The sequence below is a fragment of the Hoplias malabaricus genome, chromosome 2 (assembly GCF_029633855.1).
Source record: "Hoplias malabaricus isolate fHopMal1 chromosome 2, fHopMal1.hap1, whole genome shotgun sequence".
In the NCBI taxonomy this organism is placed as follows: domain Eukaryota; kingdom Metazoa; phylum Chordata; class Actinopteri; order Characiformes; family Erythrinidae; genus Hoplias; species Hoplias malabaricus.
The window spans coordinates 68990556-69134734 of record NC_089801.1 but is presented as its reverse complement, the minus strand read 5'-3'; the positions used below and the strand labels follow the sequence as shown (position 1 = coordinate 69134734).

The following is a 144179-nucleotide window of genomic DNA, read 5'->3' as shown; positions in this document are numbered from 1 at the left end:
GTTTAATTCAGATTAATTTTTTTATTATTTATAGGGACACATTGAATTGTCATGAATAAATTTAGCCTTGAGAGTAGAGACAAAACAATCAGCAGTTCACCTAGATCAGTGCTTCCTGGCCGTGATTTGTTGGATCAGTTGAATCAAATCAAATAAGATTAGATTACTCAAGGGCAAGGGCTAAGAATAAGTTTAGATCCACAATCCACATGTTTTAGCGTATGTGTAAATACACGGCTGCCACAGAAGAACCACCATTGTTTTTCTTTAAGGATCTTTCAATGACCCATTGATCTTTAAAGGGCCATTGTTTGTAAATGAGATGAAAAAACCTCAGAGAGTTTCTGTGCCAATAAAAGCTTCTGGTAATGCTTAACTGACTGACATTATTCATCGGGCTGTATATGAGCCTTTTACGACAACTGACATTAACATACATAAACATACACACTATCAAGTCTTATTTCAACAAGTGTGAGTGGCCATTACTACTTCTAGTGTGAAACTGACTAAAGCAGCCTGGCAATTTTGGAATATGTCTTTATTAATGTTAAAGTAAGTTTACATACAGCCTTATGTACAATAACCCACAGTAACCTGTGACCATTCATATTCCAACCAAGAACCACTGAGGAACCCTGTAACATCTGAAGTCATCCGTTCCACTCTGGAGTAATATGTTGAACACCATGGCCCCCACACATAGAGACACACACCTGAACATTCATCCTGAATGCATGTTAGACTGGCTGTGGTCTCTCTACTGGAGCTTTGAGTAATGGTCTCCGGTCACAGGGGCCCAGAGCGTTGGGGTCATTGGGCCTGCCCCTTCTCCATGATCAGTCCACAGCTGAAACATCTGGAACACAAGTAAACGTCAGCCATGTTCTGGCCAGGCGCTGACCCCCCTGGTCCAGGCAGGTTCACCCTTGGTCGATTTGTTGTCGTAGCTGGGTTGCACGTCTACAGCGAAGGGAGAGGTCAAAGGTCAAAGAGCATGAGTGAAGTGCAAACATAGCCAGAGTCAACAGGCTTGATGAAGCGAGCTAGTTAAGTATGTTAGCTAGAATACAGAAGCTAGTTTATTGTAGTGATTCACCACTCCACACCTGAAATGCTGACATCGCTGTCGAAACATCTATACTTTTTAAACCCGATCAGCAGATTACTGGTGGTGTTTTGCAAATCAGGATTTGTTGGTTTATCAGTTTAAGCCTAAATCAAGATTTTTTATTTTATTCACCACTGGGACAGACATTGAACCCTCATATCTTAAAATTATGGCTTCAGTTCTCTGCATGACTGAGACATGCCCATAAAAACCATTAGAAGTGGCATTTTTAAGCCATGCCTCATGAGTGCTGTTCTCATCAGGGGGCGATGGAGAGCTAATCAACAAGGTAAGACCACATCATTAGACCGCAAGTTAGAGTGGCTGAAAAATCCAGTTAAAAAAGAACACATCATGTGTGTGTGTGGTGGGGGGGGGGGGGGGGGTGATTTCTCGTATAATTTAGAAGATATCCATAGACTGGTGCGAACTGTCCCCATATTGTTGGTTTCACTTCTGACCCTGAGCCACTAGGTGTTCTTCAGAATTGCAACTGGGAATCTCTGGAATGCTATGTTCTATTGGCTTTATTGTTGTTCACCTCAGCCTCCACATTTCTTTGCCATTCTTAGTCAGTTAGGAATGTTTTTGTGTACTTCACGTGTGTCTTTCAAATAGAATTCTAATTATTTTTTGCTTGCTAAGATATATATGCAGTACTATATGGGAGTGAACTGGTCTAATCTTGGATGTAAGTAGACAGTGTGATAGCTGATTTCTGATGCATCGCCTTCTGGTTTGGCACAAGCCCCAAAATGAATCACAAAACACAGTCCTATGACTCAAGCTACAGAGAGCATGGTGGTGGTGTGTGTAGTGTGCGGGAAACAGACTGCCAGGCCTATTAAAGCATCACAGAGAGCAGGGCCGAAGCTAGCGGATGCATTTCCTGTGGCCGAACTCTGACCCTGTGACTCTCAGGGACCTCCTGGTGGGCGTGACCCATCTGTGGGGGAGAGGGGGAATGCGGGGATGTTTCCATGTGGACAGAGTCACTGGTTAAGGGTCTGTCACTAATCAGCAGCTGTGTTCCGCTGTGTTAGCATGTGGCATGAGTCTGCTAGTGTGCGTCTGAGGTTTCTCTCCTTGATCTTTCTCTCTGTCTCTCTCTCTAGTTTTCTCTCTCTCTCTCTTGCTCATCAGACAGAAACACATCAAAACAATCTTAAAAGACGCTCTCTCTCTCTCTCTCTCTCTCTCTCTCTCTCTCTCTCCCTCTCTCTCTCTCTCTTTCTTTGTCTCAGTATCCCTTGAGTCTCTTTCATGAGCTGTAATTAACAACTGTTGCCAAAGCAGTGAAGGGAATGCTTAATACTAATAGTTTTCTTTTTTCTCTTTGCTCTGTTTCTCCTTTTCTCTTTTCCTTCTCTTGGCATCTCTTTGCTCTCTAGTCAATGCAGATTCAAATGGCTTTATTGGCATGACGTCTTATTAACAGCTAAATCAATGAAAGGAAAGAGCCCATATCCTACATTAGCACATATCTGATTTTGTCCCGAAGCGGTCTGTTTGGAAGGTCTGTGTGCTTTTACTGATTAAAATAATTATAAGCATTTTCAAACCTCTCTTTAGTCCTTGGAATTAAAGAGGCTATTTTCATTACTGTGACTTACAGACCGACATGTAAATCACCTCTGATCTGATTGGTGGCCTGTCTTTTTCCAGGCTAAATCACAACTTCTGTTTGACTTGGTAGGGCTAAACGGGTGTAGGCTAAGGGTGAAGCTATATTTATGAGTGTTGCTTTTCAAGACATCATAAAAACCGTGAAGTCAAAATGATTGAAGAAACCATCATTTTTGATTATATGAGCCCTTTAACTTGTTCTCTTCCCTGCCTTCTGTCTTACTCTTCTTTTTCTGCATTTGCAGCTGCAGCTTTTCCAGCAGAGCAGGGGGCAGGAGGGAGAATAACAGTCCTTGCCCAGTCCCGTAAGAGTGTCTATGTGTGTGTGTGTGTGTGTGTGTGTGTGTGTGTGTGTGTGAGTGTGTGTGGTGTCGAGAGGCAAACACAGCTGCCTGAGTCATTATGAGCAGTGGCTCGGTAACGTTTAGCTAAGAAGGATAAGACAAAACGCAGCACAGCAACTTCTTTTGTGAAGTAAGGTGTTACCACGAGACTGCCGGTGGTAGAATGTGTTGGTTACTTTTTGCAGAAGTTAACCTTTTGCTTCCTTTCTTTTTCTACACAAAAAAACACAGAGCTTTAAATCTACACGATTTTCTTATAAAATGTAGTGCTATGCAAAATCCTATTTCATGTATTCATTTTTATTTCCAGTATGTACATTGCAGTGGTCAGCATTGACTTTGTTTGACTAAATAATACCTATTTTGATCCATTAGTCTAACTATATACATATATATATTTTTGTGCTTGGGCCCCTGGAATCTCTCTACTTCCTGTTATTAGTATCTCCCATTTCTCAACCCCTCTTTTTGTGTTTTCACCTCTTCAGTGTGTCCTTCTGGTCAAGTTTTTGCTTTCGAGCTGGCCCTGATGTATGGTCTCCTAGTGGTTTAGCTAGTGGTCACGCTAGTTAGAATGCCTGGTCACTGGCACTCGGACCACTGCATGAGTGTTTTCTGGCACTGCTTTAGAGGAAGCCCAGGCTTTCCCACAATGCCGAGGACAGCTGGGGAGGGCCAGCCACTGCCCCCTGAGCCTGCAGGCCCTGCTGGGAATGCACACAGATCTCTTCCAGCTGTGCTAGCACACCAGGCGCTAGCACCTTTTGGTCGTTTATGGTCATGCACAAAGAAAATATCTGTCCTTCTCAAAACCAGGGTGGTTCATTCAGAATATGGCTCACATAACACATGCACTAGTACACTTAATAGGGTGCCAGCAGATTCAAAGTATTACAATCTATCTGTGTTGTGAGCAATTGCGCTAAGGAGGCAGTAATATAGTGAGGGAATCCAAATAGATGAAGTCTAGGGCTAGGACTTAATGGAAAATTGCTCTCAACAGTAATTAATTAGTCCTCATGCTGGATGCCCTATTACACAAGGGAGCCATTCCATACGCAGCCACAGTAGTTAATGGTCTTGTTTGTTTTGTCACCACTTCATTGGTTGAGGTCATGTTTTGGCATGAGGTCATTAGCTTGGCTTAGTGGCGTAATACCAAAGCTAATAATCCTCTCGTGGTCAATAAATGCTCATGCCACATCTCGGCAAGATCTTTGCACTTTATGACCACCTTTCACTCCATCTTCACGGCCTTCTCCGCACCATTGCGCAATATCTACAAACAGCAATGGCCTTCAGTTATTGCGCAATCCAAGGGCCTCTGATAATAAACAGTTTGAGAGCACATGGTTCAATAGTTCAAGTCAAATTGCACACATCTGTCTGAGCCCATCCAAGGGAACACTAAAGAGGCGGCTTCAGATCTTTTCTGGCTCACGTTCTCCATGCAAAAGCAGCACCAGCAGATCCAGCCTTGGACCGAGAGGCCAAGAGGGAGAATGGGCTTGTCAACCTGGCTTTTCTGTTGTTTTTGGAGTTTTTTTTTAACTGATCTGAAATTACTGCCTGACAGCCCAAATCACTGACCTAACACTTATAAGATAAGAACAACAACTAAAGGGGGCATGGCCTCTTATGATGTTAGGCATGAAACTGATGACAAAATTACAAACAGAGAAGGGTAGAAAAGCAATTAAGACAGAGAAGAAGCTCTATTGCACCTCGTTTGAAGTTTCGTTCGGCCAGCGATATGACAGGAAAGACTGTGACATTTTTTTTTCACTCCTCTGAGTGCGTTGCATGTGTCAGTCTGGAACACATCCTGTCAGCTCTGATTAGTCTATTGTTAAAGAGAAAAGACATTTGTCTTATTGGATCCACTCCGTTTTCCAGTACGGTTGAAAGACAGCCAGCATCTTTCTAAAAGCCTCTGCCATACTTCCATGCTCCATGAAGCCTGACCTGCCGTCTGCTGGGTTGTAGGGGGCTGAGGTCCCTAAGTCAGACAGATAGAAGCTGAGGTGTTCGGGCCATGCTTCAAATCAATAACAGATGTGAGAAGGAGTGTGTTTTGGCTAGCTCTAAGTAGGGAGAGCCACGGAGAAAGTGCAGAAGCTTAATTTCGGAAGCCAACTTAGAAAAACTGCAGGAAAGATCATTTTAAGACATTCTGTGGACTGCACATGAAGAATAGCTTAGATAATGGTTTAATTGTCTTAAAAAGCTAATAATAAATCACAGTGTGTTACTTACAACAGGATAACAGCTTACTATTCAATAATCATGAAAAATATATGTCATTTTTGTAATTTTTCAATTCTGTTGCATTTGACTCAAATGAGGCTCTAAAAAAGTCTATTATAAATATTTATTGCTTAAAGTAATTCAACCGTTATATGTGTTTTACTTGTAAATGATACTAAAAACTAGATGTTCTTCAGTGATAAACAATGTCCCTCTGGCAGTAGCTGGAAATAACTGGTTTTATCAAGAAAGTCATCAGTTGAATATGCTGTTTAAACGGGAAATTATATCTACTTTGTAGCACACAGCAGGTAGCCATGGCCATATTAAGTAGGGTGACCAGATCTGAGATGGTAAAAAAGAGCACACGTCTCGGGGTGGTTGGGGGCATGTGTGCTTTTAGATCCTTTGCACCTTTATTTGCTACACAAAACATGGGAATTTCTTTTTTAATTCATCCGAGAACTTACATTTACGTACTGCTTGAGATGAGGGTAGGTAAATGAGCTTTGCCTGACGTAAACAAGGACTACTGACGTGCAGACTGACCAATTAAATGTTTACAGAGAAGGTTATCGACCAATAACGGTAGCTCTACAGTCAGACCGTCCAATCAGAAGATTGTAGGCTACTTCACCACGCCCCCTTCTCACTCAAGCGAACCAATCGGAGTAGGGGAGGGCGGGACTAGTTTGTGAACGAAACGCTTCTCGAAGTTCTATGTAAGCTCTAGAAAAACAAAATCCCGGACGTTTGTGAAATTCCGCCCGGGCATTTTTTTAAGTCTAAAAAAGAGGACATGTCCGGGTAAAAGACAACGTCTGGTCACCCTAGATTAAGGCTAAATATCTTAGTCCAAAGTTAACATTAGCTAACATTTTGGCTAGCTAAAGAGCTGTGTGAATATTAGCAACACTAATATATGAAAGCATTTGTGATCAGGGGGTACTCCACAAAGCAATACTTTTGTGTAAACCAGATAGCATAAACCCAACGATGTCCAGTAGGAAAGTCCCTCAGCTTTTGTTTGATTGGACAAGCCTGATTTTGGGCATATGTTATCTGGATAATTAGAAAAATCCTGTTATGTGGAATAACCCCCTTGTGTTAGAACCTCGCATGCTTGCATGTGGTTTGTTAGCAAGTCTTAGTAGAGGACACTGAAGGGAGGGGCTGTATTTATTAAGCTGTTGAATTTAAAACAGCTATTTTCAGCTAACTTTATCAGTGATCCCACCTTTAAGCATTAAAGACATGGTTTGCCTCCCTTCCCATTGGCTGGGCTCAGAGCTGACACTCTTCAGATACACCTCTAAAACCAGAGAGTGGTTTAGGAAAACTGGGACGTTTTGTTTCGGCCCTTCGGTTGTTTTTGTTCTCTGTCTTGTCCAAGTGCCTTTCCAGTTATTTCTTGGACGCGGCACATTCTCTCTCGTAGAAAACAGACAGTGGAACAGTTCACCTCTCCCGAGTGCACACACAAACACACACACATACACTGAAGTTCAGCAATGTCCTGGCTCTGCCCAGCAGCAGCCCCCATCCGATTCGAGTCATCCTGCCAAGGAAAACTAGCGGCGCTGAAATGGAAATTCTGAAGTCACTTCTGGGTTTTTTTGGCAAGGACAGATTACGCAAAGCAGGAGAATCCAGGGGGACAGGCCTGTGTTCCTGCTAGCAGATCCAGAGAGAGAAGATCAAGACATCTCTGTTATCTGTCACTGACAGCAACCTCAGACCGCAGGGGGTCTGTCCAGAGATCAGTATCTTTAACATATAGACAATAGGACCTGTGCAGGTTGGAATTATTCTGATCTGAGATTAGCACTATGTGAATATAAACTCCAGATGACTTCAGAGTGTGGAAGATTTATAACCATCTTGCCTAAGCTTCTATTAATGCTTTAACCTAAACCTTAAAGCAGTAGTTCAGCCAAAACTCAAATTTATACAATTTTCCACTCACTCCAAATGTAGCTGTTCAGCCAAGATGTGTTTGGTGGCCAGAGTTTGCTTCTTGAGTTCTAGACTAGAGCTAAAAGGCTAATGAAGCTAATGGATCCAAAGCAACACATAAGAAGCAAATTATATGCATCAGACATGACTTGGCTGTTCAGATACGTTTGAGGTAAAGGGAAAATTGTCTAGATGTGATTTTTTATGCCAGATGATTAGTTTGAAAAAAATATTGGCTTCAAGTGTAATGCTTGTTTGTCTAGTTGTAAATAAAGGGGTGCCAGGTCCTTCAAAAACTGAAGTAGCTGAACTGATGATAGAGTCGTGATGACAGGAAACTGTGTCTGTTAACACTGTTATCTGTCAGGGAAAGGAGGGAGAACATTTAGCAGAGGTTGAGTTGGCAACATTTGCACAGGAGTCATTGGGGGTAAAGCTTGTATCTGCTTATTGGCAGCACAGCAAGGTGGAAGGAAGTCATGCTGACCTGACTGGGGTCATGCACTCTGATGAAACTGAACATCTCCTTTACAAAACACTATCCAAAAACGTTGAGTCACCGCTTTCTTGTCTCTCGTCTTCAGCACTCATCAGCCCGTGCCAAAAGATGTCTCAGTACACGCATTTCATTTTTTTCTGGTGAGTTTCTCCGACAAGATTAGGTGAAATCCCGTAATAGTACTTTTTCAGACTTTGACTTGTGGTCATTGAGTGCATCAAGTCAAATGTGTCATAGTAAATGTGCAGATCTGGGATGTTTTTTTTTACTTTTGTAGCTAATATGGAAATGTTTGAAGATTAAAGGGGAATTCTATTTCTTGTTTTAAATTATTATTTATCAACATAAGTCAGTTCTTGTGATGTAAACGAAGTAATTTAGAGAGATTTTTGTTGACAAAACCTCACAGATATCTTTACAATTGACAAGCCAGAGGCCCCTAAAATATAGCCATATAATTTACTATCAAAAACCACCAGTTAAAGGAGCAATATGTAATAATTTAAATGCTAATACCAAGCATTTACAATCGGAACTATAATACAATTTCAAAACAGAGGATGAAGCATTCTGCCTTCTCCCCCCTCCTAGCTCGAGCAGGTTGCCAGTTTGAGGAAAGCTGAACGAACAAGCAAGAGACGAGTTTAAGAACTTGGGCCATAATAGCTAAAATGTATGTGCTATAATCAACGTATTTACACAGAAAAGTGTTCATCATTTCATTAACACATTTACCTACTCAAGAAAAAAGTGAATGAGGCGCAGCCATTTCCCTGCATTTACAAGCCTTTACTGTTCAAATCCACATTTAATATTTAGACTAGACAAGGCTTGTGTTACTTATCTATTTTCCCTTCTACATTTAAGAGGCAGATTTTTGCCTCCTATTTTTTCATAGGTAAACATTTTGTTCTGACTTTTTTGTATGTGTAATTATTGCCATTATTCCTCAGCTTCTTGAATTCTCTGTTCCACCTTAAGAGCTGAAGCTAACGTTACAGCTTTAAAACTGTTTGAAGACACTGTCATTCCACTTTATCAGTTTAAAACACACAAACCAATTGCATATGTCACTAAACATTTACCTACTTAGGTGAAAGGCAAAAAGTGAAAGAGCCACTGCCGTTTTCCCAGTATTTACAAGAATGTTCTTACTAAACCACCTTAACATTTTTAGATTAGGCAAGGCTGGTGTTATTTTCCTTCAACCATAAATGTAATTTTAAATAAATGTAGTTTTCATATTCAAGCATTTAGTTCCACCTTAAATGGGTCCATTTAAAGTTAGCTAAAGCTAGCACTAGGTTTTAGAAGCAAAACTCCTCTTGAAACACTTCTCATTTGCCATCTTATCCATTTAAAACACACCACCAAGTTCACATCATGTCACAAAAACATCTACCTACTAGTAAAATTTTTATTTGCAGTGTATTACCAAGCTGGATTTCTCCGTTCCACCTTAAATAGGTGAACACAGTTCTAACACAATTTCCAGTAGAGCTCCACTCTGGAATAGGCCTGTGGATGCTAGTGCTTCAGTGTAGCCTGTTTCTTCAATCCATGACCACACACCCTGGACATTTTATGACCAAGTAAAATAAATATATTACAGATTTCTCCTGTGTCCTGCATATTCCTTCTTAGTTTTTTTCTTGTAATGTTGACAGAGGGTTTAAAAAGTGCATTTCAAAAAGTCAAATGTCTTATCTTAAAACAGCGTTACAAACTTCCGGCAGTGTATATGCAGAAATTTGATGTAATAACTTCATGAGGTAGGTTTTGGAAGGATGAAATGTTTTCGAAATCTGATTCTTATTGCCACCACTGTGTATACTTCTGACTCAGCATGTCTCTCTAGAGTGAAACCTTTTTCATTGAACCACATTGAATGACCTTGTTTAGGTATACATTTTATACAGTTTGGGAAATGAGTGGAATGTTCCTTTAATTGAACTGATAATATATCAGCACTTCTGATTAACTTCACTGTTTTAACTGAAATTGATATCATCACCAGTAAATGTGTAACTGATCTGCCACATCTTTTACACAATACTGTTTTTGGCACATAGCTTTCTGTCATTACTAGCAACATTATCACATTCAGGAAAGGTATTCCTTTACATACATTTGGCCACATCTGGATTTTTGTCTGGTTCTGTGACACATATCCCCTACAAAGTGTGGATTGAAGTGAATCCACCTTGAACTCTCTTCAATGGCATGTCATGCCTCACCCTGAATGAGGTTGATGTTGGCCAGTTCTTCCATCACCAAAACTTCTTCCCTCACCAAAAGAAGCGCCAAAAAAAATCTCCTTTACCCACAGGGGCTATTCAACTCCAGTACGTATTCCAACCACAACCTTTCATTGATCCCATTTATATTCATTCACTCCCCATTAGAGCATGCATAGTCAGTCATTACTAACAATTACAGTCATATTGTTAGCATGTTGACCCTTAAGTAAAACTGAGTACTCTGCTTTTTAACCCTTAAACTGGTCTATTTATTGCAACAAACTAGTGGTTTATTGATGTTCAGGGTTATGTTCAAGCCTCATAGGGGTTGTATGAGGGGTTCCATGGACACATCTGTTGAACATAAGGCCCTTATTTCTGCTCACTCACTTAAGATGTTGATGGATGTTCAGAGGTACGGTAAGTAACTTAAAAATCTACTAACAGACATAACAAAAAATACAGTTTACACAATACAGAGTTTACACAATTATAACATTAACAGCATTGACCCACACTTGTAACAACATATTAGATAAATGATCCTGAGTAAACAGATATCTCACAGGTATACAGTTCTTTGCTAAAATCTGAGATATTTGTGTACATTTCTTATGCCATTAAAGCTTTGTCTTTGTAACACAAGAACACCAACATCTTGCATCAGGTCTGAAAATATCCACAGGTGTTTCTCTACATCCTCCCACTGTGTAAAGCCAACTCAGTGCTAGGGATCTGATGTAAATATGGTGTAGCTTTCAAGATGACTTTGCTGAGAAATGGAAACCGAACATATAGCACTAGGAAACTGAAACTAGACATATGACATGTGGGGAAAAGTTTCATGGTCTAATGAAATGTGTAATTGGACCATTTGAATTGTAAAAAGCAGAAAACGCAAGATATCCCTAAAGTGTAAACTGAAATAATTAAAAATAGCCCTATAGGTTTATTTTAAAATAAATATTGAGTGGCGGCACAGTGGTGCTTTGGGTAGTGTCGCAGCTCCAGGGACCTGGAGGTTGTGGATTCAAGTCCCGGTCCAGGTGACTGTCTGTGAGGAGTGTGGTGTGTTCTCTCTGTGTCTGCGTGGGTTTCCTCCAGGTGACTGTCTGTGAGGAGTGTGGTGTGTTCTCCCTGTGTCTGTATGGGTTTCCTCCAGGTGACTGTCTGTGAGGAGTGTGGTGTGTTCTCCCTGTGTCTGTATGGATTTCCTCCAGGTGACTGTCTGTGAGGAGTGTGGTGTGTTCTCCCTGTGTCTGCGTGGGTTTCCTCCAGGTGACTGTCTGTGAGGAGTTTGGTGTGTTCTCCCTGTGTCTGTATGGGTTTCCTCCAGGTGACTGTCTGTGAGGAGTGTGGTGTGTTCTCCCTGTGTCTGTGTGTGTTTCCTCCAGATGACTGTCTGTGTGGAGTGTGGTGTGTTCTCCCTGTGTCTGTGTGGGTTTCCTCCAGGTGACTGTCTGTGAGGAGTTTGGTGTGTTCTCCCTGTGTCTGTGTGGGTTTCCTCCGGGTGCTCCAATTTCCTCCCACAGTCCAAAAACACACTTTGGTAGGGGATTTGGCGATTCAAAAGTGTCCATAGGTGTGACTGTGTGTGTATGTCACCCTGTGAATGACTGGCAGCTCCTCCAGCTCTCGATTTGCGCCCATTGATTCCTGGTAGGCTCTGGACCCACCGTGACCCTGAACTGGAAAAGCGGTTACAGACAATGAATGAATGAGTTTCCTATAGATATCAAAAAAATATAATATATATTTTAATAGTTTTTTAACTTTGTCCAGGTCTTAACTGTGACCAAGGCCTAAATATAAACCTTAACAAATATCATAGAACATTTGCTTCTGTTTGGGAAAAGCGTCTCTCAGGTTCTGTTACAAAATCCTGTTGTTAACCTTTAAAGCCCTACATGGCCGCATCTGCCTACCTTTGACTTACTACTCCTTCACACAAGCGAAGGTCCTCTGATTCTGGTCTACTAACTGTTCCCAGGTTCAAGCTCTCCACGATTTGCGGCAGATCTTTCAGTGTTGCTGCCCCCACTATCTGGAACTCTCTGCCTTCATTTATTCACTCTTCCAAGTCTCTTTCCATCTTCAAAACTCAACTAAAAACATACCTTTTTTATGAATACTTCCACACTCTGTGAAAAATTTTTTTCTTTCTTTCCCCTCCCTGATATTGTAAAGCAATCTTGGATTTCTGAAAGGCGCTATATAAGTGTAACTTATTATTATTGTTATTATTATTATTATTATTCCCTTAGCTGAAATGGACATTTAAATTGCTTCTGCTCGATTTCTACTATCTGTTCTTTTCTATGGCTCAGTGGACCATGAGGTTATGGAGAGTGGAGATTTTTCTTTTTTAGAACCTATTCCTTACCTCAGTACTTTGAAAAGAATGGGTCAGCCATGAGGTGCCAGTGGCCATGAAATAATAAGCCTGCACTTTCAGAGGTTAAAGCAGGTTTAAGGTGTTCTGGGATATATATATTTTCAGGAGCTTGGGTTATGGACTTGTAATTGGTGTGCAGCCATTCAGGACCCCACCCATTTCCTCTGACATCCTGTCTGCATCTTTGCTCACACACACACATACATAGAAATATGGGTTTGGAAAGCAGGTCAGTGGAGGCCGGAACAGTCAGCATGTTTCTGTTTTGTGTCTCTCCTGAATCAGCGGTGATTTCCGCACGCAATCGACCAGCTCAATTTATCAACACGCTGCTGTGTATGCTGAGCTATAAAACCTCTGTTGCCCTGCTGAACCCCACCAGGCCTGGGACATGTTCACTGTAGTGTAACACCATGCAACATTCTGCTTTCTGGAAAGGGGAGGCTATATGAGTAGGGTGTTTTGGTACATTTTTACCCTTTTACTTTTCTTTCATAACATGGCCCATAACGGATGGAGTGATCCATTGCACATCCATCGCCTTGCCAGTAAATTCAAGTTGTGCAATCAATCCTCTGATAAGGTTAGGTATGTGTCATGATTGCATTACTGATTTCCTGGACTAGTATCCACTCCTTACCAAAAGACTGGCTTGCAGCAAAGCTTGGGGTTGAATAGTAAATCAGGCATGTCTGTTAGAATTACATAGTTTTTTCGTGCTTTAGTGGCTAATATAAGTGCATTATAACAGCTCCACATCCTTTCAGACCCATATAACTGGATTTTTCTTCTCACAGTGAAAGAATGAACATAACACCTGACCCAGTAAACACGGAACGTCCCTGGACGTTCAAAATAGGTCTAAAAGTAGTCTGTCCGTCAAGAACATATTTTAAACGTCAATGGACGTCCAAAATCCATCTTAATAAGTTAGTTATCAAGTGGTGACCAATCGATAACGTCAGTGGACGTCCAAAACGCGTTTTATACAAGTAATTTATTTCGGGATCAATTAATAACGTCAATGGACGTCCAAAATACGTGTAATAGTCGTCTTTTCAATGTCTGTGTTTGGACGTCTTTTCAACTTTCATTTTCAACCTTAAGAGAACGTTGATTAGACGGCAGTCATTACGTTATTTCAACGTTGAATCAATGGCTAAATGTTTACTGGGGAGGAGCTCAATCTGCTGTGTAAATTATAGGTACTGTTTATTTGATGGTTAAATGTCCGAAATATGGAGCTTTAAATAAAGGGTCAAAAGAACATTAGCTTTAAGAACACACTACAGGACAAGGCACTGCCAGCTACATTCCTGTCAGCATCTACACATCTTCAACCAGCTGTCCACTAGATTAATTTGTGAGGTGTATGTGGAGCTCTTAAGTAGCTCAACACTTCACTCAGAGAGTGCATCTGTGCTGCTTTTATATGCTACATGACTGTGAAAAGAATTCATGGTATGGTTTAAATGGTTCATTTCACTTTATCATCCTGGTGGGCCTAACTTGTCACATACTGTCAGACTGAAGAGTCTTTCCTACAGTCTATCACTCTCCACCCATTTGTATTTCTCTCTCTCTTCAACTCTCTAGCTGTATTCACACGTTGTTTTTCTTGTTTATTATTAGAGAGTGATACCAAAAGAGCACATTTTTCTCACTCTGTTTACAATGCTTTAGCATCATGAGTGCAAGCATCTGTCAGCTGCCATAACAGAATTGGGCAATGAGTCTTCTCCTTCAACTGTGTTGAGCTTTACGCTGATGGTGTGTTAACAGTTTGAAAAGAATAGGTGATTGGTCTCACATATTTCAGAAGAAGCATTTTCTGTCCTTAACCCTTGCACCTTGTGCAGCACTGTGTGATTGGGTGGGTCTTAGCTGGTGAATAGAATTGGGAATTATTAAAAATAGGTAAAAATTTGTACTTCTTGTTGTAGTTTCATCAAATGTACTTATTTTGGTAACTCCTGAGATGTTGTTTAATCAGAAATGATATACACTTCAAGTAAATTCCGTGCATTACCATCTCCAGTGTATAAAAATGTCTAATGTGTGTGTTTTTTCCTGTCTCTCTGGGTGTTCTGCAGCAGGATGCTGATGCTGGACGGGATGCCTGTCCTGCGAGTCAAAGCTGAACCCCTGCAGACACAGAGACGGGTAAGAAGCTGCAAAAGCTAAAGCTTGATTTCAGCTTGAGCTCAACTTAATTTGGCAAATCATGCAACACTATGTAAACATAAACATTTCCGAATAAAACAAGGTTTCTCAGGTTAACCAGATAAGTCCCAAGCCAGACCTGTTCATTTGTAAAAGAGCTGATGGACATTTTGTTGTAAAATATGTAGCTGATTTAAGGAGCAACACCTGGACTAACTATGTGCACAGTAACAACTCATTCGTGGATCAATGATTTTTATATATATTTGCATTATTCTTTCTTTCATTTTTTTATTTTATTCTATGTTCATTATTTTTGTGTGATATTTACATGTTTTTGTAGCTACTTATTTTTTCTTTTTTTGTAATATGTTTTAAAAATATTTAATTACCTTTATTTACATTTATGTTTATCAGTTATTCATTCAGTTAACGATTTATGGTTGTGTTTATTTTCAATTTTTTTTTTTTACTCTTACACCACAGCGTTCAAAACATTTAGGCCAATGTCTCTCTCATGTTGACTGGTGTGCGTGTGAGTGGCGAAAGGGCAGCGAGGGTACAGGACGCTTGGGTAGCTTTAAAGTGTGTCAGATAGTGGTATGCGCTTTATATGAGTGAGCTCCACAACCGGGTTCTTCTTCTTCCTCCTCTGCTTTTTATGCTTTTTATTTTACATCTTGGAAATTTTTTGTTCCCCCATTAAAACTGTCCTGACCAGAACTTGAGGGCCTCGGAAAATGAGCCGCAATAAGCATGAGCCCCTATAGGATCCCAATCCCCACCACTTCCTCTTCCAGAGAGAGGAGAGAGAGAGAGAGAGAGAGAGAGAGAGAGAGAGAGAGAGAGAGAGAGAGAGAGAGAGAGAGGGAGAGAGAGAATCGAAGTTTCAAAGCAAGTTCCATTTCAGCTGAGTGGCCTCCAAGCCTCGACCAACCACAGTAAACACAGCGGAAAATTAGGGCAGATGTAGCCTCAGACATTTTTAAATGTGACAGAGAGGGTCCTGAGTACATTGGAGGGGGTTTGTAGCTAGATGTGCAATATTCAGGCTAAATAATTAATGACTCAAATATGTTTGATCCCTTAAACTGGAGGCTTCTTATTCAGTTGTTAATCTCAGGGCTTATTATCCAGTGTGAATCATTTATGAACTCGTGTGAATCTAAAGCCATGTTCTGGCTGGACTAGTTGTAGGCTATCTAGAGAGCTAACTACTAGCATGCTATTTAGCATTTACCACTTAGTGAATTCTGGCAAGAAGTTTATTTGAATCCAGTGTGAATCCACAGTTTGCATTGTTTTGCGGTATTCATTCATGTGTGCATTACATTCTGTAACTGATTGAACCTTGGAGCCCCCTCAGAAATGGTAGTCTATTCACCCTGACCTTATGCTAATTCTAACAGACAAATTTAAATGGTGTATTTTTTATTATAAAGCTTTAGTTGGTGCACTGTGCACTTCGTTCCTTCAGAGTTTGCTTTCCACTCCAATAAAGGCATTCATATTTGTACAATAGTAGCTTCTCAAATGTAACTAATTATTAAACAGTTATGTTTGCACTAAACAGAAATGACATATTGCTGCACACTATGCTGTTCCTCATTAAATTCAAAAGAAATGTTGGTCTTCAGCCTAGTACATTTTTGAAACAGACCATTTAAAGGGGACATATCTTGAAATTGTTTATGTACATTTGTACATTAATATGGGGATCTGAAATTACGTACAGTCCAGTGACATTAGAGTGGTCCCACCTCCAATAATAGCACTGGACTTGTTTATGTAAAACCAATAAGAGCACATTAAAAACAATAAGACAACACTAAAAGGAATAAAACACAACCAGCATGGAGAAATACATGTACTGATTAGATATGGCGAAAACAAGAATGCACCTCACTCCTGGGCCCTTGTGCTGAACTGAGATGTGGCTCATTCTCATTTAAAGGAATAGAGCTGTGTGGACACATGAAGAATGCTGCTGTGGTGTTTGATCCTTTTGGTATTTTGGCCAACGCATATCAGAGGCATTTCAGTGTGACGTCAGAACTGTGTTAACTTGTGGAACAGGGTAAAAGATGTTCATTTTATGAACTACAGTTCAGAATCCTGTCTCAAATTATTGCAACTTGAATACACCAATCAACCATAACATTATGACCACCTGCTTGTTTCTACATTCATTCTCCATTCCCTGAGCTCCACTGACCACATGAGCACTTTGTAGTTCTACATTTACAGAGTGTAGTCCATTTGTTGCTCTTCACACTTGCACCTTGTTCTTCAATAGTCAGGATCCCAAAAGGACCACCACAGAGCAGGTATGATTTGGGTAGTGGATCACCCTTAGAGCTGCAGTGACTACAGTGGTGGTGGTGAGTTAGTGTGTGTTGTGTTGATATGAATGCACTGGACACAGCAGTGCTGGTGGAGTTGTTAAATGCCTCAGTGTCACTGCTGGACTGAGAATAGTCCACCAACAAAAAAATATCCAGCCCACATCTTGTATCCACTGATAAAGGACTTGAGGACACACACAATGTGCAAGAACAGATGTACTACTGTCTCTGAGTTTACATCTACAAGGTAGACCAAAAGGGTAGGTGTGTCTAACAGAGGGGACATTGAGGAGACATTGTTTAAATACTCCATGCAGCACTGCTGTGTCTGATCCACTCATATCAGAATAGCACACACTAACACACCACTACAACATCAGTCTCACTGCAGCGCTGCTCTCTGACAGTCCTGCGGGGGTCCTGACCACTCAAGAATTAGGTGAAACTGGGCAAACAACATAAGTAGAGCAACAAGTGGACTACTGTCTGTAATTGTAGAACTGAAAAGTACTCCTGAATGTCAGTGGATCAGAGAGTGAACAGTGGGTGTAGAAACAAGTAGGTGGTCATAATGTTATGCGTTGACCTTGGACCTCAGAAAACACAGCAGGTGACATGGCAACCCAAACCATCACTGACTGTGGAAACATTACACTGGACCTCAAGCAACGTGGATTCTCCTCCTCTGCCTTTCCACAGGAAATGCAAAATTTACTTTCATCAGAGAACATAACTTTCGACCACTCAGCAGCAGTCCAGTCCTTTTTTCTTTAGCCCAGGAGAGACACTTCTGACACTGTCTTGTGTTCAAGAGTGGCTCAACACAAGGAACGCGACAGCTGAAACCCATGTCTTGCTTACGTCTGTGTGGTGGTTCTTGAAGCACTGACTCCACATTTTCTCCCCCACATTTTTAAATGGATTTTGTTTCACAATCCTCTCCAGGGTGTGGTTATCCCTGATGCTTGTGCACTTTTTTTTCTACCACATCTTTTCCTTCCCTTCGCCGCTTTATTTATGTGCTTGAACACAGAGCTCTTTGAACAGTCAGCCTCTTTAGCAATGACCTTTTGTGTCTTGCCCTGATTGTGTAAGGAGTCAATGATTGTCTTTTGGACAACTGTCAAGTCAGCAGTCTTCCCCATGATTGTGTAGCCTACAGACTGAGAGACTATTTAAAGGTCTTTGCATGTGTTTTGAGTTAATCAGCTGATTAGAGCGTGTCTTCAACATTGAACCTTTTCACAATATTCAAATTTTCTGAGATGCTGGGGTTTTCATTAGTTGTCAGTTATAATCATCAAATTAAAAGAAATAAACACTTGAAATATTTTTTGTAGATATATCCTAGGCTTAGTTTACAGAAAATACCTTTAAGAGTTTAAAATATTGATGTAAATGCTGTCTTTTTGTCTTTCATCTCCAGTCTCCTGACATCCGCTCTTATGCAGACATGGGCGTGCTGGTCATGGACAGAAGATTCCGCACTCGTTCACCTGACAGATGCTTCCCCTCCAACTGCTTTCAGACACAGACAGAGCCTGTGGACCTTTCCACCAACAGATCCCGCTCCTCACCGTCATCATCGTCATCATTATCCTCATCACCTTCATCAACATCATCATCTTCATCATCATCTATACGTTTCTGCCCTCGTTCCCCTCCACTCTCATCCACTAGGTCTCCTTCATCCTCCTCCTCCTCCTCCTCTCTTCTGTCCTCTTCGCCACCCTCTGTTATAACCCCCGTCCCGCGGCTGAAGCTGTCTCCTTCCAGAGTGTCATCTCCACCCTCTATAGCTCTGAGAGGGCAACCCTTCCTTCCCCTGCCCCAACAACCCCTCCCCCCCTGCCCCAGTCCCATCCATGTCCACCCTCGCAGAGTTCCTGTGGTGGTACAGCCGGTTCCCTTGGTGTACCCTGGAGTTGGATCACTGGGACCTGGAGGCCTGCTTATGCCCATGCTGGAAGAGAGCAGAATACATGGAAAAGGTAGGTGAAGGAGAGAATGAGTGAATGAGGTAGAGAGAAGAAGTCTTTTTATCACCAAAATGTAGCAACAAATACATTTAATATATTATTCTTACATTATTTTTTGTGAAGTGCAACTCCCTTGAGATTGAAGGATCAAATTGATTGGTAGTCCCTGCATGAAACATTTATGGTCCATAGAGCGGGTTCCTCACATAGAGGCAGCTATTTGTTTTAAAACAAACAAATTAGCACAGAATCCTTGATACATCCAGGCCACTGTTTGTTAGTTTTATGGCTATTTCATAAAAGTGTTTATTTTGGAATTATGGAGGTTTTTGGGACAGTGACAATATCCAAGATAAATACATTATGTGGACCTGTCCTGGGAAAACAAATGTTCCATTGTTGTTTGAAATAAGAGTTTGCAGGCCTGCGTAAACAGTCCACACATGAGCACTAACCACAAACACAGCCCTATTCAACTTCCTCTGTTGGGAAAGAAATGTTTCTATACATTTCTTAAAGATTTTAGGAGAAAAAAAACTCATCAATGGCATATCAGTCTTAAAGGTACAGTAACTACTAAATACAGACCTGTAAAAGATTGGGAAAATGTCACAAAAAATGTATTATAATTACAACTAGGCTTTGGAATTTTGAAACTTCAACTTAGGAAGAGTCGATACGTCATCTACCTGAAGGTTTCCTCTTTCAGATACCTACAAATTTATTTCTTTGTTAAAGGTACACCTTTATAATAAGCTCCTTTAAGTTAAGTTGAGTTTGGTTGAATGAAGATGAACTGATAGAAGATGTTTTTCCTGTAGAAGGCATTGTGGCAGAATAAGTGATGATTCTCTCTAAAGTTTACACTTTCTGAACTCTTCCCCTTCCTGAACGTCTATACATTTCCCTCTCTGGCACTGCCTGATGTGTCCCCTTTTCATTATTCTCTCTCTCTCTCTCTCTCTCTCTCTTGCTCTCTCTCACTCTCTCTTTCTTTTTTTCTCATCTATAAAAGCCTCTCTGAGTCCTAGAAGGTCAATGACAGAACCCAGAGCCCACCAGCAGGTTGAGCAGGCACGGTCTCATGACTGGAAGCCCATTGTGCTTCACTCTCTTTATTCAGTGCTACAGGCAGCAGTCTTTATCCACACAGGAAGTAGGTGCCATGACAAGAACAGCTCCCATTTAAATCAGGCCACCTGAAATTTATGGGTAAAGCACTGCAATAAAAGCATGATTGGAAAGCCACCAAGACTGTATTTTCCTTATAGAAATTCAATTCTGTTCCCCAAATCGCTGAAAACCACACAGAATATACACATTGTTGATGTTTCACAATGCGCCATTTGTTCACAACTCCACATATGTGTGGTAATTATACATAAATATTTATTTTTAATACAATCAGCCTGTTTCATTTCTAAGGGTAAAGTGAATGGACAATAGTCTTATAAAAAAAATCTGTGACTGTTCATTATATGAGACCACACAAATGTTGTAAGTGGACCTCAGTGAATGCATAACAATCAAAAATAAAATAAAGACAGGGAAAATGTAAAACATGGTGAGTTTGAATTAATTTAAACCTAAAAACCTTCTTCATGTTGTGCTTTTCAGATTTGGCAAGCGATACTTATTAGAAAATAGCTTTCAATCATATATTTTTCCCCCAAAATTGTATTTTTCATGGTGTTTTGTTGCTGCAGTGTTTGTCGTTTAAGGCACTTTTCTTTAAGAGTGTAGCACTGAGGAGACTAATAGCTCTTCACACACACACACACACTCACTCAGCTGCCCAGGAAAGTCTGTGTGCCTCTGGGCACAAGTGATGTTCTTAATGGGCTCTGTGGCAGTGGAGGCCTTTGACTTTTCTCTTTCTTTTTCATCCTTTTTTCTTTTAAAAGGGAGAAGAGAAAAGTAGAGGGAAGCACTGACTTCCATTCATGTTGTTTCTGGTACTTGGATCCCCATGCACATAAACACACACACACACACACAATATTGCACTTCAATACACAGACATTAAGCCCTGTGCATAGATCAATAGTCTCATATGTGTGTACAGAACTATGGAAAACCCAGAGACTCTACTTCATTTATTCCATTAAGTGGGAAAAAAAGTTGTAGCTTCCAAAACTTGAGTTTAAAAATAATTTAATTACGTATTATAATGTAAATACTTATTATAATGAGGACCCCTCTCCAAAAAACATTTATTAAAACATTCATCTTTGGCAAATCAGGAGAAAATCAAACTTGACAGAGGTATGATAGAAAGATCAGGCTTACACACAGACACACACACACACACACACACACACACACATTCATTGAATTTGAGCCAGCCCCTATCTTGAGGGCCTGTGCCCTCTGCTGTGTCTAGGGAGGTTTCCATGGCAACAGGGTTGGCTGGTTGAACAACAAGGCAACACTAGCCATGACACACCTATAGTCATAAAAAAAACACATCCGCCAGACCATATATATGTTCTACATCACACAGGCTTCTCTCAGGGTTCTCAGAATGATTTATGTGTTTCCTTACTACTGGGGAAATCCTGTGCTTTTGATCATGAACAGTAGTCAAGGCTGCCTTTAGTTTACCATTAATCTGCAGAGTCACTCAGAGTCATCAAAGATCGCTAAAGGAAAACCGACAAGCCACAATCACCAACATGCAACAAAGTCCCTGGCACTGATCACATCCTTGTTGCTGATGCGGTTAATGCGTCTGTATGGGAAATTCTCTCCTATGTCTATATGGTTCATTCATTACTCATTAATGGCTCAAAGGGTTTAACAGGCATCTTATCTACACTTTAAAAAGTGAAGGTTTGTGGATGAAAACGATGCATTCAAAGCTGTACAGAATTCCTTACATTAACACAATGACAAACATTTACTGATGGGCAATGGAAGGGTACACGATATAAACTTTTTATGACAGCTCAAAGCAAAGTCAACTTTATTGTCATTCCTAGCCTTGTGTTGATTAAGGAACAAATCATGCTTACACCAGGGCTTGGAGCTACATTTAGCACAGAATGGCTTAAAATCCCTCTGACCACTGTGCAGGACTTGTATATGTCATTCCCAAGACGAATTGGCGCTGTATTGGCCGCTAAAGGAGGCCCTACACCATACTAATACATTATTGTGGTTTCAGTTTCATTGTCCAATTCCCTGTAGGTCTACTGCAGTGATTATAGATGTGCATGATCAATATCTTGATAAGGTTAGCTGTCTGTAGCAGTTTAAAATATCCAGTAAATATTAGTGAGTGCAGTATCATGCATATGACTTCAGCAGCATGGCTGCCTGTGATGCTAAATTCTCTTGGCCATGATTCATATCATTCATACAGACGGGAAGAGTGTAGAGAGTCCATGTTAGAGGAAGGCAGCACGTCCTTTTATACCATCTACATTGTGTAGATCCAGTGATGTGCTATGCAGTCTTTACCACTGGTGGCAATGTTATCCTGTCTGAGTTTCTGTACCTGAGTGATGCTACATGTGAGGATTCTTCACTAAGAAAGAGGTGTATGGAGACTGGATGCCACGTCCACAGTTGGACCACTGATGTCCAGAAGATAATACAGTACCAGTGTCCTCCTGAAGAACACAATCACCTTTCTCTTGGTGACATTCAAAGAGAGATTGTTGTCCGTACACCACAACTTCACCTGTTTCACCTCGTCCCTGTAGACTCTGTCATTGCTGGTGGAAATGAGCCCCACAGCAGTTGTATAATCAGCCAACTTGATAATATATTTGCTATGATGTTTGGCAACATAGTCTTGGGTGAGCAGAGTGTACAGCAGGGAACACAGTACACAGCCCTGGGGAGCTGCAGTGCTCAGAGTGATGGAGCAGCACATCCTGTTCTGAATCCCAACTGCTTGAGGCTTGTTGCTCAGGAAGTGGAAAACTCAGCAGCAGAGTGAAGAGTTTAGACTGGAGTGAATGGAGTTTATTAACCTTGATGGGTTTGAATGCTGAACTGTGGATTGTGACATATGTGTCCTTATTGCTTAAGTGTGATAAAACCAGGTGAATGGTGGTTATGGAGTCCTCGGTGGAATGGTTTTGTTTGGAGGTGAGCTGGTGGGGGTCCAGGGTTAATGGCATAAACCTACTTCCAAGTTTAAAGAAGGCTATTTCTACAAGTTTCTCTTGTTGTGAAAATTGCTTTGTTGGAATTAGCCTTTATAAGTGTTTATGTAACTAATCAGGGTTTGTAGGGTGACCTACCGTTTAGAGAAGTGGGCTTGGGACAGGAAAGTTGGTGGTTCAATCCTCATAACCAGTAGTAATAGACTTTACATGACTATGGAAATTATGTACACATGTGAATATAGTATGTAAATATAACCCAGTAAACAAGGAACGTCCCTGGACGTTCAAAATAGGTCTAAAAGTAGTCTGTCCGTCAAGAACATATTTTAAACGTCAATGGACGTCCAAAATCCATCTTAATAAGTTAGTTATCAAGTGGTGACCAATCGATAACGTCAGTGGACGTCCAAAATGCGTTTTATACAAGTAATTTATTTCGGGATCAATTAATAACGTCAATGGACGTCCAAAATACGTCTAATAGTCGTCTTATCAATGTCTGTGTTTGGACGTCTTTTCAACTTTCATTTTCAACCTTAAGAGAACGTTGATTAGACGGCAGTCATTACGTTATTTCAACGTTGAATCAACGACTAAATGTTTACTGGGAACACATACTATGAAAGCAGTTATAGTCCCCTGAAGGAGCCATCAATCCATCATCCAGAGTCAAATTGTCTGTACACAGATCCTTTTAAGATAAGATAAGATCATTAAACTGGGTAGAACCTCTAATAAAACTAGTTAGCGAATGCAGTTTTTACAGGACAAATGTAACTGTGTGTATGAGGTTTTCCAGGTAAACACAGATGTATGTCACTTTTAAGTCTATGCTCTGTGGTTTACACAATGCCTTTAATTTTATGTTTTAACCTAACCCACTCTGTGCTCCCCCTCAGTCTCACAGCGGATCACAGAGAGACCATCACCACGGCGATCACTGAGTGACAGTGAAGATGATGACCTGCCTAACGTCACACTGGACAGTGTGAATGAGACCGGCTCCACTGCCCTGACCATTGCCCGCGCTGTGCAGGAGTGAGTCACACACCCAGGCACTCACACACATAATTATTAGATTGTGAATTAGGGCTGGATGATATGGTGAAAATTTATATCACGTGGTATTTCATCATTTTGGTCTATACAGCATAATTCTGATCTCGATATTAACAAAATAATAGCCGTAGAATTACAGACAAACAAGAAATCTCTTGGCTTCATAAAAATACATTTTTTTAAACAAACTTCAATGAATGAATGGCAGCACCGTCCTGTAATGACCATCAGCCAGTGACAGATGCTGTAAATAATGTACTTTGACATAATAAATATATATATATTGTTATTGAAACATTTCATATTGTGATATACACTGAAACTGAATTATTGTCCAGCTCTATTTGCACTTATTGTCCATTTCATTTGCACTGTGCTCAATAAAAGACCAAGGAGGGATGTTTCCTTACTTTTAAAATGTGCTTTTCCCACATAAACCAATAAACACTGTGCACCAGTGTGCAACACAAAATAGTTTATTAATATAATCAAATTATAGAATCAACCTAAATATTAGAGCCACATGTAGATCTCAAACTAAACATGAATAGGATACGACGCATGACACAATACTGCTGATACATTCCAAGGTGACAAAATGAGCCCCCACTGTGAGTGCATGTGTGTCATTGTTATGTTGGCTCTCTGGGGTTCCTCTGCCTTGCTTTTGTCTCTGGGTTTGATAGAATTTCATGGAGACACTCTTTCTGTCAGCATGAATTCATCATCATTATAAATGGGCTTCTCACAGTATGTGAAGGAATGGCGGATGAGCAGGTGTGTGTGTGTGTGTGTGGGTGTGGAGAGAGGGAGAGAGAGAGAGAGAGAGAGAGAGAGAGAGAGAGAGAGAGAGAGAGAGAGAGAGAGAAAGAGAGGAAAGGGGAAGCTCATTAATAAAGGAATTCTCCCTGGAGCTGGGGTGGGTGACAGGGCCTCCTCCATATTCAGCATGCCCAGAGGGGGAAGCTGGTAGCAGGGCTGGGATGAGACAGGTGTGTGTGTGTGTGTGTGTGTGTGATTGAGTGAGACAGAGAGAGAGAGAGAGAGAGAGAGAGAGAGAGAGAGAGAGAGAGAGAGAGAGAGTAGATGGTGCCTGGAACCCTGTGGGCAGCACCAGCTGATGAGTTGACCACAGGGAAGAGGGAGCTGGCTAGTGTTCAGCAGCACTGTTTGGCAAAGCCTGAAGGCGACAGTGTGTTACTAAGTGTGGTGGTGTGGTACAGGACAAGTCAAGCATGCATACATGACTGTTCAAAACTCTGGGGACATTTTCACTTCTCCGTGAATTAAATATTGCTCAATGTTGCTAAAAAAAATAGGAAATAAATCCCAGCAAAACTTCTGTTAGCTCGATATAAACCATTTGAATTAGCTAGCATTGCTAACATGCTTGATGTTCGTCAATATAAGTAAGCAGGTGGTGTCACAAATATCACAAATTGCATGTTTGAAATTGTTGTTTTTCTCAACGTAAACCCAGACCGTCTGGTAAATGTTAAAGCAGTACTTTAGCAGAAGCTAACTATGGACAACATGAACAACTAAACTATCACAACCCTTCCTTTTGGTGTCCCTTTTAAAGATCTACTATCAATACTGAATGTTGATATCTGATGCTAACTTACAAAATATGTAATCAAATGTCTCAAGTAAAATGACAAAAGTGGGTGGCTAACTGGCTAGCAGATGTTACCCTTATGGTTCAGAAATCACTTTGTTGTTGTCTGCTACGTCTATGGCTAATGTTCTTAAATTACACTACTTAAGGAGCTAGCTAGTTTGTGAGACACTATTGGCTAGTTAACCAAATAGGTTTTCGCAGCTATCAGTTCACTAGGTTTGGAGAAAGTTGATGATTGGCAGAACGGCAAGTAGGTAAGCATTTTTGCACAGATTAGTCCAAGCTTGGGCCTTGACATTTGTGTTATTTACTACTTGTAGTGTCTGGGGCAGTCAGGAAGTTTTATCTGAAAAATTTATTTTATTCTAAGAAGCTAAAGGGTGAAATTCTAACAGTACAAATATGTTCTGGTTTTTAACCTGTATGATATGTTGTTGTGAATCAACAAAAAGCATGTTCATTTACTGAAAATATATTTAACAGCTAATTATCCCCACTTCTTTAATAGTGTGTGTATTCACAAAAACAGAGAGAGCAGTTTCATGGAGATAACTACTGCTGTGTCTGTAGACGGGTCAGAGCAATGGAACTCACTGTGCTTTAAAAGAATTTTCACTCAGGTCTCTAAGGGAGTGCACTTTAGGTCAGTTATGTTGTGGGACACAGGTGCACAAGGCAAAGCTGTTCATGTTATGTACTGAAAGTGTTTCTGTCTGAGCTCAGAGCAGCCAAAAGAGCTAGACTTCATTGTATTCTTCATCAACGTATCTCTGTAGGCTGATGTGTGATCAGTCACACTGCCTTGCACGTCCTCACCATCGGAAAGCCCCTCCGAGTGGCTCCAGCGGGAAAAATACAAACAAAAGACGGAACAAAATGACCAACACCGCTGCTTTTAGCCCTCAGTCAGCTGCAGTTTCCCTCTCTCAATACTGAGGTACAGCCACCATGAAAATATTAAGCCTGCATTGTCAAACCTAATATTAGACCACTATCTTCAGTCTTACTTTCCTTTGTAATAAGCTGCATCCCAATTATGCACTTATTAATTCCCCAGTAAACAAGGAACGTCCCTGGATGTTCAAAATATGTCTAAAAGTAGTCTGTTCGTCAAGGACATATTTTAAACGTCAATGGACGTCCAAAATCCATCTTAATGAGTTGGTTAAGTGGTGACCAATCGATAACGTCAGTGGACGTCCAAAACGCGTTTTATACAAGTAATTTATTTCGGGACCAATTAATAACGTCAATGGACGTCCAAAATACGTCTAATAATCGTCTTTTCAATGTCTGTGTTTGAACGTCTTTTCAACTTTCATTTTCAACCTTAAGAGAACGTTGATTAGACGGCAGTCATTACGTTATTTCAACGTTGAATCAACGGCTAATTGTTTACTGGGTCTAGCTATTCCCTGAGTGTATTATATAGAAAGCAACTGTCCACGTTGAGTATACTAAAAAAAATCTATAGCACATACCTAGAACTTACTGATTTTTGAGTGTGTTAATGAATCTATTCCAGTGGGAAACAGAAAGGGAGGAGCTTCTTCCCTCTGGAAAATTTTCTAAATAGTGCCCTACATAGTGTCCTAAATAGTGCCCTACTCCTTACATAGTGCACTTTAAATATTATTAAACTAATATTACAACATTACAGACTGGGCACTTCATGTTCAACAGAGGGGCATGCAGCTTATATCACACATAAATGCTTTTATTATTTGACATACAATGCACAATTGTACTGCAGAAAACTGTTATGACCTACACTGTGCACTACGTAGTGTGGAGGAAGAGGAGGAGTTTAGGCCTTTGAAAAAAAAGTCAAAGTTGCAGCTGCAGCTTGGTATAACATGTGTTGTCTTAGCCACAGTTCCTCACATACATGTAGAATATTAACTTTCTGTGTACTAGCCAGCAGACATCACATTTTAAGGCTTGTACATCTGAAAATGGTTCTCACCATGCATCCTAGTTTTTATGAACAAAGTCAAGAAAATATTATGGTTCATCCATAATCATCCATTTTAGCCAGTGACTTTGTCAGCTTGGAAATGTTTTCATGGATGAATACCTGTATGAGACTTTTTTTTTTTTTTTTTGAACTAAGACTTTTTTGTAGCAACATGTAAACACATCATAGGTGGCAAGATTGGTGGCAGTGATTTCACTGCCTCCAAGCACCATCTGGGGGCCGGGGTTCTGTGGCATCTAGTGTAGTATGCCAGGTGGCCAGGTTGACTGTGTTTTTATTGGTTGTTTTTCTGTGGCAACCTCTCATCAACATATACAAACAACATAACTATATATTATAATTAAAAACTATGATAATGTTTCTCATTTAGCTGCATGGGAGTTTGCCAATGCTCTGTAAATCATGTCCAACCTAGCAACAGTAGCTATGAAAGAAAACATCAGAGAATGGGAAAGACATACATGGACAGGTCAGAAGTGGATATTGACACACTGGCTGATGATTCTGGAGTTTGCTCTTTGCTCAGAATCTGTTTTGAGAGAGAAGTTATGAGTGTTCAGTGGTTCTTTTTTCCCCATCTCCTCTGGGCCCCCAAAAGAGCTACAGTTGCCAAGAGCCACAGGTGACCCCCACCCCCCACCCACCCCTTTTCCACATGTCTCTCTCTCTCTCTCTCTCTCTCTCTCTCTCTCTCTCTCTCTCTCTCTCTCTCTCTCTCTCTCTCTCTTTCTCTTTCTCTGTCTCGCTCTCGAATCCACACACACACACAAATGACGCACCCCTGCGGCCCAAAAGAAACAGGAAGTGGCTCTGTGGGGGGTGAGAACCCACTCCCAAACATCTCCAACATAAGCCAATGTTCTAAAGGTCCATGGGTTTACTCTGTGTGTGAATATCTGTGTGTGTGTGTGTGTGTGTGTGTGTGTGTGTGTGTGTGTGTGTGTGAATGTTTTCCTGGCAAAACGAGGTTCCTTCATCTTTTTTTTCATGAGGCTGCATTACAGTTTACCTAGCATCAATGGTCAGTTGTTTGACACTGGTTTGTTTTATGTAGATGTTTATGTTTATAAGTAAATACATTCCTTTGCATAATGGGCTTTTATCTAAGTATCCCGGACATCAGACATGCATAATATGATGATGCTGGTGTCCTGTACAACTGCTATTATTCCTATTATTGAGTTTCATCTGCTCATAAAATCTAATGAAATTAATGTTAGAGCAGATAGACCACTAAAATATGAAGGGCAGCGGAAACTAGGACCCTAACTAACCAGCACTGGCTTGGCAAGTTGCAATTAGCTATACGTCACACATAGGAGTATGCTACCCTCTAGTGGCGGTAATAAATATTGTTAGCTTAGGTATAACTACTACATAGCATAGCCGTGAATATTATTGATATTGTGGCACACCCTAGCGGTTACATTCAATTTTGTGTGTGTTTTGTGTAATAAGAAGCTCTTATTAGCAATGTTCTTTACTCTTTTATTAATACTGCTGTTACTACTACTTCTACAAATAATAGTTAAATTATAACATATAAATAAATAAATATAAAATGTAAAAAATTGATATATTTCTTATTATAAGAGCGTCTTTTTGTCAAGTTTAAAAAATATATTTTTAATAACTGTTATGATTGACTCATTCCACAGAAATGCACTGCAGAGTGCCACAGGAGGTCATTCCTACCTGTGGCCATCAAACTCTATAAGTCCTCCCTCAATGTGTGACACTATGCAGTACTTCATACCCAGTTATACTGCTCTGTATACACATGTGCAATAACAATACTAATGTAATTCGTTTTTCTTAATTATGTGTTTATTCTTTGCATAAATAGTTGCAACTGAAATAAGTGCAATTTTATTTTGACTTTTATCTGAGGTGTGTTTCTAAACCAGTTCTGTTTTAGTAACGTTGTGTTTTGTGTGTTGTCATAGCAGCTCCATGTTGCCGTTCAGTATCGACAGCTTGCGAAGGCAGAGGAGGCCTGAGTCTCCTGATTCCAAGAGGAGACGTATCCACCGCTGTGAATTTGAGGGCTGCAGTAAAGTTTACACCAAAAGCTCACACCTGAAGGCACACCGGAGGACTCACACTGGTGAGTTAGACATGAGACTATATCTGAGCCATGTTCACCAGCATGTTACGCCCCAAAAATTATTATTTTAATTTATTATTATTACTATTATTATTATTATTTGCTTGCTGACTACATTTGGATGAACCTAAATGGAAAATTGTACAAATTAGATCTCAAAAACTTGAAAAAAGAAAATCGTGTGTGACGTCATTCACTCTTTTTGTTCTCTCTCAATCAGGTGAGAAGCCATATAAATGCACATGGGACGGCTGCACGTGGAAGTTTGCACGCTCGGACGAGCTCACGCGCCACTACCGCAAACACACGGGTGTCAAGCCCTTCAAATGCGGAGACTGCGAACGCAGCTTCTCACGCTCAGACCACCTCGCACTGCACCGACGGCGCCACGCGCTGGTGTGAGGATAATGGCGGGAAGGATGAACCAATAGAGAGACAGGGCTGGGCTCTGTCAATCTGTAGACTTCTGAAGACCTGTTGTTATTCGTTAGTTGCCGAAATGCCCATATTAAGAATTACATTTCTACACTGTATTTATTTCCGGGAAGTGAATAGAATTTTAGAATTAAATAAATAAATAAATGAAATATCTCTCAGCATGTGGTAAACCACATCTAAACCTGATACCTTTTCTTCTTCCTCTCAGCATTTTCCTCAGTATTGGACTGGATTGTATGATTTATTAAATGGTTTAAATATTTTTTTTATCAATAGGACACCAACCTAGATTTCCTAATGAGGGTATGATGGCAGCTCCCGAATGATTACACGGCTTCAGAGGTCTATGGGAATCCAGGGAAGGGCTGGACCCCTCCTAGCATGAGAGAGAGGTGGTGGGGAAAATGGTGTCTATTCATAAAGTATCTCAGTGTGGGAGTGCTGGTTTGGATCACCTTTCTTTTATCTCCTAAAGATAGGTCTGAAGAGCTGGTCCTGGTCCATTCTCACTCTAAGACACTGTATGCAATGGCGTTGAGGCCAGGTTTAGAATGAAGAAGAAAGTACGAGTATACTTTGCCATCCACTTTATTAGAAACACCTACCTAATACTTCTGATCACTTGCCAATTTTTCACTTATTTGTCATCTAACTTGTGCCTGTGTAAAAGTACAGGTTATTTGTGGTCAGGCACTCTGGATACCATTCGTTATTCTGGTGGTGGGCCACTCTCAGCAGAGTAGTTGCTAGAGGAGGCTCAGCACAAGCCGTCCATCAACAGGGCTAATTTACAAACTGTTAAACATAGGTGTTTCCAATAAAGTAGGCACTGTTAGAAGAGAGGGAATGAGTACAAAATGTTATTGAATACCAGCTCAGAGCATTTACATATCAGCATTTACATGCAAGTTTATTAACGTCGATTTGCCTCTGTCAAGTTCAAGAAGAAGTATTATTAGAGCGAGAGGGCGGCAATTTATTTGAAGATATTTTTTGTCAGTTCTTTCTGACAGCTTTAATGTCAGCTATGGGCTGTGAAATGGAAATGAATGAATAATGAGGTGTTTCCTCACTTTTTTTTTTTCTTTGATTGAAAAACTATTTGGCATTCAATGACCATTTATTGTCAGTTGTGGTTTGCTTGCACATTCCTTTCAGATCTAAAACTTGATGGATTGGATCATCAACAGGGTAAGAGCAGAAGTGAAAGTACAAAGCCATTCACAATCTTTATTTACCTTACAAAAAAAAAAAATAGGTTCTGTTTTCATTCCGCATAACTGCAATATACGGCGACACAATACCACTTTATGATGGACCTTTAAAGGGAAAGTTCACCTAGATTACACGTGACAGGTTAACAGTCTCTTTAAGGCTACACAATTATCTATGTACTGTGTTCTCCAACCAGAGTCGGGTCGAGAGAGAGAGAGAGAGAGAGATCCTTTACATTCAAATTCAATTGCATCATTTGTGCACAAACATAGTGTAGCAGATGTCTGTACATTTTTATAAAAATAATTGATCATGTTGTGTATCTTCTTTCGTGCATTTATGTCATGTATTTGTTCAGTATTTTGCACCCTTTTCAGTATGTGATGTCACAATTTATAGTATTGTACGGGAGGCCTAATGACTGATAATCAGAAGTGGTAACCGTCAACGGGTCACTCCTTTAACCTTTAATCTGTTTTGCAATTATGTATTTGTAAATGATGTTATTGTACACATTTTTATATGACTGTGAATTTATACATAAATATATGTTTAATGGATTGAATGAAGGCATGAATAAAAAGTTTGTATATGGGAAATAATGGTTGGGTTAATTTTACACATGCGCGTGCACGCAGGCGTGTTCCTTCCTGAAACATTCTATAAATGTTCCATAACTAACAATAAACAGCTGTTTTGTTTCTTATAAAAGCATTAAACATGCTTTTTTTAAAGAATATTTTACACGTTTTCCAGTAAAGAGATTAAAGGTTTGACTTGGAAAAGAACCATGTTAAGTCTCTTTGACTGTTCCTGGTTTTATAAAGAACCACTGCCTTTACTAAACCACCCTTGAAGAACCACTTGTAAGCGTTGCTGGAATAATGCCTTACAAACATGGCATAGCTTTTTTTGAATTAATAGTAGAAATATAAACATTAATCAAACAGAAATCACATCTGGGAAACGAAATGTTTATTGAATATTCATTTTTATTTAATCTTCCTGGGTTATAAACTGCTGTTTCAAAACTATTTCAGTGGAACTGATTTATTTAACATAGGATTAGCAAATAAAATGTAGTGTTCAGATAAATAGTACTTTATTCTGAATGCTCTCGTGTCCCCTTACACAGTACAGTATATATTTACCAACGTGCATCACCACATTAAACACACACCAAGCCAATGAAAACACTCATTCATTCATTATCTGTAACCCTTATCCAGTTCAGGGTCGCGGGGGGTCCAGAGCCTACCTGGAATCACTGGGCGCAAGGCGGGAATACACCCTGGAGGGGGCCCAATGAAAAACAGCAGATAAGAAAACACCGATTTGTAGCATATTCTGGCCACTAGATGGCAGTAAATGCATGGCGAACCTTCCCTCACACTCTGAAAAAGAAAAGAGAAACTGGAGTTGCTAGTTCTTTTCTGATCTCAGAGGCCTGTGTTTAGATTTATATATTGACACGAGACCTGATACTGCCCTCTATCATTCCATAACTGCGTGGTATTTATCACTCCTTGATTCAAATGACCCAACACAGATGAAACACAGGTTTAGCCTGAAGCTGTGACATTTGACCCTGAACAAGACTATGAAGAACATGCAGCCAAAATGCTTAGCAGTTTCAGCCACTAGGTCTCTGATCATTAACTGCAACCAGTGCCCTAATATTTTACAAGAAGATACTATTAATTAGTAAAGGGCCGATAGACTGAGATATAAAACCTGACCAAATAGTAGTAAAAGATCAGAGACAGATCATATAATGTTTATTAGGAACATTGATTCCTACTAGAATCTTAAATTGCTTTAGTAACACAACTAGCATTAAAATCTTACCATGACTAAATAGACGGGCCATACTATGCCAGCCACATCCCATGGATATGCATATGGTGCACTTCCAGGCCTGAAGTGAATATTTCATGAAGACTGTTAAGGCTGCAAAATAGACTTTGGACCAAACTGAATTAATGGGTTAAATTAGAACTTCTGACCAACATGGTGAAGAGAAAGAAGAGAAATCTTTTTTTTTTATTCATATCAACTGTATTATGCTATTAATTAATCAGAATTCAGCCCTACACATGACTAAAATCTCATAACAAAAATGTTCCAAATACACGCATTGAAATGAGGAGCTTATCAGCTCTTCAGGTTCGCACATTATTAATTCATTCATTCATTGTCTCAACCGCTTATCCAGTTCAGGGTTGCTGGGCGCAAGGCAGGAACACACCCTGGAGGGGGCGCCAGTCCTTCACAGGGAGAAACACACATTCAAATTCACTCACTCCACACATTTTTGACATCATTAAATGATGGAATTTGACAACAACAGTAGGGCTTAGGGTGCAACTTGGGACTGCTTCTTCATAACATCAGAGTATATCAAGTGTTGCTACAGTTTTGCAATATCAGTTCAACATGGCAGCACCCACAGAAGAAAGCAGGTAGTGTTGGGACCTGGAGGTTGTGGGTTCGAGTCCCGCTCCGGGTGACTGTCTGTGAAGAGTTTGGTGTGTTCTACCTGTGTCTGCGTGGGTTTTCTCCAGGTGACTGTCTGTGAGGAGTGTGCTGTGTTCTCCCTGTGTCTGTGTGGGTTTCCTCCGGGTGACTGTCTGTGAGGAGTGTGGTGTGTTCTCCCTGTGTCTGCGTGAGCTTCCTCCGAGTGACTGTCTGTGAGGAGTGTGGTGTGTTCTCCCTGTGTCTGTGTGGGTTTCCTCTGGGTGACTGTTTGTGAGGAGTGTGGTGTGTTCTCCCTGTGTCTGTGTGGGTTTCCTCTGGGTGACTGTCTGTGAGGAGTGTGGTGTGTTCTTCCTGTGTCTGCGTGAGCTTCCTCCGGGTGCTCCAGTTTCCTCCCACGGTCCAAAAACACACATTGGTAGGTGGATTGGCGATTCAAATGTGTCCATAGGTGTGAGTGAATGTGTGAGTGTGTGTATTGTCCTGTGAAAGACTGGCACCCCCTCCAGGGTTTGTTCCTGCCTTGCGCCCAGTGATTCCAGGTAGGCTCTGGACCCACCACGACCCTGAACTGGATAAGGGTTACAGATAATGAATGAATTAATTAATATTGGGAGTTGGGGGTCCTAGTAATCTATGCTTGCTGTTCCTTAAGAATGGATGGTTCTAAAGGTTTTTGAGAAAATTTCCACAGTTTGTAAACAGTCAAATCTTTGTTTTATTTGGCAGTTGAGTGACAGGTAAATCTAAGAGATTATGCCACAGATTTTGATGGAAAACACTTTCAAATTGTGGGTTTTTATAATAATAACAATGGCTATTGCGTATTACAGCTAATTATACAGAGTATTACCTAATGTCTTTACTTGATCTGGCCTTGGAAACTAACCACACACTTTTGTGCATTGAGAGAAGAGTTAGAGAGAGAGCGAGAGTGTTTGTGTGGGTTGGAAATAGATCCTGCATGTCTCAATCGGTCGCCTCTCTCTGATCCGGTGAACAGAAGGAGATGAGGAACACCTTATGAAAATATTGTTCCTCTGTCAGTACAAACAGCGCGCAGCACTGTTGTTCCTCTCGCCGCTTGCTCACAATCCAAACAAAAGAATCTCTGTCATAACACAACCCCTGAACCACAGAACCCAGCGCACAGAGAAAACACACTGCTGTCAGAGAGAGAGAGAGGGAAAGAGAGGAACATAGAGCAATACAGATAAAGAATTGAAAGGAACAGAGAAGAGATTGTGAAAGTACAAAAACGTAACAAAGAGAGGGAGAATGAGAGGCCAAAGAATGATGGAGTAAAGAGAGTTAAAAAGGCACAGGAGAAAGAGTAAAATACTACTCAAAAAAGCAACAATAAAAGTATAGCAAAAAGGAGACAGACTATTTTAGTTGGCATGGTGCTGCTGTATTCTTGTGCTCTTGCTTTCTCCTCCTGTCTCACACTCTTAATCTCTTTAGAAAAGCTCAGCGTTTGGGTGTTGACTGATGAGTGAGACGCTACTGAGAACTTGGGGTTTGTTTAAGAGAGTTCTAACAAGTGCTGAAAGATCATTTGTCTCAAAAAAAGAAAGCCTGATATATGGACACCTGTGTATAATTCCAAGTACTAAAAAAAATTCTAAACTAGGCAGAGTGTGGAAGAACACATGCTCATGATCTCTTTACATAGGCCCTACAGTGGCCATTTTAGCAGAAATGAGATTGAGCTCATGTTAGCTCTCTGTATGTGAAATGTGCCCCTAGGATGAGCTGCTAGGGAGCAATGAGGGGTATAATCTGTAAAGGTAAAATAGACAAAAAAGCCTTTGTCAAACGTGGTCTAATTTATTTTAACCACAAAATAGAACAGTGATAAAACTAGAAAACATTTTTACATTCATGGCATCTTGAGTCTACTTTTCATGAATAAATATCCCAAAGAACTGTTATATGGACAGCTTTGGGAACATTTGTTGCTATATCTCAGCTGCAAAGAGATTGATTCATATAATGTAGGACTTATTTATTATACACAACCTATTAATTAGACCATTTCTAAGATGAAAAAAAGCACGATTCTCTTGACAGACCTCTCTAATTGCTTTGAAACTCGGCAAGTGATGTTGCTATGGGAATACAACAATTTGACCAGAAACATTTCCTGCTTGAAACTGTTCAACGTCACAAAATATCCACTGTACATTTTAACTTGCAATAATTTGTGCCCACGCAGAAGCATCTGTCGCAACACTTCCAGAATCCTCAGAGCATCCTCGGGGCATTAGGAGATGCGCCAGTTGTGCAAAAAAGCTGTGTTATGCTGGGCCTACACTCTGAACAGACTCCACGAAGTCTATGTTGTGCTTTAGTCACAATTACACTGGGGCCATTACTGCCACATTACGCCCAGTGGTTCAAAGGCAGAGCTGATAATTGCAGAGGTGTGCTTTTTATAACTCTATAGTGAATCACTTGACTTGCTGGGTTAGCTTGTAGAGTTACTGCAAGAATGGACATGAGAGAGAGAGAGAGAGAGAGAGAGAAAGAGAGAGAGAGAGAGAGAGAGAGAGAGAGAGAGAGAGAGTAGGGGTAAATGTTTGGCTGGGTAGGTTTTGTTTGAAGGAACATGGTGCCTCAATAGGAATGTTTTTGAAGTCTTCGTTATGTCATACATGATGAATCATACCTAAGAGATTCCTACCACCTGACCATTCTTAATTCTGAAGACACACTCCTGTGGAAGATTCCTAGAAGGATCTCTTTCACTGGTATGTGGCCAAAAGTGTGCTGATTCCTGCTCATCCAATATTTCCTTCCTGCTACTGTAACAGGCTCTATTATTCTGGGAAGTTCTTACAGTAGCAGTTGGAAAAAGGAGTTGATGAAACTCAGGCATAAGTGCATTACTGAGGTCAGGAACTGATGGTTGTTGATTAGTTCTGGGTCACTACACCACTGTAACATACCTCCTGAGAATGCAGCTCCACTGCTCCAAGGGTGTCTCCAAAGCTTCACATATATTGTATGTGACGATGTACTGACTGCTGACATGGATGACATGACTCCCGGAGGAAACCCACACGGACACAGGGAGAACACACCACACTCCTCACAGACAGTCACCCGGAGGAAACCCACGCAGACACAGGGAGAACACACCACACTCCTCACAGACAGTCACCCGGAGGAAACCCACGTGGACACAGGGAGAACACACCACACTCCTCACAGACAGTCACCCGGAGGAAACCCACACAGACACAGAGAGAACACATCACACTCCTCACAGACAGTCACCCGGAGGAAACCCACGCAGACACAGGGAGAACACATCACACTCCTCACAGACAGTCACCTGGAGCGGGAATCCAACCCACAACCTCCAGGTCCCTGTAGCTGTGTGACTGCGACACCTACCTGCTGCACAACCATGATCAGTATCAGGTCAAATACGTGAAGTGATTTACAATAGTTTATGGCTACTGTTACAGTTCCAGATGGAGCACATATGTTTCATTGCCACTGCTTGTTATATAAAGACCCCGAGGATCAAGCACATCTGTATTTATTCATGTGTCTCTTTTGTCCAGTTTGGACAGAAACGTTGATGGACAGGAAAACATCTTTGATTTCAGAATTTGTCAGGTTTACATTTCAAATGAAGTATACTTCATAAGAAAATATGGTCTGTGTCTGGTGCTGCATTCTTCCATACAAAATATAATAAATATTGTGCCAGATTGTTACCAGGATAGTTCGAGTGTCCAAAACCTTAGTACTTAGTCACAGTTAGTAACTGTAAAGCTCTCAGGTTATATAGCATTTTGCAGGAAGAATTAAACGTGTGCAAACACTGGATGCTGCTCTATCCCACAATTTCATCATGGGAGTGAGGTTTCTGCTGACCAGCTTCTGTGGGTTACCCTCTTAATAATTTAAAGGGTTTTAAAAACACTGCAAGACATGTAGCACCACAATGTTGCAGAGTGTGTTCAAAATGTTATTCAAAGTAATATTACAAATTAGTACTACATTTGTCTGGAGAATAATATGAACTTCAGTAACAAAAAATGGTGCTTTTCCACTGCATGGAACCTACACGACTCTTCTCAACTCGGCACGGCACTTTCGCTTATCCACTGGCAAAATTCTGTAGAGGATTGTGACTGGATTGTGATTGCTTTTCAATTGTGGCACGAATACAGCTCTCAGCTAAAATGCAATCCCTGCTTTGCATTTTGCTTTGGCACGTTCACAGTGCCTCACAGTGCCAACATGAGTAAACAGAGCCTAACTTTTCCGCCGCAGTTGTTGCGGTATTCAAAAAGCCAGCGATTCCTGTTAGAGATGGGGTTTTGTGATGTCACCGGCTCCATTTCGTGGGAGAGCTCTGCCAGTGGAAAAGCAACAAGCTTTAGGCGTGCTGAGCCAAGCCGAGCCATGTAGAGCCGGACCCATGCAGTGGAAAAGCACTAGTGGTCTCTCTCTCTCTCTCTCTCTCTCTCTCTCTCTCTCTCTCTCTCTCTCTCTCTCTCTCTCTCTCTCTCTCTCTCTCTCTCTCCTACACAAATATGCATGAACACACACTCACACACACACACCCCAACGGTCTTGTGTGGGGGTACCTGTTGGTGATGGTATCTCCTGGGTAAACACAACAGGATCTTACACACCCATGCCATCGTGTGTGTGTGTGTCATAGCTGACTCATCCTACACCACCAAACACTGAGAATGTTCCACAGCAGTGAGTTACTCCATTCAACTCCAGTTTTCCTCATCAGTGCAACTCACTAAGTTCTATTATAATGCTAAAGCAGAATTATTCAAATAAATGTACTAAGATATATATAAATATAATAACATTTTAAATAAAAGTATTCATTATTTAGGTACTTTAATTAATACAATTAATACAATATTAGATTAATACAATAAATAAAAAAATAAAAACAATCCAACCTTCCAAAATACTGTAAATCGACTGGTGATCAGTTTGTGAAAGCAACACTAGCTGATGAGAAAGAACATTTCAGATGTGATTTGGAGCTAAACCAATCAATTAGTTTCCTTTGGAGTAAAGCCACACAGGAAACACTTGATCCCTTTTCATAAATGCCATGTGAATGAGACACAAGGAATATCTTTTAAATGAGTAAGGAACCTGCAAACAGTGTTAAACTTCTGTACAAACTAGACATTTTCCCATAATCACAAGTGCGAATGATACTTTTACTCTTTTCCCTTTTAAAATGTTACAGCCAAATTCCAGATCAATGAATAGTTTTAATTAAATCTGAGCCATATCCAAAAATAAATCTCATTGACATAATACTCACTGGTCCTGCTGGTTTTGATGCATTACTAACAGTGTTTGCATTTCTGAGGGAAGTGTATCATTTTAGGAACGTTCTTTCTAAAGAAATGTGCTTGTGGGCTTTCAGCAATTCAACCTGTCAAACAAGTGCATGTCTGTGACCCCAACACCTCTAGAAAGATTTGAATGAGATGTTTTTGGTTTTGTGATGAAACAAATACAAGGAAGTAATGAGTCTGGGATTATTAGTCCCTTAAGAAGTAGTCTGACCTGTTACACCAACAGAATTATTCAAATACAGTGGTCTAGATTGTGATTTGTGACTGTTGGAAAGGAGCAAAGGCTGAATCACTTTTATGTACCTGTTTATTTTCATATTCATTGAACTTAATTGAATTTATATGACTTTAAATAGGGCGGCACGGTGGCGCAGCAGGTTAGTGTCGCAGACACACAGCTCCAGGGACCTGGAGGTTGTGGGTTCAATTCCCGCTCCGGGTGACTGTCTGTGAGGAGTGTGATGTGTTCTCCCTGTGTCTGTGTGGGTTTCCTCTGGGTGACTGTCTGTGAGGAGTTGGTGTGTTCTCCCTGTGTCTGCGTGGGTTTCCTCTGGGTGACTGTTTGTGAGGAGTGTGGTGTGTTCTCCCTGTGTCTGCATGGGTTTCCTCTGGGTGCTCCGGTTTCCTCCCACAGTCCAAAAACACATGTTGGTAGGTGGATTGGTGACTCAAAAGTGTCCGTAGGTGTGAGTGTGTGTGTCTGTGTCGCCTTGTGAAGGACTGGCGCCCCCTCCAGGGTGTATTCCCGCCTTGCGCCCAATGATTCCAGGTAGGCTCTGGACCCACCGCAACCCTGAATTGGATAAGCGGTTACAGATAATGAATGAATGAATGACTTTAAATAAAAAGGACATATAGCATCTGTCATGAAATTGCTGATTGTGAATGCACGAGTGAGTGTGTTCCCTAAAGTGCTTCATATATAAAAATAGCTGATGCCTGTTATGATGTACATTACAATTAGGCTGAACTAGTTTTGCGTTGCCAGACTCTACTTGTGGTTGGAGGATCTGTGGCTGAGACTAAAGCTGATCTGATAACATTTTTGTCACATCTTTGGATCGACGTGTACATAGTGTACACGTCGTGTACAACACAGCTGGAATGTAAACTACAGTTACCTTCAATGCATTTTAAAGACAGTGAACTGTTATAAAATTAACAGCTGAGCTATTTTCATACTTCTTTGTGCATGAAACGTACACCTTGCTCGACAATGACAATTGAAAGTTCAGTGTGGAAGTGAGTGACGGCAGCTAAAGCAGACTACATTCTTCAGAAAATGTTTATCCCTCTGTTTTCAGGACTAATGTTAACTTTCCAAATGAACCAACTAAACTATTACAGAAACTGAGAATATTCCAGAAGGGTCTATTAGATCCATACGTGCTGATGGAAGTAATTGACGAACATCTGCAGCTTTTGTAGAACATCATCCCACTCAGATCAGCATGTGTTTGTGTGTGTGTTTGAGATGGAGGCGGAGGTCAAGAGGTCAACAGAATAATGCTGCTGGAGTGTTTTTGTAAAGCTATTGTGTCCAGGGTCTCCAAAGCATCATTAGAAAAGGGAGTTATCAATGTTCTGTTCCATCATCAACACTGAGAAGAATGAAGAATATGAAAGGTTCACAGCTGTGAGTGGAACAGAGAGAGAGAGAGAGAGAGAGAGAGAGAGAGAGAGAGAGAGAGAGAGAGAGAGAAACCACAAGGAAAAAGGAGAAAGAGAACAGGAAAATATGAGCAAGATAATGAGAGCAAAAGGAAAAAGAGGGAAAGGTGAAAGGTGAGAGACCGTAAAAGAGAAACAGCAACAGAACGTGCAAAAATTTAATGAATAAAAGGGGAGTGAACAGAATAAGAGAGTGAGAGTATGAGGAGAGGGAGCAGATATATTGAGGGTTTGACACCTATTTTTGAACTTTTACATCACCTTTACATATGTGTGAGAACATATGTGTGTGTGTATGTGTGTGTGCCCACATGTGTATGGTGTGTTCACATGTGTATTGAAAACAGGGGCCTGGTCAGAGCCTAAGATCCTGGGAAAATGAGAACGGTCAGTGTGCATTAAGAGGTCTCTGGAGGCAACAGTGAGGGGGAAGACCAAATGGACTTTTTCTTGGAAAGTTCCGGAACGGTTGTCCACCCGCACACAACACATATATATGTATGCATGCCATAGGGGAAGAACAAAAAAATCTGGGGGCTTTAAAAATTCAAACAAGCTGTTTTTCTTCCAAAATCCTCCTACACAAGTCCACACATTGTCCTTGGCTCATCAGGGATGAGATGGGGAAATGGAATGTTTTTTCTCTGTGTGTTTGTGTGTGTGTGTGTGTGTGTGTGGGTAGGTGTGTATTTGCACTATTCCATTTTCATTATGAATAAAGAGATGGTTTCTAGCCTTCCAGCATACACGATTTCTAACTTGCCTGATTTAGAGTTACTGCCCGGCTATTTGTCCCTTGCGGCCAGGAGCAAGGAATTCAATCAGAAATCACAAACCCAGACTGAAGTGTTGTCCTGGAGGTACATAGTCCTTTTCACTGACTTATTAATAAATACAATACTTACTCCATTTCCCTCAAACGTAATCAGTCAGTTAAGACACAGTGTTTTTAATTTGTTTATTATTGCACAGTAGCTACAAGACTAATGTAGCCACCAAGAAATGGTTAACAACTCATAAGCATTAAGCAAACTCGTTTTGACATTATTTTTGCTGATTCCGATACTGGTATCAATAAAATAGACACTTTTTCAATATATAAATGTCAAAACCACATTCAGTTATTCATTTAGCCTCAACAAAGACACAATATTTCTGGTACAGACAGCTAACAGTGTCCTAGTTGAAAACAATATAATTTGTTAGTGTAAATACATTTTTATTTTGCCAGTGGAACTATGAACTACAGAACTAAAAGAACAAGGGGAATGTACTTCTGCTAAATATAGTAATCTGTACTGTTTCTTTAAATTAAATAAAACATATTACATAAGTGGGCGGCACGGTGGCGCAGCAGGTAGTGTCGCAGTCACACAGCTCCAGGGACTCCCGCTCCGGGTGACTGTCTGTGAGTAGTTGATGTGTTCTCCCTGTGTCTGCGTGGGTTTCCTCCAGGTGACTGTCTGTGAGGAGTGTGGTGTGTTCTCCCTGTGTCTGCGTGGGTTTCCTCCGGGTGTCTGTCTGTGAGGAGTGTGGTGGGTTCTCCCTGTGTCTGCGTGGGTTTCCTCCGGGTGTCTGTCTGTGAGGAGTGTGGTGTGTTCTCCCTGTGTCTGCGTGGGTTTCCTCCGGGTGTCTGTCTGTGAGGAGTGTGGTGGGTTCTCCCTGTGTCTGCGTGGGTTTCCTCCGGGTGACTGTCTGTGAAGAGTGTGGTGTGTTCTTTCTATGTCCACATGGGTTTCCTATATGAGCTCCAGTTTACTCCAACGGTTCAACACAGGTTGGTAGGTGGACTGGCTACTCAAAAGTGTCCATAGCTGTGAGTGAATGTGTTCTGTCCTGCGATGGAGTGGCGCCCCCTCCAGGGTGTGTTCCTGCCTTGTGCCCTGTGATTCTGTAACCCTGGTAAGCAGTTACAGACAATGAATGAATGAGTTACAGATGATGAATGAATGTATTGCCTTTAGATTTAATTTACTTTTGCACAAATAGGATTTACCAACACATGAGCTCTGCCACACTTTCAGATTTCACTTTCAAGAAGTATTACATACTTCATTAAACTACTGACATATAATTATGTTTAAGTATTTAGGTGACCAAACTTGCTTTTAAAATACACACACACACACACACAAACAATCTTGCTGTCACTTGAGGACAGGGTTCAAGACCTGAGGAGCACTACAAGACACCTTGCAGCTGAAACTATTTTTAAACACTTTGAAGTCTAAAGTTATCTTCCTATTCACTTAACTTAATTATATAATCATATAATGTAGTATGTTTCAATTTGACTTTATTTATTATAAATAATATATTATAGATATATATTTGTGTGTGTGTGTTATCTCTAAGTGAAAAAAGAGAAAAGGCAGTTCATTTGTTATTTACCTATTTTATTTTTCTCTAAGTGAACTTTTGCATTATTACTTATACGAAAATAAAATCCCTACTCTTAATCTTTTATAAGTTGTAGGTGCCACTGGTAATATTCATTCATTCATTGTCTGAAACGGGAGCCTACAAGGAATCACTGGGCGCAAGGCAGGAACACAGCCTGGAGGCGGCACCAGTCCTTCTTCAGGCGACACACACTCACACATTCACTCACACATAAAGTCACCAGTCCACCTACCAATCTGTGTTTTTGGACCGTGGAGGAAACCCAGGCGGACACGGGGAGAACACACCACACTCCTCACAGACAGTCACCCGGAGGAAACCCACGCAGACACAGGGAGAACACACCACAATCCTCACAGACAGTCACCCGGAGGAAACCCACGCAGACACAGGGAGAACACACCACACTCCTCACAGACAGTCACCCGGAGGAAACCCACGCGGACACAGGGAGAACACACCACACTCCTCACCGACAGTCACCCGGAGGAAACCCACGCAGACACAGAGAGAACACACCACACTCCTCACAGACAGTCACCCGGAGGAAACCCACGCAGACACAGGGAGAACACACCACACTCCTCACAGACAGTCACCCGGAGGAAACCCACACAGACACAGAGAGAACACACCACACTCCTCACAGACAGTCACCCGGAGGAAACCCACGCAGACACAGGGAGAACACACCACACTCCTCACAGACAGTCACCTGGAGGAAACCCACGCAGACACAGGGAGAACACACCACACTCCTCACAGACAGTCACCCGGAGGAAACCCACACAGACACAGAGAGAACACACCACACTCCTCACAGACAGTCACCCGGAGGAAACCCACGCAGACACAGGGAGAACACACCACACTCCTCACACACAGTCACCCGGAGCGGGACTTGAACCCACAGCCTCTAGGTCCCTGGAGTTGTGTGACTGCTACACCACCATGTAATAAAAATCAAAATAAACTAAAAAACATAATAATGGTAGAATTATCTGTTATTACTATTGCTGCAAGTTTATTTGACATTTTGGCACAAATGCCAATAATTACTTTTGTGATACATATTGCCGGCGGCACGGTGGTGCAGCAGGTAGTGTCGCAGTCACACAGCTCCAGGGACCTGGAGGTTGTGGGTTCGATTCCCGCTCCGGGTGACTGTCTGTGAGGAGTTGGTGTGTTCTCCCCGTGTCCGCGTGGGTTTCCTCCGGGTGCTCCGGTTTCCTCCCACAGTCCAAAAACACACGTTGGTAGGTGGATTGGCGACTCCAAAGTGTCCGTAGGTGTGAGTGTGTGAGTGAATGTGTCTGTGTTGCCCTGTGAAGGACTGGCGTTCCCTCCAGGGTGTATTCCCGCCTTGCGCCCAATGATTCCAGGTAGGCTCTGGACCCCCCGTGACCCTAAATTGGATAAGCGGTTACAGATAATGGATGGATGGATATATATTGCCCATATATATATATATATATATATATATATATAATTTAAAACATTAATATATACAATATAAATGTATGTTTCACGTTTTTCTATTTGCTAAAGATGAGGGAAAAACCTCCCTTTACCTGTATCCCTAATGTCTGTATATATCAACAATTGAAAAATACATAAATAAATAATTGAAATAAAGGTGTTATATTTTACGTCTATTTTAAGGATATTTAGTCTGACACTGTGAACCCAAAGCCTCCTGGCTTTTTAACTCTCTGCATGTGTTTGTGTGTGTCCTGTGCGTGACAGGTGTGTATATGGTATAAGAAACCATCAGCACTCCTCACAGAAACAGAACAACATCTAAGCCATAGGAAGCCATTTTCCCATTAGTATTAATGACCCATTTTAACTGAGGTTTGGGCTGCAGCCAATCGCCATTTAGCACATGGATGAATATTACGCGTCAATAGCACTTGGCCAGGGCTGACAATGGAGTTAATTTTGTGTTTTGCTTTTGGAAGTGTTCATCATCGTGTTCTAATACTGCATGAACCGCTTCACCCAGCGTGTGCACACACACACACACACACACACACACACACTTTTCTCCTAGCCAACACCTCTACAAAATCACTGACACTTTGTTGACACTTTGGGCCAATTGTGAGAGATCATGACACGCAAACTGACATCCAGCTCAAAAGCTTATATCTCTCTGTCAAGCCGATGTGATATCCTCATTCAACTATTCTAATCTTCAGATAATCCTCTGCAGCTGCTTGTGTTATTCCAACAGTTAGAATTATACAAAAGCTCATAACTTACAATAATTGCTAGGGTTGCTATTTTAATTCGGGCACAATTTGGGAAACGCACAAATCCTCCAGAAACACAAATGTGTTGTAAACCACATTGTGCTTAGACTTTATTGAACAAACAGAATATCCTGGATTATCACATCTCTCATTCTATAGTTGAGGTTTAAAGAAAGAAAAGAAGAATTAACGGCCCATATTTAAGATGTTTCGTGCTTTTTTTTTCTTATTTTCATGTCAGTGTGTGGGCTTATTCACCCCATAATTATTTTTATATTACCATTTTACATGCCATTACTCCATAGGCAATTTTTTAATGTGCTTTTAAGATTCATATCTTTATATATATATATATATATATGAACTCTTTTTCATATAGTCTCGGAGGAACCACTCTGTATTTCGTATCATTTTAGTTCATCATACAAGTAGAGGCTAATACCTCAAAAGTTAGCATTTTGCAAACTGCATGACAAAACCATTATGCGCTTAAACCCTTGTTGAATTGTTAAGTAAATAGATTGGAAATGATTTGTGATTGTATTGAATGCTGTTATTGATAAAAATAGATTAAAACAGCAGTAAGCTTGAAAGTAAATTTGGTCTACATGTTTCCATTTTGTAACAGTGTGCCGTAGAGAGTCAGTCAATACTTTTAAAAGACTACCAAAAAGAAGAATTACCTAAGACAGTTTGAGACATGTGGGTGAATATTCTATGTGATTCTAAATGGTGGGGAATAAGATTACATAACATGCTAGTTATATTAGCCCTGTAGCTAAAGAAAGCTTAAAAAAAACAAACTTTAGAAGACAATACCGCCTCAGTTCATAGATCACATATGGGGAAACAGGGGGAGACCGTCCAAATTTGAATATTTAAACAAACTATTCCTTTAAGAGCAGGAAGGGGGCACCTGGTTTGTCTCCTCTGAAACTTCAGAGTGATTAAGCAAAAATGACCCTTTCACTCTAAACAGCCAATATCTAAGGCAAAGTCATAAATCATAAAGCTGAGCCATAGGCAAGAGCAGGCTAGTGAGTGGGCTGTTTGCAGAGGGAGGGAGCTGCTATAACTATGTACCACATACACTAAAAACTAAATATAAAATACCATTTTTGGATTGGATATATACTTAGATATATAATGGACGTGATTTGTGTGTTCACATGGATATAATATTGTCTTGCGAAAACTTTAGAGGGTCCATAATTAGCCCATAATTGTATTTACAAAATCATTGACTGATAAGTTGGTAACACATTAGTTTTTACTTCGAGCAAAGTACCATTGAAATCAATACAGAGCTATGGTTTAATGGTAGTTAATGGGATACTGGTATAGGGCAAGAGTGAAGTGAGACCCTCCAATCCTAACAAATCTCAGCATATTACCACCACCGACCTGTGATTTGGTTATCAGCAGTGTGTGGAATAAATTGAGCAAGCCTCTTTTTTTTCTGAGACTGAATGGAGGGATTCAGTGTGTAAGGTGTAATGTACACTTTTGCAACTCTTGATCTCTAGTTTTTGATAAGATTGTGGCAGGTTGGACATGACTAATGTAAAGCATGTCCCACTTTACAAACACAACACTTCATGGGGTGGTGAAGTTCTGAAGGAACTTGGTACACATTGGCCATTTGAGAATTAATGTTCTACGCCCTAAACAATGGATCTTCAGGGGTTCTTTAGTAAAAGAAATGGCTCTAATCTGAAAAACCTTGGGCACTCAAAGAATGATTTGAGTGTGTAAAAGGTTCTATAGTTAATTAGTTCTTAATAATGGAAAACATGTAGAAAAAAATCTGTAATAAACATTTTCAGTAAAGAGAAATATCTTGCTTCCAAAATGCAAAAAGCAAAGCTGTAAAAAGATCATTTGATGAGAATCAAAACAGAACAAAAGCAAGTTCAAGTCAAGACAGATCCTAGGACAAACTGAGTCAGAGTCAAAGGTTTGTTATTCGGAATTTACAGTAAGATTGAGGGGGTACAAAATAAATAATAGGAACCTGAAACCTACAAAAGAAAATTTATTATGTTTTTCTGAAAACAATGTGATTGTTACTAAGGTTTGATTTGGGGCCTGGTCTTAATTTTGAAGCTGACTCTCTTTGTCATGGTCTTAGTTTGAACGCTGACATGACTTGTCGTTTTCATTGTCTTGACTCATACCGAGTTTATCCAGTTCTTAGTCCTGATGTTGATTTATTCTGGTCTTTTTCACGTCTATGATTCAACTTGTCTACGGCAAAAGCCTTTATCTCCAGTCTGACTTCATCTCTTTGAGTTTTGGTATTCAACTTCATCTCAATTTTAATAGTCTTAATTTATGAAACTCTTCTTTTACATAGGGCAGCACCGTGGCCCCACAGGTGATGTCAGCGCACACAGCTCCAGAGTTCTGGGATTGTGGTTCAGTCCCTATCACAGGTCTCTGAGGAGTTTGGTGTATTCTCCCCATGGGTTTACTCCAGGTGCCCTGGTTGTCTCCCACAGTCCAAAAAATAAACTAGTTGCTAGGAGAATCCATAAATGTGAATGTGTGACTGGGTGGTGCCCTGTGATGGACTGGCACCCAATGTCTGGGTGTCTGGACCCACCGTGACCCTGAAGTGATGTGCCTCAAAGCAAAGAAAATTCCCCAAGTGGTCTCAGTGAGCCTACAGTAAAAAAATCTAATCTAAGAAAAAATATCTAAATAAGAGTAAAGCTTGACGTGACTGTAACACGCACAAACGTTCAACAGGTTGACAGTGTGCTGGGCCTAAACCAAGGTCACTGGGCACTATTTCAAGGTAATTACTTGCTTGCCTTGTAATGGGAGTTAACTGTGCCAAGATTTAGGCTGTATTTGTGCTGCATTTTCAATACACTTACATTAGATTTAGAGAGTGAAAGTAATCTTTTGGACGACTCCTTGGCTGATCCCCTACTTACTCATGGATTAAGTCATCGAAAATCGTACACTGGGAAACAAAAAGGTGAACTTTCTCTCAGAGTCCATTTTATACACACATTAAGCCCCTTATTGTCACAGTCATGGGCCAAGCTTGTAGCTCTAACTCATTGTGAGCTGTCAGCCATTTTGTTTTCCTAACATGCTGCTGTGAAAGTGTGAAGAGATGAATCATGAAGATTTGGTCAGAATGAATCATGAATGAATCAGTCCCTGTATTTAACACATACACGTGTGGCCTCCCAAACTCCTGACTGCCTTCTGGGGAGCTTCTGGTTGGCATGTGGTCCTGCCAAACAAGTGCTATCATCTTCAAATAATTTTCTGGCTGGGAGTTGCTAGGTTGAAGTTTTATACACTTTTGTTTATATTAATTCCACGGGTTGGAGCTAAGAATGGAAGCTTCTCAAAGCTCTTTATAACAAGCGCCTTCTGAATTCATCTTCAAATCACCAATGCTCCTCTTCAAATATAAACCTTGCTTTTGACACTTTTTCCCCATCTAATTATTCAGAATCAAAGTTCAAGAGATTTTTTAAAACTGGTAACTGGAAGTTTTAATACAACTTACATTGTGATACAAGTTTTTTTCATGACAGCAATGATGTTTCTAAGAACATATAACTTCCTTCCTCTGCCCCCATCCCCGCAGAAGTGTACGCAGCTGATATTTAAGAGGGGAAAGTCCCTGTTTAAAATGTGTCCATTAAAGCATTAATGCAGTGATTGGAACCATAAGCTGGGGCTGCGGAGCGCTCGCTCTTGGCTTGTTGTGTTTCCACACTGTGTGGAGAGCAGCTCCCTCCTTCAGTTGTGCTGATACGTGGGTGGTCTGTAAAGCTACTCTGGAAAAATCACAGCGAGAGCAGTGTGGAGCACCGGCCCAGGGCCAGGAGCCCAGATGTGACAGTAATTGTTATTAATCTGCTCTACAAGCCAGTAGCTCCCTCACTTAACTTACTTAGACAAGAAGCAAAGCCAAACCTGAGGCGGACAAACACCTTGACAACACCTTAGCATTGCCGAGAGTTAACCATCTAACAGTGTAGCTTCAGTTCCATGACTGGCAGTGAATGAGGACTGGAACTCAGTGTAAATTCAGTACATATGAAAAGATTAGTGAGGTGCAGATAAATATTTTAGCTCAGAACTCAATGAACCAAGTGAAGAAATTCACACAAAATCCAGATTCTAACCAGCTGTGGTGTTAGTCATAGATATTTCATTAGAATTTGAATTTTATCAATCATTTTGGATAGAAAATGTCACCCAGCTTTAGACATGAACAAAAAATAGCTTATAGCTCATAGCAACATAATTAATTCATTCAGTTTCTATCACTTTTTCATCCTGTTCAGGGACACATTGGGTTCCAAGCTCACCCAGACCACCTACAACAACCATTTTGTAACTTGTATTTCAACATTTTGTTCCTAAAATGAGATCAGAACATGGTGACCACGTGAATAAAGCATTTGTATTGGAACACACCTTTTAGAAACAAAAATATACATTTAAAATAAGTATTTCTACGATCTCTGCGTGCTCATACCGTCACATTAATGAGGTCTATATAATAAGGGGAAGGATAAAGCTGTGTACGGAACTTTCCAGACCTTATAAAGTGTTTGTGACACATATGTCATCATGGGTTAATCAACGTAATAAAGAATATATTTTCATTCCCCATTAATCTTGCAACCAAGCTGCTCCCTTCCTAATGCAATATGACAATCAAGCTGTTGCTACAGAGGTAATTGTTCAGTCAATCAAAACGTCAGTCTTCCTGTTTTGGTTTCGCATGAAAAATAGAGCTATATAAAGGAGGAAGTGTTGTAATACAGGATTAATACAAGAGAGAAGCTGAACATTCACCAGTTCACCACTTACAAACTGGTGTTGGGTCGTCTGTTTACATAACTGTGAGAACCCAGAATGAAATTTAAATGATGTTTAAAAAAGTGTACAAGCTGTGGCCATGTGATGAACTGGCACCCTGTGGCGTCTACCCAATGATCATTGGAAGGCGCCGGACCCCTCACAATCCTGATCAGGATGCAGCGGTTACAGGAGGTGAATGAATCAATGAAGGAATGAATGAATGTATGTGATGTGTTATTTCAAAAATTATTATTCATTTATAAAATTAATGTTTACTCTATTGTCACTCCAGTCAACTCCACTCATTAGCTACAGATGCCCCCAATCAAACGATGCTACTAAGTGGGAGTATGAAGGAAATAAATGCTTCCCCTGAGACATATGAAGACAAATGCTGCTTTGTTTTAAACTCTAACTAATGCCATATTGGCCAGCTCAACACGACTGTAGGAGAAAACTAACTGCCTAATACTTGTATGGGTGCCCACGTTTGGTAGCACTGACATCTAACTTGCAGTTCCTCCAGTTGCACCAGTTGAGTGAAACCTACACTGGCAAGATTTTTTGGTGAATAAATGTTACGGTAAGGGTGTAGCTGAACTGAGGAGGAGGCAAAGGTGTTTTTACAAGGAGTTCTACCACACTGCAGCACTTACATAGTTTTTGAGGCCCTGCTCAGGTAAGCACTACATACCAAATATTGCTTATGGGCAGTACGTCTCACACTGTTAATCTACATCTATAACATGGTTAAATGAGCTTGTATGGTTTAATTGTTATTTCATCACTTGTATCTTGCACATTTATAGCTTCTATGCTACTGTACTGGGTTAGAAGTAATGTTAATATGTTGTTGTTTTTTTTTACTAGAAAATATAGCTGGTAACCTGCAGTGAACGAGGCCTGGGTAGTTCTTTTTAAAGTGAATGTGTGCACAGTAAGCTCCATCACTCTTTATTATCCCTTTCTACAGTTCACAAGCCCTTCCATAACACACAAATTCTTCTGACAAATAAACTCTTCCCTCTCAGTTAAAGCTCCAGGCCGGGCTTTTGTTCTGCTCCTCTGTATTGATCCGACTGGGCCAGGTTATGAGAAAGTGCAACAAGTCTTGCTGTAAAGCCGGAGGAGTGGGGAGAAGAGGTAGGGGCCCTCAACTTTAGAGCAATAATGTTCTCTCTGGGGGTCGAAAACCCCCGTGTACAGAAAGCGGGAGGAAGAAGAAGGGAAAAAATAAGAAGGAGAGAAGAGGGAGGGGGAGAAGAGTGCAGAAGACCTGTAGGAGGAATGCCCAAGAGGAACCTTGAAGAACCTCCTGATCGGTTCCAATGGAGTCTCCATTGTTTGCCTCTCTTTGACATCTGAAGTCTATTAGGGACAGGGGCTGAGGTTAGTCCTGAGAATCAAACCAAGAACACATGTAGCAGAGAGGGAGAAATTCCCCATCTCTTTCAGAGCGATGAAAGCATTTATTTTCCTTCGTGGCGTTTCCTGATCTCATATCAAAAGGAGTATTGTTTCCCTGCTCACAGGGGTCCCCAACGTTTTGGCAGCTTGTAATTCAGTTGCACCCCGAGAGCACCGATGCCTCATAAAGCAAATACTGCAATCAGCAAACAAGGTCCATGCACAAGAAAACAAGCCTCTTGGTGGAACCCAGTGGAACACAACGGTAAATTAGCATTCCAACCATGGAACATAATGGTTCCGGTTCAGTTTGGATGGCAATGAGTAGAAGGAAAGCGTTTTGGAATGAATTAGAATACATAAGGAGAGGCCATGCATTACAGCGATTTTATCGCAGTTAATTTAGAAGCCAAAATCTTGCATCATTTTGGATTTTTCCAAAAAGTTACAAATGATTTAAAGTCACAAACATCATTTTTTTGTCAAGAAAACACACATTTGTAGGTGGATTGGCGACTCAGAAGTGTCCATAGGTGTGAATGAATGTGTGAATGTGTCGTACGAAAGACTGACGCCCCCTCCAGGGTGCGTTCCCACTTTGCGGGAAAGAGTATTGCTTATTGAAACAAATGTGCAGCTAATACGAAAATACAACAAATAACAGGTTATTATGGCTTTTGTGCATAACTCTATCTCCACCATTATTTCTTTTATCAACATGAAATCTACAGACAAAAAAATGTTAGATTAGATCAGATCAAATGAAGCATGATGTTTTGCATGTCTCTGTGAAAGTGATGACAATGTATAGTCAAAACATTCAATATTGGCTGAATGTAAACAACAATGTTCCAGCGTCTAGTGTAGAGGGGTCCTAGAAGAGCTGAGGCTGTACCTACAGCAAGGGGAGGAAAATCTCCCTGTTAGAACCCTTGTTTTGAGAAGCAACGTTGCTCGAGCAGGTGGACGTATAGCATATGTTTTCATTAAAGCTCCCTATGAACAGTTTGGTAGTGTAACAGCAGGGGTCTTTGAGCAAATACACCCACCAGAACACAGGAATAGCACCATACACCAAACTGTACAGCAATGGGGTGGACTTGTTGCTCAGGTTTTTATGAGGCTGTTTAATTCAGAATAGAATGTTCCGCAAAGGTTTACCAGAAAAATAAAAGCCACAGTTTGAATACGAATGCCACTCCACGGGTTGTACCAGCTTATAAAAGCCATTATTTAAATAACCTTTCTTTTGCAAACCAGGCATTCACCTACATTTGTGGTAAATCATGTTTTGACTACAGGTGTGTCATCAAGAACCAGTCCACTTTCTTTATTCCTGGGAACAGTTTGACTTTTCACTTGTGACAACAATCAGATAATCAGATAAGTTTATACTCTATATTTATCTCTGAAGCTGAACCATTTCTGCTTGGCTAATTTTTATGCCAATACCTTTGTTCGTGATGTTTGCTGTACAATAGGAGCAGGTTTTATTTCCTCAGGCCTAAGCAACAGGCAGAGAAACAAATGTCGGTGTTTTCTAATTTGGGCCACTGCTGGGGAGTTATTTAAAAAGGTTGGATGCCTAAACCTCTCTTGCCAACAATGGGTTTCAGCAGTTTTAAAGCTGTGCAAATGATTTTTAAAAAGCTGCAGAAATATATGCATATTAAACATCATGTTTTGTGTAGAAGACCCCCACGTCAGAGCTGAAAGAGTTCATGTGTAGGTGAAGTGTCCCAATCAGGGTTTTTTTGAAACATCACAAAAGTAAAATCACTTTTGGTTTCCTTAAAAAAAAAAGTCAGCTATTTTGTTTGTATTTTTAGCCACTTTTCTCCCCAATATAGTAACTGCCATTTACACACATTAGCTAGGACCCCAACCCACCAATCACATGAAGCTCCCAAGTTAGGAGAATGAGTACTAGCGCAGACTAGTCCGACTCCTTTTTTTTATGTTTCATTGAGCATAACATGCCTGAAAAATAATGTGTCCTTAGTAGAATAATGTGTCCTTAGAAGAACCTTAAAATGTTTCAAAAGGTTATTTCCAACTCTATCCACACTCGTCTTTTTAATTGTTGTTAAATGTATCAAAATGTTTCTTCTATGGCACAGTTCAGAGCAAGCCTTTGAGGTGACTTTTATTTTTAAGAGGAATCATACTCGTGATTTCAAACCAAAGAACTAATAAATAATAATTGGTTATAATACAAAAATAGAAACACCTCACTATGTATGTTTTAACATATTTGACATTCCGAACTGATTGTGTGCTTTTGTTTTTGTCCAGTAAGGTGTGGCTCATAATGTGGTTAGGTTTAAATGCAGTAGAAGAACAGATACTCCTGAATAAAACAAAGAAAAGAAAAGAAAAGAAAAAACAAACAAACAAACAAATATCCAAAAAACAAAAAGTCAGGTTGATTTTATTAGGTTTCATTTCATTCAGTTGGCAAGAAACAACTTTTGTCACGAAGACAACCAATTTAGAAATATCATTTGGGATTCTACAAAATAAGTACAAAATAAAAAATATTTAAAACAACAAAAATATAGACACACTGCAAATACGCAGAGTAATATGATGGTGCCCTTTCTTTTCATTAAAAAAAGCAACAAAAATAAATCAATCAAAATAATATTTACAGGAAAAGGTATTTACATTAAGGCAGTTCAGTTACACAAAAAGTCCCATGTGTCAAATTTTACTTCATGAAGCTTTTGCAATAAATAAGTTAATTTTACAGGAAGAACCAGATATTGAATTAGCTCCCATTTAAAGAAATATTGATAACACTTTACATTAGGGAAAGATTCGTAAGCTTTTCATTATAACTGACATCAAACTACAGAAAAATGGCTTATTCTAACAAGTGTCTGTTGTCGTAACACTTGCTGAGATGAACTGACATCAAAATGGACAACAGCAATTGTTATAAGACAACCTGGAATCAGCATTTATAAATGTATATACAGGTCTATAACATATTATGAAAGCCTTACGTAGACTTACAAATGGGAAAAGCCTGAGTAAAGTGTCACCAATTTTTTTAAAAAGAAAGCCAAATATGTAATAGAAAATAAAACTATAATAATAGAGAACCAATACTAGCTAGTGAATCAGCACCTGCCGCTAAAGAGTAAACATTGTAGGGCTGTTGTCTTTTTTTTTTTTAATTGGTTTTGTTCTTTTTTTTTCCTCAGACCAAAGATGTATTTTCTTTAGTTTGTAGCGCAGTAAGGAAACCCCAGAAGGCACTTGAAGATGAAATGTGTTGTAATGGTTTTGCGCAGTCTTATACATTCAAGCTAATGCTTCAATGACAAAATGGCTGCCATGCTTGTGAGTGTGTTTGTGTGTGAGTGTGTGTGTATGTAAAGAGGTCTGTACAAATCATACAGCTGTCTGAATCCCTTTAATATCCCCCTCATTCCTTTTATATGCAGCCGTTCAATAATTCAGGACGTAATTGCAGTTCAGTAGCAGTACATTAACAACCCTTCTTCGAAAGCTATAAAAACGTCAGCTTCCACAGTCGTAGAGTGTATCTCACACAGATGAAGGGATTAGATTTACACTCAAATCCAGTTCAAACTGTTTCGTATCCAGTGATGTTTTAAACCATTTCCAGTCGAACAGAGGTGCAAAATAAAGTGATCTGCAGTTTATAGTGCTTTACAGATATAACTAAACAAATCCTAAAAAAATCTAATTCAATTCCAGTTCAAGATGTTTTTTTTAAATGAATTTTGTGCCCTGTCATTTCGCACATGAAGTAAAACAAAGCTTAGTAGTGAGTACTTGAAAAATGTTTTACAATTAAGGGAATTTGTAAGTGGAGGATTTTTATATTAAACTATTATAAGTCCACAGCTTACGTTTTTCACTCATTATGAAACTGAAAGCAGACACAAAACTATCCTAAAAAAACCTTGTGCTGCTTTTGGTAATATCAAAAACAATGTGCTGTTTGAAGGTAAATACATTCAGAAAATCTAAATTAATCACCAGTAAAATACCAATGGACTATACCCAGCTGTTCAGGACTGACATCCTGTAAATTTTCATCTACCAAATGTACTTCCCCCCAGTCACACTGTGGTTTAACAGCCCAGGACAAAATAGATAGCCTTTTATCTATTTCAAACTAAAATTAGTTTTTTTTAATGCATGGGATAATACAAGATTAAAGTATAAAGCTACATATGTCACAGTAATTTAATGAGTAGCTGAACTGGATCATACTTTTTACTGCTTTCCAGAATGGCTTTTAATAGTCACGGCCACAGACCGTCTCGTCAAATTGTGAAACAAAAGCTACTTTAAGTTTCAGATAATGATTTACATAGTGTCTATGTGGGGCTCAGTAGAATCCCTGCACCTTTAAGTATCTTAAAATGTGTTGTGGATGAGAGATTGCATAGCTGGGGGGGGGGGGGGGGGTAGAGCTATAGAAGACAGTCTATAGAATGAGATTACAGTCAGCTTGGACTAATGGAGTAAGGAAATCAGAGCTTACTACTTCAGAAGGGTCATCTAAGTTGGCTACAAATGTGTGTTTTGTTCTAGTGTCTCTTCAAGTGCATGATTAGCATTGTGTGTGTGTGTGTGTGAGTGTGCATGTGTCTGTACAAAGTGTGAGTGTATTCCTGCATGTAAGTACATACCATGATTGTCAGTGTGTACAGTATTTGTCTATATAAACATTGAGTGTGTATTTAGTTCTGGTGTCTCTTCATGTGCAGGGCAAGATGGTCAGAGCGTGAGAAGCTGCGGCTGCACACGGAGCATTGGAAAGGCTTGGCACCCGTGTGTTTGCGGAAGTGACGTGTAAGCTCATCGGAGCGAGCGAAACGCCAGTCGCAACCATCCCACGTGCACCTGTATGGCTTCTCACCTACAACAAACAAAACAAACAACACGCTCACTCACTGTCTACAACAGGCAAATGAATGGATAGAACACAATGCAGGAATTCTACTCAAGTCAGAAAAAGCTACTCTACTTAAGATCTACAACTTGTTTTTTTTTTTTTTAAAGCCAAAGGTTAATGACCTTCCATTTTCCAGTCCATATATGGAAGCACATACAGCCTTTTTATTCAGACAAAGGTTGGCCCCACCCAGACAGGACAGCTAACCATATCCAGATAGTCAGCTATTTCATTTACACACAACATATCGTCACTGTCCAAAGAAAAACATGTATCTCAAAATGATTACGTTTATAGGAGAAAGATAAAACCTTTTAGGGGAGTGTTAAAAGGGTTTATTCCAATTAATTTTGGAGCAGTTCTATTGGTCCATTCACCAATTTACACACAATTTGAAGGACAGGTGGAGATGGAGATACCTGTTTGTTTGTGGACAGTGATGATTAGTTTTAAAGGCTTAGTTTAAAGGCTGATCAGTTTTTTTCAGTGTTATAGTTTATAAATAATTTATAAACAGAAGCAAACATAGGCAGTGAACCTCAGGGATCAATGAAGACCAAATCAGAAAAATATAGGGTAAGGTCTTATATAAAAACTAAAAATGCTTCAAACTCAATTTTAGCTTAAGCTAAGATTAATCAAAACTCACTCCCTTTGATATTGCTCTGTTTTTCTATTTGCCATCATAGCTGTCAGAATATGTAATGTTGTTCCAGTGTTGACTGAAGTAATATTGGTTTCCCCTTCATGTTCATTAGACGGGTAACCACAGCGAATACATGGGCCTTGTATTGTGGATACAACACATTACCAAGGGAGGAAAATGAAAAAAGCAAGAAAAGGTAATGGTATTCAAAACAAAGCTACACAGTCTGCTAATGCCAGCTGTCAAGATCAAATGAGAAGTCAGTCAGAGGAAAACAGTGCCATGGTGAACTGTGTTTGTCTTTCCCAAGAGTAGGTTTCAAATGTTTTAAAGCCTGTTCATCAAACCAGACAAAAGCATCTTCAGTCTGGAATGGAGCCTGTTTTGTAATTCCCACAGTGTGCCATTTTAAGGCAGCATGCAGGTCAAACTGGCTATCGGGCAGACAACGCAATGTGAGAAATGAAGTAATGACAGGTTTAATCTGTGTGCGACAAAATCAGCTCTGAGAAAGGAGAGGCTACACTAACTACTAACATCGTGCAAATATTAAATAGCATTGATTTGATTGCTGTAGAGTGTGGTAGGGCTATAAACCCAGTAAACAAGCCTAAAAGATCTAGTGCGGAAAAAGCTTACAATCACTGGGAAAATGAGAGCTAGTTAACTGTGTAAGTGTAAGCCTGGAGCATGGGCACAGGTGAGGAGAGCCCCAAATGGGGAGTCTTGTAATGACTTGTTTTGGCGAGCCCACCTCTGCACATGGCATGCCTGGGGGGGCCCCTTCGCCTCTCTCTCGAGACAGGTAGGATTGGAGTGTATCTGAGGTGATTATCGAGTCATTGTGTAAGCTCTTTCAGGCAAGAGAGAAGACCCACAGAGAGAAAAGGAGGAAAGCAGTCCTCCCTGTTATACCAGTTCAAATAGCCTGAATAATAGACTGTGGTGCAGTGGATATGTGGTCTCCCAAATGGGATAATTTTTTTCCTGTTAGACTTGAATGTGTGTGGTGCTGCCATGACAGCATTAAGATCAAAACAAGTCTTTGCAGAGGAAACAAGTGAACATTGAGAAGCTACAGAGAATGAAAGGTATGGATCTGTACTGTTTACAGTGCTGCCATCCTTGACTTTTGAGATGTCTTAATAAGAAATGACATCTTCTTTAATGAGTGACTAAACTGGTATCTACGCATTCTGAGAAGTGTTTTCGGATACAACTACAGGGCCATGTCAAGCGGGGGTGGCCTTATCTTATCGGAATATTACTTGGGGGCCCAAGCAGGCTGGCAATTCAGTTTATTACTTTGTTTGGTGACTTAAAAGTGTTGAAAAATAGAAATTCTGAACAATCGAACGAGCAGGTGATTGCTGTATTTGTTTTCTCTCAGTGCTCTCAAGGCCGTGTTGTGGAACGTGTTGATTTTACTCTAAAGGCCCCAAGATTTTACAGCACTGCTTGCAACACCAGATGTTCAGAGACATGGATGTTTTACAGCCCACAAAGCCAGAGAGTCAGGACGCTGAGTTATTTAGCTAATCTCGGCCGCAAATAAAGTACAGAGTGATAAAAAAGAGTTGGTGAATATTATATTGAGTCGGGGGGTATGGGATAGCTTACAGGCAAGCACACGAGTTATGAATGTGAGGGCATGCCAAGCACTCCTTCCTGCCCAGCAACATGACCCTAAAGACCCAAAATAAAGAGCCGTCGTTACTGTGTCAGGCCCGAATAAAATTGGCTGTAATTGGGAGAGTTCTTACCAGTGTGCGTCCTCAGATGAGCTTTCAGATGCGATGACTTGGTGTAAACCTTCTTACAACCTGAAACAGAGAGGACGTCCCTGGGTTATTGAAAAAGAAACAAATGCAGGGGATTATATCCCCTTTTTAAAAAACTGATTTAAATGCTATAAATGAAGAGGGCAGACCAGTGAGCTGTAGTTCAACCACAATAACAGTAAAAACTCATAAGTGGATTCACAAACTAAGTGGCAACATGTTCCTCCGTTTCAGTAATGTTTCCATTCCATTTAAGCAGCTAAAACCAATCTCATCTCGTTAGCTGTAAAGCTCCTCCGCTCAGTAAAGCAGTGATGGGTTCTAAATGGCGTGCGGCATTTCAGACGTAGAACTGCTTAGCGTAAATGCACTATTAATGGCGTTGTGAGGCTTGCCTGTTTTACAATTTGCTCGGTCAATTCGATGCAACAGGATTCAATAACAATCAGGAGCTGACGTCAACTCCTTCACATTAATTCAGAAGCCTGGTTAAAAGGCTTTGTCTCTCTCTGAATTATTCAACAGTGGATTGGTCTTGGTGAGGAAGCAAAGCAGAGTGGTAGGGGAATGACTATGATTTATGATGTGGACTTCAACGTGAAACAGGTCCTAAACAAAACACTTAAGCGTGAGTGAAGGAAGCACTGCAGAAAGAGGGCTTTCTATTCTGGTTTATAGCTTCTGCCTTTGAGGCTTCCAGGAGGAGGACTCGAAACAGTGCTGAAGTAACTGGTTAACTATTCAAGCTTGGTTTTTACAAGAATGAAGTCTATAATGCAATTTGTAGTGGGGCTGATGTTCAAACATATATAGGGTTAACTGGTTGTGTAATAAGTTCCCAGACAGTCTGTATATCCACATCAGTATAGAACTAAATAACAACATCAACATGGAGAATGGCTATGTCTAATACATACATGAGGTTATTCCACACTGATTTATTACTCAAGCTGTGCTGCAAAAACTGCCGATGTTATAAATACTCACTGGATTCAACTCATAGACTGAGTTTTCCACAGGACACTTTACAGTGTCCCACAGAGTGATCTGTACTAATCATTATTTCTTGACTGTGATTATTCTTCGTTGTTGTTTATATTGCTACAAACAGAATTCAGCTTGGACAATTTCAAATATTGAATAGAGTGGGAAAAAAGGAAAGCATGCATTCACTTTAAGTGTCTTACACAAATACGTCGACTGCTTTATAAGGCATTTGACGGACAATGGTGAGTAATGTTTTAGTGGGCTCTCAAACTTAGTTCATCAGCCAAATTGTCCACTATAAGATTGTACTGCAATAGTTCCATACCATAACCAAAAGATTTTAAATACGTTTATTTATTTATGATATATATTTTGTACCTGGAAAGTCGCAGTGGTGTATCCGCCTCTTCTCCAGGTCAGGGTTGGTTCTGCGGTTGTAGCGGACTGGCATGCCTCCAGCTGCCGTGTTAACAGGTGTACGTGTGGATGCGGGCATTGGGTGATTGGGCGTGTGGGCAGCCATTTTGGATGCAATGGTGGCGGCATACGATGGGGGTGGTGTCAGGTTATGAAGCAGCTCTTTCTGCCGGTCAGGGCTGCCGGGTTCCGACGTGGGTGGCGAGGGCGGAAGGTAGAGCGTCTTGACCTGTGTCTGGCTCTGAGAAAAATGCCCTCTACTCAGAGGGTACCCGGTGGCCTGCATGCTGCAGTATGGCTTGGTCTGTGGGGCTGCTAAGTGCATGTCATGGAAATTAGGGCCAGGGACCTCTGGAGGCATGGCATGGGCATGAGAGTCCGAAACCCCATGCATGGGGTCATCCAGCTCTGAGCTCAGCAGACTGAACAGATGACCGTCCTGGGGAAGCTCAAAAGAGGGCATCTCCTGTTTGATGAAGACGCTGCCTGAGTTGTCACAGACATCCATGCCCACGCCTGGGCCGGACGCTGAATTGAAGATGCTGGTAAACTCTGGCAGAGTTGGAGGAGCCGAGACAGCCGTGGTAATTGGACAGTCCAGCGGGGAAGAGAAAGGCGAGGTCGTCACCGGCTTGCTTTTGGCTTGGCTAGGAACAGAAGGCCGGGCTGGACGACACAGGCCGGTTCGAAGGTAAGCGATATCGGGCAGGTATACGTTCATGTTTATGCTGTAAGGGAAGCCTTGGTCATCCCCAAATAACTGGTCCACCAGTGACAAGCTGTGATCCTTCTTGGCCATTGGGGAAGCCTGGGGCTGAGGTGTCAGGTATTTGTCCATCTCAAGCTTCGCCTGCAGAAAGACAACAGAGGGCTCTAAGCTTCTTTCAAACTCTTGCAGCCACGCATATGACAAGCTTAGCACAGAATGGTGATTTTGTGACAGGTGGAATGCATCGGCTCACATCGGGAAGATGAAGAGATTTCAAAGGACTGTGGATTGGCTTAACACAAACATGCAGCTTGCATGCATCCTTCTTACAGTCCACATATAGAAGGTGCTTAAATGCCTATTGCTTAAGAGCAAGGTAACTCATGGAAATGAATAGATCAGAAGTGTAAGCAGTGTTCTGAGCCTTAACTGTAATGTCACACATGATAAGATGTAAAATAACCTACGCCAATCATTACCCCTTCATCTTAAATGATCAAGGAGAAAACAAGCAACGATAAAGCATATCACGTCCCATTGCTACACATTTAAAACTTTTTCAGAGCCTGATTTAGTGATTATAGGACACAAATGATGTCCGATGTCCGGCTCAACCGTTGATTTACATAAACAAACAGCATGTCACACTGGCGAATATCCCAAGAGAGAAATGTAGAATTCAGTTAAACCTAATCACCTGTGCAGTTTTTCTTTTCCTCAGTGTGTGGGCTACCATCATGCTTAAACTATGACAGGGATGAAACTGGTGGGCTGCTGATATGTTATGCAGCACAGTCAGCAGCAAAACATTTATCAAGTAGCCTTCAGAAGCTCTCTGCTACATTCCCCCTTGGACTGTAAAACAGAGCTCATACCTCAGGCGCCAAAACAGGCTTTGCTGACAAGTGGAAAGCATGGGAGCTACTACTCAGCTTTGGCAAATAAATGTCACCCAATTATCATTAAACCACAATCAGCTGAAATGAATCAATCAAAGATTGTTTATTATGACCGAGGTCCGCTGGGCAGTTTTATTTTTACATTTTGGTACCCCAATCTTCACGGATCTCCAAGGAAACAACGTTTTTTTATTCTGTTCTGGCTAAACCGCAATAAACACTTTGGAAATTTGATTTACCTGAGCTCAGGTGTGCTCACAAAATATGTGCTAGCTTGTAATGCTTGAGAGCTCCTAATAAGCTACTACAGAAAGAGAAATTGTGCACGCGCGTGTGTTTTAGAGATGGGGGGGGGGGCACTCGGAATGTCAGCCCTCCTGAAGTGCTCTTTACGCGGCTGCTTACCACACAGCTATTTCTGAATTTAGATCGTCCAGCTGTTCGCCGGACACGCAGCATATCTCTTTCACAAGTTTTCTGATTAAGGGGGTCGGCGTTGCTGGGAAGTTTCAGTTCAGAACTGGAGTATCGTTCGTGGGCGGGTGCGGTTGGTGGATGGAGGCAGTGGGTGGGGGCAGTTGTTGACGGCGGGACAGCCAAAGAAGCAACTGCGAGACTGCTACTGGCTGCCCATCTGCCTCAACCCAGGGCAAAATGCAGCATCTAAAAAACCACGCCTCTCTCCAATACCTGTCTTTTACTGAGGAAGGTCTATCTGACATTGTGCAGATGGTACAACCCAGTAAACAATTAGCCGTTGATTTAACGTTGAAATAACGTAATGACTGCCGTCTAATCAACGTTCTCTTAAAGTTGAAAATGAAAGATGAAAAGACGTCCAAACACAGACATTGAAAAGACGACTATTAGACGTATTTTGAACGTCCATTGACGTTATTAATTTGTCCCGAAATATATTACTTGTAAAAAACGCGTTTTGGACGTCCACTGACGTTATCGATTGGTCACCACTTAACTAACTTATTACGATGGATTTTGGACGTCCATTGACGTTTAAAATATGTTCTTGACGGACAGACTACTTTTAGACCTATTTTGAACGTCCAGGGACGTTCCTTGTTTACTGGGAAACAATGAGTTTCAATAAAAGGCTATAACACTATGAAAAAGTAGACAAACGTCTAAAAGGTACGTAATGGACAAAACGTCAATAACATGAATTACAACATTTCAAGTAAAACACAACTTTTAAAGTTGGATATAACCTCATCTGTAGAAACAACTGCTCCGCCAGGTCCTGCCTGACATTTCTGACGGGATAAACGTGACATTATATTGATACGATCATTTAAAAACTGAATTGCAAGAAAGGTACATAACCCAACTGACAATTACACAGGCAGTTTTATTCACTTCAAAGTGTTGCATTGCCTCAGGAGGTCCTATGAATAAACTTATAAAAATGCACTCTATTTTTATTTTAGATTAAATCTAAGGTTAAGGAAAACGGGGGCTCATTTGTGGTGCCTTTCCCTACACCCCTACTAGAGGAACAATAAGGCAGACACATTACTTATAATATTATAGCACACATTCCATTGTTATTATTATTTACTTAATGGATGGAGAGATTAAAAAAAGTGAATTACAACGGCAGGGGGATTCATTTTGATCCGCGCATATAAAGCGAACCCTACAAGAGCCTCCGCATAGAGGCCCAGTTAATTATTTATATTATTTGCATTATTAATACAAGCACGTTTTGTGTTATTATGATCGGCAGAGTTGACAAGGTGAATAAAGGAGGCGGATCTGGTACGAGGCACGAGACATAACACACAAAAAATAGAGACACTGGTGTTTGTGTTCCAGTGTTGTAAGCAATAGAGAAGCAGAGACGGAGCACAGACTGAAGCGGTGTACCTGCGCATAGTCGTTGGCCAACACCCTGTCGGTTGGAGGACTCTTACAGTGGAAGGGCAGCAGCGCGCAGTTCTCCTCCTCCACGCGGCTGTACTCGTCGTGTCCCGGCGGCGCGAGCGCGGAGCTCGAGGCGGTGATCAGCGCTGCAGCCATGAAGCGCGTGCACGCGGCGTTTTCTCTCTCCTCACTGAACTATGTACACCAAGAGCGCGAGAGGGAGCGGGGAGAGTGAGAGAGGGAGCGTGCGCGCGTGTGTTTTGTATGTATATGTAGTGGTCTCGGTGTGTGAGAGGGAGTGTGTATGGATGTGTGTGTGTGTGTATGGGCGGGGGAAAGTGAAGCGGCTCCGCCTTTATTACAGCTCACACTGTGATCCAGAATGAAGCCAAACACTCAAGAGAAATACGTGCTTGAGGAGCACCTGCGCCTGTAAAAAAAAAACGGTATTCGAGTGTAAACACGTACGCTTAGGTTTAGGTTTAGTTTAGGTTTAGTTTAGGGATTTTTTTTCCCGGTGATGGATACTATACTCAACACGGGAGAGTCAATGGTACGGGGAAGACGAAGCGTACAGAACTGACACCACGTTTGAACGTGCATTTCTCGTTTACGTTTGCTGAGCTTTAACGTGTTTCACATCAGGAGCCCCCAACCTGTTCGATCTCTCCCTCGTTGTCGACAGGCGTTTTTATTTCTTACTGTTTTATTTTTTCTATTTTTTTTTTTTTGTCACATTTAATTTTTACATTTAATTTTCTAAACAGCCCCCCCCTCCAAAAAAAAGATACACTCATAAAGTAACATAAAAACAACACCACTTAATTAAAATTAGTTTTTTCAACATATATTAACGTAATGCACATTTATCCAAATTTTTTGTATTAAATTGTTTGCCGATTCAGTGATTTTTATATATATTTGTAATAATTTGTGAGAAGTACGTTTACCTTATGATGTCTATCCCTGTAAAATGCATAATTAGACATTAATTAATATTATCAATAAGGAGCAGTACTGATAGATATTATAAACACACAGATTAGTTAAATCTCTGATAAACTAGACCTGAAGAAGAATGCTGATGAAAACCTACTTCTGACTGGGTTTGTACAGCATTAAGATGAGCCACACTGAATCGTACACTACGTAGAGCTCTGTCTATTTTTACCTCCACTGTGTGGAGCTTTACAACTGGTGAGAACGCAAAGGAATCTTGTTACGTTTTGATCAAGACACAAAGAGTCATCTATTTATTCATCAGGCTACATAAGAAACCTTTAAAGGGACAAACATTAAACAGCAGCTAAGAACCGTAGAGGACATTCAAACAAAAAAAGTAAAACACACACTTTCCAATGGAACAAACACATTTTTAATTTAAACAAAATAATGCAAACTTGACATTTCATGTAAATATTAAAATATTATAAACATTATAAACCCCGCATAAAGTCGTCTACATCCACGTCTTTGTCTTCACACAAAGGTTATAGCGCGGCTCTGTTCTTCATTTAGGCTTTACTTTGAGCTTTCTGTACCATTCAGGGACTTCTTTATTGGTCTGTTAAAAGAGAAGACAAACTATTTTGGGCTGTTCCTTTGTGCTGTGCATAAAAGTTTCATAAGATCCAGTCTGGTTCCAGCCATAGGCAAACATTAAGCCCATTATATGGTTACTAGAAGTATATGAGAGCTGACATGAAATATAGTCTATGTATTTATTGTACTTCCTGTGTTTTTATGCATGTACATATAAGCCGCCATGATGTAATGTGACCACAAATTATTGGCAGGTTTAAACATTAACTCTGCATCAAAAGAATTGCGTTGCATGCTAAAATAAACAGAATACAGTACGTTATATTTGCAAATGTCATGCTGGACTGTTCCTGAACCTTATCACTAAAGTGAGACTGCACTGGGGGCAAGTTAGTGTTTTTAAATATCAGATTATTTATGAAAGTTGAACAAACCAAACAGAAAAATGGTCAGTATTTTTGATTTGCAAATTAGCTTCAATTTCACAATATACACTCCATTATTTATGATTACCAGAGTGAAGAAACACAACCATGTTTAAGTGTATTACTGCTCTCCATCTAGGTCTTGTCAGTACTCACAAACACAGTGGGTTTGGGTCTGTGCTGGTATTGGTCCTCTTCTTTGGCTCTGATGGACTCTCTGGGTATGCTTACAGCTGTCCCAGTTTGGGCAATCTCTGGATCTGGGATGGGCTCCCCGTGCTGCCGTGAGTGCATGTTTACCAGCACTTGCTTCATCACAGACAGCTCCTGCAAGGAAGAGGCTTTCGTTCAGTCTTAACTCTACTTCTTTAGTGGTCACATAAGTGTGAGCAAACTTCTCAATTGTCAAATCTAGCAAAAACAAACTCCCCTCAAATAGACAGAAGACCTGGTTATAAATAACAGGATTGAAAATGAATAAAACCACAGCTCACTGACCTAACATTTTCCAGGAATAAACCTAAACTTTGAGTTGGAGTTCCATACTGGTGTTTGATTATTGGGAGCTCAAAGAACATGCTCACCAAACTAAGACAAGGCTGTGATCACCGTTCTCCATTCACTCCTAGAACGTATGAAGAATTTACTATTTATCCCTTTATTCACATAGTCTCTAAATGTTTCCTTGTGTTCATAGTGAGAAAGAAAGTTTCCATTTGTACCGTTCTACTTTCTCTAGAGCACTTTTCTCCATTCATGGTTCATTTGGCTTCTGTATTTTCATTTTGGAACAGTATAAATACCTAACAGCTTCAGGAGCTTGGTGTTGGTTGACCAGTGTTGGATAAGGGTTGATGATTTTAGGTTTAATCTGAATGGTCCCTATCCAATTTAAAGACAGGGCAGCAATTTAAACTTTTTGTTTAAATTAGTCAATATCCAAGTATAGGGTGGCACGGTGGTGCAGCAGGTAGGTGTCGCAGTCACACGGCTCCAGGGACCTGGAGGTTGTGAGTTCGAGTCCCGCTCCGGGTGAATGTGAGAAGTTTGGTGTGTTCTCCCAGTGTCCACTTAGGTTTCCTCCGGTGGTCCGGTTTCCTCCCACAGTCCAAAAAACCATGGATTGGCAACTCAAAAGTGTCTGTAAGTGTGAGTGTGCGAGTGTGTGTTGCCCTGTGAAGGACTTGCGCCCCCTCCTGGGTGTGTTCGTGCCTTGCGCTTAATGATCCCACTGTGACCCTGAACTGGATAAACGGTTACAGATAATGAATGAATAAATGAATTAATAAATGTAATATTTGTACAGTTTATTATTTTTATTAATAAAAACCTTGTATAATTTTCTTAGTGTTTTACAAATTAGACAAAATCAAGCTTAGAATTGACATAATTACACTGCATTTTGTTTTAATTAAAATCTTAGCCAGGCAATATCTTACATTTTTGTAAAATTCATATCTCTAAAAAAAAATATTTTAGTGATTTTTTCCCCCAGTTAAACAGAGCATAGAAACCCGTTTGTTGATGAAGCTGATAACCAAAAATTTGCCTTTCAACTTTCTTCCAAGTATAGATCATTTAATATTCAAAGTAGATTTATGATCTAGATTTACAATCTATGTCGTCAGTGTTGTCTTGTCCAACTTACAATAGCACTGCACAACTAATAATCAGAAGGCAAGTTCAGTGGCGCTGAGGGGGAATTTCCCTCTGGCATGTATCTATTAAACTGTGTGCCGAGTGTGGGAGGGGCTCTTCATGTTCTTGCATGATTTGTATATATCGGTTAAATACGTTTGAAGATAATTTCAACTCTTGTGTTGCGTCATGTTTGATCACCAGATTCATAAATCATAAAATTCCAGTCATACAGCCAAGAAATGTGGAAATAAGTGCCATTGAGATATCAAATCTTCAAAAAAAAGGAAAAAAAGATGATGGAAGGATTAAATTCTAATACAATTTCAAAGGAAAATATTTATATTTAATAATATTTAGATATTTAATAATAAAAGTACAATAGGATACAAGCATGATTTAACCCAAGTGTAGAATGCTAATAAACTACTTTTACAAAATTACAAAATTCCTTGGATTAGATTAGATTCAATTTACAATATTTACTGACAAGTCTGAGTCTATATACCTGAATTGAATATGAGTTTTTCATCTATTTGAAGGCCACAATGTGTGATCCTTGGGCAAAACAAGACATTTTCAAGGCATCTACAAATACATACAGTAAATCGAACCATACTCTATATTCTCCATACATACACAATGAATTCTTTCTACTGGAACATCCAGAACCCTTCAGTGGTGAATATAGATACTCCTGGTAGTGTGTGTCAGGGGTCATTTAATATTTCTATTTATCACTTGGCTGCCATATGCGCTGGCATGTTAAAGCGCTGTGCGGGCAAGCAGCTGTCCATGAGGACTGCACACTTTATGCCAACATGCCACTGGAAGTTGTACACTCTGCAAAGGGCTGCGCCAGCAAGCCAGCAGCAACCACAAGAGGGAGGGAGCAAGGGGGACGTTTAGTTCAAAATAGTTCCAGATTTTACGAATATATTATCAGCTTCACCAAAGACTTGGTAGTATCCTGTTGATAGTTATTTGTTGTAGGATTACTTTGATTTGGGAAATAATCAAACATTTTTTTTATTAGTTATTGTACTGATCTTAATTTTTAAAACTGGACATGTTCAATATTTATTTTTATTGTATTTAATTAATAAATAAAATGTCTAAGCTTGGCAGCACTGTGGTGCAGCAGGTAGGTGTCGCATTCATACAGCTCCAGGGGCCTGGAGGTTGTGGGTTCGATTCCCGTTTTGGGCGACTGTCTGTGAGGAGTGTGGTGTGTTCTCCCCGTGTCTGAGTGGGTTTCCTCCAGGTGACTGTCTGTGAGGAGTGTGGTGTGTTCTCCCTGTGTCTGAGTGGGTTTCCTCCAGGTGACTGTCTGTGAGGAGTGTGGTGTGTTCTCCCTGTGTCTGAGTGGGTTTCCTCCAGGTGACTGTCTGTGAGGAGTGTGGTGTGTTCTCCCTGTGTCTGTGTGGATTTCCTCCGGGTGACTGTCTGTAAGGAGTTGGTGTGTTCTCCCCGTGTCCGCGTGGGTTTCCTCCCGGTGCGCCGGTTCCCTCCCACGGTCCAAAAATACACGTTGGTAGGTGGAAAAAAGTGTCCGTAGGTGTGAGTGTGTGAGTGAATGTCTGAGTGTGTGTGTTGCCCTGTGAAGGACTGGCGCCCCCTCCAGGGTGTGTTCCTGCCTTGCACCCAATGATTCCAGGTAGACTCTGGACCCACCGCGACTCTGAAAAGGATAAGTGGTTAGAGATAATGAATGAATGAATGTCTAAGGTTATAAGAAAGCTACATTTTAAATGCTAGTATAAGTGGCTTTCTGCAAGATGAATGTACTTTCTTGCTGGACAATTATTTCAGTTGGCTTCTTGACTGAAACTTCTCTAACATTGCATAACAATTATATTGTTTGTAAAACTAAAAAAGGGCATCCCTTTCTAAAATAACCTAAAACAAATTTACAGTTGTTCAAAACTGGCTGGTACTATTTAAATTAAACTTATTATATAACAATGCCCTTTATTATGTAATATGACCAACAGACTATAATAATGCTAAGTGATCTATCATTGTTGTGTCATCTTCATAACCTCAATATTTCATGTCAAAGCCTAGACGAAGTAGACTTGTCAAGTCAGAGGGACAAACATTTAAGGCATTTTCCTGACAGAAACTATTAACTCCCCATCTAAGCACCCACATGTGTCGATCTCATGACATTCTGCCTTTCACTAATTCGGTGAAGATAAGCATGGGAACTTGTCAGGCCACACTACAGGAATTTCCAGTTATGTACAGTGCCGAAAAGCCAATAGCTCCAAAATTCAAGGAGATTGTTCTACTGTCTGCTGCATTCCAATAATGAAAACAATGTAAACATAGATTGTAAAAGGCTGGTACAGTCAGCTAGTGTGTGAACGAACACCTTTTTCGTGACAGATCCTGCAGAGGAGAAAACACAATCAAAACCATCACTCTTCCTAGTGCCAGAGTTTGTTAATTAAGCAGCACAGAAGCATTGTGAAAGGAAAGACTTGTTCAAACAAACAAGACAGCAGTCACCCAGCGTGACTGCAGGTTTGCACGGCAAGACGAGGTGACATTGCAAAGGAGCAAGACACGCCCAAAAGAAAAGATAGAGAAAGACAGAAAAAAAAAGAAAAAGAATGAAAGTGTAAGGCGTGTGGGTGTGTGGACAAAAATTTTCCACTGATGTTCTCAAACACAACACTCCCATTCCAATTTCAGGTTTCTAGCAATTTGTTTACCTGCATTACATATTTTATACATCATACGTCTTTGTAATTTTATCGCTTGCCATGTCAAGATTTTGGAAAAAATCCAGTTGGAAAGGAATCAAACTTGTGTTTATTTAGCTACACAGGACAGTTATGTTCATTTATAAAGTTTACAGGAAATCACATTAAACTAAAAAAAAAAGAGATGGTTTGAGCTCAGTCTGAGAAATGTTTTAAGGATGTATTTACAAAAAAACGTTTTAGAAATGTAATAAATTCTAGTGTTTGTTAGCAACATTAGCCTTGTAGCTCCACTGCTAAAGAGGCAAACTTTAAACACCCGAATGCCTTTGCTGATCGACTGCATTGAAGATAACTGTGTAATTTTCATATTTGGAAAATTATACATTAAATAATTGGCTATTATTTCAATAATCTAAAATGCCTTCTATGGTTCCTCTCCCTTTGCAAAGTTCTGTGCAGTTTCAAATCAAGGGTCCAACAAAGAGATCCTATTAGGTATATTCCAATTTAATGTATTGCTCCCATTTGAAATTTCAACATTTTTTGAGTACATTTTGAGTATTTTTCAATACAATCCAAAATACAATTACACAGAGGACACTACTAATGTAAGGCTACTAACTGCTTAAAATTAGCACACTGAACACCTGGTCTCAAAGCGCTAAATAAAACCTGACAATTACTAAACTTTATAGAGCACTTTTTGCATATTTAAATCTATGCTTTTAAAAGCATAGATTGGGGTTGACCACTGCAACCCCAAAAGACACTAAAAATCATTCTGAGACATTTGCTTTGATTAGCCTTGATCTTGCTAAATGGAGCCTTGATCTTGACACAAGCTATGAGACTATTCAACTACACCCCTATGGTGCACATATGCTACAACCTACTGTCCCACAGCCCCTCAAAAATATGCCAAGTCAGCTGTTACCTCTCTGTGGCTCAGGAGCCGTTCCAAATCGGCAGCCATGTTGTTTTTCACCTGCATCAGTGCTGCCTTCTCTTTCCTCAGTGCACTGGAGATGTAAAACACACAAAACAGATGTAAATTATTTATTTTCATTCAAATAAGCTCCAGTAAGCAATTTATACTATTCTTAGTGATTTACTCCATTAATATCTGTATTCTCAATGTTACATTTGTCTTAAATTAATTTATATTGAGTCCAAGGTTACAAAACCTTATAAATAAGTCACACTATATTTAGAAAAATGTTTATTTGTTTACATTTCCTTTCCTAAAGTCAACTTTTAGACATTCCTTGTCAAAAAAGATATTTTGAGTATGGAACAAAACACAGTCAGGGTAAACTGACCATTATTCTTACCAAACATAAGGCAGATATGGATTGACCATTTTTAAAATAAATAAATAACAGGTGTTCCCCTACGGTCTCTATCTAACCATTACATTTAGAGATAATACACTGATAAATAGCAAGAAAGGAATGAATATAGGAATGTATACAACCCAGCATACCTAACTAAGCTATGAATCTAAGCCATCTGTCTGGCTGTCGTCTGTCTTTCCAATTTCAACTGTCCAACTGGTATTCTTCTCAAATTAAATATAGGTGCTGGACATAGCATAAGCAATGCAATAAAAATAGCCCCAAACTTAAATAGATTTCACTTGAGAATCCCCAATGCTTTAATTTTTAATAAAAGTCCAATTGTAATAAAAAAGTGCTGACAAGACAATCAGATAAATATAAGCATGAAAAAGGAAAAACATTTATAATATACATCCCTAATTCCAGGGCAGTTAGATTTTTCTAAAGCAAAAATTACTTAAATGACAAACAATGCTATAAAAAAACCAAAACCCAACAATTTTTTTAAGGCTTTGTCTTTTTCTTGCATTTATGATCTGTATTGCAGATGTTTGAATTGCATAATTTCAACCCACCAACTAGCCTGGCGTGTGCAATGACAGGGGCAAGTGTGCAATCTATAGAAAATAAGCTTTTAGCAATACCCCCACAATATCAGCGGTCAATAAATAAAGCAGACACACCTCTGACCTCTGAACCAGGAGATGTTCGAGATGAGGTGAACGTTTTACTGTCAAACTGTCATACATCAATATTTTAGGCAATGGTGGATAAAAGTATAAAATCTACAAGTTGTTTGCAAAAACTGGTAAGGCAAACTATGGGTTCATCCTGAATCTTGAATAGCCCCTTTGGGACAATTGAGAAGACAACTTGAGCTAACAGGCTGTTTCCTCAGTAAAAAAAACAATGTGATGGATCAGTAGTCTACCCTCCAGCATGACCCATTAGGTTTGAGTAGCACAGGAGAAGACCTGTCTACATTTGTTTGCTTACTGAGTAGGCAGCAGGGAGGAAAGGACGTATTCTGAATGCGTGAGAAACAAGCTTCTGTCTGAGATTTAAAAAGTGAAATCACAGGCAAATGCATTTGTTTAATTACCTCTATATCTTTACACTACCTGGGGCTATATTAGAGAAAGATACTAATCTTTTCAGTAACCATAATGATAATTTCAAATTATCAATAGAGGGCAACATCTAAACTAATATAATGTAACATTTTCATACTTTCATTATCTCATTTCAAACATGAAATAAGACTGTATGGTATACATCTTTCTGCAAATTATTTACATGATAAATAAACCCTTCTGTTTTCGGATTGGTTATTTTCTTAAATTAAAAAAAGCAATGTGTCGAAATACTCTGTTGAAACAAAAGAAGGATATATGTAAATCAATGGGTTTTTTCACCTTTGTGTCCATAAAAATCGGCATGTTTTTAAACAGCTTAAACAGGCAAGTAGAAACTTGTCTCTCAGCTGTGCATGTGTCGTGAGTTCCGATATCAAATCTTGTGAAAAAATCCCAGCATGAAGTTCATTAGAAAGATTCTTTATTATTGCCCCTGGACTTATACCTTCTATAGCAATGTGATCATGTTTCAACTGACATTTTTGTGTAGGCAAATAAATTTTCATGGGGTTATGCCCAAACAAGACGTAAGCTATGTCGCCACAAAATGCAAATGGTCCTACGGTAAGCGCAGGTTTTCAAGAGTTCCTGAGAAAAGATGCAATGTACTAACAGGTGCACAACATGACTTACTTGGCACTTCACTGATGCAGGACAACGTCAATATCAGTTAATTACTCGAATAATAAGAGCAATCCACATTCACCCAGCAGTTTCCCAAACCACAGTTGCAAAGCTAGAAATTCTTGGTGCATATTGAAAAACATTTTTCCTCAAAGGCAAAGACACACAAAGGCACACGGGAATACACAGGGAGGCTGAATGACAGGCTGACTCATCTGAATTTTCAACAACAAGCCTCAGAGCTGGGAATTCAACAAGATTTTAAATGCAGAACATGACTGTATAAATACTAGCCCTTATCCAGAGTTCTACAAATTCCAGGTATAACAAAAAAACAAATATGGACGCACATAGTGGAATGTCAATGGTTCTGCTAACTACAAAGTGATTTGGGGTTATTTATTTATTTATTTATTTTTTAGCAATTTCTAAGGGTCACTGCAATAAACCCGACTGATGAATCAAGTTCTGTTTGACACTGCAACTAATCCATCCATGCTCTGACCACAAATCGTTGATATGTTCTTTCGTAGCAGGAACATAGTCTGGCTTGAGAACACAACATTTTCAACTTGAACTTCAATGCTATGAAGCAACATTACAGAAGTCTACTGTACGTTAATATAGTATTTCGATGAAAAAAAACATGCATTGTAGCTCATCTTTAGGTCTTATGGAATATTTTCCAACTCTGGAAATCCAGCCACAAATGAATACATTTATAGAAGAGATTACCTCACATCCTCCTCCAGCTGCGAGAGGCGCTCTTTTTGTGACTGAATCTGCGAGTCCCGCTGACGAACCGTTTCTATTAGGTAACTGTACGGCTGCTGGGACTGCTGAAGAAGCTGATTGGCTGTCTGTAGCTGAAATAGATAAATGGTTATTGGTAGAGAAACAATACTTTTAAATTAGTATTTTTAAATTTAATTTCCAGTAGTTTTAATACACCAAAAGACAGCCAAGTGATCTTGGAAGATAACATTAACTGACAAACATATTGGCTAGAAAAACACCCATAATAAACCATAACTCGAAATCAGAACGTGAAGCCAGGTATGCCTCTTATACTGCTGGTTACTGAAGACTGTAATGTAGCCAGCTACTGAACTGTCATCAACATGAACTATGCTGAAATACCTGTGACTCTCAGTCTTATTCATTCTAATAATGCATTTAACATTCAGGACTTAACATTTATTTAATTGAGTTTCAATTTATTTAAAGCATAGCCCATGAGTAGCATCTCATTTCACTGGGTCCAATGAATTAATATAATTTACAGTTGCAAAAGCATTATGCATTAATAAGCTATAAATCATTCATTCATTCATTATCTGTAAGCGCTTATGCAGTTCAGGGTTGCGGTGGGTCCAGAGCCTACCTGGAATCATTGGGTTCAAGGCGGGAATACACCCTGGAGGGGGCGCCAGTCCTTCACAGGGCAACACACACACTCACACATTTACTCACACCTACGGACTCTTTTGAGTCACCAATCCACCTACCAACTTGTGTTTCTGGAGCGTGGGATGAAACCAGAGCACCCGGAGGAAACCCACTCAGACACAGGGAGATCACACCAAACTCTTCACAGAGAGTCACCCAGAGGAAACCCACTCAGACACAGGGAGATCACACCAAACTCCTCACAGAGAGTCACCCAGAGGAAACCCACTCAGACACAGGGAGATCACACCAAACTCCTCACAGAGAGTCACCCGGAGGAAACCCACTCAGACACAGGGAGATCACACCAAACTCCTCACAGAGAGTCACCCGGAGGAAACCCACTCAGACACAGGGAGATCACACCAAACTCCTCACAGAGAGTCACCCGGAGGAAACCCACTCAGACACAGGGAGATCACACCAAACTCCTCACAGAGAGTCACCCAGAGGAAACCCACTCAGACACAGGGAGATCACACCAAACTCCTCACAGAGTCACCCGGAGGAAACCCACTCAGACACAGGGAGAACACACCACACTCCTCACAGAGAGTCACCCAGAGGAAATCCACGCAGACACGGAGATCACACCAAACTCCTCACAGACAGTCACCCGGAGGAAATCCATGCGGACACGGAGAACACACCAAACCCCTCACAGACAGTCACCCGGAGCGGGAATTGAACCCACAACATCCAGGACTCTGGAGCTGTGTTACTGCGACACCAATTTATTTATATAGCGCTTTTTACAACTGACGCTGTCACAAAACAGCTTCACAGAATTAATATCAGAGCAGGTAACAATGCAAATCAGAAAGCCCCATTCAAGCAAACCAAAATGTTTTGCTACTTAGCCATGTGTGGTGTGTAGGAAGCTGAGTTTTATAGCTGGTCAAATATTATGACTATAATTAATCCTAATTAGGTCTAATCACTGTTTTATCACAAGCTGTAATATAATTATATTTAACCATGTACTTTATGGGGGAATGTAAACGGGCAGTAAGACACCATAGGGCTGGACCATAAGCTATAGATGAGACTACCTCTGAAGGTGGGGTTAAGCCTGCATGGGTGGTAAGATGAGCAACAAGTAATAGAAACTTCTTAGTTTCAGAATGATTCACGCAAAGTGCCAATCAATCAAAGCCCATGACTAAAGTCTAGTTTGTTGGTGGACGCCCTTCTCTTCAAGGGCTGAAGACCATGGAGATTACGCAGTGAGCTTGTCTGATTGGGTAAGGACCTATTACCATGTACAATGATGGGTCACATGTCTGGTAAACGTGAGGTGTGTAAACACAAGGTCAAAGCACGGGCCAAAGAAAACATGTCAACACAAAAAGCGTTTAAGCGAGGCTTACTATTTGTGTGAATATCGAGCATGACAGATATGCGCGGCTGTTATCCTTACTCTTGATTATGTTTTTATTTTTTTCCTTATTTAATAAGCCCTCTTTAGGCTCACATATTGTACCTAGGAAGAGCAGAGAGTGCTGAAGTGCCAGCCAAGTTCTTTCATAGCTTTTTTTTTTTTTTTTTTTAAAGAAAATGCAATTACCCATTCCTCCCTCTGGCCATTCACGATTACCCTAGTGTGTGAGAACAAGTGCTTGCACTATCAGTGTCTTCTTGCAAAGAACAGCATACCTATAAGACTGCGTTGTGTCCCGGGACGACAATCATTACCTTGGCCACAATCTATCATTATGTTTTATGTGTATTAGGAAAATAACATTCTCTACCTTTCTGAAATTTTCAGATCATAACACAAGGCACAACACGAACCCTAGAAACATGTGCCCTGTTCCAGGTGAGCAACGTGTGTCAACTTGTGGCAAGTTTTCAGTCCAAGTTGACTTTGGGCAACTACTCTACAGGCACAGAGTGGTGTGGAAAGGTTAATTTAAAAAAAAAATTTGGAACAGCATTAAACACCTGTTATGTAGTAATCTGATAAAATTAATTTTGTTATCTTAAATGAGAAAGTTTACTTCTGTAAAGCACTGATGTAATAAAGCTGCAACAGTTGCTGAAAAACAAATAAATGTGCACTCAAAACTGTAAACAATTCCAAATATATGTGGCAGAACCTCTCAGTGTGTGGTGAAGTTAGATATTATTGAGGTAAAACAATATGCGTCTGACTCATTCTCAGAGCCGTTGTGAACATTTGGGAGTTTCTGCATGATCTTATCAAATGAAGGTGGTCTCCTGGGGTTTGTTTAAGTTCTTCAAGAACACGAAATCTGAGAGAAAACTATTCAACTATGTATGACCAAAACTGAAACTGAAGCATTTCTTATGCACAAGCCACAGTTGTAATTAACATCATGGCTTACACAATGCATTTATACAGCACTGTGCTAAAGTCTCAGGCATCTAAGAACAAACAGGCAGAGCGCCTGCAGGAGAGCAAAGGTGAGGAATAGGGTGTATATATATGAGAGATGGAAGTGGACGTGGAAAAGGAGACAGAGAATGAGTGAAAAAGATCAAGAAAAAAGCAAAGAGAATGTGTGAGAAAGAGATTAAGAAAAGTAAAATATAGCATGAGGAAACAACAGATAGAGCAAAAGTGAAAGAAGATAAAAAGAGAGATGGGCAGCAAAAGAAAAGTTAAGCTCTGCACCTCTTCAGTGATCTGCTTTGTGTGTGTGGATTGTCTCTCCAGGTCTCTCCTCAGCAGTGTGTTCTGTTTCTCCAACTGCAGAACTCTCCGTGCCAGATGAACACTACACACAATATTGAGATATATATATATATATATATATATATACATACACACAGGGGTTGGACAATAAAAGTGAAACACCTGGTTTTAGACCACAATAATTTATTAGTGTGGTGTAGGGCCTCCTTTTGCGGCCAATACAGCGCCAATTCGTCTTGGGAATGACATATACAAGTCCTGCACAGTGGTCAGAGGGATTTTAAGCCATTCTTCTTGCAGGATAGTGGCCAGGTCACTACGTGATGCTGGTGGAGGAAAACGTTTCCTGACTCGCTCCTCCAAAACACCCCAAAGTGTCTCAATAATATTTAGATCTGGTGACTGTGCAGGCCATGGGAGATGTTCAGCTTCACTTTCATGTTCATCAAACCAATCTTTCACCAGTCTTGCTGTGTGTATTGGTGCATTGTCGTCCTGATACACGGCACCGCCTTCAGGACACAATGTTTGAACCATTGGATGCATTTAATGAAGATTGGCCACAAGGCTGCTCCAATTTAGCCATGACACCTCCCACAATAAAATGACAGGTGTTTCAGTTTCATTGTCTAACCCCTGTGTGTGTATATATGTACACACACAGTACGGCCCAACCAATGATCAATAACACTGGTAAACACTGGCTGATTTCTTTTTCGCTTTTTGGTCTTAGGATTGAAATTCTCAGTTTTCAATAAAAGGGAAATTTCTTTCACTGTTATGCCTCTGAGGTCACCAATATAAGACACTGAGAAATGTAAGCAACACCAGCTGGAGGAAAGACAACAGCATCCAGAAATATTTCTAGTCTTAGCCATTAATCATTTGAGTCTAAGTGTGAAAACTAAAAAGCCTACTTCTAAGTAAGGGATAGTTTAACTAAGACTATTAGAGTCTAACATCAAATTATAAATACAACACTATAAGGGCATTACTATTTATCATATTTTAGCCCATTAAATTAATATTACCTTTTAAAGTCATAAAAGCTAGTGTTTATACTTTAAATTTAAAGTCAAATTTTAAAGTCAGGCCATACGTAGAAATTTAAAAACCAACACACATTCAAACACTCAAAAAAAACAAAAAAACAAAAAAACAGCAGAGCACTGCTTTCAAAGGAACGTTGGCCTCATCAACTCTAACCTCTGCTTCAGTCTCCTCTTGGCTGTCGTCGGCACATTTGCTCCATAACCATACGAAAACAGCACCCTCTCTGCCTCATCCTCATTTTCCACTACAAGAAAAAAAACAAAAGAAGGTAAAGAAACATTGTGGGCTTAAGTGTTTGGATTTCTCTTAGACCACCCACCAGCAAGTCCAGAAGCGGTGAACTCAGCTAGGTTTATAAACTATTATCTGTTGTTTAGAAAGAGCTGAGGTATTCTAATTATGCTTAAAAATAAATCTTTTTAAAAAAGTGAATGTGAAAAGGAAACATGTGGTGTCTCGAACAAATGCAAGTGAATGCATGGCAAACTGGACCTAGTAAACTGTAACTGTAATAGTTAGAAAACTAGTAATTCCATTGGAGGATGGGTTGGGGGGCTAATAAAACATGGCCAAAAACAACCAATGAGCCATCTGTCTGTTTGACTGTATATATAGCTTAATTGGAATAAGAAATTCATGATCTGTGCATGCACTGAAGGCTTAGTGGTCTCTTCTGAGTGCATTGAAGCTCTTAATGTTCAGTGTACTTTAAAAAAAAACATCTAAACAGCGGAATGACTGGTGTTTTGCTGCCACATTAAAGGGGCCATAAAATAAGGAGACTGTTACTACACTAGAAATGAATTAAACCTACAAGAAAAACAGTAATCAATGGTTTAGTTTTGATTCTACCCTGTTTCATGTGCACAAATGCTCAGTGTCAACAGTGTTATGGATTAGGGTTAGAGTGAGTTTTGGGTTACGCATTGGTGAAAAGCTGAATTCAGTTAGACAAAGTGAGAAACTACAAAGCGTCTGCAGCAGACCATCAAACCTAATGGTCACTAATTCAACAATGTCTCACAACTTCTTCAAACTGTTGTTTCTGGAAACTCGCAACAGACTGCTGATGGAAAAGTGAATCAACATCAGGATTCTCACTCTCGGCTGCCTGCATGGTCACATCGTCCAGCTCTTTCTCCAGCTTCTCGTAGGTCTCCAGCTGCTTCTCTTGCTCAGCACTCTGGGAACGCAGCTCAGCAATGGATTTTTCTGCCGATGCCTGTAGTGTGTAAAACTCCTTCGTCAAAACCTGTCAAAAGGAATGAAGACTTACTTATAGGTACAAATCACAACATTATGTACAAATGGGATTTCCAGTTGCTTTAATTTTTTATAATCACCACCTTAAAAAGGGGGCCTTACATAGATACACACCTAACGGTGTATCCTGGACATCAAATAACGACACAATTATCAATCAAAGCTTATTAGTTTTATACAAGCATACAGCATTCTTAGAGAATGAGATGTGTTAATTGTCCAGAGAATCTGGCAAAAACAGAACAGGCTTATTAATTAATACGTACTTTTACAGTTTCCCAGAAGGAGTATTTCCAATAAAATGGGATATTGTAAGCTGCTGACAATGAGTGTACTGTCACCACGACCAGTGCCAACTGACGGTGGTATGTAAGCACTGAACCAATACCTAATAAAATGTGCTTCCAGAGCAGTAGAAGACATTACTGCAGCAAATAGGTACTGATACTCTTAATTTAAGAAGAAATGTTAGATGTGAGGGCGCTTTCTCCCTGAGGGAGTCTCACTTATGGCTTGCTTAACAGAGGTCTGCGCCCAAAGCTGATGACGACAGTCATTGCAAAAATGTCAATATTCATAAAGTTATATTGAACTAAAATGTGCAAAAGGCCTGGAAGCTTATTCACTTTCACAATAGAAACAGCAATTAAATATTTCCACCATATTGTGCAGATTTATTGAGTCGGTATCTATGAAGTTTAGGACATATAATGCAACACAAATTCTTGGCTGACAGCCTCATACCTCCAGTTTCTTCTGATGCTTCTCACATTCTATCTGGCAGAGGCTGAGGTTCTTGGCAGTTTCCTCCTGAACCATGTGAGCACGCTCCACTTCAAACGCTTTCAGCTTTATCTGGTTGTGCAGATCAGATACTCTGCTGTCAGAAGTCATCTGCAGTTGCCTTAACCTGCCCACAAACACCATATACAATAATGTATCAAAAATAAATTACACACTTATCCACACATACATTCAGTTTTGAGTTGATAATATTTATCTATGCCCTGCACAGCAGCAATATGCTCAATGCAATATGTATGTGTACAGTATTCAAACCTATTCACTCTAGAGAGGTGATACTTATCTAGGCAGTATACATCACAAAAACATACCCAATTCATATTCACAATACTCGCACATTGATATGTACTCCAGAGAGGTGATATTTATGTATATCCCAGTCTTTGGGGTTGTAGGGATTTACATTTACATTCAGCTTATGACATATTGTGGAGAAATAACAACCTGCTGAAAACAATGTGAAATTACTGTGTCAAGACCTGTATTACCATGGCTATAAACAAGCAAACGCATCCATGTGGACAAGAAATTATACAAATTGTGTAGTATTTGTTCATGAACCAAACAGAACACAAAAAGAATTTAGGTCAAGGAAAATAGGGCAGTGACATACTGCTCTAATGTTAGGCAAATGCTGTATTCCACTTAACGTTGATGCAGTTTTTATATCTTACCTTCTTCCACTAGAAAAGTCCAAACATGCCCTGGAACATCTGACAACAACCCATACAAAGTAAATACATTTTAATTTTAATGAGGCTTTTTTCCCCAATTTACAAGTTCCTCAATGATTAACCAATCAAATCTTTAAATGAAAGATGACGATACAAAAGCGATACAATATTTGAAGGTAGCTTGATCAGTGGCTGACACAGAACCAGAACTAGTCAGCATATTGGTCCACTTAGAGGACACATGTACCTCTTGTTCTTGTTGTGTTCTAGTAATGCAATACATACCTATTACAAAAGAATACAAATTAGCTCATTTAAATAATTTAAATTGTATGATAATCAATTTATAAGACACTGACTAACATACTGCCACTAGTCTGCAACATAAACACAGTAACCAATGCCTATGCATATGTAAGCGATCCCTGCTTAAATGTTCACTTATTACGGGTGTCAACTTTCAGACATCACTTTAATGTGTATTTAGTGGATAGCTTGTCATCTCCAACAAAAAAAGAATGCAGCACTACTCGTTCAGGCCTTTTTAGGTGAGACAACGTCCTACATCTATGATAACAGAAATGCCAGCTTAAAAATTTTTTACTTTTCAAATTTCATGTGGTTATTTATCAAAATAGATTCAACCTGCTTTGATTAACATATATCTCAATTTATTCATTAGATTTTATTTCTTCGGTAGGTAGCCGATAATGTAGAAACATGTCACAATGGAAAGAGAATGGCACATTTTTGGGAATGAGATTTTTTTTTATTTATTATTATTACAATATAACAACACAAACAGAAAATAAATAGCCTATAACACTAATAGTTTGTGTACATGGTGATCCAGTACAAAAGTGGAGTGTAGTAACTTTTTGCATGTACACTGAAATAAACAAATGCTGCACCTAATCCATGTACCGATATATTATATTGTGCTTTTATCAGTCAGTATCCTCTTTTGTAAGTCGCTTTGGATAAAAGCGTCTGCCAAATGCATAAATGTAAATGTATCCATTTTTTCCCCTAACAAACCTGATCTAAATCTGAAGGAATTAGTGCATGTTTCATGTAAATAATAGTCAAATGAGGCCTATTGGGCTGGTGTTTAATTTCTTTCACTGAACCCAATTCATAAAGTGTGATCAAAGGTTTGCTACTGAAGGGTTTGAAAGTTTCATAAATCAGAAGATGAAAAGTTCATGCATCATTCAGTGGACCTAATCTTTGCTCATTTTACCTCAATCTGTTGAATAGGGCTCACTGCATCAGCTTTATCACTGGATAAAATGACACTATAATTAAGTGTTGGTTTTGCGGTTACAAAATAAACAGACTCTTATTCAGGCCAATAATACAAAATCTATGAAGTAAAGGCTGTGAATCCTGATATAAAACCACCTGTACAATAAGAGATTAAGATCTGACAAGGTAATCTTATCTGATTAGTGTTGTACATGTAATGATCAATAAACAATTACTGACGTACCATGATGCACACAGAAAATATTTTATTGTTATAATTGTTTAACCAAATATACTGTGTAAGAGGTGCTGGGTCCTTGAAAAGTGCTACACATATGTCATTAAAAAAACAAAAACAAACCTAATGCCATATCTCAGAAATGTTAACCGTTGGGAAGACAATGCAAAAAAAAAAAAGCTCTCTTGTGGTTGACGTAATTTTTCTCTACATAAATTTCTCACACTGAACCCTCGATTAAGTTTTGGCTACTCAGCCTGACGCAACACCACCACCTACGATTTCCCTTCTTCATTTTCATTCTCCCTTGACAAAACAGTGAAAGTGGTGGAACCAGTCAGTTGCAGATGGAGCCCTATTGTGGGGTTTATGAGGCAGGGATGGGGCGACAGCGGTAAAACAGCATCTGTTCCTCCAAACCCTGCCCTCTAAAGCTGGCTACTGGATGAATGTAAGCTATCCATGTCCCAGAGAAGGAAAAACGTGGGGTATGCCCAACAACTGTGCGTCGAGGATCTGCTGGAATGCAAGGCATGTGCCTGGAGTGCAGTGACACTACAAGCATCTGACATGGGCAAATAAGGTCTAGCCTCTAAGAAAGAAAGTAGAGCAGGGAAACAACCCCAGAGAGGGCCACAGGCATACATACACATACACACAAACATACACACACAATACCATGACAAAATGATGCAGAGATATGAGACAGTTATGGCAGTGTTTACAGTTCCAGTCCAAAATTTAGACATGTCTGATTAAATGTATGTTTTTTCAAAATCTTAGATTAGTTTGATCAACAGGTTTGTGCTTAAATGAGTGAAATTACTTTTTAATATTTTCTAGAAAAATTAAAAAAATTATGCGTGTAGGATATTATTACTTCATTTTTTAAATGTTACAGTTTAAAAAGAAATGCTTAGACAAGCCTAGAATTCTAATTTAAAAGTTTGGAAGCCCTGCTTTCCATAATATAAATGTTTGAAAGTTATTAAAAAATATATTAAAACCATTTCCAAAAAGCTTTACAGAACTGTAGAGCACTCTATAATTACTGAGAAATCTGCATTACACTGAAAAAATATGTTACATTAAAATTAAACAGTGAAATGTCTAATATTTGAAAAAGGGTGAGCGTGTTGAGGTGGATATTCAGGAACTGTCAATAAATAATAATTATTCATTCATTGTCTGTAACCCGCTTATCCAATTCAGGGTCGCGGTGGGAACACACACGGAAGAAGGAGCCAGTCCTTTACAGGGCGAAACACACTCACACATTCACGCACACCTACAGATAATTTAGAGTCACCAATCCACCTACCAACGTGTGTTTTTGGACCGTGAGAGGAAACCGGAGCACCTGGAGGAAACCCACGCGGACACAGGGAGAACACACCACACTCCTCACCAACAGTCACCCAGAGGAAACCCACGCAGACACAGGGAGAACACACCACACTCCTCACAGACAGTCAACCGGAGGAAACCCACACAGACACAGGGAGAACACACCACACTCCTCACAGACAATCACCCGGAGGAAAGCCACACAGACACAGGGAGAACAGACCACACTCCTCACAGACAGTCACCCAGAGTGACCCACTCGAACCCACAACCTCCAGGTCCCTGGAGCTGTGTGACTGCGACACTACCTTTTGCACCACCATGCCACCCAATACTAATTATTACTATTATTATTATTATATTAGAATTTATTTATATAATAAACAATATTTTATAAAATTTTCTACTATAATATATAAGAACATCTTTCCCCCACCAAGGTGTGTTCCTGCCTTGCACCCAGTGATTCCAGGTGGGCTCCAGAACCACCGCGACACTGAACTGGTTGAGCGGTTACAGACTATGAATGAATGAATGAACACCTTGATGTTCCACCCAGTAAACATCTTAAAAAACTCTCGTGTTAAATGTAGTGTTAAGTTCTGTTTAAACATTAACTCTGAATAGTTTTATTAAAAAGTCCAAACTGGTACTGTATATTCTGATTAGCTAGCTCATTACTGCATTGGCAACAAACAGAAAAGTAAACAAAAAAATGAGTTACCAGCCCAGAACGATGCATGCAACAAAGAAATAAAACAAGCTTAATGTTGATTAAAATATAGCCAAATGTCTATGTAAGGAGTGCTTTTGTATTACCAGCATGGAGCCAGACAACTTAAGTGAACATGCAGATTGTGTATATTCCAGAGGTTGTACTATGCCAGGCCTCAGGCACAGTTTAGAGGGTGGAGTGAGGCAGCCCGTGCATTACTGAGTATGACCTGAGGGGCTTTCCTCACATTTTTTACACCTGTCATCCCTCACTAAATCACAGCCACCTGCAGTCAACAAATCTCTTTAACTTACCAAATAAGATTACAATAAGGTTAATATATAAAATATACAAGATCTATTACTCATTCATATTTATTTGTTTTTAATTATATTTCTATTATTCTATAAATCTGCAAAGTGGCTGTAATTCTATTCTTCACCTAACTATTTAGTCTAATAATCAAAGCTAGGCCAAACAGTTGTATCTTTTATGACACAAATGAGAACCCTCCTAAAATTCATTTTAAACAGTCCATTTCACAGTTCCCTTTAGCTTGTGAAATGAGTTATTTGCCAGTTAAACAGCATATATTTTGTTATATATCTTACTGTTGATGTTTTCAGCAATATCCATTTGAAACACTACTGTTGCTAACATGCACCTGAGTACCTTGTATTTTTGTAGGTAAACACAAACTAAGCAAAATAAAGAAATTATCTTGGGATATTTATTAATCTAGAATTCGTGATTTTTTTAACTTACAAATGGCTGCCGTTCCTCATATCACTATTTTTAAAGGATATATTTAGAATATTAAATATCAGACAACTTCTAAATATATCTCAGGACCCTTGCGGTGTTACTTCTAATACGTTATAGGGTCAATGGGGAGACATTCACAAGAATTGTGTCAAAGAAAAAACTGTGCGTATATTATACTATACAACCTTAAAATAACCTAGGGGTAAATCTTAAAGAAAGCATGCTGTCCAATCCTTAACACGATCAAACACTTTATTTTGACCAGCCTGGCTAGTTTAGCAGCCAACAACTATTAAATGTTCTAGCCTCTGCTTAAGGGCAGATACTAGATTTGCATGACACAGGTGTAATTTCAGCAGGCCACACTGATTCAGTGCATTTCAGGTTAAATGTGACTAGGCCTTAAAGCTTGAAAAACTGGATGGTGAAGTTACCAAACCTAACCAAGGACAGTAATCATACAGTCTGCCCCCCCTCTCCCAAAACTACATCAAGTTCAGACATAGGCACAGAAAAATGACTCAACAATAGTTTTAAGTTCCTTACAGTAGCAGCATATAAAGTATGAGTTAGTTTCTAGCACGATTATACACCAATATAAATACAGTGCTGTATTACAATATGCCATGCCATATAAAATATGTATATAAATAAGTACTAAGTATAACTTCGTAAGCACGTTTGTATTTAAGGCTGATATCTGAAGAAATGGAAATAAATAAAGTATTATATATAGAATAAAATATTATATATATATATATATATATATATATATATATATATATATATATATATATATATATATATATCTTAAGTATTTTTAAACCACACTCACGTTACACTAAACAATGAAATTCTTATTCTGTGTTCCTTCTGCTAAAACATACTAACAAATATTTGTAACATAAATATTTAAATATAAAAAGAAGCACAGTTAATATCATATACACTATCAATTTTATAAAACTCAAAGTTAATCACGACCTCTTGAATAATTTTGTGCAGACAGCCATATTTGCAAAGGGGTTTATCCATTTTAAAATTAGTGGCAAACAGCTAGTTCAGCTGTAAGAGCAAGCAACATAAGCTTCATTATAATGTATTGTTTTTTATTTTTTTTATTTTTTATTTTTTTATTTATTTTAATCTAAAAGCTAAGATTGTCGCTGTGAAAGAATTTCTCATGTGGTGATTTAACAGGGCTCAAAATTTGATATTACCTCCCCAAACTACTTACTTTATCCTGATTCTGGTGCCATACTTCTTATAATTGTTGGGTGGAACTGCCCTGACCTATTCGTTTTGAGGCTGCTGGTGGAGGCAATTGGACTTCGATAGTTGGACAACTGGTAGCTAGAGATATCAAATTGATGTTTTTCCCCCGTTTCACAGCAACCTTTCTGCCACTGATTTTGCGTATTGCCTCATCAGAATGGCTGACTTTGTTGCATTTGTTTTTGCGGCGGCTATGTTTGCTGCCACTGATTCCATTTTATAAAAGAAGACTGAGTCAGCAGCAACAGTTCAGATGCCAACAGTTTGGTACTTACTTACACTAAAACGTTATGATTTTTTTTTAAACAAATTACCTTAACATTCATTTCACGTGCACTAAAGTGTAAAACAAGAAAAAACTTGCAAAAATAGGAAAAACACATACACATTGCAGTTGTGTTGGTTGCCTACCATTCTCTACAAATGGGTGGTCAATAGTGCAGTAGTTGCCAACGCCCTACTTTTAGCTTTAATGCCATATTATTTTAATAAACTGTGGAGCAAAATTATATAATGTTGTTATATTGTGCCAGCCTAACTTATAGTTTTACATATAAAAAAGCCTTTGGACCCCGAGTTTGGTATGTACAGTCAACCACTGAGAAGATTGGTGCATTAAAATTCTAAAGATGTATTCACATTTGTGCATAAAAACAGCCAACTGTCACACAATGTAAACGACAGATTTAGCAGGGACATGAAATCAATTTAATAAACTGATATTGTGGCACACAGTAGCTGGATATAATTGCTTAAGGATTAATAGACTCAACTTCTATTTTAAAAATAAATAAATTATAAAAAACTGAACAAAGGAAAAAGCCATGATGACATTTTTACAACTGTTGTGTTTAACACTAGTGACTCAATCATGCTAAAGCCTGAGACGTGGGAATTAATTGCTGCACGTCTATGTTGCCTTAAAAAACACCGCCATCAGAAATAATTACAGGTATTAGCATCCAGAAGACATCTCTTTACGTTGAGTCTGTGGCAGCACATGAACTGATACCAGTGCTCCTCTGAGAAAACAATTGCATTAAAAAAAACCATACGTGCATGGGTTAACAAAGGGAAAACTCACATGCCCTCTGATCTTTTCATTCCCTTAAAATAGAGTGACAGTGACACAGATTTAATTAAATTATCTCATAAAACTGTCATACCAAAAACATTTGCCAAACATTGGGAACCACAGGAAAGCAACTATACATCACATATATGATTTCATCAGCAATCGACTCCTGTTAAAATCTGTAGAATTTCAGAGAAGGCCATGATGTACAGATTCATGAAAAGCGAAAGGCATTCTGAAAGAATTGAATGTTCATACTGTGCCTGATAATTCAGTACATGCAGTACAGCAGACATGGGTGTGTGTGAGGAACAAAATAATTATGACTTATATAATATAAGTTCAGGCATTTCAATAAAGCCTGAGGCAAAATTGTGGTGGCTTACTATGGTGTCTATACCAAAAGCAATTCAAAACAATACACACAATGGATGTTTCTTTGCTAAACAATAAGCCAATTCAGTATTGTTAAAGATGAACTAAAGTTTCTGACTTGTCACCTTCATGTGTGCAGTAATTTGCAGGACATTCATTCTGACTAGGTAAAGCTTCAATGAGCAATTTTAATACTCACTGGATGTATCTGTATCCACTCTTCTTTCTAAAGAGTGCTAAAGAGCAAAACAACCCTGCTTCTATGTTTAAATTTTGATCCATTGTTCACAACCAACACTGGCATAAGACAAAAAGTCAACAGAGCTTGCTTAAAAAGTCTATGATCGTTACTTACTTTTGATCCATTATTTAGTATCAGACTCTAAAACCAAAGAGTTTGACATCATCTTCAACACTAATTTCCAGAGCAATACAATGAAACAGAGAGATGTAAAATGACTTCTTTTTAACAACATTCACACCCCTCTGTCTCTTTCAATGTTCTTTAATTTACTGTTTTTTCATCCAAATCTCTTAGATCAAATCTAAGGTCCTGAGAGCCTAAGAGAGTAAGGCTAAGAGGGTTTGTTTTTTATTTTTTATTTATTTATTTATTTTTGAAGCCCTTCATAATCTCAAAAGATTCTGTGATGTTTGGACTGATGCATGAGGCAATAAAAAGCTGGATTGTATATTGTTTTTTTTCACCGCAGCTGCAAACAATGAAACCAATATGTGCAGGATATTATTAGAGACCTTACAGTCAAGTGATTCACACTTTAGAACATAAGAAAAAAATCATGATTACAGTAGAATGGAAATTAATGTCACTTAGATATCAATTATCAACTACAGAAAAACGTAAATAGCGCTGGGTGATATACGATTGTTCGGAAATGGTGTTATGGACTGATAGTAATTTTTAGTGTATATTTTTCTAGAAACTTAACGCTTACCTGCTGCGATTGTTTTTTATATTTTAAAAGACCTGAGAGAAAAATGTAATGTATGTAACTCGACAGGTGCTTCAGTGATTTGGAAATACTCTAAGAAAGGAAAAAAAAATGTAAACATACATACATAAACAGATTTTGAAAATAATAATAATAATCAGGGGAATATACTTTAATTTTCTTTCTAACTATCTATCTGTCTGACAGGTAAGGTCTTCATAGGTATTCTGGCAGACACCAGTATTGTACATGCATCAGGTTGGCTTATTTTGTTTTACTGAACAGACAAAGACAAAGTTTTACCTTATGATGGTCATAGGATTAACTTAGACTGGAATCCTTCTCAAACACAAAAGAAAAATTCTCTGACTCACATATATAGAGTGTATAGAGGCTAGTTTGTGAGAGAAATGTCACACAGCAGATTAGTGTTAGATGGCAGGCATTATGAGGTTAAATGTAGATACAGGAAGACTCACTGTTCCAAGATCTGGTCATATTTGGCCTGCATGTCTCTCTCAGCACTGACAGCTCGCTCTTTCTCAAGGGCTGCATTATCTCTAGCTTCACGAAGATTTCTGTTGAAAGGTAATGAAATAAAATGACATATGTACAAAGACACACACTTGAGAAACATAAAAGCTGTTCAGTTCTTAAGTATAAATCTAGGCTGACACAGGAAACACCAACATAACATTCCTATTTACAGTTGCTGCATTCTCTAACAAGGAGCAGATTTTCAATCAAATAGCACCCCTTGTGGACATACAGAGGCCATCCCCTGAGGCACCAATAAATATGGAATCTAATAAATAATGTATTATTATGGGATATTTTTGTCTGTTAAAAATGTATGGATGATGCCAGAGCCCGAGGGCAGAATTTGTACTATACTGTTGTTTTTTCAAAATATCAAGTTAGAATAGTTTACAGTATTCAACATATTTAAAAAAAAAATCATAAGCAATGACTATGATTTTCAAGCACAGATCTACTCTGATCTTTCTTTAAGTTTGAAAGTTTGACAAAATCAGTGTTTGGAGTTTTTTAAGCAATTATTTGCAATATTAGCATTATTAGCATATCAATTGTCATTTTAATCAAGCTACTATAATGAAAGTGCCTTCTTATGATGAATAGAGTGAGATCAAAGCATTTTAGGAAATATCACCAGTATCATGAAGACACATGTCAGAGGTGCCATATTATATCAGTAAGACCAATTTTTTTTGTGTAAAACCAATATTTTTGCAAACATAGGCTGGCACATTTTTAAACTTCAAAAATGTATAGACATTATAAAGCTTAATGACAAAGAGTATTTAGAGAAAATAACTAAATTTGTATTATGTCTAAATATGTCTTGGTATTTTATTTTTTTCTAGCTAGCTCTGGTCAAAGCAACACCTAGGCAACAAAAGAGCATGTGTTGTCTAGGGTGACCAGACGTCCTCTTTTACCCGGACATGTCCTCTTTTTTAGACTTAAATAAATGTCCGGGCGGCATTTCACAAACGTCCGGGATGTTGTTTTTCTAGAGCTTACATAGAACTTCGAGAAGCGTTTCGTTCACAAACTAGTCCTGCCCTCCCCTTCTCCGATTGGTTCGCTTGAGTGAGAAGGGGGCGTGGTGAAGTAACCTAAAATCTTCTGATTGGACGGTCTGACTGTAGAGCTACCGTTATTGGTCGATAACCTTCTCTGTAAACATTTAATTGGTCAGTCTGCACGTCAGTAGTCCTTGTTTACGTCAGGCAAAGCTCAGGTTCCCACCCTCATCTCGAGCAGTTCTGCCGAAACGGAAATGTAAATTTTCGGATTAATTAAAAAAGAAACTCCCATGTTTTGTGTAGCAAATAAAGGTGTAAAGGATCTAAAAGCACACATAGGTTCAGCTAAACATACAACAGAGGCGTGTCCACTGTTTCACCATCTCAAATCTGGTCACCCTAGTGTTGTCTTTCTTCCTAAAAGCACTACAAGGTTCTTTACCTGCTGAGTTTCTGAATGTTAGCACATACTCACCTGTTTTCTCTCTCATACATCTCCTTTGTGGCACGCTGCAGGCTCTCAATCTCGTGGTTGGTCTTTAGTCGAATGTGCTCTAGCTCATCCCGCAATTTGTTCTCGTACTCAGTCTTATAGTGATCTCTGGTGGAGAAACAGGGAATTCATTTTACACAAAAATTGCACTTCAGAGCCGGGGTGCTCAACTACAGACAGGAAGGGCCACAAAACAGTGTAGCTGTGTTCCCAGTGCTTTACAAAGTCTGTCTTATTTACTGATCCAACAACCAGTTTATTAATTCAAAACTAAAAAAATAAATAAATAAAAACAGAACTACTTTATTAGCTAGGCTTATTGCTGAAATAGTATTTTAGCCACAAGGACCACAAAATGTTCAACATACCTTTCCCTGCACTGATTATCAACACTTAACTCATTCTTAAAATGTCGAAAAATACAATATATTTTATATATACACACACACACACACAATATACAGCTGTAATACCTGTGTTTGTGAACTTTTTTAAAATTAAAACAAAGAAAAATCCAACAATTGAGCTTATTGACCTTTGAATTTTTTTGTACACTAAAGCATATTTCAATCCTTTATTACAGACCTGGAAGCCACATATTTATCATAGGCCTCCTCTCTGGCCTTCTTGGTGTTTTCCAGCTGGCTCTGCAGCCTCTCCATACGGTCCTCCTCATGAGCACAGCGTACATTCAACTCCATGTTTTGCCTGTTCAGATACTCCTTATCTTTCTGGAGGAGAGTCACTGACTGCTGCAAAGTGGCCACCTGTAGGCGGGAGCGGGGAGAGCAAGAGTGAAAGTGATTAACTAATATTATGACACCATTTTTCAAATTACATTCTATTGATTTAAAGAACACCAAGTAAGATTTGGATTCGTATCTCAAAATTATGAGATAAGTATCTCGCTTTTATGAGATATGTCCGTCTCCATACTATTGGTAATACCAGTACTGTTCTGACACAAGAGCCACTGAGCCGTGGTTTCACTGTGGCAGGAAACCAAGGAAACCCATGTGGACAAGGAGAGAACACACCAAATTCCTCACAGACAGTCACCCAGAGCAGGGCTCGAACCTACAACTATAAGTCCCTGAAGCTGTGTGACAGTGACATTATCTGCTGCTCCAATGTGCTGCACCACACATACACACTATGATTGTACCAATGATTAAAATCTGTTATCTGTATTACCTCTTTGCTGAGGTCATTTCTCTCTTTGGTGAGAGCAGTCTGTGTCAGGTCCATCAACTCTAGCTTCTTCCTGAGTTCTCTCACTTCTGTCTCGTAGCCGTCTCTCTCTCTGAGCAAAGAACATTCACAATACAATAACCACAGGACACTCTTTGAACCACACTTATTTTTAAAACACAGTATCAGACGATCAAATGAAACATGATGTTAAGGGTTTGAACTAAACAAAGAAAAAAGGATGAGGATAAATGTACTGGGGCACACCTCCTAATCACTGGATTCAGGCGTTTTATGCTGTCCCAAAGCCAAAGGTGTATAAAATTACAGAGTGCACAGTATGTAAATGCTCTGCTGACTCAACCACAGACTTTCAAACCTTCTCTGGCATTAACATCAGCACAAGAACTGTGCACCAGGAGCTTCAAAACATGGGTCTCCATGGCTGAGCAGCTTCATGAAAGCCTTACGTTACCAAAAACACTAAGAAGCATTGGACTGAGCGAAATGGTTTCTCAACACTGGTCCTGAAGGCCCACTGCCATGAATATTTTAGTGTAATGTTTGGTGGAGGAGAGATAGTGCTAAGGAGTTGTTTTTCAGAGTTGGGTTTGACCTAAAGCGCTTAATTCCAGTGAATGTAAATCTCACCGTTTGACCTTATCGTAGTTCTGCCGTTTGTAGTCACCCTCTTGTATGAGCTGCTTAGTGTCAGCTAAATCCAAAGTTACTCTCTGACAGCGGATCTCCAGCTCAGAGCGAGCCCTTCTCTCCTCCTCATAGCTCTGGAAGAATGAATGCCTTTTCAGAAATCATTGTCAGCAACTTTGGAAAGGTTAAAAAGCCAACAACTAAAAGAAAAGCCATAAAACATGAAAAATTAACAGCGTAGACAACATTACATTATAATTTATTTATTTTTTTAATTTATATAATTTATAATTCATAATTTATAATTTACATCAATGTAATTGATTGTTTCACTATTGTTTCACCATGCAGACCTCCACCTCATGTTTACTTCTGAAAGATTCTGTCTCTCTGAGATGTTTAATCTAAAGAACCTGATTTAGGTTTTTGTAGCATGACATTCTTCCAGTCTTCTGTGCCCCTTCACAATTTTCTGTAACTTGGGCTTATATTTTTAAAATAAATAAGCTTCTCACTATTAACACCAAGTGTTGTCTTTGTACTTTTTCTCAATAACACAAAGGATTTCAATGTTTTATGCATCATTACATTGTTTGTATTTACATTTTTACATGTTTTTTTTTTTTTACATTCTGCGATTTCACCCTTTCCTACCTCCATGAGGGATTTGATCTGGCTGCGATGGCTGTCCAGGTCATCACTAAGACAGTTCTTCTTTATCTGGAGTTCAGTCAGTTGAGTCCTCAGAGGAGTCACCACTTCATAGAAGCGCACCTGACCCAACAGAACAGAGCCATGGTTAAATCTACATGCACCAGATTAACTTTAGAAGTGATCTGATAGGATTTTGTGCTCTAAATAGGATTGCATCCTGAAATCCATCTGTCTATCTGCATATCTGCTGTCCATTCAAGAAGAACGTCTGATATGATTGGGACAGAGGCACGTTCAAGAGCTGATGAACAAACTAAATTACTTGCAATTTTTTAAACTAATAAGAGTTCTTTTTGAACTGTTTGAAAATTCTCTCATGAATTTTGTCACCAACTGGTATTATATATATATATATAATATGTACATATGTTATATTCACCAGCTTATAGTGTAATGCTTCAAAAGAGTGTGACATAGAGCATCAAATTCTATGTTTGTTTATATTTACAAACACAAACAAGTTGGTCAGTGAAAACATTGGAAACAATGGACAATTCAAGATTTTTTCATTATTAATATTTTTTTATGATTCATTCATTCATTATCTGTAACCCTTATCCAGTTCAGGGTCGTGGTGGGTCCAGAGCCTACCTGGAATCATTGGGCACAAGGCAGGAACACAGTCCTTCACAAGGCAACACAGACACACACACACACACACACACACATCTACAGACACTACAGACAGTCACCCGGAGGAAACCCACGCAGGCACAGCGAGAACACACCACACTCCTCACAGACAGTCACCCAAAGGAAACCCACGCGGACACAGGGAAAACACACCAAACTCCTCACAGACAGTCACCCGGAGGAAACGCACTCAGACACAGGGAGAACACACCACACGCCTCACAGTTACCTGGAGGAAACCCATGCAGACACAGGGAGAACACACCACACCCCTCACAGACAGTCACCCGGAGGAAACCCACGCAGACACAGGGAGAACACACCACACTCCTCACAGACAGTCACCCGGAGGAAACCCACGCAGACACAGGGAGAACACACCACACTCCTCACAGACAGTCACCCGGAGCGTGACTTGAACCCACAACCTCCAGGTCCCTGGAGCTGTGTGACTGCAACACTACCTGCTGCACCACCATGCCGCCCATTTTTTATAATACTAACATTTAATATTTTAATTATTTTATATTAATAGAATTATTAAACATTAAATGTTCAATTTTAAAATATTCATCCATTTTAAATAAAACATTAAAATTAGCAAAACACCATAGAAACCTTATGAGTGTTAGATAATGCTTACTGCTACATATTCAGGGATGGAGAGCTTATCCTCAGGAAGTTCTCGCAGTTCTGTGTATCTTTCCTCACTCAGTTCTAAATCTCTCAGGCTACGGCGAATATCACCAGCTCGGTCACACAGCTGCCTGTTAGTCTCTTCCAGCTGTTTCTGACGCTGCAGTATGGTGTCCATCTCCTGCTTCCTCAGTGCCTGCTGCTTTCTGTGTGACATATAGAAGGACTGAATGGCATGATCATGTGGTGAATATGTCTCTGTGATATTTCACACACAGACTGACAGAAAACATAAGAAATGCCACAGCATCAAGGAAAAATGTGTGGTCAATTTGAAATATACATTCTCTTTTTATAGTTTTAATAGATAAATTAATAACATGAGTATATAAAGAAGTTTCAAATAGCCAAAAGAATCTGAGACACTTAGAGAAGACATGAGTGTTCACTGTACCGTCATTATTAGTGTCATCATCATTAGAGAAATGTGTATCAATAATTGACCTGTTCTCATCCTGCTGAAGTTTGAGCTGGCTGTCCAGTCGAAGTGCCAGGACCTGTTTCTGATGAAGAGCATCATTCAGCTGCTCTTCCAACTCCTCAATCTAAACCACATCACAAACAAATCAGTCTGGTACTGACTGAAAATGATGCATGTATTTCTTGTGGAAACAGAAGATACAGCATAAAGTCAAACAGACGCCCGTGTCACTTACTTTGGTAAGGTGCTCCACTTTGAGGTTGTCAATGATGAGATTTTTCTGTGACAGTTCTATTTTCAGGAGCTGAAGGTTATGGACCAGCTCTTTTCGCTCCAGCAACTGTTTAGTGACCTTCCGAGATCCATCTTTTTCGTCTGAAGAGGAGATATCCTCTGTGGGCACAGTGGTCTCCAGACTGATGTCTTCAGACTCCAGCGAGCTGGAGATATTGACGATGCCATTCTTCTGCTTTTTGGGGGCCATTTTTGTAACCCTTGAGAAAAAGAACAAGTGCATTTAATTAAAATGAGAACAACGCTTAATCAAACATCCAGTCACTAGTAGCTGAATACTGTCAAATGTAGGGGAAACAGTATAAACTGAGATCAGGCTTTCATATGCAGGTTAAATGGTGAGGCAAGTTCTCAAGTAATAGAGTCAGTTGTATATGTAAATATACAGTATATATCAGTGCAACTGCCCCCTAAAGAACAGAATTAATGTACACCAGCCCACTGCCTCCCTGCACAAACCTGCAGCACACTGACGTCTAAGGCAAAGAGGATTTTATACGACTTGTAGCCAGTCAAATCCTTTAATTAGCGAAGCTATAGGGGTTAACAAGGAAAAAGGTTATAAGAACAAGGGCACAAGAAATTGTAGTAATACTACATGAATTAGCCTCTTGGTAAGGTTCTTTTAGACAAGTTATTAAAAGATAAATATATTTTTATATGTAGGATTATTTAATATGTGCACATTTTGCAATGTAAGCACTTTGGAAGGACAGGAATTAAGTTCTTTCAAATTAAATAGTACATTTCTACAAAACACTGTATATTGTGGGGGTTATTACAGGATTGTTGGACTAGTTCCATTTGTTGCACTCATACAAGTGGATCAGACACAGCAGTGCTGCTTAAGTTTTTAAACACATCCAAGTCCACTCACCGACCACTCTTAAATGCACCTACCAGGTGGGTCCACCTTGTTATTTATGTTATATACAGGGGTTGGACAATGAAAGTGAAACAACTGGTTTTAGACCACAATAATTTATTAGTATGGTGTAGGGCCTCCTTTTGCAGCCGATACAGCATCAATTCGTCTTGGGAATGACATATACAAGTCCTGCACAGTGGTCAGAGGGATTTTAAGCCATTCTTCTTGCAGGATAGTGGCCAGGTCTCTACGTGATGCTGGTGGAGGAAAACGTTTCCTGACTCGCTCCTCCAAAACACCCCAAAGTGGCTCAATAATATTTAGATCTGGTGACTGTGCAGGCCATGGGAGATGTTCAACTTCATTTTCATGTTCATCAAACCAATCTTTCACCAGTCTTGCTGTGGGCACCGAAGTCAGGATACAATGTTTGAACCATTGGATGCACATGGTCCTCCAGAATGGTTCAGTAGACCTTGGCAGTGACAAGTATTGGGCCAAGGGAATGCCATGATATGGCAGCCCAAACCATCACTGATCCACCCCCATGCTTCACTCTGGGCATGCAACAGTCTGGGTGGTATGTTTCTTTGGGGCTTCTCCATACTGTAACTCTCCCGGATGTGGGGAAAACAGTAAAGGTGGATTCATCAGAGAACAATACATGTTTCACATTGTCCACAACCCAAGATCTGCACTCCTTGCACCATTGAAACCAACGTTTGGCATTGGCATGAGTGACCAAAGGTTTGGCTAAAGCAGCCCGGCCGTGTATATTGACCCCGTGGAGCTCCCGACGGACAGTTCTGGTGGAAACAGGAGAGTTGAGGTGCACATTTAATTCTGCCGCGGTATTATGTTTTTTGGATACAATCCGGGTCAGCACCCGAACATCCCTTTCAGACACCTTCCTCTTGCGTCCACAGTTGATCCTGTTGGATGTGTTTCGTCCTTCTTGGTGGTACGCTGACATTACCCTGGATACCGTGGCTCTTGATACATCTCAAAGACTTGCTGTCTCGGTCACAGATGCGCCAGCAAGACGTGCACCAACAATTTGTCCTTTGTCTTTTGAACTCTGGTATGTCACCCATAATGTTGTGTGCATTGCAATATTTTGAGCAAAACTGTGCTCTTACCCTCTGCTAATTAACCCTTCACACTCTGCTCTTACTGGTGCAATGTGCAATTAATGAAGATTGGCCACGAGGCTGCTCCAGTTTAGCCATGAAACCTCCCCACACTAAAATGACAGGTGTTTCAGTTTCATTGTCCAACCCCTGTAGCTCATATGTTGCTGCACAGATTGTGTTGATCACGGGACACTGTTGGCTGGATATTTTGTTTCGTCAACTATTCTCAGTCCCGCAGTGACACTGAGGGTGTCCCGACTGCTAAAGAAGATTATGAAAGGGGGCTAATATTATATGCAGAGCAAGAGGTGGAATTCAACCTGTATCGCTAACGTTACTGTGTAAAACTATAAGTCCAATGTGGACCAGTACGTTCAGTGGAGCTGATGTTAACATGTATTAACAACGGTTACTTTTGTAAACGCTTTGTGATTATCCAATAGTTGCTGCGTTAATGCAGGGTAAATTATGAAAATCACATTTAATGTTTACGTTAAAGCGTGGGTAAATTCTATAGAAAATAATAACAGTATGAGATTAAATAATTGTAAACACAGTTAGACTCCTTGATATTAAGAGTAAAAAAGGCGATAACTAAACGAACCTGGTCTGGTAAAGAGTATTAACAGGGCTTACCCTGAACAGAAACAACTTCAGCGTCTTTTCAAGCGTCCCGCCGCCGCTCCTAGAGACTAACTGACCCCACAACACAACAGAGCCCAGACCACCATCGACATCAGCTCGGATCGGTTCCGGGGCTGTTCCCTAATAGCACACTGCTCCCTAGCTAGTGCGTTCTTGAAATAACGACATTTACACACAAACACTGCCCTACATTTCCAACAGAAGGCCGTTTATATTCAACAAATGTAGACGACACATTTTATATTCAGAACTGTGAATGTAGAAACCATAATTTCATGACTAATGTAACAATGTGAAGGGAGAATATAGCCATTTGAGATAGAGCCCATTCAAACCGTGGGGGGAGGGGGGGACATGTCGCCCTCTGCTGTTGGCGTTTTTTCGTGTTTTGTGGTGAATATCTGGAATTAAATATCTAGGTTTCAGATTGAGATTTTAATTCAGCTCTGAATACTGTAATGGAGGGGATGGACCCTCTGAAAGCTCATATGTTCATCAAAAATGCATATTTAAAAGATACTTTAAATAAATAAATAAATAACAAGCATTCAGATTGGCTCACTGTAAATACACCTTCTATGATTAATTAGTCTGTTTCCACAGTCCCCTGCCCAAAAAAAATTTTTGTAGGTGGTAAAATAGATAAGTTTATTCAAAACTTGTGAGCCCAGTTTTCTTTACATTAATACATTTCTAATTTCATAAATCACAGGGTGCTGGAGTTGAGCCCCAATGTCTGTGAGGAGTTTGGTGTGTTCACCCAGTGTCTGTGTGGGTTTCCTGGTTTCCTCCCACGATCCAAAAGCTCACATTGGTAGCTGGATTGGTATGTGTGTGTGTGCATGTGTTGCCTTGTGAAGGACTGGCGCCCCCTCCAGGGCATGTTCCCGGTACCCAGTTATTCCGTGAACCTGAACTGGATAAGTGGTTACATTCATTCATTATCTATAACAACTTATCCAATTCAGGGTGGGTCCAGAGCATAAATGGAATCATTGGGCGCACGGCGGGAATACACCCTGGAGGGGGCACCAGTCCTTTACAGGGCAACACACAGTCACACCTTCACTAACACCTACGGACACTTTGGAGTCGCCAATCCACCTACTAACGTGTGTTTTTGGCCTGAGGGAGGAAACCGGAGCACCCGGAGGAAACCCACGCGGACACGGGAAGAACACACCACACTCCTCACAGACAGTCACCCGGACTGGGAATCGAACCCACAACCTCCAGGTCCCTGGAGCTGTGTGACTGCGACACTACCTGCTGCGCCACCATGCTAAGTGGTTACAGAAAATGAATAAATGAATGAATAATTTCATAAATACTGAACTCGTTTAAAAATGACATTATGTTATAGCCACCTGTACATTTTCATGAATCTTTGGATATAAATTTGTCGATGCAGTAAGCCTGCCTTATTTACAGTTGCATCCAATAACCATAAAAAAAATAATAATAAATAGAAAATCTAAGCGAATCTTAGATTCCACAATATTGGACTGTAATGTGGAATCTTTTTTTGTTATGTTTTAACAACAACAAAAAATAAAAATTAGTTCAAAGTATTTTACAAATTTCAAAAACGTATCATATAAATGTAACATTGCTGTGAATAAAGCATAAACTTAAATCTCACAAGTAAGAAAATTATGTGTCAGTTACACAAAATATGCTGCTATGTTTCCCCGTCTCGGGTCAGTGTGCGTGTGAGTTTTCTCTGGGTGTCCATAGCTGTGAGTTTGTGAAAATGTTTGTGAATGGAGGTCACGCAGGGCGAGGCCTGTTCTCCAGCTGTATGCGTTTTTTTTTCAGGACTTTTATTTTGAAATGTACGGATAAACCGGAAGTTTGTTTTGCTGTTAATGTGTTTGGTCCCTGAAAATATCCTTGTTTTGTTTAATAAAGATATAAATCGCTTTTATGAAGTTATTTCGGTTATAAATCGGTGGATATGTCCAACAGCGATATAATCGGACCCGCTTTGCCCCCGGGGCTCAGACAGAGCAGAGAGGATGATTCGGATGAAGAGGATAAAAGTGCGTTAGCCACTGAGCTGTGTTCATTTCTAGTGAATGTAACTTTGCATTGCCATATTGTAACTGGCATCAGTTTGGGTTAATAATGTATTGCCGTAATTCATACCTAGCCACATTTTATTAAACGGTGACATTATAATTTAAATAACTGTCTCTTACTTTTTTTTTTAATTTGTCAGTCATAGGTCCAGCACTGCCCCCTCTTTATAAACCTGCAGAGTCCAGTTCCTCAGAAGACAGCGATCATGAGGAGGTCGTGTTCAAAAGAGCCAGATATTCAAGATCTGGAGACGGCGTGTCGTCAAAGTATGTTTGGTATAACAACATGTCAAATTTATTTAAAATAATAATTAAATAAAGATTTACTGATGAGTTGCATGGTTTCCAAATCTACGTTTGGAAGTACAGCAGAAGATCCACCTTCCTGTTGAATCCAGTAAACAACTAATACAAACGTATTGCTTGTAACAAAGGCAAGTTTTTCTGCTTCACGCGATCATAGAAGAGTGACTTATAAGATATACAAGGAATCTAATCTGATCTAGTTTGTATTCTTGTTGATATCACTGATAAAATTTTGTTTACATCCTGAAATTCAGGCAGTCTGACAGGACGGAGGAAGCAGCCAAAATACATTCTGATGATGATGATGATGGCTTCTTTGGTCCAGCACTGCCTCCTGGATATAATAAGCAAGAGAGTTCCCCTGAAAGGTGAGAGCAGATGGCTACAGAAAGAGTGTCTATGGAGAATTTCACAAATATCTAAATAAAGCCATTCAGAGTAATTTTAGGAGAAAAGCAGCTTCTACTGAAAATTGTTTAAAGTCATTCTTTTCTAAGAACAAGATGTACCAAAAATATTATCTGTCTTAACAGACTGTATGCTGCAGTGCTACAGCATGCAATCATATCTCTTGCTTCATCTGTCTATGTTCACATTTAGGCCACCAGTCTTAGGACCAGCACTTCCTCCAGGCTTTAAAAAGCAGGATTATGATGAGGAGGAGGACAAGGATGAAGGTACCATAGGGCCAGCACTACCTCCAGGCTACACAGCAGAGTCTTCCAGCAGTGAAGGAGAGGATGATGCATATATTGGACCTATGCCTGCAAAAGAGGCTGCTCAGAGCTCTGTGGCGTTAGACTTTGAGAGAAGAGCAAAGAAGATGAAAGACAAACTCCTGGGTCTGGATGTGAGTGTTAAATAAATACATTTTCATATTTTTAATTTATGATTTTTACTATTACATATTAGGGGGGGCACGGTGGCGCAGCAGGTAGTGTCGCAGTCACACAGCTCCAGGGGCCTGGTAGGTACGGGTTCGATTCCTGCTCCGGGTGACTGTCTGTGAGGAGTGTGGTGTGTTCTCCCTGTGTCTGTGTGGGTTTCCTCCGGGTGACTGTCGGTGAGGAGTGTGGTATGTTTTCCCTGTGTCTGCGTGGGTTTCCGCCGGGTGACTGTCTGTGAGGAGTGTGGTGTGTTCTCCATGTGTCTGCATGGGTTTCCTCCGGGTGACTGTCTGTGAGGAGTGTGGTGTGTTCTCCCTGTGTCTGCGTGGGTTTCCTCCCACAGTCCAAAAACACACGTTGGTAGGTGGATTGGCAACTCAAAAGTGTCCGTAGGTGTGTATGTGTGTCTGTGTCGCCCTGTGAAGGACTGGCATCCCCTCCAGGGTGTATTCCCGCCTTGCGCCCAATGATTCCATGTAGGCTCTGGACCCACCGCGACCCTGAACTGGATAAGTGCTTACAGATAATGAATGAATGAATGAATTAACTATTACATATCACTTTCAGTGTCGGGGGTGTTAAATCTCAGCCACATAATGTAGTGATTGTCTGATTTATTACCACTCATACTTGTACATTTTATGTACATAGGAGAGGCATGCAAACAGTTCTTGGTATTTGTAAGAAACATGAAATGTATTATATTTTTTGTTTGTCTTTGTAATCATCCATAATTTATATTTGTATAGCAATTTTTTGTCAGTTAAAAAAATGATTATTATCACAGTCATCTAAACATTTTTTAAATATTTAGTAGCAAGTTAAAATCAATGGGGTAATGTCTGGGCTGTAGGGTGGAAGACTAATGTCCTCAACATACTTGTTTTACTCAGAATTTTTAGTTTAGTTTTTGTAGGGCTTGCAAAAATATTAATAAGTGAAATGGGTTGATGTTTTCTCTGTATGCCCTCAAAAAGGGTCACTTCCTCAAACCATTATAAAATTATCTACAGGATTAACACATCATATCCATACAGAGAACTTATAGAATGGCCCTCATATAGTCAACTTCTGCCCATTATATTATAGAAATTTTCTGTTTGATGTAAATTATTTTAAAAGTAAAAATGAAGAGAAATGTGTAAATATTTACCAATATTATGCAGTGATAGATTCTAGTACACATTTCTATATCTTTTTCTGGCTTTATTTGGCACACCCTCAGAAATAGAGGCCTCCTTTTTAACTCTCTGTATGCTGATTACACTCTGTGTTTAGAATGAGCCTGAGGAGCTGAAAAGAGAGACCTGGATGACTGAGCTGCCACCAGAGCTGCAGCACATTGGTCTGGCTGCACGCACCTTCAAGAAGAGATCTGGACCAGAGAATAAAGACCGGTCCATCTGGACCGATACACCTGCAGACCGTGAGCGCAAAGCCAGGGTTAGTCTCACCAATTTGTTCATAATTAAATTAAAAATCCATTTTGCCAACATAGGTAGCTATTACTGTAGTCCTTTGTATCATCTACCAATGAACAGTGTTGCACATATAATGCAGTATGAGTATGCATGTGTATAATTTGAGGAGAAATTCCTGAACACAGAACAAATGTTTTACAGGTTTTAGTAAACCATACAGTGCATTATATGTCTTCAGATTTCATGGTGATTGTATTTGATGTGATTAGATAAACAAAAAGTTTTTTTATAATCAATATGTTTTTACATTAAGCATTTATTGTATTCCATTTTATTCCATTCCATTCCAAAATAAATGCCTTTCTTTATTTATCTGTAAGGAACGACAAGAGGCGAAAGAGAAGGGTGAGCCAGCTAAAGAAGATGGCCCTCCTCTTTCCCAGAAAGACTTGGACATGGCTGAGAAAGTATCAAAATACAATGTAAGTTTAAGTTACAGAGTATTTTCCAGTTCATAAATTGAATTTGATTCAAACCTAGCCTAAGTATATAGAAGCTTTAGTATAAGCATAGGCTATTTTTAATCATATATGGTATGTTATGGAGTGCTCTGTATATGTTGCAATGCAGGAGTAGCCAATCAAACAATAGGTTATTAAGTTATCTTATTAAATGAAATCATACGATTGCTCTCCCAGATCATTTGGAAAAAGCAAAATTACCAAAGAAATTGAAGACGTGGTAAACATTATAGAAATAGGTTGAATAATCTTAAGATTGTTTTATAATATGAAATTAGATAAATTATCTATGATTAATATGCTTCACCTGCCACTTATGTCACTTTAAGTGTCATTTTTAATGAAATCTTGATCTATGCTAGAGGCAAATCACAAAGCTAAAACCATTCTTTAACCAGGTCCTTTTTGTCTTTAGGAGTCTAAGAGAGGTGAATCCCTTCTGAGCATGCACGCTAAGAAAATGAAGAGGAAAGCCAAGGAGGACTCTAACAAGCCTGTGGAAAGGAGGCCGTTTGACCGAGACTCTGACCTGCAGGTTAATCGATTTGATGAGGCTCAGAAGAAAGCTTTGCTGAAAAAGTCTCAAGAGCTCAACACACGCTTTTCACACAGCAAAGACAAAATGTTTCTCTAAGGTCGAACCAGCGTAGAGATATTGAAAAAGTGGGTTAAAGGATTAACCTAATAGTTCTAATGCAGCTATAAATTGGCGATGAAATATGGCGATATTAGCTTTTATTCATTGTTGGTACAACTTGGGTTAACCATTAAAAAACAACAAAAAAACAGTACCAGGAGTTTTTACTAACTAATGTTATTTGTGTTAGAAATGTAAAAACACCACCGTCAATCATTTTTGTGGTTTAATGAGCTGGCCTGTTAAAAAATCCTTAATGAGTTAACTAAGTTGAGCTAGCTAATTTCTCTAAGAATTATTTGCAGATAAAATCATAAAAGTTATAACTTATAAGGTATTGTTAATTGGAAAGTAACTGTTATTTTTCAGTCATTGTTAGAATAGTTGAAGAGCTGCCCCTGTAGATTTTCGATTGTTCAATTAGGTAATACCTTTATCCTAGGGGTTTGTGAAGTGTTAGCCAACCAATGCTAACTGTTGTACCCATAGCAACAGTAAGTAACTTAGTAATGACTGCCACTGTTTGAATAAGCTGCACTTTAGGGACAGTAGCTCCTATAAATCTGAGATATGAATATCTTTACAAATATGAATTCTTGGGTTAGTCACCAAGATAAAACAATTCAAAATATCAAGGGAATATGTTAATGTACTAACCAAGAGTTCCTGTGGTCTTATAAACCTTTAAATCTGTTACTTTACCAAAATTTTCAGTGATGTACGTATCACGAAAGTGTGAAAGTCTTGTTTCTTATATATTGTGGCATGCAGGGAAATTAAGTTCTGAGAACTAATACAGAAATTTCAGGTAACTGATGATGCTACAGAATTGTACAGGAGTATTTTCTATATTGTTTTATTGTGTAGATTGATTTGTAAGGAATTTTTGTTTTATTTGTCTTTTTTTTTCTTTTTTTTTTAAAATGTGAAGCCAACAATTCTGTTGTTTATTTTAATTGTGCTTGTTTTCCATGTTTTGTTTATTGTCAAATTCCAAAAGCAAATAATTAAATATTTCAACAACTTGTTGAGGTTTCATAGAAGATGTCTTATTTACATTTCGCACCAGCGCTACCTGAAACATTAAGAGCAGCTTATTAATTTCCCCGTTCCTGAATTTCTAATATGTTTAGCTGAATTTAAACACAATTCAAAAGTCTTGAATGAATCTCAGGACAGCCTAATGAATGGGATAATAGAATCAAATGTCCTATATTTTATTAGAGAATAATCACCAGAGCATCAAATGGGTAAAGTTTTTATCTTTCCCCATTTTTTTGATTCTCGATTCTTCTGAAATGGGAATAGTTCTTGATATGCAGTTACCTTATTTTAGGTAAAGCAGGGAAACCGTACTGTTCGAAATTCGACATTGAAGAGTCAGGATACTGGAGTTCGGCATTGGCTGGTGTTTATTTACACAAACACAGGATCATGTATGAGTACAACTGGGTGATCACGTTCTATCTCAGGACGATCTGAAGTTTGGAAACTGGAGGCTCAGATGTTTCCTCACGTGCATGCAGAAAAGCACAGGCACAGCTTGGTCATCAGTTTGTCACTAGTTCAGTCTATAGCCAGTCCAGTCTGTTCCCAATCCCAAACACCAAATATTTTAGAAGGGCCTTATATACATTGGAGAAGGGGAAGTGAATAGGAGGAAGAAGATGAGTTTGAGGTGGGGTAAGAGCATTGATGAGAAGAAGAAAGCAGTGTGAGAGGAGTGGTATCATGTAAGAGGGGGAATGATTGGAGGGAACGGGGGATGGGATTGAGGGGTATAACAAAAGGTCACACAAAGCTGCAAAAAGCCTATATAGTTTCTCTCAATACCCATTCACCATTGGACATTATGGTTAACACTAACCAAGTATTAAATGACATACAGTCCACAGCAAACCTAATGTTGCTTCAAATAAATTGTGCACCACCTTTTAAAATATGGAACTTTTAATTTTTGCTTACTCAACAATTTTTGCAATATATATATATATATACATATATACACACAATAAACTATAAACTATTAAAATAGCTATGTTATAACATTGTAGCAATAATATACATTCTTATTTTAATATATTATTGTTCTACTATAGCATTGTTCTTCTTAATTCTTTTTTTTTTACATTATACATCCATCGCATCGCTAGTTATGATTCCGGACTTCTATATTTGTTGTTATATATTGTTAATGCTGGCTTTCTGTTCAAGTTTGTATTGTACTGAGTGTATGTTTTCATGTATGTCTTAGGTTAATGACAATGCACTACGTTGTAGGTGCGTTTTGTCCAAAGGCAGCCACCGTAGGAGCCTCGCGGCGCGTCGCACAGTTCCCTGCTCTGTTGTATGTTAATGGAGAGAGGCAGATCTAATGTGAGAAGAAACAACGTGTTTTTAAAGACAATTTTAATGAAACTTTAATATTCAAACCTCTCTGATCAAGCAGCTAGGATGTCGGACAGAGGGGAAGTGGATTTAACTGGAGCCAAGCAGAATACAGGCGTCTGGCTCGTCAAAGTGAGTTTTAACGAATGACTTGGCTCTTTGGGTTTACTAACGTTAGATAACTTACCTTATTTTTTATTTTTCATTATTATACAGTTATTATAGCTACAGTTTATTGAACGCTGATCCATTTAAAGTGGGATGAACAGTTCGAGTTAGGTTCCAGCTACAGCCTGTTTGAGTCTCATACTGTAACTTACAGATAGTAATTTAGCCACAGAAGGAGCTAGGCAGTAAACACTATATATATCTGATCATATTTAGTACTGTTCATACATTACTCCTGCTTAAGATAGAATTCGAAATGTAATAGTTACATATTTGCCATGTTATTTGTAAACGTGGACATTAGAAACATCTGTTTTATAGGTTTGTATTAAGCAGATAAACAGTTCGGCTATAGTTAGCTTACCCTGGCACATTGTTTCACTTAAGGAGCCTATATTCTATTTTCCTCAAGCAGTTTACATTGTTTTTCCCATGGTCCTCCTCTTTTTTTATTTTATGCACCAAAACACATACACTTCACGACGGCATGAAGGTTTTAAAACGTTTAATCCATTATATTTCAGCGGGCTCTGTTTCATACTGCAGCATTAACAGAGATATGTCAAATTAGCTCTTTTTATTATATTGTCTACTGTTGTGTCTCATTCAGAAGGGAGTCAAGCAGAAACACTTCAGTGTAAAAACAGGCTAAAGGGCTGTATATGGATAATTGAAGGTGATGTCACAAAATAATGATTTCAATACATGGTGTATTGCATTTTATATTTAATGCACGGCTACGGAAATTTTATTTTTACAGCATCTGGGTTCTTAAATGTTTCTAACTGAAAGTAGATGTTAACAGGTTTAGCAGTTAAATATAAATTGTTTTAACTAACACTCTTTATGTACCACACAGGTACCGAAGTATTTATCTCAGCAATGGGCCAAAGCTACAGGAAGAGGAGAAGTTGGGAAACTTCGAATTGGCAAGTATGTAATGTTTTGTTATATGCTTTATAGTGCATTTCAGGGTTAGGACAGTCATGCTCCACACAGATGTCAATTTTCATAGAAATCTGTTAAATGAGTTAATTTAATCACAATGTGTTTGTTTCTGTTTTTAAGGAATCAAGGAAAGGCAGAGGTAAGTTCCATTAAAAATGTCACTGTTTGGAGCTAACTGTAGTAGTTTTTATATAGACCTCTAATTACATTTGTTTGCATGTGCAGTGAAACTAGAACAAATAAAACAAGCCTAGTTTTGCCGGAGCACCATTAGCCATATAGCCATTGTCACAGAAGTGTTACTTTTTTACATGTGTTTTTTTTGTGTGTGAGTGTGTTGTACAGAAAATATGGAGGGCAGATAATAAATGCAGAAATGAAAAAAGAACACAAAGTTTTGTTCATAATATATAACACCGGCATCAGTGTTTTTCTTTTTAATATTATTTAAAGATAAATACTAGGTGATCTACCACTAAAGACCAAAGAAGACCAAGAACATTTTGTTGATTTTAAAAATTACAATTTTATTTATTCTGTGTTTACCAAGGTTACAGGTAAAACTAAAGCCACAAAATGTCTCCCCACCACAAAGACACACACTCGCATTAAATAAGACAAATTCAGCAGTCCTCCTCTCTCTGTGAGATATAATACATTTGTAAATGTTGCAAAAGAGTTCAAAGCTTGTGAACAGTGGAGAAACGTAACTAACGCAGAGCCAAACACAGCCACAGAAACACACACAAACGGAGCGTGTTCCTGTCTTATTTCCTATTATTCAGCCATGGTTCATGCTGAAGAACCTACTGTCCTTTGGTTCAAGCTGGGAACAGATTTTTCTTTTTTGGTTTCTGCAAACCAGTTTATGTCGATGGAAACATGCCGAACGGTTCCCAATTTAGTTCACAAATTGGAGTGTGAAATATGGCTGAAATAACAGACAGCGTAGTAGTGACACCTTAAGTACATTATCAAATAAGGTAAATTAAACACACAATGCTAAATCTAGTTTGCTGCGAGACACAAAATGAAATCTTGTATGCTTCTCATTTTCCATTAATTTTCTACATTATTGTTTTGTTTTTTTCTTTTACAAACATAGCAAAAATATGCTGTTTAATTGTACACTACAACGGAGAGAAACTGAACGGTGTTATTAGATTATTTTGATTTCACAGATTATTAGCTGCCCTCTGTGCACACATTAATATATTTTTTTCTATTACTTACGTTCAGTAAGTTTTTTTTGCAGAAAACCTATGTATGTATTTAAGTTCTATGAAGAGGACGTGTTCCATTTTGTTTATTTAGATATTCAGCAGAACCTGTTTGACTGTATAGCTATATTTAATTCTGTAAATATTGGTGCAGTTTATAAGTAAATGGTGTGCACTTTGACTTGCTCTTTGTTAGGTGTCATTCACACTGAATGAGGAGTTGACTCTGATAGACAGCTCTAGCGAGAAAGCTTCAGTGGTCCGTGCCCCTCGGGAACACCCCTTCACCATGCAGACTGTGGGTGGCCAGACTTTGACCGTCTTCACAGAGAACTCTTCAGGTGAGCATCTACTAGCAGACTTGTCTGATTGACCAATCAGAAGCCAGCGTTAAAATACAAATTGTGGTTTCTTAGCTTAGATTAAGCATGAAAATAACTTGGCCTCTGCCATATTCAGCATCCTGTCATGCCACAGAGCTTTGCAAAGCTTTCTTTGGTGAGCATATGCAAAAGAAAACAGTGAGTAATTGCTTTGGCTGTGTTTAATGTCTTTGATGTCTTCCTCACTATGAAGTCTACTGTAATATGCTGAAGCTAACTATTTGCTCCAATTCATAGCATATGAATGTTTGTTAGAAATGGGTGACATAAGCACAACATAAATACTATTCTACATTCATTTGTGAAACAAACGATATAGGGATGTAGCCAATAAGGAATTTCTAATTTCATGTAGATGATGGGAGTGTTTTGCGTGTTTATATGCAGCAGTAATGGTAGGTATGTGTGTTTATATTAGCAGATAATTTTTCTAGCTTTCCCTCTCTGTGCTCTTTTCTTCACTTTCTTTCTTTAGCACATTTCTTGCTTTTCAGTATATTATTCACAGTGCTATGTGACAAATGTAGCATTTTTTGTGATGATCCTGTTGGTTTGTGTTGAGCTTGTGCTGTTGCCCGTGTGCAACTTTTTCTCTGCTTCCATTCAATCAGTGTGTTGTGCTTTGGGTGTGTGATATGATAGTCTCCGTAGTTGCAACTTGCAGTTCTGTTATACACTCAATTCTCTGGTTTTAACAAACCAAAACAAAGCAGTCTCTGCACTTCTTTTTTTTTACATGACTGCAGTGTTTTTGTGTTATGCTTGGGGTGTGTGTGGTTGTGAAGTACGCTGATATTTCTATGAGGGTAAGCTTGAGTTTGCTTCAGCATCAGGATTGAGCTTTATGATTTTACTTGCTGCAACTGGGAGACTACTGGCAAATCTCAATAATGAAGCATTTTCATTCACTCTTGTTCCACTGTCCATATTTATCTGTTTTAATTTTGTGTGGTGTCAAGTTAATGTTAATTACATACTTTTGTGTTTTTCAGACAAAGCTGCATTTATTTGCTGCTTAGATTGATTAACACAGAAAAATTTTTTGACACGTCTCTGTATTCAGAAAAAGAATAGAAAACCTTCTGACTCAAAGCTCCCTGCTTCAGTAACCTCAGTGCATTGACTTCAGGTACAGATATATTCTAATCATAATCAGACTTTGTCAGTCAGAGTTTGTGACATTTTTGGATTTTTTGAATATGTACTTAAGCAAAGTCCTATTTTTTTACACATTTTTTTACATTTGAACATTAACAGCTTGTCACATGCCATGTCAGTATCTAGTTAAACATATACATGGTACATACAGAGAGGTAACACAGAGCAGAAGGTCGGTTCTGAAGTGTCTAATAAAATTCTCTAGAGGTTGTGAGTCAACAAGGTTTCTGTTTTTTAAATTTTACCAATCATAGAGATATGCCTTAAAACTAGTCTTTGGTAATGCACTATACATGTAGCTGATCTACAATATGATGAAATTAATAGGCAATAATTGGTTTTACATTTTAAAATATTTAATTAAATAATCCGAGTATCTAAATAAATAAATTCTCTAAATAGCTATCCCTGATTAGTCCTAGTCCATTTTACTGCTTCCTGACACTTCCTGACACTTCAGGCTTTCTGAAGACTGTGGTGGTGTAAACGTCTATATGTTTTTTGACTGTCGAAATGGGAGTGGAGTGAATATGCTTCTGGATTGAGGTTGAGCCAGTTTACCGCTGTGTTTAAGCAACAAATCGGCTTAAATTATGTTTAAAAACTCGTTCTCCGACTCCACATGCAGTCAGCCAAGACATGTTTTGTTTCAGATTTGTGTTGAAGCTTTGAGCTTCTGGTTAGCTATTAGCATTTTGCATCCTTAAAATCAACAAGCATTTACCTCAGAATCTGGAGGATTTATGGTGGTATCATAACAATACACTTTGAATGATGCTAATGGGTAGCCATCTTATTAATTATATATCAACTAAATAATTATTACCTTGTATGTCCAGTGCAATAAAAATTAAATAAATATTAGACACCAAACATGCATTGGCTGCTCAACTACAATTGAATGTAGTTGAGTTTGACTTTGGTCAAACCAACTTTTTAACCTCTGACAGGTTGGGTTTTCCTTATAAATGTTAAGGGAATGTGTGCAAGCTATGAGACTAATTGATTATATTTTGGCTATTTGCAGTACTCCTCTGTGTGTGGTGTGTGTGGTGTGTGTGTGAGAAATTGCTTGATTTTGTGAAAGAAAAAGTGGCTAAAATTTTGGCCTTTGTGTGCTTGGCTCTTGGCTAATTCTTATATGGCTACACAGAAAGATACGCTAGCAGTGCTGCAGTACTGTGTGTGTGTGTGTGTGTGTGAGAGAGAGAGAGAGAGAGAGAGAGAGAGAGAGTGGGTTCCTTTGGTTCTCATGTTGCCATCCCTCTCATAGGCCAGTCAGACGCTGAAGGCAGCAGCTCAGGTACTGGTACAGGCCCAGGTGAGTCCTCATCGCCGCCACCTGTCTGCTGACAGGAATATTGCTGCGTCCATTGGGGACCGTACATAATGCCTTTATAAACATGGTCAAAATCAACTTAAATCTTCAGGATTCTGTGAGAAAAAGAGCACAGTCTTGAACTATGATTTCCTAAAGTGGTGAAAATGATTATTAATCATTATGAAAGGGTTCCTCATCCAGACTGTATAACAAATCTTCCTGTTGTGTAAGAGTGGGTGGCAGTTGGTGTGCATCGTAAATGGAGTGTCCAGAGATATTTGTAACTTAACTGTGGTCCAGAAACAATGGAAAATGTCACTGATCATACGGAGATTGTACCTGATCTCATCACATAGTATGTTGCAATGAGTTACAATGACTGTCTTGCACCATTAACTTTTTGAACATGTGTCTTTTCACAAAGACAAAATAGCACTGGAGGGAGTGGTGGTGCAGCGAGCCGAGTGCAGACCAGCCGCTAATGAAAGCTACATGAAGTTGAAACGGTGAGGACAGACATTGACACACTGACACTTGTACATAAATAAATATTGCATAGGACTAAACATATTTGGTTGTTTGTTTAGTGTGATTGCTATCAGAATGTTGGCTCCCTTTTCACTGGTTCATTGTTTATCCTTTTATTTCCATAAACAGTGTAATGGACCTGCGATCATTAAGCTTGCCATTGCACACTCCATGGCTGTGTTTAAGACACAGCATGCACCTGGCTCTGCTTCACCATGTTGCTAAGCAACAGCACTGTTAACACTATCAATCAACTTTTTAGGGAGCTTTGCATTTGATCGAAAATGTTTAGAAACTTCCATCCATCCATATATTGTCTATAACCGGTTATCCAGTTCAGGGTCACGGTGGGTTTTTTGGTTCTAAGTAGTGTTCACTCCTCTTGCAGGTTGCAGATCGAGGAGTCCTCCAAACCCCACAGATTCTCTCAGCAGCTTGAGAAAGCCGTCACCACCAACTACAAACCTGTGGCCAATCACGCATATAACGTGAGTCAAAAAGGTTTTGGCATTGCAGTGGCTATTTGAGAATTGTAAGCAAAATAGACATTTTATACATCCTATTTAACATTTAGTTAAAATCATGTCTTGATTTGAAGCATGTAAAGGGAACACACTTGGGTCTGTTTCACACATACTGGTGTAAATTGTAATCAGAAAATGGAGCACAATCTGCCAATTGCAGTGCCTCGCAGATGTGTCCAAAAAACATTTGTTAACATTCAAATTCCACAAATACAGGTTGTCAGACAGCATTTTAGTTAAATATTTCATCACCTCCCTCCTCAGACACTGAAGTAAAAATGCTGTTTTCCCTTTTTATGCAATGCAATGTGTTTAGGATTCAGTTTCCTAGAAAGCGTTAGGATTTCCATTATTGTCCTGTCAACAGAGTGGCTGCACTCTCCTAGATTTCTTCTGAAATCATGATGTGTCTCAGAGAAAACAGGAGTAAATAAAAATAGAAATATTTACCTTCATGTTGTGTCTTTAAAGGTTTAATTAATTTGTCAATAGTAAGTGTCTCATTATTTAACCATTACATCTGCAGCAGCATTAAACAAAAAATTCAGCACACAATCCAAATCACTCTCACATTAGCAGGACTGACTTTTTTTTTTACTGTAATGCTCATTCACACTTTCTCTCACCACCTTGTGTTCTGTCCTGTAGCTTGACTATGAGAAAAAGAAGAAGGAAGAAGGAAAAAGGGCACGAGCAGACAAGCAACAGGTACTGGACATGCTCTTCTCTGCCTTTGAGAAGCACCAGTATTACAACATCAAAGACCTGGTGGACATCACCAAACAACCTGTGGTAAGAAGGGTATTCTTATTGCTCTCCTAAGCCAAGGCTTTAAAAACATACTTTATGGAATAACTTCATGTAAGCTTGGCTAAAGTGAAAATTCAAATTCTGAAATACAATATTGCATTCTGCTAGTGCCATATTACAATTATGACCTAGAAGTAGTGTACTGCAATCTGAAAGGCATTACATTCTTAGGATGGCTACATACATTTTTCAGTTCATTAATGTGAAAGCAGTTTAGCTTTTTCAGTGATGCATGCCCATTTCAACTTCATTACTTTCAAATATAACTCATCAACCTATATGTTTATAATAATTAAAACTAGGGTGACCAGACGTCCTCTTTTACCCGGACATGTCCTCTTTTTTAGACTTAAATAAATGTCCGGGCGGAATTTCACAAACGTCCGGGAGTTTGTTTTTCTAGAGCTTACATAGAACTTCGAGAAGCGTTTCGTTCACAAACTAGTCCTGCCCTCCCCTACTCCGATTGGTTCGCTTGAGTGAGAAGGGGGCGTGGTGAAGTAGCCTAGAATCTTCTGACTGTAGAGCTACCGTTATTGGTCGATAACCTTCTCTGTAAACATTTAATTGGTCAGTCTGCACGTCAGTAGTCCTTGTTTACGTCAGGCAAAGCTCATGTACCTACTCTCATCTCAAGCAGCTATGCCGAAACGTAAAAGTAAGTTCTCAAATGAATTAAAAAAGAAATTCCCATGTGTAGCAAGGGACCTAAAAGCACACATAGGTTCAACGGTAGCGAGAGCTCATCACCCCCATTTCCGACCAAATTTCACTGTACATAAAATAGCAGATTAGAATAAATGATTCCAAACTTTAAAGACAATACTTGTATGCCAAGTAGAATGTAAGTATGACTGAAATATCTATCATTAATGATCATACGGTAAATAGACTATTGCTTTTGACATCTTTTTCCCCAATGTTTGTTTGAAGATTTATCTGAAGGAGATCCTGCGTGACATTGGTATTTACAACGTTAAGGGGACTCATAAGAACACTTGGGAGCTGAAGCCTGAATACAGACATTACCAGAATGAGGAAAAGAGCGACTGAGCTGTTAAAAGTTATTTTGTCTCTGATTTCTATGAACATTTTAATAGCAACCGATGTATTTTACCATAGAACCATGGATCTGTGTACATAAGTTATGGGCCCAGTTTAGAAGTGTTTTGGTTTTTTTTTTTTTTAAATGGCTTGTATCTTGTTCCTTAAATGTTGAGGTGGATTACAGAAGAGCTGGCAAATAATTTGTTAAACCCTATTAATGTTTTAATTGACAGAAGTGTGTAATAAATGTTTTGTTCACAACTAACCCATGTGGTGATGTTAATTGAACCTTTAATAGTTACTTGCCTACAATGAGTGCTTCCATTTACAACCAGTTAAATGTGCTAGAATTATGCTGTTTAAAAGTGCTGTGCTTTCCAAACAATTTTATAGTCAAAGTGGCTCTAGGTCACTTAAAATTCTCATTTAAGAATGGCATGGTCCAGCTTTTGCATTAGGTTAAATTAAGTCATAGTCCACAGCATGTTACAATAGTGCAGTTGTACTAGTTTTGTTAAACAATTCAGAATTACAGTACTAAAGAACAATTTCACAAGACATTTTGGTTTGGTTGATATTGGGATTTTGATAAAATTTATATTTAATCCTCAGTAAAGACCCATAGAATATGACACTGGAACCGGGGCACATGAGCCTAAGTGCCAAGTCTAGGCTAGAGATATAAAGCTCCTCAGCATTGGCCTGTGGTATAGTGTAAATGTAGAAGTCACTGGAGCAATGGACCATTATCCAATAGCTTCAGCACGTGTTTAAGTACCTGGCTGGGAAATGCAAACAAATCCTCCTAAATATTCAAATGTCACAAAGCCTCCCCCCAAGAACCTATTCTGTAGCTTAGATACTTAATTAACTTGGGACCAACATTTGGCCATAAAGTGCATGTTCGAGTACCAAGGTTGCTTGTCAGTTGCAAATAAACATCAGGTGGTAAACATGACTGGGAGGAAGGTAAAGTTGAGCATCCAGTATTGACCAGCAAGTCATAGAAATCACCACTTCTCAATATTTGGCCAAAGTTTCATAACACATTGCATAAAGCAACTCATACTAGCAGCACTTCATATACAAGACGAGTTTAGCCAGCAGCTTGACTTTATTTTTATTTCACAAATAGTGCCAAGAAATCCTATACAATCCTGTGATTCGAGAAAGGACATGGGGAGAATAACTGTACAACTGCTGTCTGAGAGCTGACATGCACACAGCAAACCAATACCCAGGCAGTCATTTTCACTGACGTGATGGAGCTAATTAAAAAAAAAAAAAAAACCTGCGCATTTTCTTTGGAACGCAAGCTCTGCAAGATATTTCAGCTCACTAAAATACTGTTCTCCCCCAGAATGATGAGTCAATGCAAGGCCAGTGGTCTTCTGGATGGACAACACTGAAATTGAAGTAGTGGCCTCAGCAGGGGAAGGGGGTTAAAAAGAGCTTCTGGGTCCAATTCTGATGAAGTCGGGAGGAATGAGTGATCCAATTGCTCCGCAAGCCCTCATAGCCACCAGGCTGATGTCTTGCCACTGATGGGAGAGGCACTTGAGGACATGAGCAGGGGAGTTTACTGTAGAGACAAGAACAATTTGTCAGCAAGCAGCAGTGAAATTCAAGCTGAGCTAGGCATATGTACCATTCAAGCCAATGAGACAAAGTACAACTTAATTGATGCAGATTTACAGTGAAGACAGACTGAGCTGCTGTGTCCCATGAACAGGACTTATGTATAAAGATTACATTTATACACTGCCACATGAGCCAGGGCGCAAAAATTTCAGCAAGTCAATCTCATAGTGATGGATTCAGCCATTAAATTTTGACGTAGAATGTAATTGGTAGGGTAATGACTGTGGGATAATCACTTCACCACAAACAGACCATCTCACAATAAAATTAAATAGTAAGAATAACTTCAAACTAAAAGAGTCTCACGTCTCCCATTTTCTTTTCAGCTGATCAAAAAAAATTATCCAATGAATGACTCTTTTTAAATAAAATGTTACACCGTGAGTTTAGTCTATTCATTTTCCACAACAATACCCTATAGATCCTGTCATTTCATTTTAACAAGATCATGTTCAATCTGTTCTCCCTTCTTCAATCTACTACTGTCACTACAGACAGTTAGAAAGCGCAAGGAGGGTTGCTGTTGCATCCTAGTGCAAACCTATAGGCCACTGATAATGGCTGAAGGTCTATCAGAGGATGCCTAAAACAACGCTTTCAAGCGTCTGCTGAGAGACCCAGTTCCCCAAACACTAATCACGAGCATGTGTTTATGGATGAGTGCACTCATTTAAATTTATGCCACTTTTATTACCAAGGACTTAACCACAAATCTAACTGTAAAAAAAAATACAAATAGACAGCTCATGCTTACGCATTTCTCAATCTCAAGACCGTCTTTGAAGAAAAGCATGTAGGGAGTGACGCCATCCTCACGGAAGTCAAGCAAGCCGATTGCACCATCTGGGTTCATGGATTCCCCTGTGAAAAACTGTAAAGCAACGAGTGTTTTATTAGTGTTATTTTGCTTTAATTATGCACAGTTCATTCTCTATTGACAGGTATGAATCTGCACTTAAGAGTGTTTCCATATGAAAGGATACACAGAAGTTTACATAGGAAATCACATTCAAAGTGAAACAGGAAGCCCACCCAAAAACGTACTCTGTATGTAATTGTTTCATTGGTCATGACCTCCAAAGGTGTCCTAAGATTGTCATCATTGTACGTTCAAGTGATAGGCTCTTGGAGAGTATGAAAAACAGCATACCTGAAAATTTTTGATGTTGCCTAGGATTTTCTTGACCTCAGCTGGTGCATTGGCCATGAATGGATCTACCCGGTTAGGACTTGTTTCCTGCAGTTTGGCCTTCACCCTGTCACAGTCAACATATACATATTAAAAACACAATTACAGTCAAATAACAAGGGCAATAAAATATAAAAAAGGGGGTTTTGTTTTCCCCAATTCAATCTCACAAGCCACTTAAAGGACTTGAAGAAAGCGCAGGGAGTTTAATTTAGCATCAATATTATAAAACCCAGGCAGTCACATGACAAAACTGGGCTGTCAAATGATGCAAAAGACTGAGACACAACAGCTTTTTGTCAGTGTACGAATGATTAAACAATGGCTACAAGATACACTCATGTGAAATCAACATCTACTAAAACAAATCCACATTCTAGGTTACAGCAAGTAATGATCACGAGCTATTGGTGTTGACATACCAACCTTCCCCATTTCAGGAGTACATGCTCAGAGCATTTTGCAAAAATATATTATGAATACAACATGACAGCCATATGGCCAAATCTCAGGACAACAGGACCAGCAGGTCAGCTATGATAACGTGAACAATGGTTACTTAGTTAACCACAGGGAGGGGATTTTTCTTTTTTTTTTTTTAATATCATCCCATCACAATTTGCGGAGGGAAAAAAAAATAATTCACCTGTAGGTGGGTAACATTGATGTATTTTTGCTGTAGATTGAATTGACTAAATTTGAGAGCGCACCAACTTAAAGTAATCAGATCCGAAGTACTACAATCGAAACAATACAAGTACCAAATGTGTTTGCGGTAATTCAAAACAGAGAATTAAACTTACAGAACAAGGTTTCCCCAAATTTTTAAGACTTCCTTTTGTAATTTCAAAAGGTGATATTGCTCCAGACAAAACACTTACGCTTTCATGTAATCCTTGATGTAGGTTGTGTAGGACTTTTTGTCATAGCTGGTCTCCTGCAGTTTGTGGTTGAGGACAATGTCAACGCCAGAGATCGTATTGGTCTCACAACCCTCATCCTGGACCTCAGCTGATGCATTGCCACCAATCAGCGCATCATCGATGTCGCCCTCACTTCTGCTAATCATCTACAAACACAAAAATAAATGAAAAAAATAAATACACCACAATAAAAATAGGAACTGTTTTCTTTAGCAGCTTTTACGAATTACATGTAAATCACATTGCGTGAACAAAGTGATGTAACAACTCAAATGAACTGGTAGATATAACTAGATATGCCACTAATCTATTAGGTGTCAGCAGGAAAATTTGATGGACACCAGAACAATCAAGAACACTGCCATAAAGTTTAAAAGGGGACTTCTATTTTACAACAAAACACTACTCTGTACATGACAACCACCACCTCATGACGTGTCTTGCACTCTGTAGTCATTATACAATATCAAAACCAGGTCTTCTTGACGATTTAGTTAATAGGTCTGTTTTTGTCATTTGAATTCAGTGCTCATTAGGGCCAAAAATTAAAAATGCCATTCAGCAATTTCAACATTCTACTACTTTAAAATGAGAACACTAGCATTGAGTTGTACACAGTAGCATCTTACATTATTCAATCCTTCAAAACATCTGTTTAACCTCCAAACAGGTCCTGATCGAGCAACAAATTTAGTAAATGTAAAAATTCTAAACTTGTATTAATTAATTGTTCAGTCCTAAATTTTATGTCATTAATCTCCACACATCTCTTGGTAATGTATATATTAAACAAACAAAATAAACATCCAGGGTTCTAGACATGTTAAAGGGAATGCTGCAACAAACTGGTCTTACCACTAACGCTGAGTCATTCATTTAGACACTGAAGCGCTACAGTTAACAAGCCCCTAAGTGACATCATAAGACACAACATATAGCGCCTTTCCACCAAAAGAACTCTCGTTCTTCAACACGATCTGAAACCTATCATCTTTCCAGTGAACCAGCCCATGTTTCTACAAGTTTCTCTTTTTAGTTCCAGTTGGGAACAAACTTTACTGATTTGGAAAACCAGTTTTTGTCAGTGAAAAGATGCCAAACGGCTCCAAATTCAGTTCAAGAACTCATAGGTAGAGAAGTACCAAAAAAGGCCCATACATGGAAAAAAAGCCAAACCCTTACCTTTCCCTCAACTTCGATCATCATGCCATTTTCTGACTCTTTGATTTTGTAGATGTCTGAAAACATCTCATCTCCTGTCAAACAAAAGAAAAAAAATACATTTTAGTCGCTGCATGTTTAAGTTAAACATGGCTATTTTACAGATTTTTTTTTACAACCATGTACAAACTTAAGCGTCTTCTAGAAACAAGATTTACAAATTCAGCAGTGATATAACGTATACATTAAGGACGCCAGAGTGATTCAGCAGTCAAAACATTGTCCCCTTCATGATCCCTAATGATGCACTAAACCATCCGAGTCCAGAGGTCCAAGAGTAAAACAGATTTCACCTCCAGACATCACGCCAAACAAATTTTCCTGTTCCCCCCCCAGAAATGAGGTATTGTTTAAAGCCTCCAAACATGTTGGCAATGAGGGACAGACATTTTATTAAAGGATATAACTCTTAGATTGCGTTAGCTCAGAGAAAGACGTTGGTGTGAATAAATGTTAGCTGAATGGTAGAGTAATTTCAAGAGGGTGGAGAACAAGTGATCTCAGGGCCTGATTAAAGACATCTATGGGTCCCATCAGGAATTGCGGCAAATCTTTGTACTATATTGAATACACTAAAGAAAGTGTGATGGCACAAATAATATATAAAATCACAGTAAGTGTTATAATACATTTTTTATGAAAAGTGGTAGGACTTTGTTGAGGCTCAGCGGCGCCGCATGTATCATCAGCTGATTTGTTAAACACAGAGGCCTTAAACTAAGACTCACCGACCTTAACTCGGAGATATTGTTAACAGAGGCACACGTACACTAACACAACTCACCCAGGGTCTATAAGAGAAGCGAAAAACAGACATCAATTGTTTTAAATGATGTGTATGAGCGGACCGTTAGGGCACAACCCATTAGAACACGGCAGGGCCGCGTCTCAAACAATCCCCTGCTCCCTAGGTAGTCACCTACGCGCAACTGTGAAACGCCGGCTTTTAAATTCAGCCATCGCATTAGTGTACGAGTACAGACCCGTTCACATAATGCTTAATCCTATTTGGCTGTTATTTCAGCTCCATCTTAAAGTGTTTACGCGTATGAGACGTTAAAAGCAAGGCACCATTTGAGCCTCAGCCCAGCTTCGGCGTATCCACACCGGCGACAAACAACCCACCCGGCGTTTAACGTATAAAGGCACTTAGACCAACAACAGATCTGTAACCTCTCAACTCCAACAGAAATCAAACCTTTGTGACACAAGATACAGCGCCAAAAATAGACTGAGAACTGGTAAACCCCTCCTTTTTAACTTCCATCAGCAGCTAAGTTAGCAGAGCGCTGAAACCCGGGCCTCAGTTCGACGGGGCGACAAGACAGAAAAAACACGGCAAAAAGACCCCGGCACTCAAAAATACTCACATGCCCATATTAACTAAGCCCTTTAGAGAGTATGTGTGCGCTTTCTCACCGGTGATGAGGTCCTTGTAGATGATCATTTTGTCGGATTGTGTGAAGGCCTCTGAGGGACTCTACGCTGGCGGCGGACTCAGCTGAAAAGGCCGAGCACTCGAGCTCAGTTCTAGATACCGACGGAACAGGGTGACGTCAGTTCTCAAGAGAGCTCGCGAGCGACCCCCGGCGGCAGCGTTGCTTTTATGCAGCTGGTACCTATGGCGAGAGATTAGTCTCAAAAGTACTTTACAAACGCGTAAATGTTAATCCACAAATTAAACACAAGTCACAAATATGTTTCACTGTTCACAAATGAACACATCCCAATCTGTGTCTCACAGTCTGCAGTTTCGACAAATACCGTTACATTCATAAATACAAGTTTTTGGTTTTCATAGATATATCACAATTTTATGCGAAAATAAATACATCTGCTTAAATTTACATTGCAAATATTTGTAAAGTCGAAGTCTCGAATTTAATATTTATTTTGTAAATTGTAGAATCTGCGTTTGTGGATCAAGTCACTGACGTGTTTTCCGTGACGTACATTTGTTCGTTTCCTCTCGCGGGTTTTGGGATTTTTAGACTTTTCTTTCGCATTTCACCCGATCTCCCTCTTAATGGGGTTAACATAACTACATACTGAGAAAAATTAATGGAATGTTAAAAGGACCATCATTAAAAAAAAAAAACTAAATTTTTGACACTGCACTGCTGACTGTCCCTTATATATGACACAAGGAGCAAAGAAAAAATAAACAACAACAAACTAAGTTCTCCAATGCAGTGCCCAAAACATGTTATAGTGTATTATACAGGGGACAAGACACTGGACTGAAAAGGAGACTGGACAAGAGACTGAACAGTGGACTGAATTTGGGACAATGTAGGAGCGGAGACAGGAAACTGCACTGGGCACAGGAACAGGGGACTGAACTGGAATAGGCCCATAGGGACCATGACATTAAAGGGGACAGAGACAAACACTGTGACAGGGACAAAGGCAGAAACCGGTAGAGGGACACGGACAGAGATAGGGACCAAAACTGGAACAGACACAGGTACAAAAACAAACATTGGTGTGTGCCCATGACTGGTAAGAGTCTGAGGAACAGTCTGAGAAACCTGCCGGGGCACAGTTCTGTGAGTCAGCCTCGAAGTCACAGGAGCTGACTCTTGGACACATTAAATGGTGCAGTAGTTGCATTCTGTCGCCGCTAGATGGCAAAATAAGAACACAACATCCATACCGTGGAAGCACTACACGTTCAGCTCCATTCCACGGATATTATCTTTTTATTTTCAAATTGTCTCACTGAAGAAACAATTTAAAAGACCATTAATATCCTGAATATGAAGAAATTCTACTGTGGATTTTTTTGTAATGGCCCTCTGAACATAGCTTTTAATGTAAATGTGTGGGGAAATTGCGTATTTGACTTAATTAATTGGACATTTTTTCTTTATTTTCAAAAAAGTCTCAAAAATCTGAAAATCTCACTTTATACACAACACAACACAACAGACTAATAATATTCTGAAGATGAATATATTTTACTGTGGTTTTTTTTTTTTTTTTTTTTTTTTGTAATGGCCCTGTGAACATAAAAGGATCACATGACCCACTCAGACCCAAACATCTACCATCCATTCTGGTGGCCACTGAGGGTTCCCCGACCTGGTGGAAATAATTTGGTATTATTGAAAAATTTGGAATGAACAAAATATCCAGAATCCATATCTTAAATAGAAGCTTAGCTCAGTCCTCTAGTCTCCTCATTTACATGTATATTTATGCATTTGGCAGACGCTTTTATCCAAAGCGACTTACAAAAGAGGATCTAACATTCAAACTAAAGCACGATTAATACAAAATACCTTACATTGAGTGCATCTTCATTCATGGTGAGTAAAAAAAAAAAACTCAGCAGGATCAGATGACCCATTCAGACACCCCCAAACATCTACCATCCACTCTGGTGGCCACTGGGGGGTTCCCCGACCTGGTCAGCGCTTAGCTCACTATGTTATGATTAATTCAGATGAAACGTAGGGGCTACGTGTTGTTTTTGGTCACATTATCGCGACTCAATTTTATGTGTTAATGCGCAAAATTTTAATAATGTGTTAACATGCATGTCTTCACACATGTAGAGCCCAACGGCATTCCATAATATCTTGGCGTGTTAACACGAAATTATACGCTACGTGTTAACACAAAGAATCCAAACACGTTTTGAGCCCAACGGCGTTCCATAGTGTTCACACTTTTAGAGGCCATCAGCGTTCGGGTTACGTTATTGGCACGTGAGAGCATACACTTCATACGCACTGTGCTCTAGTCATTTTACTTATTCAACAATGTTCAAAATGGCTCTTCGGAATGTTCTTTTGAATTGCACAAAGCTGGCCAGTTCCAGCCAACTTCCATGATGTAGTCACTGACGCAACGGCAATATGGCGGCGAGCCAGAGCGACACTATCAGACAGAATAAAATATTAATGTATTATAATTTAACATGTAATCGTTTTATATTTAAAATATTCTTAAAATTACTTAAAACACATTTAAATATTTAGAAAACACATAAAATTGTGTTTCATGTCCACTTTAAAATGACACTTTTTATGTACCAGAATAACAATGGACCAGTTTATGATGTGTAATATTTAGCTATTGTAAAGTCTTAAAGATCCAGTCTAGTTTTACATTGTGAAAATAGACTCACGGGGACACCAAAAGTGTCCTTTTAACGCGTGTCCCTGTAATGACGGTATTCAGGAATTTTGTCCCCGTAAGTCATATATACCAAAACACACACACACACACACACACACACCCAGACACGCAAAGTGTACCCTACAGTGGACACGCAAATACGAAATCTACCATTAGATGTCGCCATTTTGTCTATCTGAGTCTCTTGGCGGTCAAATCTGTTTCAGCTTTTTTGAAAGCAATGTTTAGTAGGTTTGTCACGACTGGCCCAACTTTGCCTCCTTCCAAGGGGGAGGGTATGTCCCTCCCTGAGCTAAGACCAAAGTGTAGGCCAATACTTTCACTGAGATTTACTCCTGCTGAGATGAAGCCATGCTCTGAGCACTGTCCTGAGTGGTAAGTCTTATATGCTAAATTCACAATACTGACATGGTGGAGTTTAAATCACTGCTTGTTGTCATGTTCTAGCTGACTCTGGTTTGAATGGCTGACTCTTTTCACTGTTCTTTTCGCCAAAAGGTCTACATTAATCCTTTTTCAGAATTTAACACCCAGTGTTAGTTCTGTTGACTCAAAAGTTACAGTTTATTAAATTGAGTTCAGGCTTCCAATGCATTTGCAACAAATGTATAGTAAAATACCTTTGCTGGCACTGTGCTTTATAGTTCTTTATTGGGTTCAGTGTACAGTGTAGAATTACACATTTAAAACAATCCACTGTCAATGGGAATCATTTTCCAGGAATTGTAACAGAATATTTAGCAAATATATGTTATAAGTATTACTAAAGATAAACTACAATATTAAGGTATATTAGGATTAATGACATAACACACAGCAAACTTTAGACCTTACTCATAAGAGGGGAAGAGCAGTGTTGTTATGGAGAAAATGTAATGACGGTAAAGATAACTGTATTCCAGCACAATAGTCCTAGTTTTTAAATGTTTCCAATAGTCATCATGTTCCAGTAAGTAAAGCAGCGGTCAGTAGGGTCTCTTATCTGTGACCCCGAAGTAGATTTGTGTCTATTTCAGTAACACACATGAACAAATTCCTGCCTAGCATTTTAAACAGTGCATGGTTTGTTTGCTTCTGATCTGGCTTTTCTGGGGTTTCAGTGGTTTACTCTGGCTGTGGCAGAGAGGACTATAGCCAGTGGTTCAATTTCCCAATGGGCAGAGTCTGACAAACCAGGTGGTGAAATGCCACAGAGAGTGCTCTTTTATTCAAGGTCTGGAAAGGGCATGTGGTTGCTCAGTGGCATTTTTCACACAGAAACCTCAAAGACTGCCTTCAGCAGAGACCAGGGGTGGATTTCCTGGCAGAGTTGGATTCTTGAGGATAACACTTATGGTTTTAATAACTATAATTATGCTTTATATATATGTTTATTTACACACTGGGTTAAAGCAGTACTGTTTGCTTTGAAAGGTTTTAATTCACAAAGACCTTCCCGAAAGCTACTTGTGTTACTAGTAATGATGGTGTTGTTGACTCTTTAATGATACTGATAATTAAAAGATTTGGAGTGTACTATTATTAGGTGTAGCATAATAATAGCAGCAGTAGTAGTATTCTGTTACTATTTTGTTCAACATTTTAAAAGTCATATATAAATTATTTATATCTATGAAGACAATAATTCATTTGCAAATCTGTGTTCAAGTTTCCGTACTCTTACTCCTACTAAAAGTTTCAAGTTTCAATACTCCTGCTGCTATCATAATCTGCTATCATAGTGTCGGATCACATTTACAAGAATAACGGTTCCTTTAAGTTTGAGTGTAGCTTATTGCTAGGCTATTGTCTTGAATAATGTTGGTTATTTAGCTAGATACTGTCATAACAGTCAGTCATAACGGTGTTTTACCGCGGCGTTGTTCAGCTGTTGCCCACCAGTGACGTCACGGTTGCGTTCAAGAATTTCCGTAGCGAGCTCGGGTTTTTCCGTCAATTTAATAAAATTGTCAGTTTTAAAGCAAATTAAGCTGCTATTTTCATTTTAATTCATACTTATATCTGTCAGTAACTAAAATAATGTGAAATATTCATGGAGGTCCATTAAGTGGTGCTTAGCCTTTAATATTATTAGGGGTTTGAGCATGACATGCTAGTACCCTTTTTATATTTGTTAATTATTCTTTTTCTCCCTTAAACCGAATAGCCCAGACCAAAGTGTAAGGCCTAGTTATAATAATAATAATAATAATAATAATAATAATATAATAATAATAATAATAATAATAATAATAATAATAATAATTATTATTATTATTATTATTATTATTATTATTATTATTATCATAACACCTTAAATAAATAGACCAAAACAGTAGCATAGTGACTGCAGTCCACATAAAAATGTGAAAAAATACCAGGGCTCTCTGTTATAGAACATACTTGAATTTCTTTTTAGACAAAAGTGTTATAAAATGTAATGTTATTTTCGCCTATAACTGATATGTACAATTTCAAATAAAAAATAAATGCCTTAGTAAATGTCTTTACATGAACATTTCGTCCACCCTCATGTGCAGTTGTATAAAAACACTTACGGTTGTTATTGTTATTACCAGTATTTTCAAGGTTAGTCAGATTTTCCTAGGCTACTGTTTGTTGGTGTAAGCATTAAGGTGAAGTGATTAACTCCTGCTGGTCTAGACATCAAAGCAGTGCATGGAAATGTGTTCCAGATGATGCTAACAGAAGGAAAAAGGTAGCGGCAGGGTGCAGGTGGTTAGTAATGATGGTGTAGTTTGCTGAGGGTTCACTTGGCAAAAAACCCTCAAAATCACACAGTTAAAAGAAGCTGTTACTAGAACAAATCTCTATAAACATAAAATTTACATGAGTTAATGTTCACATGACATTTAAACTGTAAATATGACACACTTTTAAGTCGTTGTTTTTGTGATGTCACAAAAGAATACAGTAAAATATATTAGGTTATTTACCCTATATCAAATTTACTCCACCCATTTACATTGACGAAAGAGTGTTTCATACATGAGCGCTAATTTAGAATGAATTACAAGGCACCTGCTTTGTTCAATAGAAGTCTTAAAGGTGAAATAGCAACAACACTCTTTTATAAAAGAAGGTTGGAAATAATTCTGTGAAATGAATAATGACTGTCCTTGTTATAAAAAAAATGATACATAGAACATATGCCCTTTAAAGGTAAATTTACAGAAAGAGTTGGTGTCATTATTATAATAAAAAATGTAAGCCATTTACAATGAACACAAAAATGTCATGCTGTTTCCCCCGGGGCATTACATTTTCAGTATGTGTGACAGTGTGTGTGCATACTCATCACTGTGATATCTCCTTTGGTTAATGGTTTGGTGGTCTTGGTAACAATCAAAATTTTTATAAGACTGAAAATTATTTGTCACTGTAAATAAGAATATCTCTGCTAAATACCATAAAGTGTAACTGTAATCACAGCTTTTGGATCTGTTTATGGCAGAAATTGTAATAGTTACAATCAAATATGCATTTTTTTATCCACATTGTGTGGATTTTGACATTTGTTTCCACAGTTTACTGGCTGTCTGTAAGCAACGGCTGTTGACTAAGATGAATGTGTGGAAGAGAACGGTCACTGTGTGTTAACTGTAATAGTGGAAACTTTGCATTGGGTGTTTGGTAAGTGCTTGCCACTCTTACATAATCCACATTTGTGAAGACTTACCAGGAGTATATTTTCATAGTATTAGTTTTTCAAACGCCAGCATACCTTTCCTGCCCACTGACTGAGATAACTTCTGTAGTAATCTATAGTAATTACACATCTCACAGCCATAGTTTCAGTCAAACCCTGCTGAAAGGCCAGGTGATTACATGTACTTGAAACAAATATTGCAAGTCTTCACATGTATCATTTAATGATGCATCCTGTAATGTCTGGGTGAGTCTTTTCGGTTAGAATTCTGGTCAGCCAGTTCACAGTTACGAAAATAAAGGACTACACAAAATAATTTTATATTGTTTTCATATGCAAAGCAATGCCTTTTGTGTTGTATGTTGGAAAAAAATCTGCAATGTATTGTGCTGTCCACAACAAGTTTATTGTTAGACCAACCTAAATAAATTGTTTTCCAATCTCCTAAGGATTCTCTTTCTTGCAGGTTAAGATGTTTAGCTTTGCTCTATCACTGTGGCTGTGGTCAGCTCTGATACTGCTCCCTTTACTGCAAGGTACAGCCTTTGATTTACACTTTTACTCCTGACACAGCTCTTTCAGAAATCATTTTTGTTGTTTTTTTTATGATCAAAGACCTAATCCATTCAAAATCTATTCTCTGCTTGGCAAATGTGAAACATGCCTTTGTATTAACTTGATCCCCAATTAAAATGACCATTCGGTTTTTAATTTTTCAGGGAATATCATTGAGTAAATTGGATATGGGATAATTATTTTAGTAATATTCAGTAAGTAAGAGAAATGTACAAGCAATATGAGCAGGAAAACAAAGCAGCTTCCAAAACTGGAGTTTAAAAATCATCAAAATGTAAACAGAAATCCAGGGTCATAACCAAGCAGGACATACCACCATCTGATAAACAATACTTCAAGTTTTCATCTTTGAGAAACTGAAGAAAAAAATAATAATGGAAAAATAGGAATAAGCTTCTGATCTGAAGAGAATCCAGAGGGGTTTCGTTCCATGTTTTCTAAAAGGATTTGTAGCTGGTAGTGTTCTCAGAGAAGTGTTTGTCTCGTTTAAAACTTATTTTTTCTCACAGGACAAATTTAGATGAAAGTTGTATAAAATAGAAACATCTAATTGTTTTTATTAATAACAAAATGTTTAGGAAAAATGTTGCCATTTGTACAAAAATGGACAGATTTTATGCTTTTTTTCTGACTTTGCACTATACGTCATTCATAGATAGTGAAACACATTTAAAGTTGATAGATATTCTCTGTTATCACATGTGCACTGGAATCTGATTTTCTAATTTATTTTATTTTCTTTATTTATTGATATGCCACAGCTAAGGTCACTGCCCCAGCCCAACTGCATGCGACACTGGGGCTCCCTTTTGTGCTTCCATGTAATGTATCTATTAAATCCGGGGAAGTCCTTAAGCAGGTCCGCTGGCTGGGCGTCCAGAACAATACTCTCCTCCATTACCTGGCCAATAACCCTGGCAGCCTCACTAGAAATGATGGAGTGGAGCTAGTCACTCAGCCAACACATACCAGTGCCATCTCCATCAAGAAAACCAAGCCAGGGGACGAAGGCTGCTACACATGTATGTTTGATGTGTACCCGTCCGGCCAGCAACAAGGGAAGACTTGTGTCTCTGTAGAGGGTAAGTCTGTGATTTCTCCATTGTTTTATAAAAATACCATACATTAATAGCAAGAGTCTGAAAACAAATTGCATGTTTTGTCAGCTTTTCTAAGTAAAAATACATTACTTCTTGCTCTAAAGGGAACTATCCTAAATATGGCAGCTTAAATTCCATAAAAACCCTTGGGAGAAACAGTTTTTTTTACTGTGTTGTTCCTGTGTTCATAAGTGTGGTAGATCTTCATGAGAACAGTTTTGGTAAGACATTCTCTGTTGTCCTAAGGATTCATTCTAGGGCCAGTATTTTAGAAATGGTTGGATGGTGCCTGGGAAGTTCAAGGTTGTGAGGTTTGCATAATCTGACAGATGCCTTTTCAAGTTTTTTGTCTGATTTTATATTTTTCTTTTGAATGCATTTGGATTGCACTGCTTTCACTTCACCCAGTCTTATTTTGAGATGCCCATGTCATAGAGGCACCAGTCTTATCTTTTGCTTTACCCCAAGACCACAGTAGCACTACTTAATTGGTGCTTTTTTCCACAAATATTATTATTATGTTCAGGTTTTTTTTTTACTTTCTGAACTGAAAAGTCAACTGGACTGCTAATGCTCAAGGTGGGAGTGTTTGCAGACTGATTAATGTCTAATTATTTTTATACATGACAAATGGGCCAATCCATCAGAGCGTGGCTGAGGCTTTTTTTTTCGGAACTTGTTCGGCCACCATTTTGAAGATTACATATATGGCAAACTTCAAGTATTTGTGTTGGCTGTGTCTAGGAAAAGAGAATGCTTGTTGTCACCTTTATAATAATTGTAGTACTTCTTTTATAACTGAGATATAATCAAGGGGTTCTGTGGTCTTATTTTTTTAAGTACGGGGAAATTACTTTTATTGTTAATTGGAACAGTTATAACAGCATGATGATTATGCGGCAAACTCAGAGAATCAATTGGAAAATGATTAAATATTTCATTAAATGTGTTGGCTGCACTGCCCAACTGTAGAGAGACTGAGAGTATGCACATGCAACAGAGCAAGAGTAGAGAGTGTTTTTATTTTGTAGCACGGCCGGCTTGGCCGAATTTCAGAGATTAGTGCAAAGTCCTGACAAGAGCTTTAATTGTCTTTGTGTGGTGGCCTGTGAGGCTCAGGACAGGAAGTGGACAAGGTTTGGTGTCCTTTATTCTGGTTGTGCAGGCAAGTGTAAGTTCCTGTGCTAGGAGATTGTACCTTCCTGTTCTACCCACAACAAAGCAGCATGGTGACTGCGGTCCACATAAAATCAGAACATACCATGGCCCACTGTTATAGAACATACTTGACTGTTTTATATATCAAGCCCCAGGTTAATATGAAAGATGAACGGACAGTATTTGTTGTGTTATAAAAGTGTGCAAGATGGACATATGCAATAAATAACAGGGTACCTACCAAGTGTGTAACTGAATGCATTCTAATATATGATTTTATAGTAAAAACATTCTCATTGAAGTTATTGATGTGTTAATTGGTTGAAAGTTTATTTCCTTTTCTCCAGTCATTGCTTATTTTACACGAATTCCACAAGAAACACTTCTGTTTTATCTTATTGAAGCAGACTGTTTTTGATAATTGATTATGAAAGCAGTAATATATTTTTTTAATTGCATTTATATCTTTTTTTTAAAGGGTTACACCTGCATATTAGACAAGAGTGACTAATATTTCCCCCTTTTCCTCTCAGCAAAGGTGGAATCTGAGGGGAACAAGACGGTAGTCCGTGGAAACGCTGTAACACTGTCGTGCAAGTATGCTCTGGTGGACAAAGTCCAACAGGTTTTGTGGAAGAAAACAGCCGAGCAGGGAGACACTACCACTGTGGCATCCCTCACCAAACAGGGCCGTGTTACCGTGGAGACCCCTTTCAAAGAGCGAATTAAGCTGGGCCAGTCTCTGGGACACAGCCAACTGACAATAAACCCGGCCCTCACAGAGGACGAAGGGTGTTATACCTGTGATTTCCACACATACCCAGATGGCTTAAAGAGTGTGACAGCATGCCTTTATGTCTATGGTATGTTTGAAGAACTTGATCATGGAGGAAGTCTTAACAGTTAATTAAATATGCATTAGTCATCTGAAATACTCATACAGTATTGTTCAAAAGTCCGTGATTAAGAAAAAAATGTTTTGTAGAAGTTAGCATCATTTGAACTACATGCCTAAATCTAAATATAGAGTCATTCATTTATTCACTGTCTGTAAACCCTTATCTAGTTCAGGCTTATAATGGGTCCAGAATCTACACAGAATCACTGGGGGAACACATCGTCAATCACAGGGCACCACACACTCACACATTAACAAATATAGCCTCTTTCGGAGTAGTCAATTCACCTCCCGTGTGAAAAAAAAGTGTGTTTCTGGACTGTGGAAGGAAACCGGAGCAACGCAAGGAAACCCACACTGACATGAGGAAAGCACACCAAAGTCACAGGCAGTGTCATAGGGGAAATATTTTTGTCTACAACCTCAATTCCAATGAAGTTGGGATGTTGTTTAAAACACAAATAAAAACGGATAAACTTTATTGTTTTTTTGCAAATATTCTCATTTTGAATTTGAGGCCTGCAACACGTTCCAAAAGAATTGGGACAGGGGCAATGTTTACCACTGTGTTACATCACATTTCCTTTTAACAACATTCAATAAGCATTTGGGAACTGAGGACACTAATTGTTGAAGCTTTTTAGCTGGAATTCTTTCCCAATCTTGCTTGATGTACAACATCAGTTGCTCAACAGGGGTCTCCGTTGTCGTATTTTGCGCTTCATAATGCGCCACACATTTTCAATGGGAGACAGGTCTGGACTGTAGGTGGGCCAGTCTAGTACCCGCACCCTTTTACTACGAACTCTCTCAGAGTTCTTTTGAACTCTCGTGAGACCACAGGACACTTTTCCACTTCGCGTCAGTCCATCTCAGATGAGCTCGGGCCCAGAGAAGCCAGCTGCATTTCTGGGTATAGTCGATATATGGCTTTCGCTTTGCCGTCTGAGGGATCGAAGTTCATGGGCATTCAATGTTGTTTTCAGCTTTGCTACTTATTTGCAGAGATTTCTCCAGATTCTCTGAATCTTTTGATGATATTATGGGCTGTAGATGAAGAAATTTCTAAATTTCTTGCAATTGTACATTGAGAAACGTTCTTAAACTGTTGGACGAGTTGCTCACGAACTTGTTCACAAAGTGGTGAACCTCACCCCATCCTTGTTTGTGAATTACTGAGCTCTTCGGGGATGCTCCCTTTACCCAGTCATGACACTCACCTGTTTCCAGTTAACTCTTCACCTGTGGAATGTTTCAAACAGGTGTTTTTGAGCATTCCTCATCTTTCCCAGTCTTTTGTTGCCCCTGTCCCAACCAGTCTTTTGTTGCCCCTGTCCCAACTCTTTTGGAACATGGCCTCAAATAAAAAATGAATATTTGCAAAAAAAAAAAAACAATCAAATTTACCTGGTTGAACATTAAGTATCTTGTCTTTGTAGTGTATTCAGTTGAATAGTGGTTGAAAAGGATTTGCAAATCATTGTATTCTGTTTTCATCATTGAAATTGGGGTTGTATTTTTATAGATAACAGTATACAGTGTCCAAAATTACATGAACAAATCTATATTCGAATACTTGCAATGATTTAGGCATTCTGTTCACATGATGTTAATTAGTATTGGAAGATGCTTTATTAGAAAACCTCTACATTTGATTTAATCCTATTAATGCTTCAGCTTCCTTTAACAAAAATCAGAGGCACTAAGCAAAGATTTGAAGTAGCATAGTTCAGTATTGTGGCTATTTGTGTTTGTCATACTTTGTGGTGTTGTAACGGTAAACCATTGCCATGGAATTTAGCAAAAACATGACCGCTGTGCTTGTTTATTTACTTAACACTAGCTGTATTTAGTGTCACTCAGTTAGGTCATAGGAGGAATATTGCATTCTTCTAGTTTCCTTTAGTGAAACAAAGGGAGTGTTTTCAGGGAAAATAATTCATTGTGAATGTGTGTGTTGTGTGTTGTGTGTGTGTGTGTGTGTGTGTGTGTACGTGGTGAGAGAATAAATCTGCACACACAAGTGTTTACCCACTGTGCACCACTCAGGAAAAGGAAGACCTTCTGTAAACAAATCATCATTTCAGGACAATATTAAGGAGAGAAGCATGAGGGTGAGCTACCGGTCACATTTTGTAGAAGACTTGGCTGGGCCCTATTTTCATTATTAACAGGCCCACAAGCACACTTCCTTACTCCATATCCTGACATAGTGGAGTTCTAGCCAGTTGTTCACAGGATGCAGTGGCCATTTCTGACTAACTGTGCTCGCATCCTTGCAGGGCATTTGGCCAATTCTGATTCAGTGTCTCAGAGTGCACTTGGTGCATACTAATGCTGAGAGGCCACTTTTAAATGGGAAGGAATAGTAATTATGCAAAGACTGCAAGATGTCTGCCTCTTTTCTTAGTTAGCAGGCATTGCACTAGCATTGGACCTGGTTTGACAGTGGTAGTCAGGATTTCTACTGGTCTGTTCAGTGTAATTCTATAACATATACAATGTCACACGATTGCTCCCTGTACAACATTACTCAAAACATATTTCACCTTGTGCAAACAACCGCACCTTAATGTTAGCCAAAGAGCAAAGACTAGCTAGTTGAATTGCTTTAATTGAAATAGAATTTAGCAGAAACTGACAGTCAGTACTTAAAAGACACTCAGTACCTCTGACTTTACCCTGTACAGTGATTGTAGTGAATATTAAGTAAACTGACATTACAAGTTTGCACATGCCATATTTTAACAGTGTTTATGCTAATGTTTATCTGCCCCACAGCTCCCTAGCATTCATTTATGTTAGCTATTGGACACTTGCTTTAATGTCTTACAGTGCTAGGCTGTCATTGTGAGGCCAGTTTAAGGGGGCTGCTTTGGACCAAGGCCTATTTCTATGACTGAGACATTGTTTGTCCTGAACATAGAGGACCACTGTGTCACTCACTCCTCTGTTAATGTTCACCAAACAGCCTGGCTTTTGTCATTAGAGGATTATCACAAACCCAAACAGTGAATGGAAACACACCCTTGCTTGCTGTCTTTTCACGGCCTGTGTTTTTGTTGCGCTTTTGTTGTGTGGCAATTACAGACGTGACCTAAGTCTAAAGGATCTTTTATCAGTGCCAAATCACAAATGTGTCCTCTGTTGTCTGGCTTAAGTGGGAGAAGATGATGGCATTCTTTATGATGACAAGGTCCATCTGAGTGACAAACAGAAGACATAGGCTCTTAAAAACATAGTTCCTTCGTTGTTCTTAGTTTGGATAATAAACATTTCTAGGAGTATATTCCCTCATCCTACAATTTTCTTGTATTTATTTTCACTTTTAACGTTCTTAAATCTGGCTTAGTCTAATAAATACTCAAGTATTCAAGGCCTTGTTTCTCTCTATAAAATTTGAAAGCTTTGCCTCAAAATTCTTTTTCATAAGCACCTCTGTCCATTGTCATTTTTAGCCACTTTGTAATCATTGCTCTTTGTTCAGGACATTTGTGTTGTTTTTACAGTGTTACCTAAACCTGAGGTCAGCTCCACCATCATTGAACCTGGTGTGCTCCAGGTCAACTGCACAGCCTTGTCCCGTCCTCCAGCTGATCTCATCTGGAACGTGGAGAACCATACCCGGTCCCTGGGTTCCTCAGACACTTCATATTACCAGCAAGGGGATGGCACCACTACTGTGGTCAGCACCATCCTGCTACAAGGCGAACTGCTGGACGAGGAGCATGTGACATGTACAGCCGTCCACCGGGGCCTGGAAAGAAATATTTCTGTTACATTGAACAAGAGTGAGTGGAACTAACCTTTATGGTGTTCTATTAGTAATTCAAAAATTTGATCATTATTTAACTAGTAAGAATATGTTTGACAAACAATAAAATGGGTTTAACAATGTGAAACTCTGTATGGCATTTCAAAGATTCCAGAATACTTCACTTTAAAAATACATGTTAATAGCTATATACGTCAAGTTCATATACATGCTTTAAAATGTGCTTTATTATTATTGGTTTATTATTAGGTTGGTATCTAAACTAAATAGAGATAAAGAAAGCATAGATTGCTTTCAAGCCCGTACACTTTTAATAGAATACGCAAAATGTTTCTGTTTGCGCTTGCAAATTAGCAAGTTATGTCTTGTGTCTCTAATGTTGCAGTGTTTACACTGATGTTTGAACACTTATGTTTATGAAGCCACTCTTGGTTTTCTAGTCTAGACTTTCTTTTGTTTTGTCTGCTTTTCCAACTGTGCTGTGGCTTACTGCCATGTTTTTCTTTTTGTATTGCAGTTGGGAATACCCACATCATCCTCCTCTCAGTGGGCTGTGTAATACTAGTACTGCTCATATGCCTATGTATCTGTATGAAGAAGTGCTAGCAGCACATACTGAGACGGTCAGTAGCAACCAGGCACTTTACAAATCCTCACTGACATTCTGAACCAACAGCTCTTTCCATCGTATTTAACACACTAGCATTTCAGATACTTAGGGCTGGACCTGAATATTTCAGCTACCACAGTCCTCTTTTGTTGTATTGCTATATGTTTGTGTTTAGTATTCAGCACCTTCCCTCAACAAATGCCTCAATATTATTATTAATTCTTTGAATTGTGAAATTGGTAAATTAGTTAGAAACCACTTGGAAAAAACATTATTCACAAAGACTATGCGGTAATACTGTTGTCCCATGTGCAGAATGTGGCTTGTCTTTTTAAAAACAGGAATGAAAAAGACATTGAAAAGAAATGGCAGTGCAGGTTGTTCTAAAATGTCTCTATATTTTTCCAAATTAATGGTGCCTTCATTGGTGTGTAAGCTTCCAAGTTCCGTTATACACCTTGACAGACACTGACCTTTCAACTATTTATGCTGGTAATTATCTGGGTGGTCCTTAAGTACTTTGGATCAGAGAACACAACATCCATTATTTCCATAATCAATTATCATGCTTTTTTTCTGTTTAATTATATCTTAATGTGTTGTTAGATTTTGTTTTGTATTTTGGGAAAGTGCAGCTGTAATGATATCCTGGATAGTATCCGTACTCTATTGCGATTTTTGCTAGCTAACAACTTTGACGGTACTGGTTAAATTGCAGCTTTCAGTTACCTCACACGCTTCATTACTTTCATTGCAGCAACTTTAAAAAGCACAAGGTTATAGCTGTGTGAAGTTGTATGTTACTGCCTAGCATAGCCGCATTTTGACAGCTCTGTTAGGTGTGATCCTCTTAAGAAGTGAAGGCAGTCATTTGGCATTACCAAGGTGTCAGCTTTTGACCATGGCACGGTTAAAATGACACTTACTTTAGAGTGTTGTCAAGTAGTGGTTTGTAAGACTTCTAAGGCAGAGAGTGGTTTTCTAAATATACTTTTGCCAGCTCTGAGGCTCTTAGAATTTTGCACAAGGGTGACAGTTACGGCAGTGATGTCACTTCCATAGAAAGACTTCAGGAAGACATAATTTAACTTTCAGTGCTGTGGCAATCTATGGTTATCTTAATAGTGTTTTCTCAGTACGACCATTATATTAAGTCTAATTTGAAAAGCCAAAAATGAAAAAAAAATATTGTAAGGTAATACTCTAATACTCTATACTATGCGCTAACAGTAGATCTGTATATTGTAATGTCACACAAGAAAAATGCATTACATGTAATGCATTTTATTTAGCAGCATTATCTAAGGGAGCTTTAGCAATAAAGTCAGAAGTGTGGTTTCAATAACTACGCTTTGAACAGTTCTAACTCTATAAAGTTAAGAATTCACAATAAATCAGTATGAATGATTTAGTGTGTATCTTGAAAATTTAATTATGTGGACAATTAGAAGGAAGTAATGAAAGTCCCATTTAAACCACAATGTTGCATTTGTTTACAATGTGCACGGCATTAAAACTATGATTAAAAATAACACAAAAAAATCTAGGGCATCTGCTTGTCTTTGAGGTTATGTTTTTGCAGGGCAGACTTTATCTGCAACACCACAGGAAATATGGGGAGTTACCACTTCCTGTCTCTTACAAGAAGTCCTCCCATCCTTACCTTAGATCATGAGTGACAGAGCTTAAGTTGACATTAACCAATGGGAAGTTACAGTTTGAAGAGTTCTTTCCATGTTATTGTACTTTGGGCGTAAAAAGGACTTCGGCTGTGTCAGATAAACTAAGTGTTCAGTTATTTGATGTGTAGTCATGCTTTTGGAGATGATCCAGTAAAAGTAAACTTTATTTTAATTATAACATTTTTATTGGCTTATGGCATGGCTGATGATATATTGTTTTATCTGCATGTTCATTAAGCTGTTTACACACTAAATGAGGCATGTGCTGCGTTCACTGCTCACACCGGGTCACCGCTCAAATATAAAAGTGGTTAGACGTCCCAGTATTGTAACTGAGGGTTCAGAAGCTGTTAAGACTAGCTTTTCATTCATGTTAGGAAGAACTAAAGAACAGACATCTCTGCTGCTCTCCTATTGGCTGTGCATAGCTGTGTCTGTAATGTCACTGGTAAAAGTTGAAAATATTGGACAGTTTACTCCATATTCTTTCTTTGCCAGTTACCCCATTGAACATATTCTGTTCTCTGTTTAAGTTTTGTTCACACTACAAGAATCTGATTTGTTTAGTTACACTAGTTGAATCTGTAGATCTTTTAACTCACATAACAATGGTTCGTGGTAATACCACAGGCATGGGTTTGCAGAGGGCGGAAATGCAGAATCACTGCACCTCAGAGGATGACAAAACACAAAAACCAATCTTTAAAGAAAAGATATTATAACTTTCACAAAGATGAAAATATCAGAAAAAGGCCTTAAAGTCAAATTAATCCAAATCTTCTCAGTACATTCTACTGTAGTTTTAAACTGGAATGATGCATTATGATTGCCATTAACGGCCCTTGAATAGAGCACTTATTTTCTCAAAATTGTTAAATTAAATACAATTGTTTTTTATTCATTTTAATAGGGGTGGGGTGGGGGGGGGGCACGGTGGCGCAGCAGGTAGTGTCGCATTCACACAGTTCCAGGGGCCTGGAGGTTGTGGATTCGATTCTCGCTCCGGGTGACTGTCTGTGAGGAGTTGGTGTGTTCTCCCCTGTGTCTGCGTGGGTTTACTCAGGGTGCTCCGGTTTCCTCCCAGAGTCCAAAAACACATGTTGGTAGGTGGATGCGCCCAATGATTCCAGGTAGGCTCTGGACCCACCGTGACCCTGAACTGGATGCGCTTACGGATAATGAATGAATACAGATAATGAGATAATTTTAATAGAAGGCAGGTAGTATCTCTCTCAAACAGCTCCAGGCTCCTGGGGTTGCGGGTTCAAACTTCACCTTGGAGTTTGGTGTGTTTCCCCTGTGTCTGTATGGGTTTCTCTCCTACGACAGCCCAAAAACACATGCTGTTAGGTGGATTGGCTGTGCTAGAATTTCCATAGGTGTGAGTGTGTGAGAGACCGGATGAGTGTGTAATACCCTGTGATGGACTAGTGCCCTGTCCATTGTGTGTTCCTGCTTTGTGCCTCATGGATAAACGAAGGAAAGAATGAACCCTCAAGAGTATAAACGTGATTTCCCACAGAATAGGGATTGATATCAAATGTTTGTACAGGGACATTTAAGCCAGTTTCCCTTAGCTTTTCCTACTTATAACTTGGCTGCATTTAAACTACACATACTACTAAAATTACACATTATATATACACATTTATTTCCACATAGGTTCTAAATTTATAGCTTAATGTGTTTTTGATAGAAGGAGGCTAAGAGGCAATGGCACATAGACAAATTTAAACCAAACAGGAGCATTATATGGTATGGGAAAATAACAAACACAATACTGAAATTGATTTTTGCAGTGTTTCATTAATGGAACTGCGTTGTAGGTCAGCCCTTATTAAAGCACTCATCCCTATCCATCAGAAGATTTTATATGCATGTTGGAGAGATATTTTACTGGACATTGTGCCTGACAGGCTTGTTAGTTTCCAATTTTGCAAATATTTTCCCTGTATTTACAGCGTAACACAATTTCTCACGATCTTATGTAGGTTTTAGAAGAGAAGTTTCATAAGTAATACAAGGGGACTTTGTGGTTTATCACTTATAGAATGAGGTGGCCCTGCTTGTGATAAAATCATTGTGGCATTGTGGTGAATTTTTTTTTCTGTTCCTGAGATAAAATCTTTTTATTATTATTATTATTTATTATTTATTATTATTATTATATTTAGATAAAACATTTTTGATTTGCTTGTCTGTCATTTCAGTCTTTGAAATCTGCTTTGAAAAAATTGAGATTTAGGAAAAAAAAAATTATAAAAATGAAATAAAAAGCACATAGTTACAGTTGGCTAAAATGAAATAAACTCCCCAGTCATTAGTCATTTATTCCCAGCTTAATGAATGTGGCCTTGTCATATGTATCTCTTCATTTCGCCTGGCATCTGTTTCCGTAGCTAAATAAACTTAGGGGCGTCAGGAAGAAGGTGTAACGGTGATTATGTTTTCTGTTCTGGGGCAAAGTATCCGGTCATAGTCTGATTAATGATTTATACAGAAGAATAAGAAAAGTAGTTAGTGAAGTTAGACCAATGATGTTTCAGAAAAAGCTGGGAAATTTTGTAAAATATAATAAACACAAAAAATGTGTGATGTGTTAAGTCTATAGAGACTTTAATTTTGAAAAAGTTGCCTGCAACACACAAAAAGTTAGAACTAGGAATAAAATAATAGAGTGAAATATTTATAATTCATTTATAATTATAATGTAATATTTATAATATGTATAATTTTAAAGTATATTTAAAGACAGCTTAGAGGCAATATCCAGGTTCATATAAAATATGTAAAAGGAACATTCACCAAAAGCAAAGTACAGGGGGCTTTTGTCTTGCCACTTTTGGACTTTTGAGGGCTCATGTTGCCATCATTTTGTTTTTAGGGATGAAGAGAGGATGAAATAGCCAGGTGAACATGAATACAGATTTTGGTACTAAAAATAAAAACAAAAAAACACATACACACACACACACACACCGAACTCCAAACGTTGTTCACAAGGAAAATTGTCCCTACATTCAACTACTTTACTCTGGAAATGATCAAAAACCTTTTAATATTAACTTTTTCTCCTTTGTGTTTCTTTAGACTGACAAAGACGAACCAAGACAGATGAAAATGCTGCTATAACAGGACACTAAAGTACATCTGAGAGAGCTACAGTGTGCCTTATACAGTCCACGGATGTCTCTTTAGAATATAACTGTAAATCACCACAGTATCAGGAAAATACTGAGCCTGGTCATTCTGTAAATAATAAAACGAGATAACATTTATCACTGGAAACACATAATATCTTTTATTCTGTATATTTCAGTAAAGGTAAAGGTTACAGTTTCCTCATCAGTCAAGAATGTCATTTCTGCGTATGAGCAAGAAGCACATTATGGCCATTGTTGACTGTTCTGATTCAGTTCAGAAGCCAGACTTATCACAGGGAAACACCGTCTCACCAGGAAAAAATGTTTTTGCCTTAAGCTCTCTTGCTATTGTCTCCACGTTGCTAGGCGTGTGTTTCATGTTCATGTCTTACCACTAGAGGTAAGTGTTGTAGTAACCTGAGGACTTTTCGCCACCACATCCACAGATAATTCATACCATTAAAATGACCTGCATCGTTTCAAAATGCACTCACCTTTTTATCAGCTCCACTGACCATAAAGGAGCACTTCATATTTCCACAATTACAATTACTGTAGTCCATCTGTTTCACTGCATACTTTGTTTGCCCCTTTTCAGCCTATTCTTGAATGGTCAGGACCCCCAAAAAGCAGGTATTATTCTTAGTCCAGCAGTGACACTGAAGGATTTAAAAACTCCAACAGCACTGCTGTCTCTGATCCATGATTTCAGCTCAACACACACTAGCACATGACCATGCCAGTGTCACTGCAGTGTTAAGAATGATACATGACCCAAATATATATATGTTCTGTTGTGGTCTTGTATGATTCCTGACAACTGGAGAACAGGATGGAATGGAGCTAACAAGGTATGCAGACAATCTGTAATTGTAGAACATCAAAGTGCACTTGTATAATCAGTGCACCTGTTAAAATGGACAACAGGAGGTGTGGAAACCAGGGTGTGTTTTTAATGTTTTGGTTGATTGGTGTAGTCTGCTAAGCTGTACATTGACTTTTAACATATGTATTTCACTAAATGTTTATCATGATCAGTGTATTTTTCTACTTCATTGTACTTGTCATCAAGAGAATTAAAAAAAAAACATTTTAAACTCAAAAATGCCTCACTAACTTTAAAATCCTTCTGAGGAAAAGTCGATTTTTCCACTGTTTTTTATGGTTGTTCAGGCCTGTCATTAAAATGGGCAATGTGATATTTTCATATGTTTTTGCGTACTCAGTTGTGTAGAAAATTCTTGGCTGCTCGACATTAAAGAAGTGAGACTGAAACAACAAAACACTCTTTGTTTCATCTTCAGCACTATTTCTGCACTAACCCACAGAAATGGTCATGTTTTTTTTTTTTTGTTGTTGTTTTTTTTGCACTGGCAAAAACAGGAAAGTACCTGAACAAGTGTGTTAAACACAGTAGAACCTCCTGCCATAGACAGTGCTTACATTGGCTCTAAAAGGCTATGAAAGCTTGAAGGGCTCCTGAATAGCACCGCAGTCTGACCCAGTGATGCCTCATCCATTCTTAATAGAGCGTCCAATCTATTCACATTGCCAGGATGAAGTGACTCAAATCTAGCTAGCTAGCTATTGTAGTTGTTTCTCAGCAGTGATGTGAAGAATGTGAATATGAATTCTCCACAGAACAGCATCTCGCCAGCTCCTATTGAGCCTGGAGAGAGAGTTTGCCAATTCTCCTATCTTGTCTCCCTCAGCTCTTATATCTCTACTATATATAGGGTTAATTCCCATCTAATTAACTTAAGGCATATGGCTCTTAATTACATTATCTCATGCTCTGGGACTAAGAAAGAGAGAGCGGTAGACCCATTTCCTCTGAGTTCTTGACCATTGGACCAGGGGCCCCCCTAAATTAATTATTCCATTCCATGAAGACAGAAACTATATGGAGTCCCACACATTCAGAAACATATGCATATAGGGACAATACACTATACTTCACTCTATGTATTTATATTTTCCTTAATATGACAGAGATCAGATTATTCTCAGGGCTTTTTTCTGAGCACATTTTCAAATCAGATTTGAGTCACTTTCATATGTGGTTCTAGACTGGATATGTATCTGATTTGTGGGCATGTGACATGTTTCTAAACCTTTTACATCAGATTTCATGCACCTTTTTTCTTATACACATGCACTTGGTGCTGTGGTCATCAGCTTGTGCCGTGGTACGTTATGTGGTCATCAGCTTACAATATGCAGTCTGTGTCTCAAATAGCTCCATGCTTCCTGCGTAGTGCAGTGCACAGGTGCAAAATACAGCTTCTGCACTAAAATAATGCACTGAATATTATAAAAGGAGCTGCAAAGCTGTGTATACATGGATTTTTGTTAGGAGTTACAAATAGATCTCATTTAAAAGGAGTCATTTAATATTAAACTTTTTTTTATTGTCCTTAAACACCAAAAATACAGTTTATTTATTTATTTAAACAGTCTCCATTTAAAGAACTACTTGTGTGTACTAGACTAAGGAATTAAAGATATATATATATATCACTGGAAGATTTTAAAAGGCAGATGTAAAATTATGAACAGTATAGTTAAGTGTATTAAGGCATAGATTCATTTAACTCTGAGTTAATCTAACAGTATCAGAAGAAGCCATTTCGACCTACAGCAGGTGACATTGACATTTAGGAATCAAAACAGCACTTAGAATTTGGTATTTGGAAGTTGTATTTTTTTTTAAAAAAAATCAAGCTGCTTGTGTTTTTCCCCTATCACTCATTTTGGATGCTTTGGTTGTGGGGTCAGTCCTCCCCTCAGGTCAAGTGTGTTCTTCCCGTGTCTGCCAAAATTTCTTCCCACAGTCCAAAACACTCATAAGTGAACTTAATGCTTGACAAATTTACATCATAATGCACCTAAAAAATGCAGAGTGTGATACCCTGTAATAGACTGGTGCCCTATCCATTGTGTGCTCACGCTTTGTGCCTGGTGGATAAACTAAGGAAAGAATGAACACTCACAGAAGTATAATCATGATTAACCTCTGAACGGGGATTGATATCAAATGTTTGTACAAGGACATTCAAGCCAGTATTAATGCGAAGTGGAGTGCCAAAACAAACCTTTCCCATGATAAAATCGCTGTAACGCACAGTCTCGAGTGGCTTATTGCTTTTATAAAACAAAATTAAATACACAATAGTTCAATCAAGCGTATTTATTAATAAATAAACATTCACAATAAATATTCCTCCGCCAAACAGTGTAGTCTGTTAACGGCGAGCTCTGTTGCTATGCAACATAAGGGCGATACATAGCCACTCCATTGAACTAGCTATCGCTAAATATACTCACATAATTAATCTGGATAATCTCTTAACCCACCCAATATATCAAAAGATAATTTTTTATATGCTGCACACTAGCTAGCGCATTA

At 39.1% G+C, this 144179-nt stretch overlaps 7 protein-coding genes and 3 non-coding genes across 17 annotated transcripts in view; 4 read left to right on the top strand and 6 right to left on the bottom strand.

Annotated features, from left to right (window-relative positions):
• klf12a (Kruppel like factor 12a) overlaps window positions 1-32031 on the top strand; it is a 33289-nt gene extending 1258 nt beyond the window's left edge. Inside the window, exons 2-6 of one of the 3 annotated variants that reach the window (XM_066659899.1) lie at window positions 14515-14581; window positions 18353-18917; window positions 23923-24061; window positions 29628-29788; window positions 30009-32031. In XM_066659899.1, coding sequence (XP_066515996.1) covers window positions 14516-14581; window positions 18353-18917; window positions 23923-24061; window positions 29628-29788; window positions 30009-30190 — 1113 coding nt within the window. In that variant the 5' untranslated portion in view covers window position 14515 and the 3' untranslated portion in view covers window positions 30191-32031. Of the gene's footprint in view, window positions 1-14511; window positions 14582-18352; window positions 18918-23922; window positions 24062-29627; window positions 29789-30008 lie in introns of all 3 variants that reach the window. The other 2 variants (XM_066659900.1, XM_066659898.1) reach the window with 2 other exon arrangements.
• Window positions 32032-54297: 22266 nt separating this feature from the next.
• On the bottom strand, window positions 54298-64362 carry klf5a (Kruppel like factor 5a). 2 transcript variants are annotated; one of them, XM_066660255.1, is made up of 4 exons: window positions 64117-64362; window positions 60586-61474; window positions 59203-59262; window positions 54298-56757 (listed from the first exon to the last, which is right to left on the bottom strand). In XM_066660255.1, the coding sequence occupies exons 1-4, from the start codon at window positions 64267-64269 to the stop codon at window positions 56579-56581; spliced, it is 1281 nt and encodes a 426-aa protein (XP_066516352.1). In that variant the 5' UTR covers window positions 64270-64362; the 3' UTR covers window positions 54298-56578. The 2 variants fall into 2 exon arrangements, with proteins under 2 accessions (XP_066516352.1, XP_066516353.1); XM_066660256.1 differs by lacking the exon at window positions 64117-64362 and adding an exon at window positions 62031-62118.
• Window positions 64363-65499: 1137 nt separating this feature from the next.
• pibf1 (progesterone immunomodulatory binding factor 1) lies at window positions 65500-99508 on the bottom strand. 3 transcript variants are annotated; one of them, XM_066660012.1, is made up of 18 exons: window positions 98703-98818; window positions 96007-96265; window positions 95795-95895; window positions 95298-95496; window positions 93962-94081; window positions 93308-93441; window positions 92660-92768; window positions 92051-92232; window positions 91448-91573; window positions 89902-90000; window positions 80698-80863; window positions 79792-79942; window positions 78844-78934; window positions 77617-77719; window positions 74265-74395; window positions 71367-71451; window positions 66237-66407; window positions 65500-65677 (listed from the first exon to the last, which is right to left on the bottom strand). In XM_066660012.1, the coding sequence occupies exons 2-18, from the start codon at window positions 96253-96255 to the stop codon at window positions 65624-65626; spliced, it is 2271 nt and encodes a 756-aa protein (XP_066516109.1). In that variant the 5' UTR covers window positions 96256-96265; window positions 98703-98818; the 3' UTR covers window positions 65500-65623. The 3 variants fall into 3 exon arrangements, with proteins under 3 accessions (XP_066516109.1, XP_066516108.1, XP_066516106.1); XM_066660011.1 differs by lacking the exons at window positions 65500-65677; window positions 66237-66407; window positions 98703-98818 and adding exons at window positions 68154-69399; window positions 99422-99508; XM_066660009.1 differs by lacking the exons at window positions 65500-65677; window positions 66237-66407 and adding an exon at window positions 68154-69399.
• A 1055-nt stretch (window positions 99509-100563) lies between these two features.
• On the top strand, window positions 100564-105550 carry gpalpp1 (GPALPP motifs containing 1). Its single transcript, XM_066660918.1, has 7 exons — window positions 100564-100753; window positions 100933-101059; window positions 101353-101466; window positions 101699-101948; window positions 103264-103428; window positions 103787-103888; window positions 104343-105550. The coding sequence occupies exons 1-7, from the start codon at window positions 100669-100671 to the stop codon at window positions 104559-104561; spliced, it is 1062 nt and encodes a 353-aa protein (XP_066517015.1). The 5' UTR covers window positions 100564-100668; the 3' UTR covers window positions 104562-105550.
• A 1311-nt stretch (window positions 105551-106861) lies between these two features.
• Window positions 106862-115718, top strand: gtf2f2a (general transcription factor IIF, polypeptide 2a). 2 transcript variants are annotated; one of them, XM_066661258.1, is made up of 9 exons: window positions 106862-107084; window positions 107980-108053; window positions 108189-108207; window positions 109485-109629; window positions 112103-112150; window positions 112575-112656; window positions 113067-113166; window positions 113851-113994; window positions 114946-115718. In XM_066661258.1, the coding sequence occupies exons 1-9, from the start codon at window positions 107019-107021 to the stop codon at window positions 115063-115065; spliced, it is 798 nt and encodes a 265-aa protein (XP_066517355.1). In that variant the 5' UTR covers window positions 106862-107018; the 3' UTR covers window positions 115066-115718. The 2 variants fall into 2 exon arrangements, with proteins under 2 accessions (XP_066517355.1, XP_066517356.1); XM_066661259.1 differs by lacking the exon at window positions 112103-112150 and having other exon boundaries at window positions 114946-115714.
• A 449-nt stretch (window positions 115719-116167) lies between these two features.
• tpt1 (tumor protein, translationally-controlled 1) lies at window positions 116168-121609 on the bottom strand. The gene is made up of 6 exons (XM_066661260.1): window positions 121453-121609; window positions 119995-120068; window positions 118771-118958; window positions 117851-117956; window positions 117455-117571; window positions 116168-116641 (listed from the first exon to the last, which is right to left on the bottom strand). The coding sequence occupies exons 1-6, from the start codon at window positions 121478-121480 to the stop codon at window positions 116639-116641; spliced, it is 516 nt and encodes a 171-aa protein (XP_066517357.1). The 5' UTR covers window positions 121481-121609; the 3' UTR covers window positions 116168-116638.
• On the bottom strand, window positions 117156-117285 carry LOC136689041 (small nucleolar RNA SNORA31). Its single transcript, XR_010801719.1, has one exon. It is a non-coding gene; the product is annotated as a small nucleolar RNA SNORA31 (small nucleolar RNA).
• LOC136689031 (small nucleolar RNA SNORD58) lies at window positions 117740-117808 on the bottom strand. Its single transcript, XR_010801710.1, has one exon. It is a non-coding gene; the product is annotated as a small nucleolar RNA SNORD58 (small nucleolar RNA).
• LOC136689042 (small nucleolar RNA SNORA31) lies at window positions 118034-118163 on the bottom strand. The gene has a single exon (XR_010801720.1). It is a non-coding gene; the product is annotated as a small nucleolar RNA SNORA31 (small nucleolar RNA).
• Window positions 121610-124455: 2846 nt separating the features above from the next.
• On the top strand, window positions 124456-141956 carry zgc:172122 (uncharacterized protein LOC571844 homolog). 2 transcript variants are annotated; one of them, XM_066660958.1, is made up of 9 exons: window positions 124456-124554; window positions 127707-127812; window positions 128295-128364; window positions 129166-129486; window positions 131196-131525; window positions 135070-135351; window positions 135853-135958; window positions 140512-140537; window positions 140718-141956. In XM_066660958.1, the coding sequence occupies exons 3-7, from the start codon at window positions 128301-128303 to the stop codon at window positions 135939-135941; spliced, it is 1086 nt and encodes a 361-aa protein (XP_066517055.1). In that variant the 5' UTR covers window positions 124456-124554; window positions 127707-127812; window positions 128295-128300; the 3' UTR covers window positions 135942-135958; window positions 140512-140537; window positions 140718-141956. The 2 variants fall into 2 exon arrangements, with proteins under 2 accessions (XP_066517055.1, XP_066517054.1); XM_066660957.1 differs by lacking the exon at window positions 140512-140537.
• The last annotated feature ends 2223 nt before the right edge of the window (window positions 141957-144179 follow it).

Excerpts from the sequence above, each read along its gene's own strand:
- pibf1 (XM_066660011.1), bottom strand. The coding sequence starts at position 96,255 with ATGGCCCCCAAAAAGCAGAAGAATGGCATCGTCAATATCTCCAGCTCG. Across the intron at positions 93,442-93,961 it reads AGATCAAATCCCTCATGGAG|AGCTATGAGGAGGAGAGAAG; the intron begins GTAGGAAAGGGT and ends TCATTCTTCCAG. Across the intron at positions 91,574-92,050 it reads GATAAATATGTGGCTTCCAG|AGATCACTATAAGACTGAGT; the intron begins GTCTGTAATAAA and ends TTTCTCCACCAG.
- klf5a (XM_066660255.1), bottom strand. The coding sequence starts at position 64,269 with ATGGCTGCAGCGCTGATCACCGCCTCGAGCTCCGCGCTCGCGCCGCCG. Across the intron at positions 61,475-64,116 it reads TGGCCAACGACTATGCGCAG|GCGAAGCTTGAGATGGACAA; the intron begins GTACACCGCTTC and ends GTCTTTCTGCAG. Across the intron at positions 56,758-59,202 it reads TCATCTGAGGACGCACACTG|GTGAGAAGCCATACAGGTGC; the intron begins GTAAGAACTCTC and ends TGTTTGTTGTAG.
- gpalpp1 (XM_066660918.1), top strand. The coding sequence starts at position 100,669 with ATGTCCAACAGCGATATAATCGGACCCGCTTTGCCCCCGGGGCTCAGA. Across the intron at positions 103,429-103,786 it reads ACCGTGAGCGCAAAGCCAGG|GAACGACAAGAGGCGAAAGA; the intron begins GTTAGTCTCACC and ends TTTATCTGTAAG. Across the intron at positions 103,889-104,342 it reads AGAAAGTATCAAAATACAAT|GAGTCTAAGAGAGGTGAATC; the intron begins GTAAGTTTAAGT and ends TTTTGTCTTTAG.
- tpt1 (XM_066661260.1), bottom strand. The coding sequence starts at position 121,480 with ATGATCATCTACAAGGACCTCATCACCG. Across the intron at positions 120,069-121,452 it reads CTACAAGGACCTCATCACCG|GAGATGAGATGTTTTCAGAC; the intron begins GTGAGAAAGCGC and ends TTTGTTTGACAG. Across the intron at positions 118,959-119,994 it reads TGATCGAAGTTGAGGGAAAG|ATGATTAGCAGAAGTGAGGG; the intron begins GTAAGGGTTTGG and ends TTGTGTTTGTAG.
- gtf2f2a (XM_066661258.1), top strand. The coding sequence starts at position 107,019 with ATGTCGGACAGAGGGGAAGTGGATTTAACTGGAGCCAAGCAGAATACA. Across the intron at positions 112,657-113,066 it reads AGCTACATGAAGTTGAAACG|GTTGCAGATCGAGGAGTCCT; the intron begins GTGAGGACAGAC and ends CTCCTCTTGCAG. Across the intron at positions 113,995-114,945 it reads ACATCACCAAACAACCTGTG|ATTTATCTGAAGGAGATCCT; the intron begins GTAAGAAGGGTA and ends GTTTGTTTGAAG.
- zgc:172122 (XM_066660957.1), top strand. The coding sequence starts at position 128,301 with ATGTTTAGCTTTGCTCTATCACTGTGGCTGTGGTCAGCTCTGATACTG. Across the intron at positions 128,365-129,165 it reads ACTGCTCCCTTTACTGCAAG|CTAAGGTCACTGCCCCAGCC; the intron begins GTACAGCCTTTG and ends GATATGCCACAG. Across the intron at positions 129,487-131,195 it reads GACTTGTGTCTCTGTAGAGG|CAAAGGTGGAATCTGAGGGG; the intron begins GTAAGTCTGTGA and ends TTTTCCTCTCAG.